Source organism: Anomaloglossus baeobatrachus, chromosome 4, assembly GCF_048569485.1.
Source record: "Anomaloglossus baeobatrachus isolate aAnoBae1 chromosome 4, aAnoBae1.hap1, whole genome shotgun sequence".
Taxonomy (NCBI): Eukaryota; Metazoa; Chordata; class Amphibia; order Anura; family Aromobatidae; genus Anomaloglossus; species Anomaloglossus baeobatrachus.
Genome location: NC_134356.1, coordinates 459,711,030 through 459,833,709, shown reverse-complemented (window position 1 = coordinate 459,833,709; position 122,680 = coordinate 459,711,030). Strand labels below are relative to the sequence as shown.

The 122,680-nt window shown below is 45.5% G+C and overlaps 2 protein-coding genes across 5 annotated transcripts in view; one reads left to right on the top strand and one right to left on the bottom strand.

Moving 5' to 3' along the window:
- Nucleotides 1-1,035: 1,035 nt before the first annotated feature.
- On the bottom strand, nucleotides 1,036-92,912 carry SORD (sorbitol dehydrogenase). Of its 4 annotated transcripts, none has more exons than XM_075342705.1 (11): nucleotides 92,857-92,910; nucleotides 67,984-68,017; nucleotides 66,588-66,802; nucleotides 52,173-52,206; nucleotides 44,991-45,155; nucleotides 33,773-33,932; nucleotides 28,006-28,124; nucleotides 26,207-26,272; nucleotides 23,917-24,092; nucleotides 1,705-1,826; nucleotides 1,036-1,609 (listed from the first exon to the last, which is right to left on the bottom strand). In XM_075342705.1, exons 3-11 carry the CDS (start codon nucleotides 66,660-66,662, stop codon nucleotides 1,444-1,446), a joined length of 1,083 nt encoding a protein of 360 aa, XP_075198820.1. In that variant the 5' UTR covers nucleotides 66,663-66,802; nucleotides 67,984-68,017; nucleotides 92,857-92,910; the 3' UTR covers nucleotides 1,036-1,443. The 4 variants fall into 4 exon arrangements, with proteins under 4 accessions (XP_075198820.1, XP_075198822.1, XP_075198821.1 ...); XM_075342707.1 differs by lacking the exon at nucleotides 92,857-92,910 and adding an exon at nucleotides 75,358-75,416; XM_075342706.1 differs by lacking the exon at nucleotides 67,984-68,017.
- A 26,862-nt stretch (nucleotides 92,913-119,774) lies between these two features.
- The window catches only part of LOC142302532 (olfactory receptor 5B21-like), a 20,481-nt gene continuing 17,575 nt past the window's right edge, over nucleotides 119,775-122,680 (top strand). The window contains 1 exon segment of the mRNA XM_075343626.1: nucleotides 119,775-119,937. Coding sequence (XP_075199741.1) covers nucleotides 119,775-119,937 — 163 coding nt within the window.

Below are 122,680 nucleotides of genomic sequence, written 5' to 3'. Positions count from 1 at the left end.
CATTACCTGGAAATAACACTTTTAGCAAAGGTGACCAGCACATGGATGTTACAATATGTTATTGATATTATCTCGGCGGGAGCTCAAATTCTGGCAACCAAAATGATCAGCTGTTTGCTGTTCCCACAATGGCTGACCATTCTCAGGTAATGAAGCTTCACTTCTATCAAAGTCAGTGGGATCTATGCTACAGTACTTAAGAATGGCTGTTACACAAGAGTAGGTATATACAGTAGCGTACTACTGTCAGGTTCCATACAACGTGTACATCCAGCAAACAAGTGATCTGCCGGGTGTCGAGTCCATACTGATCTGATATTGAGGACTGATCCGGGGAATAGGTGATCATCAGCATCTAAGTATACTAAACAACTTTTTTTTAATAAGTTACTAAAAATTGGACTTTAAAGGCGACCTGTCAAGTCCCTTAACCGGGTGATGTGTGGCCTAGAAACCCCTTCCTACCCATCCCTGTGTTGTAATAGTGTGTACTATGAATGTATAAAAATATGTTTTATTACTTACATGTTCCCTATGTAAATGATCAGAGTCTCTGGTCCCCTAGGCGTCGCATCGCCCTGTGGGCGTTTGCATGGTTTCCGTGGTATCATGCCCCTGTGGGCGTGAAACCATGGATTTACATGAGTGACGTCCCAGTAGCTCCTTGAGATCCCATGCGTGCGCGCTTACTATTCCCGCAGCCTTGTTATCCGGGTGCTTGCTTCTCGGCTTCAGACGCGCTCTGTGCATGACCGGAACCGCAGGAGTCTCTATGAGGTATTGTCAAGAGGAAGATGAGAGACACCAGACCCAACAATGCAGATGAGGTGAAGGCTGCTATCAAAGCCACCTGGGCTTCCATAACACCTCAGCAGTGCCATAGGCTGATCGCCTCCATGCCACGCCGCATTGATGCAGTAATTCATGCAAAAGGAGCCCCGACCAAGTATTGAGAGCATTTACTGTACAGACTTTTCAGTAGGCGCCAATATTTCTGAGTTTAAAATAATTTTTCCAGTGGGTCTTATATAATATTCTAATTTTCTGAGATAACGACTTTTGGGTTTTCATTGGCTGTAAGCCATAATCATCAACATTAACAGATATAAACACTTGGAATACATCACTCCGTTTGTAATGACTCTATATAATATATGACTTTCACTTTTTGTATTGAATTACTGAAATAAATTAACTTTTTGATGATATTCTAATTTATTGAGATGCACTTGTATATTCTTGTTCTGAAATATAAAGTCAAGCACTGGCTTCTTATTTTTCTAATTTGGTAAACCAAAGAAATGTGAACTTTTAGAACCAGAAATGTTTATGTAGAATACATTTATGAATGAAGAGTTTATTGAAGCACATGCAAGGTAAAGTTCATTTTTTTACATTACTAGTGGGGCCCTCTAAATAATATTATAGGCGACACTACTTGTTTTATGGGTTCTGGTCACTCTGGTCACATTTCAACATAACTTTCACTCCTTCTCCTCTCATTGTGGTTTCAAATGCTTCTAGTGCCTTTTCTAAGGGAAAGCGATGTGTAACCAAAGGAGCCACATTCACTCTTTTAGATGCCAGCATTGAAATAGCCATTGGCCATCTGCAAATAAACAAAAACAAACCAGATTGTACATTTCATCAGGATAATTTAGCACAACTTTAGTTTATAATAAATTTTGTAATATTAAAACTTACGTATTGCAGTATCTGAAAATGCCCCTGATATCAACCTCTCGCACAGCAGCATTCACAATGGGCACGTTGACCATTGCTGGACCCAAACCAACAAGTATTAAAGTCCCACCAGATCTTGTTGCCTGTAGATAAGCATACAAAAAAAACGAGAAAGTTAAACCATCACCACAATCACTACTAAAAGGAATAAGGCAGTCAACATTTCCACAATTCAGAGACCGTTGCCAATCTCAGTGGGGTTGTCCAGCATAGACGGAGTCATTCTATGTGACTGCAGGCATCTGAATCATGACAGCGGGTGGTGTGCGGTTGTCAGGAATTCCTGGTATAGCTAGTGAGAGCGCATGGTAATGTGACTTCAAGTATACGATTTGCTTACTTCTGAACACTTTCCAAATAGATGTCCCTGGCTTTTCTCAATACAAGGTAGGCTATGTTCACATGTCCTGTAATCCTCCATTAGAATGGATCCTGCAGAGATCTATTGGCAAAAAGATCTGCAAACAACATATTTTTTTTTGCAACACAAAAGTAAGAACAGAGGGCACTCACCATTTGCTGGCAAAAAACTTGTGTTTATTGATTACATAGAGCAGGCATAAAAAAGGACGGAGGGGAGAGGGACCGGCCACACACGAAGACAGCTGTTTCGCACCGGCAACCGGCGCTTTGACAAGTCCCTTGTCAAAGCGCCGGTTGCCGGTGCGAAACAGCTGTCTCCGAGTGTGGCCGGTACCTCTCCCCTCCGTGCTTTTTTATGCCTACTCCATATAATCAATAAACACAAGTTTTTCTGCCAGCAAACGGTGAGTGCCCTCCGTTTTTACTTTTTTGTTGCACCAATTTTCAGTCCTCCTGTGAGGTTGCACCCCTTATGGCAGTTCCATGCTAGCACACAATCTTTCCCGTCTATCATGACAGGTGATCTCCTGCATTGATTGCTGGCTGGAGGCTGTGCCCGGTTTTCCTTCTTCTTGCACCGACAACTTTTTTCTGTTGTTAAATAACTGATCCATTTTTTTTTTACATGGGAATCTATAGAGAACGGATTGCTATGTAGTTATCCATTTTTTTTTCCATTTGTAATGGATCCACTTTTTCCTTACACGATCCATTAAAAATGGAAGATAAATAACAATCTGTTAACAGATATGTTCTCCATAGACTCTCATGTTAAAAAAATGGATCTGGCAGAAATCACTTTGACAACAAATCTCTGCAGGATCCGTTGTAACGGATGATTACAGGAAATGCGAGCTACACCTAACCTGAGAGAAGCCAGGCACATCTAGTCAACATGTGATCGGAAGTAAGCATAACGTATACTTGTGGTTACATGGCCGCTAGCTCTTATCAGCAATTCAGGTGAATCCTAACAGCACACCACACGCTGTCCAGATTCAAAATTCTGCAGTCCCACAGAATGACTGACAAATTTTATCAGAAGACAGGACAACCGCTTATCGTCTGACACTTTACAAAATTAAAGAAAACCTCTTAGTCAATTCATGTTGCCCAAAGTACAAGAAGCATGGATCACATGAGTCACTATTGAACCCAAAGCTGTTTTAGTCATAAATGCGTTCAAGAAAAAAGTTTAAAAATCCTGCTGGGGAGATCAGTTAGAGATAAGACCAGTCTGGAACCGCTACCGATGGCTTTTCCCACCACTGCTCTGCGGGAGGAGGTGCAGACAGAAGGAGGCAGACAGCCACCGTACAGAGGAGGGGACAGACACAGGAAGCGGTGCAGGGGACACCGACCTCCCGGGAACGTCCGCCTGAACATGCTCGTACAGGACAAAGGCCCCCAGTGAACAGCGCCGTCCGCAGAGACCGGCTGAGAGTAGGGCTGTCATACTGGGAATGCTTGGCTCAGCCTGGGACAATGGATCTGCACAATGCGTAGAGAAGTCTGGAGGAATCGTGCCAGCAGCGATGACAGCTGGGGTGCCAATGGATACATTGCAACTAAGGGGCACTTTGCACACTACGACATCGCAGGTGCGATGTCGGTGGGGTCAAATTGAAAGTGACGCACATCCGGCATCGCAGGCGATATCGTAGTGTGTGAAGCCTTTTTAATACGATTAACGAGCGCAAAATTGTCATAATCGTATCATCGGTGTAGCGTTGGTCATTTCTATAATTTGGAAATGACCGATGTTACGATGTTGTTCCTCATTCCAGCGGCATCACACATCGCTGTGTGTGAAGCCGCAGGAGCGAGGAACATCTCCTACCTGCATCCTGCGGCTCACGCCAGCTATGTGGAAGGAAGGAGGTGGGCGGGATGTTTACGTCCTGCTCATCTCCGCCCCTCCGCTTCTATTAGCCGCCTGTCGTGTGACGTCGCTGTGACGCCGCACGACCCGCCTCCTTAATAAGGAGGCGGGTCGCCGGCTAGAGCGTCGTCGCAGGGCAGGTAAGTGCATGTGAAGCTGGCGTAGCGATAATGTTTGCTACGCCAGCTATCACCATGATATCGCAGCTGCGACGGGGGTGGAGACTATCGCGCTCAGCATCGCAAGCATCAGCTTGCGATGTCTTAGTGTGCAAAGTGCCCCTAAGTCACTGAAATTAGATCACCACCACTGCTCTAGTTGACCGACTGGACTCTACCAATTTAAATATATGCGACCTGTGGAGAAGCCGACCAGTTGTGCCACCAGACTGGTCTTAAAGTCTACACTCCCATGTTTCAGACATACACAGCTACAATCGTAGCTCTGATTCATGCTGCCTGCGGTTTGACCACATAAATTGAGAAACATGTCTGCTTTCATTTTGATGAACTCTCTGGAGTATTTTGTAGTTTATGGTGTAATCTTGTCATTTGAGTGGCTTTATAGAGCATAATGGAGTAGAGTTGAGCGAGTAACTAACTATTCGTACTCGCTATACTCATACCGAGTACTGTCAAATACTCGCGTATTTGTTCCGAATAGCATGTGCAGTGCAAGTCAATGGGTAAAAACTTGCAAAGTAACGAGTAACCTGAATGCCGCACTATTCCTGCTAGTAGCAAACAGTGCAGCATTCGGGTTACTCGTTACTTTGCGAGTTTTTCCCATAGAGTTGCACTGCACATGCTATTCAGAACAAATACGCGAGTATTTGACACTACTCGTTATGAGTATAGCCAGTACGAATAGTTAGTTGCTCGCTGAACTCTATAATGGAGACATCATACTTAAAAAAACAAACAAAAAAAAACAAAACAGCAGTATCATGTAAAAAGAATCCTACATAGTTACATAGTTACTTAAGTTGAAAAAAGACCTGGGTCCATCTAGGTCAACCTTCCTCCACCAGTTCTATATCTTGTCCCTAAGTCATTTATAACCAACAATGTTGTGTGCACTGAGGAAATCATCCAGCAATTTTTTAAAAGCTGTTATAGTATCTGCCATTACTACCTCTTGTGGTAGGGCATTCCACAGTCTGACTGCTCTATCTGTAAAGAACCCTTTCCTATTTAGAGGCCGGAATCACTTTTCTTCCACTCGCAGTGTATGCCCCCTGGTCCTTAGTATTGTCTTTGAAAGGAATCAGTCATGTGCCAGTCCTTTATATTGACCACACATGTATTTATACATATAAATGAGATCTCCTCTGAGACGTCTTTTTTCTAAGCTAAACATATCTTACTTTTTCAACCTCTCATGATTTAGGTGGTGTCACACATAGCGACTACGACAACGACGTCGCTGCTAAGTCACCATTTTCTGTGACGTAGCAGCGACGTCCCGTCGCTGTCGCTGTGTGTGTCATCCAGCAATGACCTGGCCCCTGCTGTGAGGTCGCCGGTCGTTGCTGAATGTCCTGCTTCATTTTTTGGACGTTGCTCTCCCGCTGTGAAGCACACATCGCTGTGTGTGACAGCGAGAGAGCGACGAACTGAAGCGAGCAGGGAGCCGGCGTCTGGCAGCCTGCGGTAAGCTGTAACCACGGTAAACATCGGGTAACCAAGAAGCCCTTTCCAAGGTTACCCGATATTTACCTTGGTTACTAGCGTCCGCCGCTCTCACACTGCCAGTGCCAGCTCCCTGCATACGTAGCTGGAGTACTCATCGGGTAATTAACCCGATGTGTACTCTGGCTAGGAGTGCAGGGAGCCAGCGCTAAGCGGTGTGCTCTCACGCTGCCAGTGCCGCCTCCCTGCTCCCTGCACACGTAGCTGGAGTACATATCGGGTAATTAACCCAATGTGTACTGTGGCTAGGAGTGCAGGGAACAGGGAGCCGGTACTGGCAGCGTGAGAGCAGCGGATGCTAGTAACTAAGGTAAATATCGGGTAACCAAGAGAAGTGCTTTCCTTGGCTACCCGATATTTACCTTAGTTACGCTTCCACGTGTCGCTGCTGGCTGGGGGCTCTTCACTGGTCGCTGGTGAGATCTGCCTGTTTGACAGCTCACCAGTGACCATGTAACGACGCAGCAGCGATTCTGATAGGGTCAGATCGCTGGTCGTGATCGCTGCTGCGTCGCTGTGTGACACCACCTTATGGGAGGCCTTCCATTCCTTGAACTCCTTTAACAAAGAAGTTGTTGATAGTGCCATGTGTGAATGTGCTTACACCAATTTTCTGCCTATTTATCTAGACCACTGCCACAATTGGAGACACTTTTATTCTTGTGCGTAACTTTGCAGTTATTTAGTCAAAGGTGAACTCAGGTTCTATTTGTTTACAGGTTGATGACAGCAGAAAATCCTGATAACTTTAACCACTGCCCATAATGTAAGTATAATGTCTCTCAAGAAACAGATGAGATAACTGAGGGCTGATAAATGAAAATGAATGTGATATGGCCCTATGTATTGAACACATGGGTGGAAAATGGAGTTGATAACTGGACTATCATGCTAATTAGTCTTTTCTCTACTTAGGGGTGCTTCACAAACAGCGAGCTCGCTGCCGAGATCGCTGCTGAGTCACGCTTTTTGTGACGCAGCAGTGACCTCATTAGCGATCTCGCTGTGTGTGACAATGAGCAGCGATCTGGCCCCTGCTGCGAGATCGCTGCTCGTTACACACAGCCCTGGTTCGTTTTCTTCAAAGCCGCTCTCCTGCTGTGACACACAGATCGCTGTGTGTGACAGCAAGAGAGCGACAAATGAAGCGAGCAGGGAGCAGGAGCCGGCGTCTGACAGCTGAGGTAAGCTGTATCCAAGATAAACATCGGGTAACCAAGGTGGTTACCCGATATTTACCTTAGTTACCAGCCTTTGCAGCTCTCACGCTGCCAGTGCCGGCTCCGGCTCTCTGCACATGTAGCTGCTGTACACATCGGGTTAATTAACCCGATGTGTACAGCAGCTAGGAGAGCAAGGAGCCAGCGCTAAGCAGTGTGCGCGGCTCCCTGCTCTCTGCACATGTAGCTGCATTACACATCGGGTTAATTAACCCGATGTGTACTGTAGCTAGGAGAGCAAGGAGCCAGCGCTCAGTGTGCGCGGCTCCCTGCTCCCTGCTCACACTGGTAACTAATGTAAACATCGGGTAACCATACCCGATGTTTACCTTAGTTACCAGTCTCCGCAGCTTCCAGACGGCGGCTCCGTGCAAGCGCAGCGTCGCTTGCACGTCGCTGCTGGCTGGGGGCTGTTCACTGGTCGCTGGTGAGATCTGCCTGTTTGACAGCTCACCAGCGACCATGTAGCGATGCAGCAGCGATCCTGACCAGGTCAGATCGCTGGTCGGATCGCTGCTGCATCGCTAAGTGTGAAGGTACCCTAACAAAGGAGATTTCTAAGTTACAGTTCTATATTTAGTTACATGACAGTGTTTGATTAGTTACTATGTTGTGGGTGTGATGTGAGTGTCCCTGCTGGATTGGGCTACAACACGTGTCTACTGAGGACATTAGGCTGTGCTAAATGAATTTCTGCCAATCCTTCTTTTTACAGCCAAGACTAGCAGGAACCACTGTCTGCATCACTCCCATCCTCACGTAATTAAAGAGGTTGGACACTACTTTAACATTGATGGCCTATCCTTAGGATAACTCATCAATGTCTCATCAGCTAGAGTCCAGCACCCCAATGATCAGCTGCCCTCAGTGCCGACAGGGGCAGCAGGCAATACTCAGTTCCAGAGCTGCCTCAGCTTCTGATACCGGGTACTGCACATTTGTTAATGGGGCAGCTCCGAAACTGAGTATTTCTGGACGCCTGCTGCCGACATCGAGAACAGCTGATCGGCGGGGGTGCTGGACCCTAGCCAATCAGATTTTGATGACTTATCTTAAAGACAGGCCAAAATAAAAAACTTAAAGATGAAAATAACTATTTAAAGAATAATTATTTTATCCATTCTTTGTTTAATAAAATATATAAGGTTTTCAAAACATTCTGCATCAATTACTTACAGATTTTGAGATATCTGCTTGTATTCATTCATTGTGTTTTTCCAGAGGGGAAAACCCTGCCCTAATCATAGAATACATAGAATACATTGTCCTGTGTTTGGCTGAGTGAGTATTTCCTGTCGTATCTTGTACTTTATTTATGAAGGTGGAACCCATAAGTAGAAACTAAAGGTGGTGTCACACACAGCGACGGCGACAACGACGTCACTGCTAAGTCACCATTTTCTGTGACGTAGCAGCGACATCCCGTCGCTGTCGCTGTGTTTGACATCCAGTAACGACCTGGCCCCTGCTGTGAGGTCGCCGGTCGTTGCTGAATGTCCTGCTTCATTTTTTGGACGTTGCTCTCCCGCTGTAAAGCACACATCGCTGTGTGTGACAGCGAGAGAGCGACGAACTGAAGCGAGCAGGGAGAAGGCTTCTGGCAGCCTGCGGTAAGGTGTAACCAAGGCAAACATTGGGTAACCAAGGGAAGTGCTTCGCTGGTTACCCGATATTTACCTTAGTTACTAGCGTCCGCTGCTCTCAGGCTGCCAGTGCCGGCTCCCTGCACGCATAGCCAGAGTACACATCGGGTAAATAAGCAAAGGTTTGCTTATTAACCCGATGTGTACTCTGGCTAGGAGTGCAGGGAGCCAGCGCTAAGCGGTGTGCCTGGGAAACCAAGGTAAATATCAGGTAACCAGCGAAGGGCTTTGCTTGGCTACTTGATATTTACCTTAGTTACCAAGCGCAGCATCGCTTCCACGCTTCACTGCTGGCTGGGGGCTGGTCACTGGTCCCTGGTGAGATCTGCCTGTTTGACAGCTCACCAGTGACCATGTAACGACGCAGCAGCGATCCTGATAAGATCAGGTCATTGTCGTGATCGCTGCTGCGTCGCTACGTGTGACCCCAGCTTTAGGGAAATCAATACTACTGCACCTTTTATTTCACCCGGTAACTTTTCAGTCTACATCAAATGATCTTTTTCTGCAGAAACTGAAATATCCATTTTAAAGCATTTCTTAGCCATGGACTCTTCTACTCAATTCTTGAAGGAGTTGTCCAGCGCACAAAAAATATTGCTAACCCTTTTCAGACTGGGCGTTTTTCTTAGGCCTCCAACACACATCTGTGCCGCCGGTACGTGTTTGGCAGTTTTTTCATGTACCGGCGGCACGGAGACACGTGGACCTATGTTGTCATTATTGTTTGGACACACGTAAGTATTTTGGAATGGAACGCGTGTCCGTTCCGTACTTACGTGCGTCCGTGATTTTCTCACGCTGACATGTCCATGTATTCTCCGGCATCACGGGTGTCACACGGCCCGTACCTGTACCACACGGGTGTAGTGTGGATGCGAGCCTGTGTGACACGCTCCGGAGAACACGTGTCAGTAATTTAAAAATAAAAAAACAAATACTCACCTCCACCAGCCCCACAGATTCTACCGCTGCAACCTGTTAAAGTAGGTGGGCGTGCTGTCACGGACGCTGATCTCCGCCCCTCCGCTCAGCCGGAAGCAGCGTCAGCGGGGAGTGGGCGGGGCTGGAGCCGAAGATCAGGACCCTGGACAGCAGCGCGGACCACATGAGTATGCAAATTACCGGTTCTCCGTGTGCTATCGCAGATAGCACACGGAGAACACACGTGGACCGCACGTACCCGAGACACATACTTACCTCACGCAACACGCAGGGAAAATACGTGTCTCGCGGCATGCGCGTGTTTTAAACGGATGTGTGTTGGTGCGTGTTTTAAACGGATGTGTGTTGGAGGCCTTAATCATTTTTTCATCATCTTCTCTCAAGAGTCATAACTTTGTACCTCTGTTCACACACCTCTATGAGGACTTGTTTATTTTGTAGAATGATTTGTAGTTTTTACTGGTAATTACCATTCAATGAACAAGGAAAAGGGAAAAAAATCCAAGAGCGGTGAAATTATGCAATTTGAGCTTTGCATTTACAACATGAGCATTGAGTGGTAAAAATCACCTGAAACCGTGATTCTGGAGGACAGCACTTTGACAGCAATATCAAACAAAAGTATTTTTTTTTTATTTAAATGGGGGGAAAAATTGACCCCTAAAAAGAACTTGTCAGGTAAAAAAACACTATTAACCTTCAGTCATGCAGCTAATTTGTAAGTTAATGGCATTTTGGACCTCACTGGTGCCGACACTTAGAGCCCCACTGCTGGGAGGAAATTAACTTTATTCCTCTCCGCAGCATTCGGCTTCCAGTCATAGAGGGCGCATTTTCTTTAAGTGTTGCAGTGACCAGAAAAGCAGAATTCTGCAATTACATTCTTATTTTTTTTTTCATTTTGATGTTTCCTGATTGTATTAATGTTGTATGTTGATAGATTAGATTAGGTGTCCCCAATTTTTGGCTCAGGAGACCCAGGAGTGTTGCTGGAGACTGTCTTGCAACTTGATGTATTGTCCCCAGGTCTAGCAAACCAATTATGAAGAGCCTTGCACAGAAATAGATGTGCAATTAGTTGTGGGGAGATGGAAAAACAAATATTGTAAGCTGGAATAGGATAATACTGTTAGTTAGGGCTCGCTAACACAAGCGTATAAATCTCAAGTGCAATCCGATAAAAAAATGGATTGCACTTGGATCAATGTTATTTAATGAGAAAGTGTAGATCTGCGTTTTTTTCCTGAGCTGTAGTCGGCATGAGTAGAAAAACATCACAACATGCTGTGATTTCACTCCAAAATCGGTAGTGTGAGAAAAAATGTGGATGTCAAAATGACCATAACTATTGGATCAGATTTTACAGATGCATTACAGTTCTGTAAGATGGGAAACGATAATGGTGATGTAAAAGATTAATAATAGCAGAGTATAAAAATGGATTCCATAAGTAGAGCACACAAATACAAGTGAGAAAAAATTGTCCCACTTTTCTGGATGAGAATGGGACCGATTTTTTTATACGCTCGTGTGACCCCAGCCTTAAGGCTGCGTCAAATGGTACGATGTATCGTGCGATCGCACCCGCCTCCGTCGTTTGTGCGTCACGGGCAATTAGTTGCCCGTGGCGCACAAAGTCGTTTACCCCCGTCACACGTACTTACCTCCCTCACGACGTCGCTGTTTGCGGCGAACATCCTCTTCCTGAAGGGGGAGGGACATTCGGCGTCACAGCGACGTCACACAGCGGCCGCCCAATAGAAGAGGAGGGGTGGAGATGAGCAGGACGTAACATCCCGCCCACCTCCTTCCTTCCTCATTGCCGGGGTGTCACACGGAGCGATGTGTGCTGCCTCGGGAACGACGAACCACCGGCACACAGAAGGAGAAACGACTTTGAAAATGAACGACGTGTCAACGAGCAATGATAAGGTGAGTATTTTTAATCATTCACAGTCGTTCGGAGGGGTCACACGCGACGACATTTCTAACGATGCCGGATGTGTGTCACAAATTCCGTGACCCCAACGACATATCGTTAGATATATCGTAGCGTGTGACGGGGCCTTTAGAGGGGAGCTTGAAGTTTGATATAAAAGTGTGTCGAGTGTGATTGATACCAGAATACTCAATATTGGATAGCGTGGGAACCCTACAACCTTTACGAGAGGTGAGCACAAGGGAATAGGGAAGGAGAGGGAACTGGATGTGGTTAGAGACCATCTCTCAGAGTTGAATGAGGCTCTCAAGGCAAAAATTGTTGGGGACCACTGGATTGGACTTTTATAGACATGGAGATACCAGATATGTTTATTTTTTATTTCCTTATTTTTAATAAGGGAAAATGTGGGCAATTACAAATTTTAGGTTTTAAAATTATTTTTTCATGTTTTTAAACTTTTTTTTAGTTACTTTTCCCAAGATTTGTTATTCCCTTATGGGAAATTAACCTATGATCATAGCTTCTACCATGTACTGCAACACAGCAGTCAAGATCACAGTCTCTTATAAATGCCATCACCAGGCTTGTCCTCCTAGGAATACCTTCATGGCAGTAACGGGGTCTTCAGCAGACCCCCAACTGTGAAGGATACCCATTGCAATCTAGTAATAGCACCATGCTATGAGTAAGAGCAGTTTCTGTCTGAAACGTGTTGGCCAATGCCATAATGTTTTTTAAAAAATTTGGAAATAATGTTTTTATTATAAGACGACTCAGTTGTCATCGGCATATTGTATACAGAAGCTAGATACCACTCCTACCATGTCTACATATAAGTCCTGCCAGCACTGCAGCAGAGGTTAGAGGGGTAGGAGTCAGCGTCAGTGCTCAGACCACAGGTTGCACACTGCATTAAATTCGTCTACATGGCTGTCATCCCAGAAGGCTTCTTCTAAAAGATGATGCGCAAGAAAGACTGCAAACTATTTGCTGAAGACAAGTAGACTAAGGACATGAATTACTGGAACCATGTTCTGTGGTCTGAAGAGAAAAAAAAATAAACTTATTTGGATCAGATGGTGCAAAGCATGTGTGGTGGCAACCAGGTGGGGAGTACAATGACAAATATGTCTTGCCAACAGTCAAACATGGTGGTGGGAGTGTCATGGTTTGAAGCTACAGTACATGAGTGCTGCCAGTTGTAGGGAGCTACAGTTCATTGAGGGAACTATTAATGTCAACATGTACTGCAACATACTGACACAGAGCATGATCCCCTCCCTTCGGAAACATGATAACGACCCCAAACACACCTCTAAGACAACCACTGCCTTGCTAAAGAAACTGAGGGTAAAGGTGCTGGACTGATCAAGCATGTCTCCAGACCTAAACCCTTTTGAGTATCTGTGGGCTATCTTAAAGTAGAAGGTGGAGTAGCATACAGTCTCTAACATCCATCATCTCCATGATGTTGTCATGAAGTATTGGAAGAGAATTCCAGTGGCTCCTGCAAAGCTCTAGTGAACTTCATGCCCAAGAGAGTTAACGTAGTGCTTGAAAATTATGGTGGCCATGCAAAATATTGACTCGTTGGGCACATTTTGGCCATTTTTACTGAGGGGTGTACTCACTTTTGTTGCCAGTGGTATAGACATTAATGGCTGTGTGTTGAGTTATTTAGATTGCACACCAAATTTACACTTTTATAAAAGCTATACACTGATTTCTTTACATTGTATCAAAGTATCATATCTTCTATGTTGTCCTATGAAGAGTTATAAAAAATCATTTACAAAAATGTGAGGGGTGTATTCCCATTTGTGATATAATATAGCTCTTTCTCCGGCCTTCCTGTCCTCCTCTCAGGTACCATTACATATGAGCAGTCAGAAAAATGAGATGTGATGGCTAGTGGAGATGTAGCTGTAAAGAAAGACCTGTCAATTACTTGGTGATGCGCTGGAAAGTGCTCTTCACCATATATTACCACCGACTTGCCAGAGCGTTTTAGAGAATATGCCTGGCGTCACTGTGCAGCCAGGCTGTGATTCATGCTTGCCATGTCGCCTTACAGGTTTCCTTTAAATCCTTCACGACTTTTGACATAAATGTACGTCAAAAGTCGTGTCCCTGCCTTTGATGCAGGCTCGCACACAGGGCCTTCATTAGTCCCCGCACATGACAGCTGATTTAATCAGCCATTATGAGCCTCTAACAGCCCCGGGTGGAGCAGAAATCAGCCTCCGGCTATTAACCAGTTACCTGCCACTGTCAACTGCTGACATCAGGATTTAACAAGTAATTGCACGGGGGTGCGTTATTTCACCTGCCCATTGGCACACCCATGACGTTATCTCAGGGTGTAGATTGGTTTTAATGATAGCTGGGGGTCAGCTGGTGACCCCTGTGTCTGTCATCATGTGTCTCCTGTAAATGCCGACCCCTGTGCATAGCATAGGTGATAAGAAAATAGCAGCTTTACTTTCTCTAGGTGGACTAGTAAATACAGTAAAAAGTAAAAAAAAAGTTTTTCAAAACATGAAAAGAAAACATTATCACCCCTTTTTGGCTGCATTAAAAATAAAACAATAAAAAAAGGAAAACATACACATATTTGGCATCATTGTGTTCAGAAATGTCCAATCTATCAAAATTAGTGATGAGCGAGCATGCTCAGAATGCTCGTTATTCGTTTGAGTATCACAGTGTTCGGGTACTCGTGTAGCTCGGCTGTGTATCGCCGGTGCTTGGATATTTTGTCCATGAAACAAGGACCACAATGCACAGGCTCGCTTCACTGCATGATGTGTGCAAGCACCTCAGGGAGAGCCAGTCTCAGTCTCTGAATGGCTCTACCAGGGGGATAAAACAACGTCCTCGGATGTAGTGTGACCAAAAAACCCAAAAACCCTGTCCTCCCTTCCGCCCGAAAGGTTCTGTTTGTGGCTGGCCGTATGTGGACGGAGACCCGAACAGGCCAGTCATTGACTTTCCAAAATGCTCATTACTCGCATTGAGCTCGTAAGAGCGTCTGACCAGCTCGAATCGAGGAACGAGCATTCCAGCACTTCAGTGCTCACCAATCATTAATAAAAATATAAATTAAATTAATCTGGACTCAACGGACTTGACATTTTTTTCTATTTTCCAGTACACTGTATGGTAAAATTAATGGAGTCATTCTAAAATACTTATTTTTTATAATTCTTAATATAACTTGACATTAATAAACAAAATGTAAACCATGGAGATACATTGCATATGCATAGAAGAATGCAAACCATATAAGGTAAAACAAGATATACACTAGACTGTCCAAAGTTTTTACACAGCTACGACAGTCTCCAGTTCCCCAGCAGTTGGAAGACGAAACAGCCCAACCGAAGGGGAGAGAGCAAGAAAGAAAAAATGTAGAAAGAAGAGAGATAGCGAGGGAACAAAGAAAGAACGAATAATAGAAAGAGGAGAGGATAAGGGAAAAAAAAGGGGGGTGGTGAGGGGAGGAAGAGAGGTGGGGGCAAGTGTCGTCCCTCCACACACCTTCATCCACAAGGTATCTCTTTCTGTTTATCTCAGTGCCTCCTATTATTCGTCTGTCTGTTGGAAGTCGAGCCAATAGTACCAGGTTGTCCAAAACTTCTCGTAAGTGTCATGGATCAAAGATGTCTAATCCTCCATATGCATAATGTCGTTAATGGTCTCGATCCACAGTGATACGGTGGGATAGGTAACTTTCCTCCAGTTAAGAGGCACACACAAGCGGGCTGCCATAATTAGAAATCACAAGAGCGAACGTTTGTATGCAGAAGCCTACATTTCGCTGTGTTGCAGCAGGTATAATGCCAGCCCCATTTCTCCCGCATACCTCGTTATTTTGCGGATAATCTGACTCACTCCTGTCCAAAAGGGCTGCACAACACACTACACTCCCAAATGATGTGTAGGAAAGTACTCTCTGTCCTGCCTCACCTCCAACACATTGGGTCCACTGAAGGAAACATTGTGTGTAAACAAGAGGGGACTCTTTACCAGCGTGAGAGAAGTTTGTAATTCACCTCCTGTAATCTCGAGCTAAAGGACATCTTATGAGCTAGACAAAATATGTTGGCTCGCTGTTCCAGTGAGAAGGTTACAGCTAAATCTCTTTCCCATTGCAGAACGTAGAGGGGGGAGATGGCTGATCTGGGGGCAAGACCAACAGGGAGTAGGACATTGAGACAGCATGTTGGGTAGGTCCAGATACAATGCAGTTGGATTAAAAAAAAGCCTTATTCATCAAAAACTGCGTCCTAGGTGGAAGTGTGTTCAAGAATTGCTTCAGTTGGGAACTTCTCCAGTTCCCCAGTGGCACCGGATCTGAAGCAGCGATCAGCTCTTTAACACTAGAACTACTGAGGTAGTCATCTTGACTACTTTGCACCATGTATTTCTATATAGGTGTCACGAGTCCAGTAGTTCTAGTGTTAAGGGAGGGCCAGTCCGAGTACCTAATCCAAACCGCTACTCTGTCAAAACTTGCCCTACTCCATGCCCTAAAAATGGGATCCAAAAGAACTGGGACTAAAGCCGGGGTGACTGAAAATCGGTGCAAGATTTGAGAGGGGGGGGGAGTCGCCACCCTGCTTACTTACGAATCCAAGCAAAGTTTTAGTGTGGGCCCAATTGTAGGCTGCGCTTTCAGGGGGATGGGGCAGCAGAGGCAGCCCAGGGGAGGGTGCACAAAAGTCTGAAAAGCTCTGTTCTATCTCAACCCATGCCTTGTTTGTTTCTACACCAGTCAACAATCCGCACCAGGTGGGAAGCCACGTGGGTTTTGTTTGAGATTTGAGAGGCCAATGCCCCTTTCAGCTTTGGGTCTACATAGGACAGCACATTTAATTAACCCTAGCTCACTTGCCGGCCCAGATAAAGGCCATTTGAATTGCATTTATTGTTTTGAAGAAGGCTGAAGGGCCTGTAGCAAATATAATATTCTCAGGAGAATATTCATTTTGAAGATTTGGCACATACCAAACCAGGTAATGTTTTATTTGGACCACCTCTCACAGTCTTCTCTTATAGTTTTAAGAAGTCCCAGAAAATTGTACTGGTATAACATCGGAAGAGATGCAATAATCTTTACTCCTAAATAGCTTAACATTTGTGCTGCCCATTTAAAACTAAAAGCTTCCTTAAGGTGACTCACAAGTGGGGGAGGAAGACCAACATCCAGAGACTCTAATTTGGAAAAATTAATTTTGAAGTTAAAGAGGTGAGAGTAGCTGTGGAATTCCGCCATTAGATTAGGGAGTGAGATTCTAGGGTTGGTGATAAAGAAACGAAGGTCATCCACATAAGCGGCAATTTAGTGTGTGGGGGAGAGAATTTTTATTCCATTAATATTACCATTAGCCTGAACGTGTCTAAGAAAGGGCTCGATGGTTAGTACAAAAATCAGAGGGGAAAGAGTGCAGTCCTGCCTCGTCCCGTTTGATATGCTAAAACAGTTAGATAGGATAACGTTCATCCATACGTGTGAGCAAGTTTGGCTGTATGGATTATGTTTATCACCTCAATGGTGTTGTTCCATGCCTCCCTCCCCATCATAAACCATGCTTGGTCCTGGTGAACAATACCCTGCAATAGAGGCGCCAACCTGGAGGAGAACATTTTGGCAAAAAACCTTAGTATCAACATTCAGAAGGGAGATGGAACGATAGTTGAAACATTGTGCTGGGTTCTTTCCAGGGTTGTGGATCACCAAAACGTGCGCCCGCAGGACATCCATCGGCGGAGGAGTCACGCGAGACATAGCATTAAATGAAGACAACAGGTAAGCAGACAAACGTTCCTGAAATTTTTATAGCATGGCAATCCATCTGGATCCGGCGCCTTCCCTGATTGGGAGGAGGAGATAGCAGAGGCTAACTCTTGTTCCGTTATTGGTGTCTCTAGATTCCCAATCCACATACGGAAGTCAGGCGCGGAGGTGAGGGGGTTTGATCCATCTATATTGTATAATGAGGCATAATAGTTCTGAAATGCCAATGCAATCTCAAAAGGACAAGTGAACTTTTGAGTTCTGTGAGCGAGAGGTAACCTCCGATACATATGTGCTCATTTTATGGGCCCGTAAAGCTTTTGCCAACGATCTGCTGCACTTATTCCCATATTCGTAAAAGTGACGTCTGGCTCTAGCCAGAGTCTCTTTTGCTTTCTGGTTAAAGAGAGCCCTAAGCTCCTCCCTTTTCTTAAGGATTGCATCTCTCAGCTCGATTACTGGTGTTCGCTTGTGTCTAGTTTCCAAATCTCGCAATTGAGATAGTAAGCCCACTATTTCTGATTTCATCTCTCGCTTCAATCTTGCACCATGCTTTATGAGCAAACCCCTGATGACACACTTATGTGCCTTCCACACCACTATTGGCGACGAGTCTGATTGAGTATTTAAGTCAAAGTTCTCAGTTAGGGCCTGTGAGATCTCGTCCTGCGTCACTGTGTCATCTAGCATGGCAGAGTTAAGTTTACATTGCCACTGTCTAGGTAGTGGGGAGGAAAAAAAATGAAGATCGTTACCAGTGCATGGTCAGAAAAAGTAATAGCGTTAATCCCTGCCATCTGTATTTTGTCGAGGTCTGCATGCATAATAAAAAAATAGTCTAACCTTGAGTCAGAGATGGACTGTAGAGTAGAATGAAAATTTTTGTCATTGGGGTGTAGAATACACCAAGTACACAGCAGCTGATATTGTGTAAGACCCTTTTAACTTTACGTAGAGCTGCACTTGACAGGGAGGAATAGCCAAATGAGGTGTGCCTTAAAGGCTTGAGGGCCATGTTCAAGTCTCCCCCCAGCACCAGGGTGCACTCTGAAAATTCGTCCACACGTTACAAGAAATGTGTTAATGCTGAACTATTGCCTGTATTTGGCAGATATAGCAGTGCAAAGGCGTAGGGCTGTGCAGCAACTTGCCCCTTAACTATTAGCATTCGGCCCTGGTCATCAGGACAGAAGTCAGAAAATTCCCAATCTCTCGCAAAATCAAAATACTAATGCCACATGATTTTGTATCTGGTGAGAGGCTATGGTAGGCATGAGGGAAAAATGGGTTAGCTAGTATAAATGGCTTGTTCACACACATGTGAGTCTCCCAAAGGAACGCCACTTGTATGTGACTAATTTTCAAATATTTAAACATGATGGATATCTTAGGCTGTTTCACACATCCGGTTTTTGCTATCAGGCACAATCCGGCAAATACCGGATCAAACGGATCTGGCGCCAGATGCGTTTTTAGCGCTGGATTGTGCCTGATGGTGTTGTGGTTCATCTGGCGTGTGCCGGATCCAGCTAAATTTCCATGTCCGGCTGGCGGAAAGGACACACAAGGGATCATGTTGTGTGACTGGCAAAAAAACGCACCGCGCCAGATCTGGCGCCGTGTTGTAAAATGAAAACCTATGGGTGCCGGATCCGTCGTAATGTGGTAAAAAACGCATTCCACCGACAGATCCGGTTTTCTTAACTGACCATGTTCAGATGTATAAATTCCTTTCTGGTTAGAAAATCTCTCTCTCTCTCCGTTTGTCGGTCTCTCTCTCTCACCCCCTCTCTCATACTCACCGATCACCGGCGCAGCATGGCGCTGCACAGTTGTCACAATCACTGCTTCCCCCACCCACCGGCGCCCATGACTGGTTGCAGTCAGAGCCCCCATGCTGAGTAACAGCTATCTCACTGCAACCAATCACAGCCGCCGGTGGGCGTGCCTATATTGTGCAGTACAATAAATAAATTAAAAAAAAAACGGTATGCGGTCCCCCCCTAACTTTGATACCAGCCAAAGTAAAGCCACACAGCTGAGGGTTGGTATTCTCAGGATGGGGAGCTCCACGTTATGGGGAGCCCCCCAGCCTAAAAATATCAGGCAGCAGCGGCCCGGAATTGCCGCATCCATTAAATGCGACAGTCCCGGGACTCTACCTGGCTCATCCTGAATTGCCCTGGTGCAGTGGCAATCAGGGTAATAAGGAGTTAATGGCAGCCCATAGCTGCCACTAAGTCTTAGCTTAGTGATGGCAGGTGTCTATGAGATACCCCCCATCACTAAACTGTAGTGAAAGTAAATAAACACAAACCGAAAATTCCTTTATTTGAAATAAAAGACAAAAAAAACACCCTCTTTCACCACTTTAGTAATCCCCAAATACCCTTCCAGGTCCGACGTAATCCACATGCGGTCCCACGACGCTTTCAGCTCTGCTACACCGGAAGCTGACAGGAGTGGCAGTAGAACACCGCCGCTCGCTGTGAGCTCCATGGAGCAACTGAAGTGATTCGCGCTGTCACAGGCCAGATCGCTAGGACGAGTATGGGACGATTCACTGCTGATCCAAGAATAAGTAGGATTTAATGTCCGAGAACACTGTCTCTCAGTGTCCATCAGACCCAGAATTAAGACTAGAAGGGAAAATGCTCATGGGTCTAGCTCTTCTTGCGGTAGTGTATTATCATAAGGCAATGAGCAGTCTCCATCCGGGTTACGGCAGGAAGAAGCCAGCTTAATATTTTTCTTGTTTCTCTGCGGGGGTCAGAAGAGGCCCTCAACTGCGAACCAGTCCAGTACCTGAAACGATGGAATGTCTAGAAATGCGAAAAGACCCTCCACATCCCGCTGGGACTTGAGGAAGAATGCCTTGCCATTCCTGCGGACCATGAGGTTGAAAGGGTGGCCCCATCGGTAGGAGGCACCAGCCTCTTTGATTTTGAGTAGTAGAGGGTGTAAATGTAAGATGGTGGTCGAGTTCCTACCCCTAAAGACACCAAATGTGTTCTTAAATATATACATGTGATAAAATATAAAGTGTATAGTGTAAGGTATTGTAATGTATAAGATGTAGCAGAGTAGAGAATGTTACTATGTAGAGGTGTAGCAGTATTGAAGATGTAATGTACAGTATGTGTATTAGTATAAGGTGTAATGTTATATAGTATATAATGTATAATGCATAATAAGGTTTTATTAGTGTTATAGGTATGCAGCTGAAAAGTTAAATCTGTCCGGTGACAGACAGGTGACAGTTGGGATTCTAGGATTAGCCAATAGGGAAAGAGCTACTGCTGAGGGAGAGAAACGTTTGCTGTGGAAACATCAGTTAGGGGCCCAGCCTGTGACAGGAACAGACCTCAAGTCTGAGGAGAAGCAGAGCCGCATGATATGGGTGTCACGAAGAGAGGGAGACCATGACATTGAATAGTGTGACAAAGGAAAAGGGGGAACAACTGAGATTACTGTGACACAGAGTGATCTAGTGGAGCTGGGTCAGCGCACTGACTGAAGGAACAAGTGACAGAGAGAGAGACAAGTCCTGGTGCAAGACAGAGCAGGACAAGGAACAAAGTGAGTGTCTTAAGGGAGTGTCCCTGAGGCGTCTTCAGTAGCATATAGCTTGGTCCAGCCATATTGGCAATACCCGTCTAGGAGGGAGAAGACGTGGGACTGCTTGAGGAGGAGAATGACTTCCAAGGACTGTGATGTAGTACTAGGCTGGGTAGTGAAGGGAAGAAAAAGCCTTATGGAGGTTGGAACGACTAAAATGAATGTGTGCTTAATGATTCTCTGTGATATTGAAATGTGCAAGAAGAATTGTGTCCGCCATCTTATGTACGTTGTTGTTACCAAGTTAACGTTCAGTAAAACAATGTTTTTTATCAACTTGTGGTCTCCCTCAATGAACTGTGTACCATCTGGTCCTGGCCAGCCAAAACCACCGGCAACATGCGGCCTGCCAATGCATATAGCCTCTGGAGTGAAACACCACACACCCAGCCAGGACCTCCATTTTCATGTAGCATGCCGGGGTGCAACAGACTATTTCCTCGCCCACGACTACCACCCTGCGCCACGTTACATAACTGTCTCCGCATATATAGCGTACGGCTTGATACATCGAGCAACAGTCTTATCTCTGCCCCATCAATAGACACTGCTCCATGCGACTATGCCTAACGTAAAATGTCATCTTTATCCATAACATAATGTAGCCTGCATAAGACATCACATGCTGTTGCGGTATCTGAGAAGCCGGACCATGCCACTCTATTAACTCTATCCACAATGTAGGTGAAGTCTGGGGGTTTCTGCGTGATGGTATTGAAAATGGACCTCACAAATTGTAGTAGATCTTCAGCATAGATTTCCTCTGGGATGCCTTTAAGGCAAATATTGTTCCATCTTTCCCTATTCTCCTGATCATCCGCTAGGAGTACCAGACACTGTGTATGAGACTGTGCCATCGATAATTTAGTTTCCAGTGCACCCACTCTGTCTGTAATGACAGACAAAGCCTCTTCATTAGCCAAGGCCATCTCAGCCAGAGAGTCCAAGTCCCCTTTAATAACTGCCAGGGCCCTTTCCTGAGAGGTTTCAAACATTCGGGCCATAGGCCAATCTGTCCAGGTCATTTTTCGATGGCAGAGCCTGAATCAATGCTCTGATCCTCTGTAGCTCTGACAGAAACTCAGGAGGCTGAAGCATTAAAGAAGACTGTGACAGGCCAGGCCAATCCTCATGTAATGTATCAATATGTGGATCTGAGCTGTGAAGGCAGGGATTTGCTGATGCATTAGATGATGATTCTTGTTTCCAGCCCCCACCTGTGTAGCTCCAACGGGGCAAGTGTCATTATCAAATGAGTGGCCCCCTCTGGGTATCTCTGGATGGCATAAGGGCTCACCTTTGAGGGCCTACGTGCCCCGCTTATCCACTCTGTGCTGCGCAGCAGCGCGCGCCTGCTCCTACTCCTGAGACGTCATAGCTGTCGGTCCGTGCTTAGAGGCTCCTGCCTTAGAGAAGAATCGCGCCAGCTCAGATCCACCACTCCATCCGCACGATGCAGCAGCTGGGGTTATGCTCCCTTCTGTCCTCTTCCTCTTGGACATCGTTGCTGCAGTCAGGGACGGCTAAACATGGGAATAATTGCCTGGGTCCACAGAGCTCTGGAAGCCTGCTTCCTTAAACAGCCATTGCTAAGCCATGCCCCCCTAAGTACAACTTGTCACGCAAAAAGCAATTCCTCATATGGCAATATTGATGAAAAAATTAAAAATATATGGCTCTTGGAAGAAGGGGAGGAAAAAATGAAAATGGAAAAATGCCAGGGGGTGAAAGGTTTAAAGAAATTGCATTTGTCACAAATATTTAGTAAAAGGAGTTGTCCACTTTCATTTGCTGTTAGGGGACAGGTTTGTCCTGTTAAGAAAATAAAAAAAAAACATACTTATCCTCTACTGCTCCAGCACTGCTCCGTTCTATGTTGACAAGCTGCATCTTGACATCAGTGCAGAGTTCAGTGATTGGCTGCAGCGCTGTTGACTGACATCAACCATGCAGCAAAACATTATAAAACACCACCGAACTTGACAGTTCCTTCAATTTCTCGATGTGTTAGCCTCTTGTTCGCTAGTTTGTTCTAGACCCATTTGCACCCATCAAAGCCTAGTCTTTAGACTTTCATCTCATCGCTCCAAATCATCCATTTCTAATTTTCTACCTTTCACTTTTCAGACTTTTTTGCAAACTTGAGCTGATGCCTCTCATGACGATTGAAATTGAGGCATCTTCACCTTTCTCGGGCCACCATTCCAGACTTGTGTAACGCGCATCATACAGTGCATGCATGGACGTCTGTGATCTCACTATTACAAAGTATACAAGCCACCTCCACTGCAGTGTTGGTTGTGCCAAAACTGACAGACCTTATGATGAGCTGACTTGTTGACTCCACTTTTGCCTTGAGCTCCACCTCTTGGCTTTTGAATGGATGGACGGACCTCATTTCGTATTTTTTCATCTACCATGGCACTCACATGATACAATTAGGCAATTTTCTTGGAAACTGCAAAACCCTGCATTGTTGTCTATATTATCTTATGCCTCCTCCCCTGGCCAGGAGCTGTGGCATGCACCACCAAGAAACTGTATGGTTGGACAAAGCAAATATAGTGCACAGCAGGGGCACATTTCTAAAATATCAGCAAGGGGGGGAAAATGTAACAAATTCAATTATGGAACTTATTTTTATTTCAATATCTATTGAATAAAATATACTTTGTGGGACAAGCCCTTTAAAAGTAAGCTTTGAACAGTCATATTATTAGTCATAGTCATAGTTATTGCACTGCAAACATGCCACAGGTACAGCACACTCATTGTTTATGGTGCTCAAGATTTCTTTTTATCAGCTGAGAAGCAATCTACACCCAAAATTAAAAAGAAAACGAAAATTGTAATAAAACGTTTTCTCACATGACGCATTGCTGTTTTATACGTTGCCTAGACACGGGTACAAACATGTTTATCGGTTACCATTACACTATTGATACAGAATTCCATTCAGGATGAGATCATATAAAGCAATACATAAAATGGTGTCATCCTTCAGTAATAAGCGAATTCCACACTTAGGGTGGTGATACCTTTTATGTAAATGATCTTGCTCCTACTTACATAGATTCCTGCCTGAATACAAGCTTCAGCTCCAGTGCATTCAATGGTGATCTCGGGCTTGCATCCTAGTAAGTCTTCCACTTTCTGAGCAGTTTGCTGAGGGGTCTCTTTGGCAACTTGCAAAATAAAATCGGCTCCAACTTCTTTGGCTTTTTCTAGTCTTGAGGATGATAAATCTGAAAAAGGATTCCATCGTTATATACATTGGAGAGACTAAACTGTAACCATGTTAGAAGCAAAGTCAAAGCACTATGGACATGCTACGCTAAAAAGAAAGAAAAAACATGAGATGATCAAGACAGGATACACACAATGAACAGGGCTAACTACACTGATTTCTATACGAACCATGGGTTTCCATAAAAGAATTTCTACAACCATTTTTTAAAAAAACAAATAAAAAATGCATGTGTTTTTGGTGTATTTTTTATGCTTTTTTTATCACCAATAAGTGAAAAATGCAAGGAAAAATACAAACTAATTACTGCATTTTTGTGGTCACCAGAAAACTGCAGCCACAAAAAAGCAAGCTGAACAAATCTGAAATCTCATAGACTTTGCTGGGGAAAGAAAAGCATGCAGTTTGTGGTGATTAAAAGGTCCCCCCCAAACAGTAGCAAAAATGCATCAAAAACCGCAGCGTGCGCATGCGGCCTTATAATGTCTGCCATTGCTACTTCTTGTGGTAGGGCATTCCACAGTCTGATTGCTCTAACTGTAAAGAACCCTTTCCTATTTAGTTGCCGGAATCTCTTTTCTTCCACATGTAATGAGTGTCCCCTGTCCTTTGTATTGCCTTTGGAAGGAATAAGTCATGTGCCAGTCCTTTATATTGACCACACACACATGTATTTATACATATAAATGAGATCTCCTCTTAGACGTCTTTTTTCTAAGCTAAACAAGCCCAACTTTTCCAACCTCTCATTATAAGAGAGACCTTCCTTCCATTATAATAATCTCGTTGCCAACATTTGACCTGACTGTAACTTTCCAATATCCTTTTAAAATGTGGAGCCCAAAACTGGATCCCATATTCCAGATGTGGCCTTACAATTGACTTATAGACAGGTAACAATATATTGGAATCACGGGATCTAATCTCTCTTTTTATACACCCTAAAATCTTGTTTGCTTTAGCAACTGCTGCTTGACATTGAGTGCTGCTGCTCAGCTTATTTGTAATGAGAATACCCAAGTCCTTCTCTTGTTCTGTAGTCCTCAGTTTACTTCCATCTAATGTACATGCAGCAATGGGATTACTCCGGCTTAGATGCATTAATTTACATTTATTAATGTTAAACCATGTCTGTCATGTGTTTACAATATTACAGAATGATCTGGATAAGGTGTCTACACAGGTACCGTCAATCTCAGTTTTTATTATCATACATAGTTTTGTGTCATCAGCAAAGACTGAATCTCATCCATTAGGTCAGGGGTCCTCCACCTGTGGTTCGGGAGCCATATGTGGCTTGCAGGCCTATGATGAGTGTCTTGCGACTGTCTGCCAACTTATTACATTAGCACCAGGTCTAGCAAACAGCTATGAAGAGCAGGTCTCCAGATGGTAAATTAGATGAGTAGCCCTGCATAGAAGAACAGGTTTGGATGCCTATATACTGGCCTTGGGGGTTTAGATATACAGTTGAAACCAGTTTACATACACCATCTAAAAAGACTCATATACAGGTTTTTCTCAGTATCTGACATGAAATCAAAATAAATCTTTCCCATTTTAGGTCAATTAGGAACCAAAATTATTTATATTTGAAAATGCTAGGAGAGGGAGAGGGAGAGGGAGAGAGGGAGAGAGAGAGAGAAAGAGAGAGAGAAAGAGAAAGAGAGAGAAAAAGAGAAAGAGAGAAAGAGAAAGAGAGAAAGAGAAAGAGAGAAAGAGAGAAAGAGAGAGAGGGAGAGAGGGAGAGAGGGAGAGAGAAAGAGAAAGAGAAAGAGAGAGAGAAAGAGAGAGAAAAAGAGAAAGAGAGAGAAAGAGAAAGAGAGAGGGAGAGAGAAGAGAGAGAAGAGAGAGAGAGAGAATGTGTTAAGGCATTTTTATTACATTCTACAAACTCAAAAGTTTACATACACTAATAGTCCTATGCCTTTAAACGATTAGGGACAGCCCAAATGATTATGTCATGTCTTTGGAAGCTTCTGATAGGTTTATTATGCTACTTATATATTACTATAAATTTGATACAAAATCGTGACTAGGTACATTAAATACTGTATTATTTTGAAAAATAGCTAAATAAGTAATAATAAAGCAAATATTTAATTTTCTTACCACTTATAATTACTTGTGAAGCTCCCATCATCTTTGCAACAATCAGAGAAACCAGCCCAATTGGACCTATAATGTTAATTTTGAAATAAAAAAAATACATTTTAATAAAATAATTAATCGTATTGAAAATCAATCAAGACATGACCTTAGAGACATTATGAAACACCAGTCTTAATGAATCGAGGCATATTTATGTTCCAGGGTAGTAATGAAGAAACTTTTCAAATACACTTCATTAAAAATCTATGTCTCTCTATAACACTTCTGGAGACCTATGTATCTACATGGCTACAGACTACAAAAAAAACGGTGTAGCCTGATTCTGTAGTCTTCGACCCAGATTTATTCTGATGTTTATGCCAGAAGTCTGCAGTAAAAAAAAACCCCTCAAATGTTGCAAAACTTTTGGGCAGTTCTGCCAAAATAAACAGAGCAGGGGAGGAGCCAGGGCAGGACAGCGAATGCTAAATTCATTAAAAGTGGTGGCATTCTTTAAGCCAAAAATGTTACTCTAGTACCTAACTGGAGTAGCACCAAGTTAATTAAAGGGAATCTGTCAGCAGATTTTTACTACCTCATCTAAGAGCAGCATTATGTAGGCAAAGAGATCCTGAATCTAACGATGTATCCCTTAGGTTACTGGGTGCAGCCGTTCTGACACAAGCCAAGTTTCAGGTTTGAGATTTTGTATGTAGCAGTACTGGGAGAGCTGTTCCCGTCCACACCAGGCTTTTGTTTCATTAACCCCTTATTTACCTATTTAATTTCTTTTACAGAGACAAATCTCTATATACTGTATCTCCACAGTATAATTACCGGATTGTTTTTCCACACTTGGACTTAGCCCTTTCTTTTTCATCTTTATACTAAGTAGCTGGAGGTATGTACTTTTATTTTTTTGGCCATTATAGGATGTAATCCTAACTATTTTTGCGTGCCAGAGCCGGGTTAATTACCCGATGTGTACTCCAGCTATGTATGCAGGGAGCAGGGAGCCGGCACTGGCAGCGTGAGAGCGGCGGACGCTAGTAACTAAGGTACATATCGGGTAACCAAGGAAAGGGCTTCTCAGTTACCCGATGTTTACCATGGTTACAGCTTACCACAGGCTGCCAGACGCCGGCTCCCTGCTCCCTGCTCGCTTCAGTTCGTCGCTGTCACACACAGCGATGTGTGCTTCACAGCAGGAGAGCAACGTCCAAAAAATGAAGCAGGACATTCAGCAATGACCGGCAACCTCACAGCAGGGGTCAGGTCGTTGCTGGATGTCACACACAGCGACAGAGACGGGACGTCGCTGCTACGTCACATAAAATGGTGACTTAGCAGCGACGTCGTTGTCATCGTCGCTATGTGTGACACCACCTTAACATTGCAGGTAAACAAAAGAAGACTTTGAGATAGAGAGGCTGGCTGCAAACTTCATGTTAACTCTTACAGCATTCTGGCTTCAGATTACACAGAAAAAAACGTCCTGACAGAGTCCCTTTAAGTGTCATGCATCTCTTAGGTACGACATCACACAAAACCCCAATTTTTATTGAATCTGAGCCATACTCTCTTCTCCCTTCAATAGTATGCTAAAAAGAAGTAGGGATAGAAGAGGGCCTGAAGGCAGGATCAGACTACTTGTGGAGACTGGACACACATAGGCCTCCCCTGGACCTGTAGATACAAAACAATAAAAATAGAAGAAACTTTCTGCAAAGTTACTTTTGTTCATTTTAGAGATATACAGGAACAAAAAACATGTTTGCAAAAGTGGAAATAGTTAAGATACTAAATACTTTTAGTTGTACCTGAACCACAGATGAACACTTTGCTTCCAAGTGTAACTCCAGCTCGTCTACAGGCATGAATCCCAACAGAAAGAGGTTCTATTAGAGCACCTTCTTCAAATGTTACATTTTCTGGGAGCCTGGAAGAGGCAATGAAAAATAAAAAATACATTGTGGCTATGATTATTCAGAGCGAGTGAGCTAGGGTTGTTATAACTGAACGGAAGTTGGGGTTGTGGCAGTGATTTTAGGATGTCAGATAGGTTGGATGTGTAGAGGTTGGATACGACTTCTTAGAAAGTTGGCCATTGTGGGGCTTCTGTTACTATCAAAAATGGGGGAACAACTGGACACAATTTTAGGGTACAGTCCCTTTGAGTGGTGATGGTAAAACAGAACCGCACAAGGGCAACAAAAGTATATATTTGATATATAGTTTTTTATGAAAATGTGGTAAAACTGTTGTAATAACACATTTATTTGGAATAATTGTGTCGCTCTCTGCTGCACTGTTAACATTCGTGTGAAAATGCCCTTACTACTAGAGAGTATAGACAGAAAAAATGTAGGATTGGAAATTAATATAATCACTGCTGTAACTACCATGGACAGTTCTATGCGTACTACTTGAGAGGAGGAGCTAAAGAGGAGAAGGCCAAGCTTGCACATCTCCAGTTGTAGGGTAAACCTGGCCCTACAATGATTCATTAAGGACGCAACCTTTAAAGCTTGTTGCTATACCTGGCTAACATTCTTTATGTATGCCTTAGAATATGGCCTTAAAAACTGCCTTACAAAACCACATACTGATCCCCAGCACTGGTGAGGTTCCCCAGCAGCAGTACAGAGGAGTGTTGAAAGTTCAGTCAATGAGTATGTCATTTTTAACCCCTTCACGACCGCGGGCAGTAAAATTACGTCCTATTTTAACGTGACTTAACGACCAGGGACGTAATTTTACTGCCTAAACTTCATTTGATTGCCGTGGCCATAGCAACGGCTTTCAAATGATGTCCCCTGCTGTTTCTTACAGCAGGGGACCTTTGCTTGACCCCAGGGGGGGCGGCATCGCCACCCCCTATCGACGATCGATGTGATTGGCTGTTCAAATCTGAACCGCCAACCACATCGATCGCACTAATTTCGGCAAAAATAATGCCCGAATTAGTGCGATCCTGTGAGATCCAGCTATGAGATGCCGCAGCTGCTGCAGCATATCATAGGTGGACCTCAAACATGTCTCCCCCAGCCCCTGCAGCACTGATTGGAGCGATCGTGCAATGACGCGCAATCGCTCCAATCAGTGTGCAGTGGGGCGGTGTGATTTGCCGGTGGCCGCCCTCCCCAGGCCTGTGCTGGCCTGCGAGCCCTCCCCCAACATGTCTGCAGCGTGCAGTGGCTGGTACTTGTGGTACCACGCCACCGCCGCTGCTGCCGCCGCCGCCGCCGCCCTAGCTGTCACCGCTGCTGCACGTGAGTACTGTGCTCACTTTGCAGCCAGCCCGTGCGCGCTCCCGTGGTGCCCCTGCGCGCTCCCGTGGTGCCCCTGCGCGCTGCCATGGTAGCCCCTGCCGTGCCCCCCCCGCGATCTGCTCCCCCCAACCCCCCCCCCCTTCCCCCGACATCCCGATCTGCTCCCCCCGCGATCTGACTGCCTCCCCCATTATCTCTGTTCTGCAGCTCCCTCTCCGGTCTCCCCCTCTGCTCTACCCCCTCCCCCTCTGCTCTCACCCCCCCCTCTGCTCTCACCCCCCCCCTCTCCCCCTCTGCTCTCCCCCGACGTCCTCTTACCTGTCTTCACCGGCCTGATCACATCTGCGTCCATCGCTGGGTCCTTCCTGGGCATTCTGCTGATCTGCCTGCTGCTCCTGTAAAGCTGTCCATCTCTCTGCCATCTATTCCTCTGCAGCTCTTCTGGTCAGTGTTCCTCCTGCTAGTCCTCTGGGTACTGTGAGTATAACTTTTTTTTTTTTTTCCGTATCCCCTGTCCATTTTTACACCTCATCTGTCCGTGCGTCCCGCCAAGCGCTGATCAGGGATGCAGATAACGGATCGGCATCCCTGCTCAATTTTTGGCGTGACTTTTTTTTTTTTTTCCGTATCCCCGACGCTTTTTGTATCGCATCCGTCCGTGCGTCCCGCCAAGCGCTGAACAGGGATGCAGATAACGGATCGGCATCCCTGCTCAATTTTTGGCGTGACTTTTTTTTCCGTATCCCCGACGCTTTTTGTATCGCATCCGTCTGTGCGTCCCGCCAAGCGCTGATCAGGGATGCAGATAACGGATCGGCATCCCTGCTCAATTTTTGGCGTGACTTTTTTTTTTCCGTATCCCCGACGCTTTTTGTATCACATCCATCCGTGCGTCCCGCCAAGCGCTGATCAGGGATGCACATAACGGATCGGCATCCATGGTCAATTTTTGGCGTGACTTTTTTCCATATTTGCGACGCTTTTTGTATCGCATCCGTCCGTGCGTCCCACCAAGCGCTGATCAGGGATGCACATAACGGATCTGCATCCATGGTCAATTTTTGGCGTGACTTTTTTTTTTTTTACGTATCCCCGACGCTTTTTTTTATCGCATCCGACCGTGTGTCCTGCAGCGGCCGATCAGTGCACTGCGTCTGTGCGTTTGAAAAGTCAAATGGCGCTCCTTCTCTTCTGAGCCCCGCCATGCGCTCAAACAATTTATTTCCACCACATATGAGGTATCTGCGTACTCAGGAGAAAATGCACAATACATTTTATGGTGCATTTTTTCCTGATAGCCTTGTGAAAAAAAAAGCTACCTAGTTGAAGCAACCGTTTTGTGGTAAAAAAAATTTTTTTTCTTTTCACGGCTCAACGCTATAAACTTCTGTGAAGCCCCCAGGTGTTCAAAGTGCACATCAAACATCTAGAAAAATTATTTGAGGGCTCTAGTTTCCAAAATGGTGTCACTTGTGGGGGAGCTCCACTGTTTAGGCACCATAGGGGGTCTCCAAACGTGACATGGCGTCCGCTAATGATTCCAACCAATTTTGCTGTCAAATGGCGCTCCTTCTCTTCTGAGCCCCGCCATGCGCCCAAACAATTACTTTCCACCACATATGAGGTATCTGCGTACTCAGGAGAAAATGCACAATACATTTTATGGTGCATTTTTTCCTGATAGCCTTGTGAAAAAAAAAGCTACCTAGTTGAAGCAACCGTTTTGTGGTAAAAAAAAATTTTTTTCTTTTCACGGCTCAACGCTATAAACTTCTGTGAAGCCCCCAAGTGTTCAAAGTGCTCACCAAACATCTAGAAAAATTATTTGAGGGCTCTAGTTTCCAAAATGGGGTGACTTGTGGGGGAGCTCCATTGTTTAGGCACCTCAGGGGGTCTTCATACCCCACATGGCGTCCGCTAATGAGTGCAGCTAATTTTGCATTCAAAAATTCAAATGGCGCTCCTTGCCTTCCGAGCACTGCCGTGTGTCCAAAGATTTGATTTCCACCACATATGAGGTATCTGCGTATTCAGGAGAAAATGCACAATACATTTTATGGTGCATTTTTTCCTGTTACCCTTGTGAAAAAAAAAGCTACCTAGTTGAAGCAACCGTTTTGTTGTAAAAAAAATTTTTTTTCTTTTCACGGCTCAACGCTATAAACTTCTGTGAAGCCCCCAGGTGTTCAAAGTGCTCACCAAACATCTAGAACAATTATTTGAGGGCTCTAGTTTCCAAAATGGGGTCACTTGTGGGGGAGCTCCATTGTTTAGGCACCTCAGGGGGTCTTCAAACCCGACATGGCGTCCGCTAACAGGTGCAGCTAATTTTGCACTCAAAAATTCAAATGGCGCTCCTTGCCTTCCGAGCACTGCTGTGTGTCCAAACATTTGATTTCCACCACATATGAGGTATCTGCGTACTCAGGAGAAAATGCACAATACATTTTATGGTGCATTTTTTCCTGTTACCCTTGTGAAAAAAAAAGCTACCTAGTTGAAGCAACCGTTTTGTGGTAAAAAAAATTTTTTTTCTTTTCACGGCTCAACGCTATAAACTTATGTGAAGCCCCCATGGGTTCAAAGTGCTCACCAAACATCTAGAAAAATTATTTGAGGGCTCTAGTTTCCAAAATGGGGTCACTTGTGGGGGAGCTCCATTGGTTAGGCACCTCAGGGGGTCTTCAAACCCGACATGGCGTCTGCTAATGAGTGCAGCTAATTTTGCGTTCAAAAATTCAAATGGCGCTCCTTCCCTTCCGAGCTCTGCCGTGCGCCCAAACAATTGATTTTTACCACATATGGGGTATCAGCGTACTCAGGAGAACATGCACAATAAATTGTATTGTGTACTTTCTCTTTTCTCCCTTGTAAAAATGAAAATTTTATGGCTAAAGTAACATTTTTGTGTTAAAAAGTAAAATTTTCATTTTTTCCTTCCACATTGCTTTGGTTCCTGTGAAGCACCTAAAGGGTTAATAAACTTATTGGATGTGGTTTTGAGCAGTGTGAGGGGTGCAGTTTTTAGAATGGGGTCACTTTTGGGTATTTTCTGTCACCTAGGCCTCTCAAAGTCACCTCAAATGTAATGTGGTCCCTAAAAAAATTATTTTGTAAATTTTGTTGGAAAAATGAGAATTTGCTGATGACCTTTGACCCCTTCTAACTTCCTAACGGAAAAAAAATTTGTTTCGAAAATTGCGCTGATGTAAAGTACACAAGTGGGAAATGTTATTTAGTAACTATTTTGTGTGACATATCTCACAGATTTATGGGCATAAATTTTCAAAGTTTGAAAATTGCGAAATTTTCAAAATTTTCGCCAAATTTCCTAAATTTTCACAAATAAACGCAAAAAATATCGGCCTAAATTTACCACTGACATGAAGCACAATATGTCACGAAAAAACAATCTCAGAATCGCCAGGATCCGTTGAAACGTTCCAGAGTTATAACCTGTCAAAGTGACACTGGTCAGAATTGCAAAAAATGGCCCGGTCATTAGGGTGTTTTAGTGGCCGGGGGTGAAGGGGTTAAAGCACATTAGAGCCCATTGTTAAAGAAGCACTGCCATCAAAGTTGTTATCCTCTAATATATTGCAATCATCATATTATATATCACTGTGTACTTGCAATTGCTCATTTTGCTTTTCTACCCAGTTAATTCTTCTCTTTTCCATTAGGTCTATGACTTCATGTGATTTGAAACAGACTAGCTGAATCCTTCTAAGCTCTATGTAGAAACAGGAAGTCTCTTTTCCTTGCATGAGTCATGAGACATCACTACAAAAGGCCCTGTCAGGAAGGAGCAGCTGGTCAAAATGAGCAATTGTAAGTACACAGTGCTATATAATATGACGGTTGCAATAGATTAAAGGATAACAATTCTGATGGAAGTGCTTTAAATTAAAAAACTGTGGACAACCCTTTTAAAGTATGGTTTTACATATTTGCCTTTTTATTGCTCAATATTACAGAGCCCAGTCGTTCTGTAGCATATTGTAAAGTCTGGCTACACAGCAGTTTAGTTTTTGGTGTATTCGTAGAGGTTTTTGGGATCAGTGACTTTTTTATATACCGTAAATGCCTTCTGTTTGATATTTTTTGCCATAAACGTTTCTATGAATTTTAATAAAAAAGCAAGCTAAAATGGCAGTTCAAAATCAAAGCACTTGAAATACAAGTAAACCATGCCATTAAAAAAACAACACATTTTTCACAATCCTTTTTTAAAAAAAAAAACACAAAAAAAATCAGATGATTGCTGATGACCTAAAAAGAAATATAACATTTCCCAAATAGATAGCGTTCTTACTTATAGCAGAAGCTGGCATTGTGCGTATAGTATCTGCATAAGTTCCCATCATCGGGTGGTGTAGCGCAGAAAAAAATGGTGGGAGACAGGTTATAGCGCCCATTTTTGCAGAACTCATCATTTTCTCTTGGAACACCTGGTTCAATAGCCACTCGGTCACCTGCAATGTCCACACATGTAAAATCTTTAGCACATCTAGTGTAGATAATCACAATGAAATTAAAATCACAGAATTCAATGTTACCTTAAGAACAGATTTTGACTAACATAAACAGCATTTTTCCCACTAAATACAGTCATGGTCGAAAGTGTTGGCACCCTTGAAATTGTTCCAAAAAATTAAGTATTTCTCCCAGAAAATTATGGCAATTACACATTTTGTATTTATTTCCTTTGTGTGTATTGGTACAACACAAAAAGCATCGAAAAAAAGGCAAATTGCACATCATTTCACACAAAACCTGAAAAATAGGCTGGACAAAATTTTTGGCATCTTTCCAAAATTGTGGGTAAACAGCTTTGTTTGAAGAATGTGATGCTCATTCAAACTCACCGGTGGCAAGTAACAGGTGTGGGCAATATGAAAATGACACCTGAAATCAGATAAAAAGAGAAGAACATGTCTGATAGACTATATGTATACAGAGTTCTCCTTTCTCAATGAGCTTCAATAGAAAATTAGGAATTATAGCCAATATATAACAAGTGTATCTTTATAGAACACAATTAACAATATTAAAAAAAAATATAAAAATGGAACATGTCGAAAAATGCAACACCACACAGGAAACTCTCATACACAGATGAATATATTCAGGCTTTCCAGCACATGTTGGCAGAAAAGATTGGTTCTAATTCATATAACTGTAATTATACAGTGGATAAAATCCTACAAGGGCCAGAGAAAAGATGCAAACAGGAAGAAGTTAAAGAAAAAAGTTGTTTTGCAAGAACAAATAAAATAAATTTCACAAGATAATAATAATCTGATGAAAAGTGCATTAGTGCAGAAAAAAGTTTACTCATTTCAAAATGTAAATTTTCTAAGAAGGGCAAATATCCGCTTACAGCTACCAGCTTAATGCTATTGGAGATTAATGCTTAGCAGGAAGGAGAACAAAAAAGGGAAAAAATGTTAAGAAATGCAAATTAATATGCAGGTGCTAAAGTGCAATGTGCTACCATCCGTAGGTTCTAAATAGAAAGCAAGGCATAAATGAAGCCAATGATAACAATGAAGAAGCTGTATAACCTGTGTGGCAACTAAAAGAAGCACCCCTGATGCACATTGGATGGTACCACAGTTTGCTTTCGCACCTGCATATTCATTTACATTTCTCAACATTCTTTCATTTTTTTGTGCTCCTTCCAGCAGAGAAAAATTGCGCTGCAGGGATATCTAGATGGTGAATAAGCAGCCTCAATCAAGTTACAAAGAAATTCAAGCTATCCTGCAGGCTCAGGGTGCAGCAGTGTTAGCGGAAACTATCCTTTGAAATTTGAATGCAATGAAATGCAATGGCAAGAGACCCAGGAGGACCCCACTGCTGACATACAGACATCAAAAAGCTAGACTGCAGACTGCCAAAATGTATGTCAGTAAGCCAAAATCCTACTAGGAAAGCATCCTGTGGACAGAGGAGACCAATGTAGAGCCTTTTGGAAAAGCACATTATTCATCTGTTTATCGAAAACGGAATGAGGTCTACGAAAAAAAGAACACAGTACCTACAGTCAAATATGATGGAGGATGAAAGATGTTTTGGGGTTGTTTTGCTGCCTCTGGCACTGGGTGTCTTGACTGCGTGCAAAACATCATGAAATCTGAAGATTAGCAAAGCAATTTGGGTCAAAATGTAGTGCCCAGTGTCTGAAAGCTGGGTTTGGTTTATGTCCTAGGTCATGGGTCTTCCAGCAATGACCACAGACATACTTCAATAATCATCAAGAAATGGATGGAAACAAAGTGCTGGAGAGTTCTGAAGTGGCCAGCAGTGAGTCAGCATCTAAATCCCATTGAACACCTGTGAAAAGATCTTAAAGCTGCTGTTGGGAGAAGGCGCCTTCAAATATGAGAGACCTGGAGCAGTTTACAAAAGAAGAGTGGTCCAAAATTGTGGAAAGGTGTAAGAAGCTCATTGATGATTATAAGAAGGATTGATTGCAGATATTTATTACAAAGGGGTGCAATGAAAGATTAAACAAAAGGTTCCAACAATTTTGTCTGGCCCATTATAGGGTTTTGTGTGAAATTATATCCAATTTACCTTTAATTCTCTGGGGGGGTTGTGTTGTTCTAATATACACAAATTAAATAATCATGTGAATAACAAAATATGTGTAATTGCAATAATTTTCTGGGAGAAATACTTCATTTTCTGGAACAATTTCAAGGGTGCCAACACTTTCAGCCATAACTGTATGGGTTAAAGAGGTAAATCAAGATCTCAGTGTTGCGCTCTTATACCATGCTGTAATAAATTGTATTATTTCCTGGGAAAGCTAGTGACACTGCAGGTACAGCTCTTATAGGACCTGTCACCCAGCTTTCAGAAAATCCTGATTTTGGCAAATAGGGTAATACAACTCCTGATACCATGTCACAAAATAACTAAGCAGAATTTTTGATTTAACAGTCTGGGAATTTGGGAGCTATGTATTTTAGGCACAAACTTATAATACATGAAATCTTTGGCCAAAAATAATGTTCTCCACTGACGCTCGGAGAAAAGAAGTTTGCAACGGATGCCATGGTTGTCTCCGTCTATGCCAGGATATTAGGGGTGTAAGGGGTGCAGCTTCATAAAGGACACTTTCCAGATTATTATTATGTTAAAACTGATTGGGACGTGAGGGAAAAGAGATTGGGCCCAAGGATGAAATTGTTGTAAGTCGCTGGGTATGTATGTCATGTAAGTTTCTGTATGTTAGCTAAGTGGGAGTTTCCCGAGTGGGGAGCCAGTTATGACAGGGAAGGAAAGAAGGCTGTGATCAGAAAAAGGGAAAGGGGTGTTAGTACCATCAAGCAATGAGCAGAGCCTGGAGAAGATCAGGTCCAGTGTATTCCGACTTCGTGCATAGAAGAGTTAGTAAGCTGTAAAAGGCCAAGAGAAGACAATAAGGACAGAAGATGAGTGGTAGATGGTGAGAGCGGATCATCAATGGGAATGTTTTAGTGCTCCGAGATGAGAGTGGGAATGTCACAGGATAGAAAGTATCCCCAAATTCAAAAAAGAATCATAGTTGAACTTGAGTTAAGCCTGCTTCACACCTTACAATTAAGCATACGATATCGTATGCGATGTGACACGCCCCCATCGTATGAGCGGCACGTTCAATTTAATTGCCGTCACACGTACTTACCTACCATACGACCTCGATGTGGGTGGTGAACATCCACTTCCTGGAGTGGGAGGGACGTTCGGCGTCACAGCGACGTCACACGGCAGCCGGCCAATAAAAGCGGAGGGGTGGAGATGAGCGGGACGTAAACATCCCGCCAACCTCCTTCCTTCCGCATAGCCGGCGAGAGCCGCAGGACGCAGGTAAGCTGCAGTTCATCGTACCCGGTGTGTCACACACTGCGATGTGTGCTGCCTTGGGAACATTGAACAACCCGACGTTGAATTTTTAGGTTTTGAACGACGTGTATGCGATCAATGTTTATTCGATCAATCGCAATCGCACGTAGGTTTCACACACTACAATATCACGAACGATGCCGGATGTGCGTCACTTACGACGTGACCCCGCCGACATATCGTTAGATATATTGTAGCGTGTAAAGCCCACTTAACAATGACTGCTCCTAGCAAAAGAGCTGTCCCAATGACTGATATGACTTAACCCTAAGGTATTAACTGCATGCACATAAGCATAGAAACTCTTTTATTAAGATAAATACATGGATTTTTTTTTTATAAACATGCAAGTGATGCACATTGGATCATGTAAAACAGATAGGGTACAGTTTAATATATATATATATATATATAGATATATATATATAAAAAAAAATGACATGACAGGTTCCCTGCATGATATGCAATTTCATATACAGTAATTACACTATTTTTTACATCAAAACATTAAAGGTAAGGTGTCGCGTTTTTTATTTTTGTATTAAAAATAGTGACTATGAAATCAAGTATTTTTAATACAAAATGAAAATCGCAGTTTATTTAGTTTTTATTTAATTCTAATTTTACTGGAGGAACTGGGGGCTGCCATGGATTTGCTGTGTGTGTAACAACAGTTACTCACCTCCTTTATGGCAGCCCCTGTGCGTAGAGAACAGTGGTCGTGATCTGACCTCATCAGTAACGTTACAGTGGGCGTCTGCTGTGACCTGGATGCGCCCCCTGGGCTGTCCAGATCACAGCAGAGGGAGGAGATCAGCGCCATCATTGTGGAGCTCACAGCGTATGCTGTTTGCTCCACTATACCCCTGTCAACCGCCGGGATGTGTGAGTACGGGCCGCCTCCCCTCCCCCCATTGCTGTCTCCGATGAGGACACCCCTTTCTCCGCTCTACCCAGCCCCGCTCTGCCTCCGCTACTGCTACCGCCGCCCCTCCCCTGCTGTTACCATTTCTGATGACACCCCCTTTCTCCGCTCTCCCCAGCCCCCGCTACTGCTGCCGTCCCTCCCCCCGCCGTTACCGTCTCTAATGACACCCCCTGCCTCCGCTCTACCCAGCCCCCGCTCTGCCCGCCTCCGCTGCTGTGTGTGTGTGTGTGTGTCTGCTGAGTTGTGTATCTAATCCTCTCCTGTGTGATACTGTATGCTGAGCTGTGTATCTAATCCTGTCCTGTGTGATACTGTTTGCTGAGCCGTGTATCTAATTCTCTCCTGTGTGATACTGTCTGCTGAGCTGTGTATCTAATCCTATCCTGTGTGATACTGCCTGCTGAGCTGTGTATCTAATCCTCTCCTGTGTGATACTGTCTGCTGAGCCGTGTAGCCAATCCTCTCCTGTGTGATACTGTCTGCTGAGCCGTGTATCTAATCCTATCCTGTGTGATACTGTCTACTGAGCCGTGTATCTAATCCTAGCCTGTGTGGTACTGTCTGCTGAGCTGTGTATCTAATCCTGTGCTGTGTGATACTGGCTGCTGAGCCGTGTATCTAATCCTATCCTGTGTGATACTGTCTGCTGAGCCGTGTATCTAATCCTATCCTGTGTGATACTGTCTGCTGAGCCGTGTATCTAATCCTATCCTGTGTGATACTGTCTGCAGGGCTGTGTATCTAATCCTCCTGTGTGATACTGTCTGCTGAGCCCGTGTATCTAATCCTATCCTGTGTGATACTCCTGCTGTCCTTGGTGACACTTTAGACATTTCTGGTCACCAACAAAATGGCTCTGCACTGTGCCCCTACATGTCATTCTCTCTTATCTGTTGTAAACACTCAGATTAGGAGGGGGGAGGCGTGCCATCACACACAGGAGAAAAGACTCAGCCCACTTTACTGCAGCTGTAATCCAGGCTTTTTCTACAGTGGGATTTCTGTAGGATTTCAGTAGCTGCTCCCCCTAGTGTTTAACAGTGGAAAATATCAAACTTTTTAATTTTTTTTATATTGTGCTCAATTAAAAACAAATAATATTTAAACAAAACATTAAAACATTATTACTTTACATTTTTTCAGTTATTGAATTTTTTTCTGACGATACCTTCCCTTAAGGCTATGTGCGCACGTTGCGTTCTTTGCAGTGCAGAAAAGAACGAACCCTCTGGCATGCATTTTGCATGCGTTTTGGATGCATTTTTGTCAGTGCGTTCCCCCGGCAATTCAGCTCTGCTACATGCCGGCTGACAGCACACACAGACAGAGTCACGCGATGAGAATGAACTCGGGTGAACTTCGTCCGACTTCATTGTCATACCGCGGCTCTGTCTGTGTGTGGCGTCCTGATTAGCGGTCACCCATGAAGGACTCACCGGTGACCGCTAATCCCCTGAGTGACTGAAGTGATCAGCTGTGGCGTCACTCAGGTTACCCGCACACATCCCGACATTACCACCTACATCCACGCACACATCCCGACATTACCGCTTACATCACCTCACACATCCCCGCACACATCCCGACATTACCACCTATATCCCCGCATACATCCCGAGATTACCACCTACATCCCCGCACACATCCCAACATTACCGCCCACATCACCGCACACACACCGACATTACCACCTACATCACCGCACACATCCCGACATTTCCGCCTACATCACCGCACACATCCCGACATTACTGCCTACATCACCACACACATCCCGACATTACCGCCTACATCCCCACACACATCCCGATATTACCACCTACATCACCGCACACATCCCGACATTACCACTTACATCACCGCATACATCCCGACATTACCACTTACATCATCACCGCACACATCCCGACATTACCGCACATATCCCGACACTACAGCCTACATCACCGCACACATCCCGACATTGCCACCTACATCACTGCACACATCCCGACATTACTGCCTACATCACCGCACACATCCCGACACTACCGCCTACATCACCGCACACATCCTGACATTACCACCTACATCACCGCACACATCCCAGCATTACCGCCTACATCACCGCACACATTCCGACACTACAGCCCTCATCATCCCCGCACACACCCCGACACTACAGCCCTCATCATCACCGCACACATCCCGACACTACAGCCCTCATCATCACCGCACACATCCCGACACTACAGCCCCCATCATCCCCGCACACATACCGACACTACAGCCCTCATCATTCCCGCACACATCCCGACACTACAGCCCTCATCATCACTGCACACATAATGGCACTACAGCACCCATCATCCCCGCACACGCAGGCACTACCGCACCCATCATCACTGCACACACACACCGGCATTACCTCACGGACGTCCCCGCTGACAACGCGATTCACTTCAGTTGCTGCGTGGAGCTCACAGGAGCGGCGGTGTTCTATGCCGCTCCTGTCAGCTTCATGTAGCAGAGCTGGATGCGTCGCGGGACTTCTGTGGATTACGCCGGACCTGGAGGGGTATTTGGGGATTTTAAAAAAGTGGTGAAAGAGGGTGGGTTTTTTTGTCTTTTATTCCAAATAAAGGATTTTTTCGGGTGTGTGTGTTTATTTACTTTCACTTACAGGTTAATCATGGAATGTGTCTCATAGACGCCTGCCATGCATCTAAAGGATGCGGCAATTCCGGGCGGCTGCTGGCTGATATTGTTAGGCTGGGTGGCTCCCCATAACGTGGAGCTCCCCATCCTGAGAATACCAGCCTTCAGCTGTGTGGCTTTACCCTGGCTGGTATCAAAATTGGGGGGACCGCACGTGGTTTTTTTAAAATTATTTATTTATTTTACTGCATGATATAGACCCGCCCACCGGGGGCTGTGATTGGTTGTAGTGAGACAGCTGTCACTCAGCGTGGGGGAGTGTCTGACTGCAACCAATCATAGGCGCCGGTGGGCGGGTAAAGCAGGGAATACCAGATTGAATAATGAGCGGCCAGCATTTTCAAAAGAGAAGCCGCCAGAGCAGTGTGACAGCCATTCAGCGCCGCGACAGTGATCGGGGATCGGGGAGTATGAGAGAGGGGGAGACACTGACCGACAGACAGAGAGAGGGACAGACAGAGAGAGAGACCGACCGACAGAGAGAGACAGACAGAGCGACCAACTGACAGAGAAAGAGAACGAACGACCGACAGACAGAGGGAGATTCACCGCCATCCACAGACAGAGATTGACCGACATTGAAGACCTGCATTTTGCTTGTCAAAAAAGCATGCAGAACGCAACAAAAATGCAGGTCAAGTGCATTTTGGTTGTGTTTTGACCCACATCATTGATTTCAGTGGGTGGAGAACGCAGCTACAACGCACAAAAGAAGTGACATGCTGCTTTTTTTTCCACAACAATTTTGTACATCCAAAACACTGCGTTTACAAACGCAGCGTGTGCATTGATTTTTCTGCTTTCTCATAGTCTTTGCTGGGGAAGCTGAACGCATGCAATTTGGCACTGAAAACGCTGCAGTTCAAAACACAGCGTTTCCCCGGAAAAAAACGCAACGTGCGCACATAGCCTTAAGCAGGGCCTTATATATTCTCTTATGTTTTCTTTGGTCAGAATATCCTCTGCAGTTTTTATGTAAGGCAATTTTTTGTGATAGTTTGAACTAAAGGTTCCATTGCAGATAGCACTTTATACAAAGCACAGACTATTCCCCCAGTTAATAGGGATATAACCATAGTAACATACATTAATTTTTTATTCAGTGGTTGTAACAGTCATGAATGTAGTGGAGTGTTATACACAGATTTGGCTTCCAGAGAGCGCAGTTAGAAGAAACAGGAGAAGGGAAGCATTGACTATTAATGAAGTTAGCAAAGTTACTGAGTACAGCAGAGAAGGTATATTCAGATTGTCTCTTCAGGGAGGAAGGAGATGAACTCTAGTGCCACCTATTGGAAGTAGCAATCCTAAAAGTCAAAAGTGACTCTCCAACGAACCTTGTCATATGTGCAAAGAATGAGATCTGATCTGGCTTATGAGAAGCTATAGTGGGTTCTAAGGGCAAAATTTTTATTATTGCTGAGACTGACAAACCAATCTGGCTGCCAGTGAGGAGTCTTATAGCTGCAATGCTCCTCTGGGAAATATGCAAATTGTCTCTTCAGGGAGGAAGGAGACAAACACTAGTGCCATTTATTGGAAGTAGCAATCCTAAAAGTCAAAAGTGGCTCTTTAACTAGCCTTTTCATATGACAGGATTTATGCCTGATCAGAACCTCAATTTGCAGACACGGTGTTTCAGGGTGATTCCCTCTCGTCAGTTCAAAGTATGAGATCTGATCTGGCTGTATGAGAAGCTATAGTGGGGTCTAAGTTGAAAACTTTTCTCTTTGCGGAGACTGACAAACCAACAAGCTGCCAGTGATAAGTCTTATAGCTGCAATGCTCCTCTGGGAAATATTCAAATTGTCTCTTCAGGGAGGAAGGAAATGAACTCTAGTGCCACCTATTGGAAGTAGCAATCCCAAAAGTCAAAATATTTCCCAGAGGAGAATTGCAGCTATAAGGCTGTGTGCGCACGTTGCCGAATTTCATGCATTTACGCTGCGTATTTCACCGCAGCGTAAATGCATGCGACCTGCGTCCCCTGCACAATCTATGAAGATTGTGCATAAGCCATGTACATGTTGCGTTTGAGAGTGTAGCGATTTGGATGCCAAAATTTTGTTCCAAATTGCTGCGTTCTAAAAAGCAACATGTCACGTCTTTCATGCGCTTTGGATGCAGCTTCTGCTCTGTCTATGGGAGAGGCAGCATCCCGAGCACATGAAATCGGCTTTTTTTCTGCAGAAACACTGCATCCATTACGCAGTGTTTCTGCAGCGATTTGAAGCGCACATGTGCTGTCAAATCCCTGCAGAAATTTCTGCAGGGACACGACGCAACGTGTGCACATAGCCTAAAACTCCTCACTGGCAGCCAGGGTTTTTTTTTGTCAGTCTCCGCAAGAAGAGAAGTTTTCCACTCAAAGAAGGAATTAAATTTACTAGTACAAGGAAAGCCTGGGTTTGGGGAAATGTCTCCTGTGTCTAGGAGAAGAAAAATAAAGATACTGTAGTAAGTTAGAAACTTTGCAATGAATCAATACCATTGCTAACCCACACAAGGGAAATATTTCCTCCTGGGCTATTTCCCTATGTATAATTAAGACTATGTGAACATCTCTACACCAGGAAGTATTCCAGAAGTACATGCTGAGCAAGTAGCAAAGGAATGCCCACTTAACATATTTCTAGGGAGTGCACGCTGTCATCTGCTAGATGTGCACTGCCGAATGTTACACATAGGAATTCCAAGTTGTGATGGTATGCAGGAAACTTTTACTAATAAATCAATGCAATAAATGTCTTGTAAAGTGCATTACGTACATTAAGAATAATGATGACACCAGCGAGTACAGTTCAAAAGGATAAGGCACTTCTACCGAATTTCTAGTTACCAGGGTGCTCAGGTTGGTTTCCAGACCATATACAGTAGTAATTTATACAAGGCACTCCTGAATTCAGTAAAATATGATGATTTTTTATTATTTCATACTCAGTATTGTCAAGTCAGATGTTGCGGCCCAAACATGGCCTTCATCAGTAACTGAAATAGATTAACAAAATATCCAAAATTACATCAAAAGAATAAAAAAAATTATAAAAATAAAATAGGAACATCAAGTACAGTAGATTTATACAAAACAGATTAAACATCTGTGTTAATAGTACCAGATGATATAGATAGAATAGACCAATACAATGAATGATATATCATAAGTGATTACAGTGCTGTATAGCAAAATGCTGGATCCCAAAGGAAGACCAGAGGGGTGTAGAGAGAAGTAAAAACTAGGAAAATCGTGAAAAATAACCATGAAAAATTACTGTGAAAACTAATGTGAAAAATACTTGAATAATAGTGATGATAAGTGAGGTAATAGAATGGGACAAAAAGAAAGTGCCTGTCTTACCTAGCACCTGAGATGAATAGAGATAGATTTTGTTTCACTCTTTTCATTGGCAGTATTTGGAATGCTAAAATGAATGTGAGAAAATGTCAGGTATTGAGCTTCTTTACATGAAAGGAATGGAGAGAGCACAGACCCCCCAGCTGACCTAGCAGATATGTGACTGGGATCTGCAGCCTGTTATTTCTGCCATGGGCAGTTGTAGTAATGCTAAATAAAGGAAGGCAATATAACATTAGGTAGCTTCCCAAGACTAGAGACAACAATCTACAAGCTTACCTAGTAAGAGAATTTCTGTGGTTTGCAGCCTGTCATTAGCAGTATCCAATGCTGTGTGGAGGGATTGACTATAGGAAACTGTCAGGCTTAAACGCTGTCATGATCCAATCATCTGGTTCTATTAACACAGATGTTTAATCTGTTTTGTATAAATCTACTGTACTTGATGTTCCTATTTTATTTTTATAATTTTTTTATTCTTTTGATGTAATTTTGTATATTTTGTTAATCTATGTCAGTTACTGATGAAGGCCATGTTTGGGCCGCAACGTCTGACTTGACTATACTGAGTATGAAATAATAAAAAAATCATCATATTTTACTGAATTCAGGAGTGCCTAGTATATATTACGACACCAGCGAGTAGTCATTGCTGTGTACCTGGTTTAAGTTGGGTCACTGAGGCTCCCACTTTTACCACTGTCCCTGAGGCTTCATGTCCAAGGACCATAGGTTTCTTCACTATAAAATCACCAATCCGACCATGTTGCCAGTAATGGACATCTGATCCACATATTCCAACTGAATGCATCCGCAGCAAGACCTCTACAAATAAATGGAATTAAAAATTATTTTCATTGGAATGTATCATCAGAAAATGACCTATTTTCTAAGGTTTGTGTTTTAAGTATATTTATATATATATAAAAAAAAACATTTTTGTAAATGTTTTTTTTCATTCCTGTTGCTTGCAGTTTTCCACATTAGCCTCTGGTGCATTTTTTTAGACAAACATGTCCCACCTAGAGGTGAGCATACCCGAAGTGCAGACCAAACACAGATTACCAAAAATCAGAGTTCGGATGCTTTTTGTATTCTTGCGCGCACAACGCAGTGCTTAGGTACACTTGGTGCGAACCACTTGCAGTGTTTGAATAGCTCGCACTAAAGGGGGTAACAACAGCATGATCAGATGTAGTGTGTACGAGAAAAAAAAAAAAACTCCACCCCTGGAAGTGATCTGTTTATGGCTGGCTGCAATAAATTTCACAGTTCCCCCTGCTCTTCCTGCCCTCACAATAATTGTGTTCATACTCATTACATGCTTTAGTATAAAATATAGAGTCTATTTCTGCTAATGTACCTGTGAATTTCCTGAAAGAACAGAACTTGAACTCTAGTGTCATCTATTGGAAGTAGCAATCCTAAAAGTCAATATCGACTCTTTAATAAGTCTTGCCATAAGGGATTGGTTCCACTGGCATATAGCTTCCAATGGGAGATAATTGGAAGTAATATGATAATGACCCTCTGCTGCGAGTGTGAGCTGATGGTCATGTGACCCTCTTGCGATCAGATCACAGCTGAGGGGGAGCACTTTCTCCCTCTCCTCCGCTGCCTGTCTCTGCATACATCACACTGCACTCGGATGACATGCGAGTGCAGTGCGATGTTTCACACACACCCATAGACTTGTATAGGTGCGTGTGAGCCGAGACTCGCTATCAAACACAGCATGCTGCGATTCTTTTCTCATGCCGATATGGCAGCAGAAATCATTCGCAGATGAACACTGCTCCATAGTTTTGCACTAGAGTGAGAGCAATCCGATGTTTTATCGGATTGTACTCGGCTATGTTAATTGCAAGTGGAACCGAGGCCTTAGGGCGGCTTTGCACGTTGCGACATCACAAGCCGATGCTGCGATGTCGCACGCGATAGTCCCCGCCCCGTCGCAGGTACGATATCGTGTGATAGCTGGCGTAGCGAACATTATCGATACGCCAGCTTCATATGCACTCACCTGCCCTGCGACCGTCGCTCTGGCCGGCGACCCGCCTCCTTCCTAAGGGGGCGGGTCATGCAGCGTCATAGCGACGTCACACAGCAGGCAGCCAATAGCAGTGGAGGGACGGAGATGAGCAGGATGTAAACATCCCGCCCACCTCCTTCCTTCCGCATATCCTACGGAAGCCGCGGTGACTCCGGTAGGAGATGTTCCTCGCTCATGCGACGTCACACACAGCGATGTATGCTGCCGCAGGAGCGAGGAACAACATCGGACCGTCGCGTCAGCGTGATTATGGATTACGCCGACACTGCACCAATGATACGATTACGACGATTTTGCTCTCGTTAATCGTATCATCTAGGCTTTACACACTACGATGTTGCATGCGATGCCGGATGTGCGTCACTTTCAATTTGACCCCACCGACATCGCACCTGCGATGTCGTAGTGTGCAAAGCCCGAATTAGACTTAGGAGATATAAGCCAAACCAGAATCTCAATTTGCAGGCACCATGTTTCGGGGTATTGCCCCTCATCAGTGCATCATATAACATCTGATTTGGCTAGGTGAGAGGATAAAACTGGGGTCCAACGGGTAAAGTTTTTCCTTGTGGTGAGTGACATGCCAGTACGAGAGACTTAAACACCTTGCATGCTCCTCTGGGAAATTTAATATGCAAATTAATTTCCAGAGGAGCATGCAAGGTGTTTAAACCTCCTCATACTGGCATGCCAGACTTGTCATGTCCCTCTCCATAAAGGAGAAACCATACCCCTTAGATCCCTGAAAAAAAAGCAATAAAAAACCAACAACAGATAATAAATGTAGAGCAGCCCAGTAGCCAGAGTAAAGCTGGTGTCACACACAGCGACAACGACAACGACGTCGCTGCTACGTCACCATTTTCTGTGACGTTGCAGCGACGTCCCGTCGCTGTCGCTGTATGTGACATCCAGCAACGACCTGGCCCCTGCTGTGAGGTCGCCGGTCGTTGCTGAATGTCCAGCTTCATTTTTTGGTCGTCACTCTCCCGCTGTGACACACACATCGCTGTGTGTGACAGCGAGAGAGCGACGAAATGAAGCGATCAGGAGCCGGCACTGGCAGCTGCGGTAAGCTGTAACCAGCGTAAACATCGGGTAACCAAGGGAAGACCTTTCCCTGGTTACCCGATGTTTACGCTGGTTACCAGCCTCCGCCGCCCTTGCTGCCAGTGCCGGCTCCTGCACTGTGACATGTGGCTGCAGTATGCATCGGGTAATTAACCCGATGTATACTGTAGCAAGGAGAGCAAGGAGCCAGCGCTAAGCAGTGCGCGTGGCTCCCTGCTCTCTGAACTGTGACATGTAGCTGCAGCACACATCGGGTTAATTAACCCGATGTGTGCTGCAGGAGAGCAAGGAGCCAGCGCTAAGCGCGGCTCCCTGCTCTCTGAACATGTAGCACAGCGACCTTATGATCGCTGCTTCTGCTGTGTTTGACAGCTAAGCAGCGATCATAACAGCGACTTACAAGGTCGCTGTTACGTCACCGAAAATGGTGACGTAACAGCGACGTCGTTGTCGCTGTCGTTTAGTGTGAACCCAGCTTAAGAATTGCAGATTTGTAATTTTAATTTTTAATACAAATTGTTTCACGGGGAGAAAACATTGGCAAAGATTTTTTTTAATCCATTTAACATAAAACCCTGATTTAAAAAATACATCATTTTCTAATGACACATTTCCTTTAGTAAGAACAGTAGAAAGCCGCTGCCAGAAACCTTTGTAAGCAGTTTACCTGTTGTGGAGACAGAAGAGTTAGACATAATTTAATATGCCCGATCATTTTATTGGCGGTAACTTAGCCAAATTCCCCCTAATTCCTGATTCACATCTCCTAGAAAGGACGTCAGTTGATGCAGAAGACGTCAATGAAAAGTGGGAAAAGAGGGGTGGCCACTAAAGAGTGAATGCATAAAAAATAGGGTTGGGCTACAATCATTTTTTTTTTTTTTCTACATTTCTGAAAAAAAAATATATATATTTGACGATTTTTCAATATATTCATATTAAAAGTAATGAATGGCTATATGCTGTATAAGGTCAGGAACATATTTACTCAATGTTCCTCCAAAAAACCTCAGGAAAATTCAACACCAGGATGCATCTCCAGATACTGCCAGCATCAAAATTTTCAATAGCTTTTTCCTGGAAATGAAGGGCGCCATCCTCTAACTGGTCTTTATTTATGGATCAAGGATATGAAATATCTAACAGGTCTAATCCACAATGGCAGGGATAAATTTAATAAAGGCCACTTTACACACAGTGATAAATCTGCGGCAGATCTGTGGTTACAGTGAAATTGTGGACAATCAGTGCCAGGTTTGTGGCTGTGTACAAATGGAACAATATGTCCATGATTTCACTGCAACCACAGATCTGCCAAAGATTTATCTCTGTGTGTGATGGGGCCTTAAGACCTGATATACCTCGGTTTCCGTCTATTCAGAATTTGACTCCCGATTAGTTACAATGCGCCTAGGATGAAGGCTAGAGTTCACCAGGCTTCATTGTGAATGATCCGGGAGGAATAATGTTTAGGCTAATTTCACACATCAGTTTTTGGCATCAGGCACAATCCGGCGTGTGCCTGATGCAACGGATCCGGTGCAGAATATGCAAAAACTGATGTGCCTGATCCTTTTTTTTGACGGTTCCAATATACCTGATCCGTCAAAAAACGGATTCGGCGCATCCATTTTTGCATCCTTTTCGTCTGTTTTTTTTGCTGGATCCGTTTTTTTCAATACATTGGAGCATGCTCAGTTTACCAAAACGGATCCGGCGGCCGCATCCGTTTTTTACCGCATTACGCCGGATCCGGCGTCCATAGGCTTTCACTGTAAAACACGCCGTATCGCGCCGGATGTGGTTTTTTTGCCGGACAAAAAAACGTTACAAGATGCGTTCCCTCTGGCCGCTTTAGGCAATTATGACGGATCCGGCAAAAGCAGGATGCAACACAAGGCCATCAGGCACAATCCGGCGGTAATACAAATCAATGGAGATAAAACGGATCCGGCGCTGGATCCGTTTTACCCGTTTTTTTCCGGATTGTGCCTGATGGAAAAAAACTGATGTGTGAAATTAGCCTTAGTAATTGGGGACAGCACAGGCTGCGGAGTGTGGAGTATGTCAGTCACACCAAGGGGCGCATAATTAGAGACTGTGAAGCCGAAGGGTTCTATTAAGATGCCCTAGAACGTTCTATTAAACGGATGACTAATTAGTGATCATTCACATCTCTGAGTGACTGCAATGACACTCATTTTTGAGCAGATGTGAATACCCGTATGCTATATCAAAGATATGATGTTATTGCTGGATTACGGCTTGAAATCATTATGGGGGCAGTTTGGGAGAACAAATAGACTCCCTGTAATGATTCAGTAAAATACACTGTAATACCAAAATAAGATCATATTATCAGGGATGCTTGGATTATCATGGGGCTGTTTGACCTTATTTCCCTGGTACATTGTTTGTGCTTTGTTCTTACGTTGTGATTATATTTATAACCTATTCCTGCAATGTCATCAATATCAGACTGATGGAGTTAGCACCCACTAACCCAACATATCATCTGTAATTAGCTCCGGGGTCTGTTGTTGGGAAACGGTGAATGGAGCCAAAGAGCACAGTTCTGTCCAATGAGTAGCAGGTATGTCAGATCAGCTGATATTCAATCCTATTCATATAAGAACTGATTGGCATTATCCTGGGTGTTAATCCCCCACAGATCTGGTATTAATTATTGATTTTAAGGATAACCTTTAAGCAAAATGCATGTCCAGGCAACTTAAAGGGCTTGTTCCCCTTCAATAAATAACTGTTTTCATCCGCAGGGTGCTATAAAGACACAAACCATGCTGTGCTCATTGTCCATAGCTCTGCCAGTGATGGTCCGCTGATGCTCCCAGTGTCTGTTATCGGCCACAGTGCTGATGTCACATCGACAGTGTGTTCGCCAAATAGTGAGCACAGCGCGTCTGCCTGTGGAGTCGGATCACCCCCCTCAGAGCCTGTAGACATGACGTCAGCATCACAACCAATGCATGACACCATGAGCGGCAGTGGAAACTCACTAGTTGACCCTGGAAAAGTGTATATGACACACCCCAGGGCCTTGGGGTACTTGGTCACGGGCCTTGAATCACGGGGACGTTTCACGGGTGGCCGGAGCACGGTTCCGTGACCCTGGGGGTCGCTTAAAAAAGGGTGAAAAATAAAAAGGAAAATTAAAATAAATAAAATGTTTTTCGTGACGCCACTTGCGGTATGCGGCTATGTGGGGAAAGCCGCCGCTGCAAAGTCTCTCACTGCTGGGGCTGGTGGTATTGAGCAGCTTGGATGTTATGGCCCTCCGCAAGTAGAGCTAAGCCCCATAGGAGAATGATGGTGGTTGCAGTATGGTGAAAGTTAGTGATGCAGAGGTGTAGGAAAAATTCAGACAACACAGGGGCTGCGGTTTAACTTGTTCTTTACTCACTGGTTTTGAGTAGCTGCAACCCAGCTGGTGCTGGTCTCTACCAATTTGGGACTCAGGTTATCTGGTATTCCTTTGATCCCAGTGCCGATGTGGTGACCTGGTGAGCTTTACTTCCATGCACCCGTCAGCAATTAATGGGTCCCCGTGGCCTGAAGCGTTTTGGGGTCCCCTCCTGTTGTCTCAGACCTGGCCCGTATGGCAGGCAGCTTGAACCTCTCTTGGGTCGGACCTCTGTTTCAGTTCCCAGGTTTCTTCTTTGCTGCTGTGCCCTGGACACTAATGTTGGTGAGGAACCTCGATTATTCCCTCACTGGGCAGATTTATCAGGTGAGCTTGAAACGTCTTCCTGAACTAGGGCTCTGTACCCCGCCGGTGCTCGGTCCCGTGAGTACTCACACCGTACTCTCCCGGGCAACCCTACTCCTTTAGCCCAATAAGTCACTTTACACTCTTTGTGTGAACGTCAACTTCTGACTGACTTCAGACTGACCAGCCACTGTCTGTCTGTCAAGATGTCTGTCTCCTGTCAACTGTACTGACTAGACCCTCCTCCTCCCAAGTTTCTGACTAGCGGATTGGATAAGTCCCGACCAATAGGTAGCCATCCATCAGATCCATCTCTAGCCTGTTACCTAGTCTGGGAAAAAGGGCATGAATGTGTGTGTTTGAATGGTATTTACCGGCACTGGTCTTCCAGGAATCCCGGGGTTAGTACCACATCTGTTACTGGATGCAATACCCTGTGGCACCTGATGCCTCAGGGGCACCACATATACAGTGCAGTTTATTTCTTTATAATAAACTGCAGCCGGGAACATTAATTTATTCAAAGGGAACAATGCTTTTAAATGTCAAATTCCCTGCATACCCCTGATGCCACATCTTCCTTCTGTTTCTTGACAGCAATAAAAATGCAGATGGGCATAATGCCATACGAGTTACATGCTAGTAACGTTTATGTCACAATGGGGAAACTATACCTTTAAAGAGTTTTCCCTCCATTGGAAAAACATGGATACTTTCTATCAGGAACTCGATACACCTGACCATGGACTGTGTCTGGTATTAAAACTCAACTTCATTAAAATAAATGGAGCTGAGCTGGAATACCACACACAGGCCACGTCAGGGGTGGCTCCGTTTCTGAGAGAAGGCAGCTATGTTTTTCTGATTCTGAAGAATCCCTTTAGTGGTTCATCAATCACTCGGTTATTAAGATATATGGGCATCCACTATTCAGAAAAATATACAAATTATCTTCCACAGTACTAGTAATTTGATAGGAATAGACACTCACCATTTGGGCCTGGTTCAGGAACTGCACGATTTTCCTAGTATCGAAAAGTTATAAAAAAAAAAAAAAAATGAAAACAATTTAGGAATTATAAAGTTTATATTACTATATTGTTACAGGCAAAGGGTGAAGGACTGTTGAAAATTGTCCACAATGCTGGAAGTGCAATGTATACTCACCCAGTAACTCATCTACTCCGTCCATACATACACCTGGTGGACCTGACAGTCTTTGCTAGCTTTTACTACAACCAATCATTGGTGACATTGATATGTTGATTGTGCTACCATCACAAACGACAGTAATTGTCAGCAGTGATCACGTAACAGTAGTATGAAGGTCATCACTGCAAGACAGTTGCTAAAGAATGTAAAAAGCCACCTGAATAGTATTTCAGTAGCAGTGGGGGGTAGGAGTATAATTACTTTGTTACTTTGAGGCTATGTGCGCACGTTGCGTTTTTTCCCGTGTTAACGCTGCATTTTGAATGCTTTCCCTTCACTATATAGTAGGTGCAGCTGTAATCACTCTCCAGCGCAGTGATTGACAGCCTGCTCTGCAGCATGTGTGCAGAATGTGTGTACACACAGCAGGCTGTCCATCACTGTGGAGAGGAGCGATTACAGTGCACTCCCTGTGTAATGAGAGGTGACTTTAACCACTCCCGTGCACCGCCCCAATGACTGGGAGTGACAGCAGGTAGAGTTTGACTTCATTTGTTCCCTGCTACAATAACACTGCAAAACACAGATAAAAAACTATTCACCTGCAGATTAACACCATACGCCCAATTCATCAAAACTTTCAAGCCAGAATTACAGCGTTAAAGCTTTGAAAAGTCACAAATTTTAGGCGCATCTTGGAGTTGTGGCTAAATTTGGCGACCTTTGGCGTTTGCACTCAAAATGGGGGGAGCTGAGGTGGGAGAAGGGAAGAATGGCACAGCTTGTTTAATTAATGATGAGCTGTGGCATTCCCTATGCCAGAAATCTCACTCCAGTACCAGACTGCAGTGCGATTTCTATCATATCACCCACTCACCACTCATCAGATGGTCCAGATTCATAAAGTAGCCTGCACCTCTTGATTAAGGAGGAGCGTCTGACACTAGAACACCCCTTCATCAACAGTGTGAGCAATACCGGTCTTGATGAGTCCGGACCTATGTCTGCAGGTAAATGGCTTTTCTGGAGGCGACAGATTCCCTATAAACTACAATATCCATTCATACTCAGCTGGCATAAGCTGCCCGACAGGTTTTTATCTTACAAATTGTGGCAAATTCTGTATGCAGTAAGGCTGCTTTCACACTACGTTTATTTAACATGTGTCCTGAACGTTTTTTTAAAGCAAAAACGGATCCAGTGCAAATGCGTTTTCATTTCAATGTATTTGCAATGGACTCGCGTCAACATGCATTCACCTGCGTTTGCGTGCGTTATAGTGAGGATCCAGCGACTTGCAGTTTTTTTACTTTTTTCAAAAATGCTACTTGTGGCGTTTTTGAGCTGCGTCCAAATACTGCAAATTTCTGGATACTGACTATACTGCACGCAAACGTATGTGAACGTTGGCATGCTGATAGACAGGATCCTGCTTGCTCTACTGAGCATGCCCAGAAACCAACCTGGTGTGATCAGTCTCTCTCTCCACCTCCCTCTCTACCTCGTCTGAGAGCTCCGGAGGCTCGTAGCCAAGGTAAACATCGGGTAACTTGCTTGGATACCCGATGTTTACCTTAGTTACGTGTGCAGGAAGCCCGGCTCCTAGCAGCTGCAGACGCTCGTAATAACCAAGGTAAATATCGGGTATCCAAGCAAGTTACCCGATGTTTACCTTGGTTACGAGCCTCCGCAGCTGTCAGATGCCGGCTCCCAGTCTCACATTCAGTTCCCCTCACTCCCGATCACATGACTCCAATGCCCGCCCATAAACTTCAAGTGACAGGATCCTGAAAAATAGCACATGCGTTTGCATGCGTTTTTCTCTACAAAAACAGGATCCGCTTTTGCAGCAAAAAAACGTTCATGACGCATGCTAAAAAAACGTAGTGTGAAAGCAGCTTAAGTTGCATTAGGATTTTTGACAAATCAAGGCATTCCCATGAACTGGATACAAACTACAAGTGTCAGATTTATACATGTCATATATGCTCTACCCATATTTAACATAAAAATATATAATGAAACAAACTACCTGTATGCCAAAAAACAGATCAGACTTTTCGGCTCTCTGTTACCTTGTAGGGAATACGTGACTCAAAAGGTACATATTTCTATGCAAGAAAAGAAAATGCACCCAAAATTATATTGACTAAAACTCTTTTTAAAATTTCCTATCAGAGTTAACATTTGACCAAAGTCAATTATTACAAAGGAAAGTAAATAATCTGTGATTGACTACTAATATATAACCTGTATGGAGAGAGAGCTAAGAGATGACAAAAACTGGGCCCCAGACATCCCCTGTTACGTGCAAATGTTTTAGACACTGTCTCAGCATCACCAATATCATTTTACATTCAAACTTGTTCAATATGAATCCTTTTATTAAAACCTTAAAAGCAATGATTACCGATAAATCTCCTCACACATGGCCATACAACATACACACGTGGTCAAAATTGTTGGTCCCCCTCGTTTAATGAAAGAAAAACCCACAATGGTCACAGAAATAACTTGAATCTGACAAAAGTAATGATAAATTTAAAAAAAACTACGAAAATGAACAAATGAAAGTCAGACATTGCTTTTCTGCTTCCACAAAGTTTTTAAAAAATAAATCATGACATAGGCCTGGACAGAAATGATGGTCTCTTAACTTAATATTTTGTTGCACAACCTTTGGAGGCAATCGCTGCAATCAAACGATTACTGTAACTGTCAATGAGACTTCTGCTCCTCTCGACAGGTAATTTGGCCCATTCCTCAAGACCTCAAGCAAACTGCTCAAGTTGTCTCATGTTTGAAGGTTGCCTTTTCTAGACAACATGTTTCAGCTCGTTCCAAAGATGCTCAAGAGAATTTAGGTCAGAGCTCAAAGAAGGTCACTTACAATAGTTCAATGTTTTCATCTTAGCCATTCTTGGGTGTTTTTAGCTGTGTGTTTTGGGTCATTATTCCGTTGCAAGACCCATGACCTTGCTTGTTAAGCGAAATTCTCGTTAACTGGGTTACTTGTTAAGCGAGGTTCCACTGTATTTGCACCAAAATAATGAGAGTATAGAAAATCACTCCTAGGGAGGGAGAGGGCTGTGACCTGGAGTAAATGTGCGTAAAATATGGCAACTTTTTTAAAAGTCGTAATTGATGAATTAGGCAAAAACAAATGTAAAAGCAAAAGCCCCATCCACAGGCGAACATAAAAAGATCAATGCTAGGCTTTAAAAAAGGTGCAATTTAAAAAAAGAATTGGGCATTAATAAAAAACAGCCTAAGCAAAATAAAAAAGAGGCGCATGATCTTATAAAGACTCAGATTTTGTTCAAAGACTGTTGCATCTTTTTCCTGTTTTTGGAAATGTTGGAGGAAAAGGAGTTGTCCACTACTTGGACAATACCTACTAATTTCCCTTGTTCACCCTGTAGATATAAATAAGCCTCTACTCACCTCCGGTGCCAGGTGGTTCCAGTCTTGTCTGAAGCCGAGATCCCAAGGCCTACGTGACATTGTTGTGACTCGCAGGCCCACGACTAATCAGCGCTGGCTTTATTCTCCCCACCTTTGGACGTTTGAGCACGAAGTCAGTGCGGCACTTACATCCTGCTGAAATGTAAAAAGGCGTAAAGAAAGAGGCTGGAGCTGATTGGATGCGGGAACTGCCAATGTCACGTGGGCTCCGGTACCACGGTTTCAGACATCGCTAGAACCACTTCGGCACCGGAAGGGAGTATAGGTTAATATATTTTTATGAGGGCGACCAAGGGAAATAAGTAGGGTTTGTTCAAGTAGTGGACATCCCCTTTAAATCCAATTATTTATGCTCAGCAGCTTAGCTTGTGTAGATGACACGAGCTGTGGAGCTCACCATGGACTTGATAACTACAATCAACAAAGACCAGGGCAGTGGGGGAGAGGCGGCACTGGAGGGTAAGTAAAACTACCACAGCCTATAGCCTATAGTTTTCTGAAATGGAACAACCTCTTAAAATTGGCCAAGCATCCATTAGCAACAGTGGTGTGGTTTCTGAAACTAAAAAAAGGTCTTCAAGTACTTAGGGTATATATCCACAGGACACAGTTTTGCAGCAGACAATTACACAATAGAGAATCCACAGCAGTAAAGAAAGCTGCAAATTTCATCGAGGAAATGCTGTGTTTATTTGTCACATTTCACATTCCACGCAAATGGTGAAATCAGCGGCAAAAAGTGAAGCGTCAACGAATTCACATCAGCAGTGCCGATCAGTTTATGCTGCTGACTTTCCTCGCAGCTTGTGATTTGGACATCCACAATGCTGCTACTGTCATACACAACAGAACTTTTAGTCTGGTAAATACAATGCTCAGAGAAAGAAAAAAATGCAATACAGAAAAAGGTGCACACCACAGATACAAGAAAATACATTGTATAAAACACCATATAACCACGATTAAAAACAATTAAACCACGAAAACCTCGTAAATCACTATACAAAAATGATAAGCAACAATGATATATGTTTAAGATCCCTCTAGCTTGAAAATATCTACATCTATAACATACCAATATAATTGTAAAGGCACTAAAGGGTCTTTAAGTAAAATAGATAATAATGGTTAAATCCAAAACCATATGATATTATATTCCACAGTATGCTGATAGAAAGTCAATACATCTGCAAATGTAGTAAGTACTCAAATAATAAGAAAATAATTTCAACAGCACGGCTCAAGAATGTAGATATAAACATGCGGTATATAAAGAGCACCAGAAAAGTCAGAAATCTGCTAAACCAGTCAGCAAGTATATATGCATACAATTGTGTAAAAGAATGCATAAAAGATAGCGCAAATAAAAACTGGTATCCAAATCACATATAAAATAATCAATAGAATACATATATTACAAGAGTCATGACTCTAAGGCGGGCTTTGCACGTTGCGACATCGCGAAGCCGATGCTGCGATGTCGCACGCGATAGTCCCCGCCCCCGTCGCAGGTACGATATCGTGTGATAGCTGGCATAGCGAAAACTATCAGCTTCACTAGCACTCACCTGCCCTGCAACCGTCGCTCTGGCCGGCGACCCGCCTCCTTCCTAAGTGGGCGGGTCGTGCGGAGTCATAGCGACGTCACACGGCAGGCGGCCAATAGCGGCGGAGGGGCAGAGATGAGCAGGATGTAAACATCCCGCCCACCTCCGTCCTTCCGCATAGCCGCCGGCGGCAGGTAAGGAGATGTTCCTCGCTCCTGCGGCTTCACACACAGCGATGTGTGCTGCCGCAGGAACGAGGAACAACATCGTACCTGTCGCGGCACCGGCATTATGGAAATGTCGGTGAATGCAACGATGACACGATAATGACGTTTTTGCGCTCGTTAATCGTATCATCTAGCATTTACACAGTACGATGTCGAAAGTGACGCCGGATGTGCGTCACTTTCGATTTGACCCCACCGACATCGCATGTGCGATGTCTCAATGTGCAAAGCCGCCCTAAGAAGGGATCAATGGGTGAACCCCAATGCGTTTCGCTGCAAAACAGAGCAGCTTCCTCAGGGGAGAAGTATGGTATGCATTGGTAAATACAATGCGTACACACCCCATGGAAACATGCCCTTAAAGGGATTGTCTACTACTTTTGTACTGAAGACCTAGCCTCCGGACAGGAGACCATCCCCACCGATCATCTGTTACCACCTCTGGTGGTGGCCAAGCGTGAGCAGTGTATAGAGCAGAACAGCACAGCTCTATACATTATCTGACCCTGTCACAGTGTGCAAAACTGTACTGTTCCAATTCATACACTGTTTACATCCAGTTGCCAATGGAAGTGATAATATAATAGCTGATCAGTGGAAGTGCAGTGCATCTGATTGCCACCTTTTTTGAGAATAGGTCATCAATATAAAATGAGGTGGACAATCCGTCTAATGAGCCCTCCTTGATGAGACTTGAGTGTTTGTGTTCCAGCCTTAAATACATGTATGGCTTCAAATCTTTTTGCCTGTACAACAGCCATCATTTGCTACATGTTTTGCTCTCACTTGCGACTAAAAAAGGGGAGTGCAATCCAATAAAAAAAAAAATCAGACTGAACTCGCAGTAATGTTATTCAATGAGGCAGTGTCCATCTGCAATTTTTTACTCAACTGTAATCAAGCTGAGGAAGAAAAATTGCAACATATCAGACAAGACTCACCAATGCAAGTCTAAGGGATACTTTGCACGCTGCGACATCGCAAGCCGATGCTGTGATGTCGAGCGCGATAGTCCCCGCCCCCGTCGCAGCAGCGATATCTTGTGATTGCTGGCGTAGCGAACATTATCGCTGCGCCAGCTTCACATGCACTCACCTGACCTGCGACGTCGCTCTGGCCGGCGATCCGCCTCCTTCCTAAGGGGGCGGGTCGTGCGGCGTCACAGCGACGTCACACGGCAGGCGGCCAATAGCAGCGGAGGGGCGGAGATGAGCAGGATGTAAACATCCCGCCCACCTCTATCCTTCCGCATTGCAGCCGGGACGCAGGTAAGAAATGTTCCTCGCTCCTGCGGCTTCACACACAGCGATGTGTGCTGCCGCAGGAACAAGGAACTACATCGTACCTGTCGCTGCACCGGCATTATGGAAATGTCGGACCCTACATCGATGATACGATTACGACGCTTTTGCGCTCGTTAATCGTATCAAAAAGGATTTGCACACTACGATATCGACTGCGACGCCGGATGTGCGTCACTTTCGATTTGACCCCACCGACATCGCACCTACGATGTTGTAGTGTGCAAAGTACCCCTAAGGATACAAGAGAAAAAAAAAAATCGGACGGCACATGAACAGTGTGTGTGCAGTGCAATTTTTTTCTTGCACCCATAGACTTACATTGGCGAGTTTCCTGCCATAAACACATAAGTTACCAGCCAGAACTCTCTTGGCAACCAATGAAAAAAAAAAAAATATATATACACACACACACACACACACACACACACACACACATCTAGATAAAGATAGACAGATAGAAATCCTGCAGCTATAATTTTACGACCCCCCTACATATTATAAACGTTCGTCCCTTTAGTGCCTTTCATATGTCACTAAAGAATGTTGGTGAGCCTGGTTGGACCTTCATGGGTTTTTTTGTTTTTTTTTTATAAATTGGTGAACCAGGGAAAGTATTGGGCAGTTTGTTTCAAAAATAAAAAATACTTGTGTATGTCTTTTATTCTTTATTACATGTGGTTAGTAAGAGGGGTGTCTGATAGACACCTTTCAATTACTAACCCCTGGGCTTGATGCCAGCTGACATTATACAGCTGACATCAACCACAAAAACCATTACCCGGAATACCACCGCACCAGGGCAGGGCATCGGGAAGAGCCAGGCACAGCGCCAGAATTGGCTCACCTAATGTGATGTGCCACTTCTGGGATCAGCTGCGGGCTGCTATTTTTAGGCTGGGAAGGGCCAAATAACCAAGGACCGTAAATTTGAACAAAAGAGAAAAAGAAATGTGCAAAAAGTGGGATCACCAGGTATATAAATATAAAAAAAAAATTATTATTATTAATCAAGAAACATACACATATTAAAATCAATTAAAAAAGCAAAAGCTTACAGTAAACAACACATGAATGTCAATGTTGTATGACATCAAACCTCACACCCTCTACAAGCCAAACCCCCATTACAGCAAAATGCAATGATATAAACAGGTGTCGATAAGCAGAATAACCAATATAACATAAGGTAAGATGGAAGAAATGGACTAAGCCTGAGAAAACAGGTATAAAACCTGAAAAAAGAGAATTTTGTTTACTTACCGTAAATTCTTTTTCTTGTAGTTCCGACATGGGAGACCCAAACCATGGGGTGTATAGCTAGCGCCTCCGGAGGACACACAAAGTACTACACTCAAACGTGTAGCTCCTCCCTCCGGGCTATATACACTCCCTGGATGACAATCTATCCAGTTCAGTGCAAAAGCTGAAGGAGGACATCCACCCATAAGTAGAGATAGAGTAAAACTCGGCAAAACCAGAACTCTGTCTACTAACAACAGCCGGTGAAACACACGGAACAAAAAACTGCCAACAGGCAACAGGGAGGGTGCTGGGTCTCCCATGTCGGAACTACAAGAAAAAGAATTTACGGTAAGTAAACAAAATTCTCTTTTTCTTTATCGTTCCTTCCATGGGAGACCCAAACCATGGGACGTTCCAAAGCAGTCCATGGGTGGGAAATAAACCAAACTGAGAAGTAGGCAAAACCTAACTTCACAAATGGGCGACAGCCGCCTGAAGGATGCGTCTGCCCAAGCTCGCATCTGCCGAAGCATGAGCATGCACTTGGTAGTGCTTCGAAAAAGTGTGCAGACTGGACCAAGTGGCAGCCTGACACACCTGCTGAGCCGTAGCCTGGTGTCTGAAAGCCCAGGAGGCACCGACAGCTCTGGTCGAGTGCGCCTTAATCCCCGGCGGGGGAGGCATTTGAGAACACTGGTAGGCATCGGCGATAGCCGACCTAACCCAACGAGCTAGGGTCGGTTTAGAAGCAGAGAGACCCTTGCACTGACCCGTGGTTAGCACAAAAAGTGAGGTGCACCGCCGAAAAACGGCGGTGCGTGACACATAGATTCGGAGCGCCCTCACCAAATCCAAGGTGTGCAACGCCTTCTCAAAGCGATGCACAGGGGCCGGACAAAGAGAGGGCAATGAAATGTCCTGGTTAAGGTGGAAGGAAGACACCACCTTAGGGAGAAAGTCCGGAGTCGGACGAAGAACCACCTTGTCTTGGTGAAACACCAAAAAGGGGGATTCCAAAGAAAGCGCAGCCAAATCAGAAACTCTCCTGAGAGAAGTTATGGCTACTAGAAAGACAACTTTCTGTGAAAGTCTAGACAAAGGAACCTCCCTGAGAGGCTCAAAAGGGGGTTTCTGTAAGGCCGTGAGGACCAGATTAATGTCCCAGGGATCCAAGGGCCGCCGGTAAGGAGGGATGATGTGAGATGCGCCCTGCATGAAGGTGCGCACCTGAGCCAGTCGGGCGATACGCCGCTGGAACAATACCGACAAAGCCGACACCTGTCCCTTGAGGGAATTGAGGGACAGACCTAACTGTAGACCTGACTGTAGAAAAGACAGGATGGTCGGCAAGGAGAACGGCCAAGGAGCATGGCCGGAAGAGCGACACCAGGACAGGAAAATTCTCCAAGTCCTGTGGTAAATCTTGGCCGAGGAAGACTTCCGAGCCTGAGTCATGGTGGAGATGACCTCAGAGGGAATGCCTGAAGCCGTCAGGATCCAGGACTCAAGAGCCACGCCGTCAATCTGAGAGCCGCAGAATTCTGGCGGAAGAACGGACCTTGAGAGAGAAGGTCTGGGCGGTCCGGGAGATGCCACGGCACCTCTACGGACAGGCGGAGCAGGTCTGGGTACCAAGCTCGCCTGGGCCAGTCCGGAGCAATGAGTATGACTCGACGGCCCTCCGTTCCGATCTTGCGCAGAACCCTGGGCAAGAGCGCTAGAGGGGGAAACACATAGGCCAGACGGAACTGAGACCAATCTTGAACCAGTGCGTCTGCTGCGAAGGCTTGAGGATCGTGGGAGCGAGCCACGTAAACCGGAACCTTGTTGTTGTGCCGGGATGCCATTAGATCCACTTCCGGAGTGCCCTACTTGCGGCAGATCGATCTGAACACTGACGGATGCAGGGCCCACTCGCCGCCGTCCACGGTTTGACGGCTAAGATAATCGGCCTCCCAGTTTTCCACGCCTGGGATGTGGACTGCAGATATGGTGGACTTGAAGTCCTCCGTCCACTGGAGGATTCGTTGAACCTCCAACATCGCCAGACGGCTGTGAGTCCCGCCCTGGTGATTGATGTAGGCAACCGCTGTTGCATTGTCCGACTGAACCCGAATGTGCTTGCCCGCCAACAGGTGGTGAAAGTCTAGGAGAGCTAGAAACACAGCTCTGATCTCCAGCACATTGATCGGGAGGGCTGATTCGGACGGAGTCCAAGTGCCCTGTGCTCGGTGATGGAGAAATACCGCTCCCCAACCGGAGAGGCTGGCATCCGTGGTGAGTATCACCCAGGACGGAGTCAGGAAGGAGCGTCCCTGTGACAGGGAGAGGGGCTGAAGCCACCACTGAAGGGAGTTCCTGGCCTGTGATGACAGAGCCACCAGCCTGTCCAAGGAAGAGATCCGCTTGTCCCAACAGCGGAGAATGTCCAGCTGCAAGGGACGCAGATGGAACTGGGCAAAGGGAACCGCTTCCATTGATGCCACCATCTGACCCAGCACCTGCATGAGGTGTCTGATGGAATGACGGCGGTGCCTCAGCAGAGAGCGCACCGCCAGACGAAGGGACTGCTGTTTGACTAAGGGCAACTTGACAAGTGCCGGCAGAGTCTCGAATTGCATCCCTAGGTACATAAGTACCTGGGTCGGGGTCAGAGTGGACTTGTGCAGGTTGACAAGCCACCCGAACTGAACTAGCGTGGCGACAGTGAGAGAGACACTCCGCTGGCAGTCTACACTGGATGAGGCCTTGACTAGAAGGTCGTCCAGGTAAGGAATCACTGCCAATCCCTGGAGGTGCAGGACCGCAACCACTGCTGCCATGACCTTGGTGAACACTCGAGGGGCCGTGGCTAAGCCAAAGGGAAGAGCCACGAACTGGAAATGTTCCTCTCCGATTGCAAAGTGTAGCCAACGCTGGTGTGAGACCGCCATAGGCACATGCAGATAGGCATCTCTGATGTCGATGGATGCCAGAAAATCTCCTTGGGTCATTGAGGCAATGACCGATCTCAGAGATTCCATGCGAAAGTGCCGCACCTGAACATGCTTGTTGAGAAGCTTGAGATCCAGGATGGGCCGGGAGGAACCGTCCTTCTTGGGGACTAGAAAGAGGTTTGAGTAGAAACCGCTGAACCGTTCCCGGGCGGGAACCGGAACAATTACCCCGTTGGCCTGCAGGGATGCCACGGCCTGAGAGAAGGCGGCGGCCTTGGAGCAAGGGGGTGTGGACAGAAAAAATCTGTTTGGCGGGCTGGAAGAAAATTCTATCCTGTAGCCGTGGGAGATAATATCCCGCACCCACTGATCGGTGACGTGTTGGAACCACACGTCTCCAAAGTGGGAGAGCCTGCCACCGACCAAGGACGTTGCTGGCGCAGCCAGATAGTCAAGAGGAGGCTGCCTTAGTGGCAGCGGCTCCTCCGGTCTTTTGAGGACGCGGCTTTGCGCGCCAGTTCGATTTACGATCCTTGGCTGCGGTAGTGGACGCGGTCGAGGGCTTCGAGGATGACCAGTTAGAGGAACGAAAGGAACGAAACCTCGATTGGATCCTGCCCTGGACAGGTTTCCTGGCCTTAGTTTGAGGCAAGGAAGTACTCTTCCCGCCAGTAGCCTCCTTGATTATGTCATCCAGCTGTTCCCCAAACAGCCGGGACCCAGCAAAAGGGAGACTCGCAAGGTACTTTTTTGAGGAAGCGTCTGCTTTCCACTCTCGAAGCCACAAGATCCTGCGGATCGCGAGGGAGTTAGCGGAGGCCACCGCCGTGCGGTGAGAAGCCTCCAGGATGGCAGACATGGCGTAGGATGCAAAAGCCGAAGCTTGAGAAGTTAAGGTCTCCAGCTCAGGCATAGAGTCCCTGGTGAGGGAATGCATCTCCTCCAGAGAGGCAGAGACTGCCTTGAGAGCCCACACTGCCGCAAAAGACGGGGAGAACGAGGCTCCAGCCGCCTCATATACAGACTTGGCCAAAAGGTCAACCTGGCGGTCAGTGGGATCCTTAAGAGAAGTGCCATCAGCCACAGCCACGACTGTGCGGGCTGAGATTCTGGACACCGGAGGGTCTACCTTTGGGGACTGAGCCCATTCCTTAACCACCTCTGGTGGAAAAGGAAAACGGTCATCTGAACTACGCTTCGGAAAACGTTTGTCAGGACAGGCCCTGGGTTTGGTAACAGTGGCCTGAAAGCTGGAGTGGTTAAAAAACATACTTTTAGCTTTCTTAGGTGAGGTAAACTGGTGTATCTCTACCAGAGAGGCTTGTTCCTCAGACTCTGGTGGGTTGAGGTTCAGTACGGAGTTAATGGACGCAATCAAGTCACTAACATCCGCATCACCCTCAGACAAGTCAATGGGGTACATAGAGGTAGCGTCTGAGCCCACAGTAAACGAGTCCTCCTCGCCCTGCACCTCGGCACGTGAATCAGAGCCGTGGGAAGAGGAAGGAGAAGGGTCCCTGCGTCTCCGTTTAGGGGGACGGGGTCCTGGGACATGCTCTGGGAGCTCTGCAGAGCTAGGAGCAGCCGAAGCACCCTGAGAAGGGGGCTGATGCATGGACAGCAGTGTCCGGGACAGCTTCCCCATGGAGTCGGCAAAAGACTTGGAAATAGCTTGCGAAAAGGATGCTACCCAAGCCGGGGGTTCAGCCACCGGGGCCAAAGCAGCCGGAGGGACCCCTGCGGAGGCTCCAGGCTGAGACACAACCATGTTAGCACAGGCATCACAATGTGGGTATGTGCTTGGCTCTGGCAGAATGAGCTTACAAGCAGTGCATATAGCGTACATGTTTGCAGCCTTGCTCCTAGTGACAGACATGCTGCTGAGGTGGAGGCTCTGCAGCCAGAATACACTCCTGTAGAATGCCTGAGAGTGTAATAAAAGTCCACAACCAGAGGTTGTGGCTTACCAGCCCGTGCTCTCTGTGTGCCCTCCGGATTCCACCGCTCCCCTGTGAAGCGTTAGCCTTCCTGATAGTATGCAGCTGCAGCATCCAGCGCCCTCCAGCGCAAGAACGCTGAGAAAATGGCGCTGGGAGAAAGAGGGGGGGGCGTGTATAAGCCCAAGAGCGGGAAAAACGGAGGGCAGAGAGATACAGGACGATATACAGGGGAGGGAACATCTCCCCAGAGAGGAGTGCCCTCCCCTCTGCTGGTCGGGCGGTGGGCGGCGCTGTATGCAAAACATGCAGAGAAGCCAAAACCGAAACTAGGCCCAAACAGAAGCCGGGGCCTAGATTTAACAATGCGGCCGACGAGCAGGCACCTTCGGCGCGGTTCTCAGGGGAAATCCCCAGAATCGGCCGGAATTTACAGTAACGCTAAAACACATACTGTCCCCCTAATAAAAGTACTATACTTAGCTTTGAGACGCAGGGCCATGTCCCTGGAGAGGGGGGTAAATGCTCCTTCCAGCAGGGACCAGACAGGGCTGCGGATGGAGACCGGTCTTCTGCAAGCAGAGAGGACCGTGGAGGCTCCCACTTCAACCCAGAGCCTCTTAGAGGATGTGAAGGAGCGCGGCATGTGAAGGCTTCAGCCTTATAAAGTCAACCTTAACAGCACCGCCGACAGAGTGGGGTGTGAAGGGACATGCCGGGAGTCCAGACTGGACCCGCTTTTCTTCCAAATCTTTAAAATAAAATAAAAAAAATATCAGAGAATGCAAGTGTGTGTATCCTCCTGAAACACAAAGCATTGAACTGGATAGATTGTCATCCAGGGAGTGTATATAGCCCGGAGGGAGGAGCTACACGTTTGAGTGTAGTACTTTGTGTGTCCTCCGGAGGCGCTAGCTATACACCCCATGGTTTGGGTCTCCCATGGAAGGAACGATAAAGAAAGGGCAAATGTAAAGCCTAAATGAGCATGGACACTGCACAAATAAGGGCTTAGTCACAAGATCACTAAACCCTGTGGGCAGACGAATGATACCTGCAGATGGACACACACCGGGCAAAGCAGAAAATGGGGGAAATAACCAAGGACCTTCTCAGGTTGATAAAAACCAAGACCTGTCTGCTTTAGCTGGGCTGAAAATCAAAAATAGGGGGGACACTACACCGTTTTTTATAATTATTTATTACGCTAAACCAGGCTAAACACCCTTTAGTGCCACATAAAAGGCACTAAAGAGTGCAAATGTATAATTTGTAGGTGAGTTGTGACATTATATAGCACAAGGATATCTATCTCGCATGTCATACACAATAACATACCCATAACACTCGTCCCATTTTTTGGGATGAGTATTGGAGGAATTGTTTACATACTAGTGGAAGAGAGGCCGTAGTCTCACTGCAGTGTAAAGTCCTTTATGGCAGAAAAGTGACAAAATGAACATTATATTTCCTATAATATTGTAGTAATGTATGCAAATACTGAACATAGAGATAAATCCCAGAGTTACATGAATATGACAGAAATGTAAATAAAACCTGAGTTCTGTACAGAGATTACGGAGGCAGTTAACTTACCAAACGAAGATCTCCAACGCCATGGACCACAACAGACAGATTCTCTACAGTCTGGCTCTGCTTTGCAGCTGCCATAGTGCTCTCCCGCCCGTCTCCCAGAAAATGTGTCCTTGCTTTATCAGCAGCTCCTGTTTTAGCTCCACATCAAACAGTCGGTTAAAGTTTGATCTGAACCTTCTGTTTGTCAGATTTAGTTTTGGCTTTTGACCTTGGTTCTACAAGAGAGGAATGTAACTTTCTGCTTAGTATTCGAAAATTATCACCTATAACAGCTTTGTATTAATATTTGTAGAGAATTCACTATCTCTGCCAGAACGCCAGTAAACATTAAAAGTAAAATTGCGGCAACACCATAGTACTTCAAGTAGGAAGTCCAATTAGATAACGTGCCTTTCAAAATCTTCAAAGAATAAAGCCACCAATATAAGGCTGTAATTTTAGATGGTTTGCTCGAATGCTATCAGTTTATGTCTGATACTGTAACACAATGCAACGTAGTTTATTATTGTATTTATTAGTGTGAGGCGATACATTTTACTTAGACCTAATAGAACAAAGCCAGTCTTGTAAGGAATATGGCAGGAAACATTATGCTGTTTTTAATTAACTTTTATGACCCAAATCCTGAAGTGGATCCAGCAGAACAGAAAAGAGTAAGAAATGTTCCCATGGGGCTGATTTCCAGTTCAAGTTCACCAATCAGAAATTGCCTGTATTTTACAGTAACAGTGACGTGTCAGATTTAATAAAAAACATTTCATGTGGAAAGTAAACAGTGGAAATGAAGAGCAGCAGAAATTGACTGGTTACTATATTCTGCAGATGTTAATGAAGGATATAGAATGGAAAAGGTAAAAGGTGAAGAATAACGTTTCCAATAATACGTGCGGTAATTATGGCTGTCAATTTTGCTGCAGCATTTTGACTGTGAGGGGTCCATACGTCCCAACTTGTGAAGAACAGAAAGAGGGACAAAGTAAGCGGCGCGCCATGTCAAATTTTGACCACATCCCTAACCACATCCATTTGGCAGTGAGGGATGTTCAGCGGATGTCCAGGACTGTTCATTCACTCATAGTTGTATCAACCATAACTTTCTCATATATGTGTCACTATATAACATGTTGCTTCTTTTGTGTCTATAAGGCCGTGTTCACGAACATAGACTAAATGTCCAAGCAAAATGGATGTGACCAAGCCTCTATAGGCTTCTTTTTGGAGCTTGAAAAAAATTCAAGCGAAAAAAAAAAGTGAAGTTACATTTTTATTCAAAATTTGATTCAAAGCTTTTCTGTAATATTAAAATGCATTAATATCCCACATTCACATGTACTACAAATATGTATAAAATGTTGGGGAAAACACATAAAAAACACAGCAAACACACAATAATTACCGTAGATTGTTATTGCGTTGCGTGGTGTGGACACCTGCAGAAAAAAACGCAGCATTTACGCTACGTGTGAACACAGCTTCAGTGATACATTTTTATTACATTTTTAAATGGGTTTTAATAGAGAAAAATAATCAACTGTGCCAATTATTCAGCCATTTGCCGATCTCCATAAATAATCTGATCGCTTTGTTGTTCGGGCTGTTACAATTACAAGGACACCAAATATGTCCATATTATTTGCCGATTTATGATATTTATTACTTTGTTAAAAAAGCACAATAAAAATAACATTACTCTATTTTTTCATTATTATTTTTAGCAATTTTATTAGAAGAAAAAAAATCTCTTTTCCTCTCCCTGTAGAATAAAGGACACAGAAATGCTGATCTGTACAGGGGATCTCTATGTCAGTGTAATTTGCTGTGTAACAGGCTGCATTGCAGGTTCATCTGCATAAAATCTTCTCTCTCTGACATCATCAAAGCTTGTGGCTCAACAGCTAGGCCTCCCCAAATATGTTTAAAGGTTGCTGGTTTGATTCCAAGTGGATGGTGAAAAAATAAAATTATATTTTCCTATTTTTTTTCTCATTTCGTTATAGTAGTTTTCTAGGAACAAAAGAATCTGATTCTTCTTTCACCTACATAGAGATGGAGCATATAGCTTATCTACGGTATCTCTCTGTAGCTGAATAATCTGCTTCTGGCTTCTCTGCCTGCAATACAGGTCAAGATTACAAAATCTTCCTATGCCTCTCAATACAGGCAGTGGCTTAGTGGTAGAGTTGATGCCTATGGCCAAAGAGCTCATCACAAGCCCATGAATTCTAGCCATGTTCTGGGAAACCAGAGCAGATGACAATTTCATTTATTCACTGGGAGGAGGAGGTGGGACAGGAGAAGTGAGCAGCGGGAAAGTCCTTATGAATTTAGGATGATTGGGAGGTATGGAGTGGTCTGCAGAGGAAACGCCCTATAAGAACAAACCCTAAAGCCACGTGCACACGCTGAGTATTCGGTGAGTTTTTTCCCCTTAGCATTTGTAGCCAAAACCAGGAGTGGGTGATAAACACAGAAGTGGTGACGTGTTTCTATTATACTTTTCCTCTGATTGTTCCACTCCTGGTTTTGGCTACAAATAGTGAGGTAAAAATTCACTAAACATGTAACATGTGCACGTTCCTCAAGTCTTCCACTTGTTTCCATCCCCCACTGAACTCGCAGCTAGCAGGAGGGCGTCATCTGAGGTATCTCCTAGGCGGCATTTTGAAGTGAATTTCGGTCATTCAGTAGGCTGGTTTGTTGACTCAGAAAAGGTGTAAATCACCGTCTGCCTAAATTAATTTGCACTCATGTCTTTCAGGCACAAGTAAAATTAAAGCCCTGACCGTTGGCACTTCCTGGTCAAACAAGTTAAGGATTGCTACATCTGTATTTATGTTAAAAGCATTAACTATAAAAATAATTACTGTACATGCCAAATCCTAACATCATGAAATATTCTCACTGCCAGGATTTGATTCTGTTTCCCATTTCTAGGAGTCATGATGTGACGTCTCATATGCACTATTCATACTTATGGTCACACACCAACTAGCTTCTCTTCCTGATTCTCTCAATGAAGCAGAGGCAATAGTTTGTCAATGACAAGAGAATTAGGAAGAGCAGCTAGTCTGCATGTGACTAAGTATGCAAATTGCATGAGTGGTCACATGACGACTACACAAACTGCTCAACTGACATTTTGCCCTAGGTGTAGTAAAACGTATATTTGCATCTGTCTGTGGTTTTCTGTTATTCATAGACTGATGTTAAAAATTTGCAAATTGATTAACCCCTTCATGACTGAAGGCATGCATGTGTGTCAGTATAGCATTGGCTTTAGCTTATGTAGGAAAATCCAGGTGATTGGTTTGCTTTAACCTCTTCAGCCCCCAGGCACTTTCCATTTTTGTGTTTTTGTTTTTTGCTCCCCTTCTTCCGAGAGCCGTAACTTTTTTATTTTTCCATCAATCTTGCCATATGAGGGCTTGTTTTTTGCAGGACAAGTTGTACTTTTAAATTAAACCATAAGTTTTACCATATAGTGTACTGGAAAAAAGCAAAAAAATTCCAAGTGTGGAAAAACTGCAAAAAAAGTGTGATGGCACAATAGTTTTTGGGATGTTTTATTCACCGTGTTCACTATATGGTAAAACTGATGTGTGGGTATGATGCCTGAGGTTGGTGCGAGTTTGTAGACACCAAACATGTATAGGTTTACTTGTATCTAAGGGGTTAAGAAAATTCACAAGCTTGTCCAATAAAAGTGGCGTACAATTTGCGCTATTTTCCGAAACCCGTAGCGTTCTAATGTTTTGGGATGTATTACTCAGTAACAGCTTATTTTTTGCGTCTCGAGCTGACGTTTCTAATGGTACCATTTTTGCGCAGATGCTTCGTTTTGATCGCCTGTTATTGCATTTTGCATAAAACTTAAGGCGACCAAAAAACGTAATTTTGGCGTTTGGAATTTTTTTGCCACTACGCTGCTTACCAATCAGATTAATTGATTTTATATTTTGATAGATAGGGCATTTCTGAACGCGGCGATACCAAATATGTGTATATTTATTTTTTTTTTTAACCCTTTAATTTTCAATGGGGGGAAAGGGGGGTGATTTGAACTTTCAGGGTTTTTTTTTACTCTTTTTTTATTTTACTAGTCCCCCTAGGGGGCTATAGCGATCAGCAATCCAATCACTCTGCACTATCTGCTGATCACAGCTATACAGCTATAAACAGCAGATACGGTCACTTTCTGCTTCACTTGCCTCCGGGTCGAGTGAAAATGAAAGTGACTCTTCATAGCTGCAGGCGTCATCACATGACCCTGTGGTACCTTGGCAACCACCAAAAGTCACGTGATCACTCACGTGACTTCCGGTGGGGGCGGCGGTAAGTGAAAATCATGACTGCTTCGTATATACATCTCGCTGCCATACTTTGGCAGCGAGATGTAAGGGGTTAATGTTACGGGTGGAATGCAATTCCACTAGTAACATGCAGGCACACATGTCAGCTGTTGAAAACAGCTGATATGTGCGCGGATCGCCGCATCCTGCCCGCGGCAGGGGCGGGGCTTATTGTCACATGCTCCATGACGGATATATCCGTCAAAGGTCGTGAAGGGGTTAACATGCGATGACAGAAAGCACATCACTGATCCCGCCCATCAGCGCCCCGTCATGTCATCGTAGGGCTCCAATGGGTTGTCATGAAAGCTGGGAGTTAACTAATGATCCCTGTGGTTATCACCACAATCCTCCTGTGAACACCAGCTGCGAACCAGCATTCATAGATCATCATGATTTTTGCTATACACAGCAGTCCTGATGCACTGCTCTCTATAGTAGAAAAACAATCAGATGATCACAGCTTCAAGTCACCTAAGGGGACTACTAACCCCTTCCCGAAATGAGACCAGACTGCAGCTGGTAGCTTTACCTTGACTGGTAATCCAAAACACAGGTCAACCCAAACTAGTGCATTACATTAATTATATATTTAAAATGAAATAAATAATTTAAAAAACAAAACAAATTTTAAAAAAAACAACAAAAAAATAACTTAGTGTCCCCCCCCATATTGGATCACCAGCCAATGTAAAGAGGACAGCTAGGATCTGGTATTCTCGGGCTGGGGAGGCCCATGGTTACTGGGCCCTCCTCAGCCTAAAAATAGCAGGCCACAGCCGACCCAGAATTTGCATATCCATTAGATGCACCAATCCTGGCCCTTTGCCACGGCTCATCTCACTGTCCTGGTGCGGTGGCAAACAGGACAATATATGGGGTTGATGGCAGCATTGAATTGCCAGCTGGCATCAAGCTCTGGTATTAGTAATGGGTTGGCTTCTAGCAGACACCCTGATTACTAATCAATCCAGTAGTTGAAAAAAGAAAACTAAATTTTATTTGGACAAACATCCCCCGACTACAGCCCTTATTCACATATTTATTATTTATTTTTTTTTTTTTTCAATGTCCGATGAAATCCATAGTGAGGTCTCACGTCGTTCTCCAAAAGCAAACCTGAAAGACATAAAAAAGAGAAAATTAGTAAAAAAAAAAAAAGAAAAAAGAAAGACAAGAGACACCCTCATTTACAAATTTATTTCCCTGGCAAATCCCTAATCCAGTGCTGACATAATCCAACAAGGGGCTCTCATGATGATCGTGTGACACCCCAGGGCTGTGGGGTACTTGGTCCCGGGTTTGTGGTGCGCAGTGGGGTCAGTCGTGGTCGTGGCCCGGTACCGTGGCCCTTGGAGTGCCGTACCCACCGGAAAGAAAGGTGGTTTTGATAAAACATAAAATTAAAGCGGAAAAATAAAATACTAAAAGAGTTTCCGACTACGCCACTTGCGGTGTGTAGTCAGGTTATAGGGGCCGCCGCTGCAGGTTTCTGCTGGGGCTGATGGACTGGTGCAGCCTGGATGTTTGGAGCCCTCCGCAAGCAGGCCTTGACCCCAGCAATGGATGATTGGGGTAGTAGTGGGGAACAGTCTGTGTGAGTGCACGCTGTCAAGGAAACAGTCCACACCAGTATTGCAGTTTTAACTTGCCTTGTTTACTTTGGTACTTGAACCACAGGTGATGGTCGGTTCCAGGTGTACCCGCTCCCCTTATTCTCCGTGCCAGCTGGACCTGGATTGGCTGTCCTCCATGCACACTTGTTGTGGTTGGACTTCTGTGGCCTGGAGCTATTTGGGAGTCCCTTCTCTCCAGTCTTGGCCCTAATGCAGGCAGCCTGGACTATTTAAGGGGTTCAGTCCCCGGTCCCCTTTTTGCTGCTTGTGCTTCAGGCTTTTTAGGTTGGCGATTGACCCTGGAGATCTTCTCGCCTGGCAGAGTTAACAGCTGACCATAAAGTGTCTCACTGTCCTAGGGTCTTCTCCTTGCCTCGTGCTGAATCCTGTGAGCCTTAGTTCCAGACTTCTGCAGGCGTCCCGCAGTCCCTGGAGTCTGATGCTTCTAAAGGTAACCCACGCTGTCTGGAGTCCTGGTTCCGTACTCCACAGTCCCTCACTCCTTTTACAGCTCTCCATTGGTTCTTCAGGTCTGTTCCTGTACTTCACTCTTTTTACTCCTTCACTCTCCTCTCACTTCTTCCCTAGGCTGCCCCCTTTGCTTCCTCACTACAAACTCCTCACTATTTACTGCCAGCTTCCCAAGTGACCACTCGCCCCTCCCCTTTGCTGGGTCTCTCCCTACAGGCTGGGTGGCTACCATTCGGTCAGTGACCTCCTCTTTTACCTGTTACTAAGCAGTCTCCCAGTTTGGTGTTGAGGTTGTGTATGTGGCCTGAAGGTGCTGGTGTACTTGCTGGCACGGGTATTCCGGGGTTTGGGTTTCCACTGGTTACATGTGTGGCACCTGGTACCGCAGGGGTGCTACAATCCCGTACTCACTGTTCCAGTCAATGAAGAACAAAATGTTCACATTGTTGTGAGAAGCACTGCAGTGAACTGAGATGACCTCATGAGGTCACCCCAAGTCATAGCACTGGGTCAGACAGCACTGTGTGAGCGGCCGCGTGCGTGACGAGTGGTGACATCATGAGGAGGTCAACTCCATTGATTGCCCACGGCAATGAACTCAGCAGAACTCAGGACATTACCGCTCGTCACTGAGTTCAATGCTCACAGCCGTTCTCAAACCAAATATTGCAAGAGCCCATGGTTGTGGTCCACTAATGGATCCGCTATTTTACATTCTTCGTATCTGTTACAAACAGATCATTACAGGACATGTGAACAAAGCCTCAAACCGAATGGCTTAATGTTGAATTTAAGGTCTCATTTATACTTTAGCCTTTTGAACAATACATTCCGGTAGTTTTTAATGTACATGCTTTTATTGATTTTATGAATGGGATATTTGGAAATGTTTCTAAATATTTATTTTTATTTCTTCACAGATGACTTCTTTTCATGTGGTTGTTGAGAAAGAGACAACAACATCAGAAACAGAAAGCGACATCAAAAATGTCTTTAAGAGAATTTTTGAGCAAAAAACTTTTTTTGAGTAAAAACTTTTTAAGTATTCAAATGTTATCTCTTCTGACCTTGATAGGCATATAATTTTCTTTTGGTAATGAACTTTCCTTTTGAAATTCGGGGGATATGACCAATAGTTCCATAGTTCCATAGTTACTTAGGTTGCAAAAAGACCTAGGTCCATCTAGTTCAACCTTCCTCCACCAGTTCTACATTTGATCACTAAGTCATTTATAACCAACAATGTCGTGGGTACTGAGGAAATCATCCAGTCCTTTTTTAAAAGCTGTTATAGTATCTGCCATTACTACCTCTTGTGGTAGGGCATTCCACAGTCTGACTGCTGTAACTGTAAAGAAACCTTTCCTATTTAGCTGCCGGAATCGCTTTTCTTCCACTCACAGTGTATGCCCCCTGGTCCTTAGTATTGTATTTTGAAGAAATAAGTCATGTGCCAGTCCTTTATATTGACCACACATGTATTTATACAAATAAATGAGATCTCCTCTGAGACGTCTTTTTTCTAAGCTAAACATATCTAACTTTTTCAACCTGTCATCATATGGTAGGCCTTCCATTCCTTGTAGTAGTCTAGTTAGCCGCCTTTGAACTGACTCTAACTTCTGAATGTCCTTCTCCTGTTCTGTAGTCCTGAGTTTACTTCCATTTAATGTGTACGCAGTTATAGGATTACTCCGTCCTAGGTGCATTACATTACATTTATCAACATTAAATCTCATTTGCAAGTATCTGTCCATTCTGACATCTTATCCAGATCTTTTTGTAATATTGTACTATCAAGGTCAGTTTTTAATATCCTACATAGTTTGGTGTCATCAGCAAATACTGACACTTTACTATCAATCCCATCCACAAGGTCATTAATAAAGAAATTAAAAAGAATCGGTCCTAGCACAGATCCCTGTGGCATCCTACTGCTGACTATAGCCCATTTTGAGAATGTACCATTTATGACTACACTTGGTTTCCTATCTGTTAGCCAATTCCTTATCCAGTTGCATATAGTTTCCCCTAGTCCTTGCTTCTGAAGCTTTAGTATAAGGCTATTATGTGGTACAGTATCAAATGCCTTTGCAAAATCCAAATAAATCACATCAGCTGCATTACCAATATCCAGGTTTGCACTTACCTCCTCATAGAACCCCTGGTTGGTTAGACATGACTTATCTTTCATGAATCCATGCTGTTTGTCAGTTATTATATTATTTTCTGCAATATATTTTTGCATGTCATCCCTTAAAATGACCTCAAAAACTTTTCATACTACTGATGTCAGGATTACTGGACAGTAGTTGCCTGGATCTACCCTCTTACCTTTCTTAAATAACGGTACCACATCAGCAATCCTCCAATCCTGAGGCACCAACCCGGTTACAAGCGAGTCTAAAAAGATGAGATACAGCGGTCTGTTGATTACGGAGCTCAATTCCCTCAAATATTCGTGGATGAATGCCATCTGGCCCTGGGGATTTGTCAATGTTGTATTTACTCAGATGTAGTTAACACTTCTTCTTGTGTTAAATTAATTCAATCGGGTGGTGAACTTTGATTTTTCTCTTGTTGAATGATCCCTGGAACAGTCTGCTCCTTGGTGAACACTGATGAGAAGTGCCTATTTAATATCTCAGTCTTTTGTTTGTCCCCTATAACTAACTTATTATATTTTAAGGGGCCAATACTATCCTTTATTTTCCTTTTTGCATTAATGTATTTATAAAAGATTTTGGAATTTATTTTAATGTCCTTGGCGATTTTTGTTTCAGTAGCTAATTTTGCTTGCTTGATTTCCTTTTTACATTTCCTATTGATATCTTTATACTTCTGAAATGCTATTTCTGTATTCTCAGCCTTTAAGATTTTAAACGCCCTTTGTTTTTGTTTTATTATACTTTGTACAGTCTTATTTGTCCATAGTGGTTTCTTTTTATTCCTGGACATTTTATTACCAGAGGGTATAAGTTTTTTACAGGACTCTAGTAGTATATCCTTAAACTTACCTCATTTATGTTTGGTATCCCCAGTTACAATGACTTTGTCCCAATCTACACATTTAAGCTCTTCCCTTAATTTGTTGAAATCAGCTTTCCTAAAATTCCAGGTTTTAGCATTTCCTCTTTTAAATGTTCTATTGAATATTACATTAAAGCTTACCATATTATCGTTAGTGCCCAAGTGCTCCCGGACCTGTAGATCTGAAATTGTATCCAGTCTATTTGACAGGACCAGATCTAGCAAATTATCTCCCCTTGTCGGTTCATCTACCATCTGAGAGGAAATTGTCTTGAATAGTTGATAAGAACTTACAGCTTTTAGCACAAACAGAAGATTCTATGTCCCACTGAATGTCTGGATAGTTGAAATCCCCCTTAATAAGAACCCGATTATTATTATTAGCTGCCTTTTCAATTTGTTGCAGCATTTCACCCTCTACCTGTTCAAGTATGTTAGGAGGCTTATAGCAAACTCCAATTAGCATTTTTCCATTATTCCCCTCCCCATGTACATTTACCCATACTGACTCTACATTGTTGCAGTTCCCCCTAATGTCATCATTCAACAGAGGTTTTAGGTTAGATTTGATAAATATACACACCCCACCACCTTTTTTGTCTTTCCTGTCCTTCCTAAATGTAGTATAACCCTGTATGTTTGTCACCCAGTCATGGCTTTCATCTAGCCAGGTTTCCGTAATGCCCACCACATCATAATCCATGGTTGACATGAGTCTCCAATTCATTCATTTTGTTTGCAAGACTTCTTGCATTTGCCAGTAGACATTTAATACTATTAACGCAGTTATTACTCCTAGCCTCCCTACATTCCTTGCATGTCCCAGCCCCCCTAATCCTTCATTGACCCCTACCATCTCACTGTCTTTATCTGCTCTATCGCCTTATTTGCTCCACTACCCTCCCTCCCCCATCCGTCTGATCATTTTCTCCTCCAGCACAGCGGCACCCTCCCCATTTAAAAGTAGGCCGTCCCTACCGTAGAGCCTGTAGCCGACTGAGAAGTCGGCCCAGTTCTCCATGAACCCGAACCCCTTCTTCCTGCACCAATTTTTAAGCCACATACTTATCTCCCTACGCTCCCACTGTCTTTCTAGTGATGCTCGTGGGAACGGTAGTATTTCTGAAAACACCACCTTGGAGGTCCTGGACTTCAGCTTCTCTCCTAGTTCCCTGTAATCATTTTTAAGGACCTTCCACCTGCCTCTAACTTTGTCATTAGTACCAATGTGCACCATGACTGCTGAGTTTTCCTCAGCCCCACCCAGCAATCTGTCTATCTGATCCGCAATATTCCGAACCCAAGCACCCGGCAGACAACACACTGTTCGGCATTCACGGTTTCGGCGACAGATGAACCTGTCTGTCCGCCTAATTATAGAGTCCCCTACCACCAACATCTGTCTGGGCTTTACTGCACTCCTATTTCCCTCCTTCCTACAGCAGTCGTTTTCCTGGTTGCTAGGAGCAACGTCCTGCTGACCCTAGTCCTGGCCCTTCATTCCTAATATCAGGCATATTTACTAGGTTGTGCCAGGTCAGGGCTAGGCTCCCTGACACTTTTCCCCCTAACTCTTCTTCTAACTGTTACCCAGCTACCTAACTCTGGGTCCTGATCTTCACCACCTCCACCCTCCTCCATATCATTGGCCCCAGCCAGAGAAAGCTCAGTGAGCTCTAAACTCCTCTCCAGGTTTGCAATGCCCCTGAGTGTTGCAAGCTGCATATTTAGATCAGTTACCTGGGCTTCCAAATATGCAACATGCTTGCATTGAGTGCAACATATTCACCCTCGAATGGCTGCTCAAAGCATGCATACATCTGACAAGTTACACACCTGGTAGCATTGTCCATGGCACCTATTAAATGGGGATAAACAGTAAAGTAGAAAAACAAAGAAAAAGAAAACAATGGGAAACGTATAAGGATAAATTCAAACTATGTTCTTGTGTCAAACTATGAGATTGTGTTTAAACTATGCACTTATCTGCAATCCCCGCACTTTGCTGCAGAACCTCGCTTGTTTTGGCTGGTTTATATAGTTCCACAAGAACTACCAGAAGCTCTGAGAAGCTTCTACAAAACAGGTGTGGCTAATACTACTAATTAAATCCCAAGACAAACTTTTTTTTTTTGCTTTTTCACAGTATCACAGACAAACAGACACACAATTCCCTAATGAATAATGGTTTTTTTTTCCTATAACCGTTAAATACCATGAAAAGCTATGGTTTGAATAAGTGCTGACATAAGATTGCGTATTTTCTACCCATAGTGATGGATCCCAGACGCACCTAGCATAAGTTAAATCTATATGATCCCATGGTATGGCTCGATAATGGATATATTATATAGTGTATAAGGTCTGCTTTCTCCCGTTATAGTGTTCTATTCTTTGAAAGGGGCTGGCACCATGTAAAATGACATATGAAAATCACCTTAATCAGATGGTGCTTATACTTCCTCAATATATAGTCTGGTGACATATTCCCTGGGAGCGCCTGGTTATAAGCAGTAAACTCCTCTACCAAGATGGTGCCCATGAGCTTCAGTTCTGTAATACGCATGAACGGACATAATATGCTTCCTCACAGTCAGAAATTCACTAACCACGTGTAGACGCTGCCATGAGAAGGGAATATAGTAGGATGCCGCAATCGGCGTGTCAGATATAATACTCTTTGATTACCTTTATATACTTTAAGTGGGTCGTCCCTTGATATTATAACTTACACATGTGATCAATTATGTTTATTTATGGCCCATAGCACTTTTCATTTACCTTATGTATACATTTCATACTTATGAAATATTTATGCTGCACTTGCTAAACTGTATGTATTTCAATTAAATGATTAATGGAATTATGATGATGTAATTGATTTGCATAACTATATAAACCTTGTAACAAACTTGTTTACTTGAAGAAGTTTCAGCTGAACCGAAACAATGCCACTGGGCTATTAAAATCCACACTTTTTTGCAAATTTTTTGTGCTGCCTCTGTTTCTTTGCTCTGGAATAGATAGCGGATGCCATGTCACGTTTGCAGAGCCCCCGATGTGCCTAAACAGTGGAAACCCCCTCCAAGTGACTCCATTTTTGAAACTAGATCCCTTAAAGAACTTATGCTCAAGTGTGTTGAAGACCTTAAACCCCCCCCCCCCCCCCCGGTGCACCACAGAATTTTAGAACAGTGGGCAGTAAAAATTAAAAAAAAAAAATACCATAAGGCTGTGTTCGTACGTACATGCTGAAATGTCTGCAGCGGTTTGACAGCACATGTGCGCTTAAAATCGCTGCAGAAACACTGCATAATGGATGCAGTGTTTCAGCAGAATAAATGCCGAATTCATGCACTTGGGATGCTGCCTCTCCCATAGACAGAGTGGGAGCTGCATCCAAAGCGCACAAATTAATTGACATGCTGATTTTTTGAACGCACGGATTTGGGTCAAAATTTTGGCATCAAAATCGCTGCGTTCAAAAAAGCATCATGTGCACGGATTATGCACAATCTTCATAGATTGTGCTGGGGACGCAGGACGCATGCATTTACCCTGCAGTGCAATGTGCAGCGTAAATGCATGCAATTACGCATCCATGTGCACATGTCCTAAAAATGTTGGTTTATCCCTAGTTTCTCCTGAGTATACCTCATATCTGGAGGAAAACTACTGTTTGGGGGCATAGTTGGGCTCGGAAGGTGCGGCATTTGAATATGGGAAAGTCACTTTAGCTGGGATACTTTGCAGACCCTATTTTACATTGGAAGAGCCTCTGACATGCCAAAACAGCAGAAACCCGCCACAAGTGACACAATTTTAAAAACTGCACTCTCAATGAACTCTTCTAGTGATCCAGTGAGCATATTGACACTACAGGTGTGTTACAAAATGTTATACGATTGGGTGGTAAACAAAAAATAATTACATTTTTACCACTGAAATGTCGTTTTAACCCCAGATTTCAAATTTTCACAATGGGAATAGCTAAAAAAAAAAAGTCTCATCATTTATTACACAATTTCTCCTGAACAGGGCAACACCCCACATGTGACTGTAACTGTACAGTACTATTTGGCTGCACCACAGGGTTCGGGAGGGAAGGAGCACCATTTGACTTTTGGAGCACAGATTATTGTAGAATAGTAAGCGGACTTTACAGAGCCCCTAAGTGCCAAAACAGCAGAAACCTCCTCAATGATCAGTTTTGGAAATTACATCTCTCTGGGAATTTCTCTATGGGTTTAGTGATTATTTTGTCTCTGGAAAACACCCATGAAGTCAAATGCAGTGAATCCAGAGATCATCGATTCTGTGCACAACCTCATACTGGAGAATCGACAAATTTCAGCTAAAGCAATAGCAGACATCATGGGGATTTCCTGTGAACGTGTTTGTGTCATTATCCATGAACATTTGGACATGAGGAAGCTATCTGCAAAGTGGGTCCCCAAATGTTTGACAACAGATCAGAGAAGCATGCGAGTGAAAACTTCTCGGTCCATTTGTCAGCGTTTCCGGACTGATAAGAACTTCCTGGATCAACTGATCACTATGGGTGAGAACTGGATTGATTTGTATGATCCTGAAAACAAGGAGCAATCAAAAAGTGCAGGCACAGTGGTTCTACTCATCCAAAGAATCAGGGTGCAAAAATCAGCCACTAAGGTGATAATGTCTGTGTTCTGGGATAAGGAGGGTGTGCTACTAGTGGACTACCTTTAACAGGGTTCCACTATCAGTGCAAGATATTACACTGAACTTTTGGACCAATTGAAGGCAATTCTGAAGGCCAAAAGGCACGGCAAGCTGTCCAAAGGAATCTTGTTCCTGCAAGACAACACCTCTGCTCACACTGCACAAGCGACCACGGCAAAACTGGCAGAGCTGGACTTCTAGCTGGTTGACCACCCACCTTATTCACCAGATCTAGTTCCCTCTGACTATCATCTGGTTCCAAACCTGAAGAAACACCTCAAGGGTACCAAATTCCACACCATTTCTGATGCCATGGCTGCTACGGATGCCTGGTTTGAGGCACAACCGAAATCCTTCTTTTTGCTAGGCTTACAGAACGTGGAATACCGATGTAAGAAGTGTGCTAACATCAGTGAATAGTAGAGATGAGCGATGTTCGAGGTTCGCCAATTTCATGTTCGAGTGATTTTGGGGGTGCTCGAGATCGAACCCGAACGCAAGCTTTTTGCTAAAAGCTCGACAGCTCGAGTTACGTTCGAGAACGGTTCGATCAGCAAAAAGCCTAGCTAGTTACTAGCTGGCTTTTCACTGTAATAGTGTGAGTCACTCTGCGATTCACACTATTATAAAATTTCAGCGCATAGTGTGCGGGGGCGGCACGTTTAGATCAGTACTGCTGGAATAATGGCGATCGCCATTTATTTTTTTTTTCCCTAAGCGCGCATGCAGTGGGGCGGGCCAGCATGTCAGCCAATCACAGACACACACACAGCTAAGTGGTCTTTTTTGCCAGACAAGCAAAAGCATTATAAATACGGCCATTTTCCCTCATGACACCATTATCTGCTTTCTGCGTGTAGGTGACAGTCACCGCTCACGCAGCTCCTGTTGCCGCTCCGGCTGTGTACGCTACACACACAGCGCTCTACAGATTAGGGACAGAAGTTTATTTCAGCCCTTTTCAGGGCTGATTTCCTCGGGCTCAGAGCCATAGGTGACAGGCAGGTCCGTGAAAACGCTGTATACAGCTTCAGATAACAGCGTCTGTGTACCTAAGCTCAGGGAATTCCTTGCTGCATTTCACCATTAGGAGAGATAGAAAGTGAGGCTTCCTTTCCTGTCCACTGACCCAGAGAACCCGGCCACTGTACCCACCTGCCCACTTTTGACACGCTATTTTTATAGCAAACAGTGCTGAAACTTAGTGGCATCCACAAATGTCTGCTATGCTAATTTTGTGTCACACTAGTGCCAAGCAAGTCCCAGCAGCTCTGCATTCTACCCTCATGCACATTTTGCTACGCTATTTTTATTGCAAACAGTGCTGAAAATTAGTGGCATCCACAAAGTGTCTCCTATACTAATTTTGTGTCCCACTTGTGCCAAGCAAGTTCCAGCACCTCTGCATTCTACCCTCATGCACAATTTGATACGCTATTCTTATAGCAAACAGTGCTGAAAATTAGTGGCATTCAAAAAGTGGCTGCTATACTCCATTGTTGTCCCACTGGTGCCAAGCAATTTCCAGCACCTCTGCATTCAACCCTCATGCACATTTTGATACGCTATTCTTATAGCAAACAGTGCTGAAAAATAGTGGCATCCACAAAGTGTCTGCTATACTGATTTTGTGTCCCACTGGTGCCAAACAAGTCCCAGCACCTCTGCATTCAACCCTCTTGTACATTTTGATACGCTATTCTTATAGCAAACAGTGCTGAAAAATAGTGGCATCCACAAAGTGTCTGCTATACTAATTTTGTGTCCCACTGGTGCCAAACAAGTCCCAGCACCTCTGCATTCAACCCTCATGCACATTTTGCTACGCTATTCTTATAGCAAACAGTGCTGAACATAAGTGGCATCCAAAAAGTGTCTGCTATACTAATTTTGTGTCCCACTGGTGCCAAGCAAGTCCCAGCACCTCTGCATTCAACCCTCATGCACATTTTGATACGCTATTCTTATAGCAAACAGTGCTGCCAGTTTTAGGGCCATAGTTGCATTGTCAGGGATATTCAGTGTTGGTTCTTGAGCTGTCAATAAAGCTAGACCACCTCTGCAATCTACACCACCTCTCAATTTTTGCTACCACATTTTAAGTGGCTAATCTTGTTGCTCATAAAATGAGTGGCAAACGGACAGATGCTGGTGAAAAGGGGAACAGGCGTGTTGGAAAAGGAAAAAAAGTTTGTGTCCGTGGGGAAGGTGGCAAAGCTACATTAACATCTGCTGCAGGTAAGCCATCTTCCAGCAAAAGTAAGATGTAAAGTAAGAAAGTAAGACTTTCCGTGGACAATCCGATGTGCTCCCTTTTTTACGGACCCGAACAACTGTAAGAAAGGTAGATGATGCACAAAAAAAGAACATGCTTGAATGGATCTTAATTGCTCCAACAAGTGCCCTCTCTTCCACCTCAACTACCACATAAAAAAAAAAAACAGTCCTCTGTTGTCATCCCAATCACACTTGCTTTCTCTCAGCTCTCAAGTCTCCACCCGCCCTGCACAGTATGGTGTACCAAAGATAGCCGAGTCTGCAGAGCTGTTCAGTCACATTATAGCCTGCGAATCAGAGGTCTGCTCCCAAGCTACAGTGAGTACAGACCAGGAAATGGTCTGCAGTGATGCCTAGAAGCTTTGTGACTCAGATTCAGGCCGTGATGACCAAGTTTATGAGCATAATGTAGACCCTCATTCCCAAACTGTAACATCTGTTGGTGGAGACAATGAGGGACATACTGATGACGATGAGACGCAAATACCAGATTTGGATGACAACTAAATATTCGGTCAGGGCAGGAAGAGGCTAGGTCTGAGGGCGAGGAGAGAGGAAACACAATGCTTGATGATGAAGTTCTAGATTACACTTACTGTCAACCCACTGTCAGGCACTTGAGGTCAACAGAGGCGGTGGAGGAGGATGCAACTGACGACAAAGTTACCTTGCGCCTTCCTGGACAGAGTCGGAGTACTGGTAGCACATCTACAACTGCATCCTCAGCCACCACTGTGCCTCTGAGCACAAGTCGGGGTGGCTCTGCAGGTCGCATGTCCTCTAAGCCTTGCCTAGCCTGGTCCTTTTTTGACCTTGCAAAGGATCTCCCAAATCATGTGATCTGTAAAATTTGTCGGGAATCTATAAGTAGAGGCAAAAAGCTCACCAGTTTGACAACTTCTTCCATGAAACGTCACATGAATACCAAGCATAATTCTCAGTGGGAAGCTCACTATGCTGCAATGCGGCCTAGCATAGCGGGTCAACCACCGCCTGCCCCTTCCAGTGCATCCGAGTCATCTTCTATGACTGTGGGGACAGCTGTCACACCTGGTTCTCCAAGCACACCTTCCACCACTGTAACCGCAACAGGCAGTTTGCTTGGTAGGTCGTCAGTTGGTTTGGAAGGGGAAACAAGTGCGGGTGTACAGCTCTCTCAGACATCGATAGCACCAACGTTGGATGAAGGCAACATCATGTCTACGCCTGCACTTTCCTCACAAACCTGCATTTTTCCAGGGACACCCTACTCACCACCGTCTACACACAGCAGCCAGATCTCTGTCCCTCAGATGTGGACAAATAAAAGGCCATTTCTTCCGACCCATGACAAAGCTAAGAGGTTGACTTTATCCCTCTGTAAGCTCTTGGCTACCGAAATGCTGCCTTTTTGCCTGGTGGACACACAGGATTTTCAAGACCTTATGTCCGTCGCTGTGCCCCAGTACCAGATGCCCAGTCGCCACTACTTCTCTAAGAAAGGTGTGCCTGCGCTACACCAGCATGTCGCACACAACCTCACCGCTTCCTTGAGAAACTCTGTGTGTGAACGGGTGCATTTCACCACCGATACTTGGACAAGTAAGCATGGACAGGGGCGTTACATGTCGCTGACTGGGCACAGGGTAACTATGGTGATAGATGGATTAGGGTCTGCTGAACAAGTCTTGCCATCCCCACGACTTGTGCGTCAATCCTCTGTATGTATAAGTTCCTCCAACGCTTCTGCCTCCTCAACCTCGTCTGGGTCCTCGACCTCCGCCCCAAGGCTGCCTGGTCAGGCCACCAGCGTTGTAACTGCACAAACGGAATCACGCACACCTCCTTACTATGCTGGCAGCAGAGCACAATGGCATCAGGCGGTCTTTAGCTTGAAATGTCTTGGAAATAAGAGTCACACAGCGGCTGAGTTGTTGGCAGCTCTGCTGTCATAAATGGTTGTCTCCACTCAACCTGCAGCCAGGTAAGGCCGTGTGCAACAATGCTGCAAACCTGGGTGCGGCCCTTCGCCTGGGCAAGGTGACACACGTGCCTTGTATGGCTCACGTGTTGAACCTTGATGTCCAGCAATTTTTAACACACTATCCCGGCCTAGATGGCCTTCAGCACAGGGCACGAAAACTGTCGCTCACTTCCACTATTCAACCGCAGCAGCTGAGCGACTTGCATCGCTCCAGACGTTTTTTGGCCTGCCGGTTCATCGCCTGAAATGCGATGTGCCGACACACTGGAATTCGACTCTCCACATGTTACAGCGACTGTGGCAGCACCGCCGAGCACTGGTGCAATACGTCAAGACGTATAGCCTGGGCCAACGAGATGCAGAGATGGGGCAGATCACCCTGATGGAGTGGTCTCAGATCAAGGACCTATGCACCCTTCTGCACAGTTTCGACATGGCGACGAATATGTTTAGCACTGACAATGCCATTATCAGCATGACAATTCCAGTCATTTTCATGCTGGAGCACATGCTATACACTATTCGGAGTCAGGGGGTGGTTCAACAGGAAGGGGAGGAAGTACATGAGGATTCATATGCGCAAGGGATAACAACTTCACCGAGGTCCAGACGTTCATCATCACCAAGGCGGCAGGCATGGGATGATGGGGGAGAGTGATTAAAAAGGGCGCATGGTAGCAGGCAAAATGTTGAGGAGGGTGCAGGAGAACATGAAGAAATGGAGGACGAACTGTCCATGGACATGGAAGACTCAGCGGATGAGGGAGACCTTGGTCACATTTCAGTTGAAAGAGGTTGGGGGGAGATGTCAGAGGAAGAAAGAACGGTTAGCACCTCTATGCCACAAACACAGCAAGGACTTGGTCCGCATGGATGCGCAAGACACATGAGCGCCTTCTTGCTGCACTACCTACAACATGACCATCGTATTGTCAAAATTAGAAGTGATGATGACTACTGGGTTGCCACACTATTAGATCCCCAGTACAAGTCCAAATTTTGTGAAATAATTCCAGCCATAGAAAGGGACGCACGTATGCAGGAGTATCAGCAGAAGCTGTTACTCGATCTTAGCTTGGCTTTTCCACCAAACACCAGTGGTGCACGGAGTGAATTTCCCAGTTGTAACTTGACAAACATGGGACGGTCTCGTCATTAACAGTCTAACCGTACCAGCAGCACCATATCTGTTGCCGGTAACAGCAATTTTATTGAATCGTTTCATAATTTTTTTAGACCATCCTTTGCAAGGCCACAGGGACAACAAGTCTGACACATAGTCAACGGCTGGAGAGGATGATACAGGAGTATCTCCAAATGAACATCGATGCCATGACTTTGCAAATGGAGCCTTGCTCATTTTGGGCTTCAAATCTTGAAACATGGCCTGAGCTCGCCACTTACGCCTTGGAGATCTTGTCGTGTCCAGCTGCCAGCGTTGTCTCTGAACGTGTCTTCAGTGCTGCTGGGTGTGTGCTGACAGATAAGCGCACACGTCTGTCCAGTGACAATGTGGACAGACTAACGTTCATTAAGTTGAACAAGTCATGGACAGCAAGGACTTTACTACCCCTGTGTCATCCTGGGGAGAATAAAAGCTTGTGGATTTGGAATGTGCTTGATGCAAATGTACCGTACCTGTCAAGTTTACAACTGGGGCACAAGTGTTGCCACTGAAGGGGTGTCTGTGTGGCTCAATTTTTGGACAAAAAAGGAGACTCTGCTTGGAGTCCCCCTGCTGTGTTTTTAAAAACGAGCCAAGATGAACAAGTCATGGTTCAGCAAGGACTTTGCTACCTACCCCGGTGTCATCCTGGGGACAGTTAACGCTGGCGTCTTTTTGAATGTGCTTGTTGCAAATCAACACATCCAGCTTGCAACTGGGGCACAAGTGATGCCACTGAAGGGGTGTCTGGGTGGCCCAATTTTTGGAAAAAAGGGAGACTCTGCTTGTAGTAACCCTTGCTGTGTTTTTAAAAATGATCCAAGATGAAAAAGCCATGGTTCAGCAAGGACTTTGCTACCTATCCTGGTGTCATCCTGGGGACAGTTAAGGCTGGCATATTTTTGAATGGGTTTGATGCAAATCAACACATCCAGTTTGCAACTGGGGCACAAGTGATGCCACTAAGGCCTGAAACACACATCCGTGAAACACGTGCGTGTTTGGTCCGTTTCCGTGTATACTGGAGACACGGCCAAACGTGCACCAATGTTACTATATCTCTGCGGTTACAATTGCGTTTTTGGTTATGTCCGTGAGTCCGTCTCCGTGATGCGTTTTTTGGTCCGTGTCTCACGCCAGCATGTCCGTTTTCTGCACGCAACACGCAGCACGGACCCAATGAAAGTCAATGGGTCTGGGCGCACGTCCGAATTACACGGACGCATCTCTGTCTGCTCCCTGTACGTTTTGTGCTTTTTTCATGTGATGTCGGTCTTTTTTCTTTTTCTGTTTCGTTCTCTCCCTCAGTCCGTCGGTCGGTCTCTATGTCTGTCGGTCGGTCTCTCTGTCTTATCTGTCCCTCTAGCTGTCTGTCGGTCAGTCCCCCCCCCCCCTCTCTCATACTTACCGTTCCCCGATCTCCGGTGCGGCGCTGCACGGCTGTTATAAAAACTCCGGCGGCTTTTACTATTTTGAAAAAGCCGGCCGCCCATTAATCAATCTCGTATTCCCTGCTTTACCCGCCCACCGGCGCCTGTGATTGGTTGCAGTCACACACGCCCACCATGCTGAGTGACAGCTGTCTAACTGTACCCAATCACCACAAACAAATTCCCTCATTACCAATTTATTTACCCCGACAAAGCCCTCCATGTCCGGCGTAATCCACGGACCTCCAGCGTCGCTTCTAGCTCTGCTGCATGGAGGTGACAGGAGCAGCAGAAGACACCGCCGCTCCGGTCACCTCCACGCAGCTAATGAGATGAGTAGCGCGATCAGCTGCTGTCAGTCAGGTAACTCGCGGCCACCGCTGGAGCTCCCCATCCTGAGAATACCAGCCTTCAGCCGTATGGCTTTATCTGGCTGGTATTAAAATGGGGGGGACCGCGCGTCGGTTTTTTTAATTATTTATTTATTTATTTCACTGCACAGTATAGACACGCCCACCGGCTGCTGTGATTGGGTACAGTTAGATAGCTGTCACTCAGCGTGGTGGGCGTGTGTGACTGCAACCAATCACAGGCGCCGGTGGGCGGGTAAAGCAGGGAATACGAGATTGATTAATGGGCGGCCGGCTTTTTCAAAATAGTAAAAGCCGCAGGAGCAGTGTGAACGCCGTGCAGCGCCGGTGATCGGGGATCGGTGGGTATGAGGGGGGGGACACTTCAGTCACTCGGGGGATTAGCGGTCACCGGTGAATCCTTCACAGGTGACCGCTAATCAGTACACGGCACAAAGACAGAGCCGCGGCATGACTATGAAGTCGGGTAAAGTTCACCCGAGTTCATTCTCATCCCGCTACTCTGTCTTCCGACATGTAGTAACGACATTTTGCATCACACACGTACATTTCACACGGACAACGCATACACATGTCAGTTATTTCACTCACGCACACACGGACATTCCACACGCACATACGGCTAGCATACGGGATACACACGCAGGCCACACATACCATAAAAACGGACCTAAAAAACGGAAAACGGACCCGAAAAACGGCCCGTTTTACACGGACGTGGTTTTCACGGATGTGTGGCGGAGCCCTAAAGTGGTGTGTGTGGCCCAATTTTTGGAAAAAAGGGAGACTCTGCTTGGAGTCTCCTTGCTGTGTTTTACATGATTTTAGAAGGGCATGCCATGCCTATATCTGTGTCTTCTCCTCTTTTTGCTCGATCAGCTGTTTAGTTTTCGCATGGGTATTTGTCGTTGTAACTTTCCCATGTGTTTGTGTTTCGTCTTTGGAGTTGTTTGTCACCTTTTAGACACCTTTGAGGGTGTTTTCCAGGTGTTTTTAGAGGTTTGCGATTGCCTCCCATTGTTTTCAATGGGGTTCGAGAGGTTCGTCGAACAGGGAACCGTTCGACGAACTGAACCGAACTCGAACTCTAGGGGGGTGGCTCATCTCTAGTGAAGAGTATGTGGAATAAATGTAAAGTTACATCATCCTATCTTGTTTCTTTCTGGGTAAAGCTAAAGACTTATCAGCAGCCCCTTGTATATGTTAAATTCGAGAAGTGTCTCTGAACGGACTTCCCTCCCTTCCTGGGCTACATAATCTCTAACAAGTCACTATATAGAAAAATTGATGCCTCCCCATATTACCAATATATAGCAACTGATACCGTATATTGCCTTGAAAGCCACGACCATGGACTGAACAATGCAAGATCAAGCGAATCCAATGAAAAAATCATCATACTTTATTATTACATGTCATAATAAAACTCCATTATGGCGGATATACACTTCAGACGTGTTTCTGGCACTATGCACCCTGATCACTGAAAGGGTGCACAGGGCCAGAAAGCATCTGAATTGTATATATCCGGTATCGTGGACTTTTATTATGGCATGTACTTATAAAGTATGAAGATTTTATTATTGGATTCGCCTGATCTTCTTGCATAATCTCTCACACCGGCCTCAAGATGGACTCAGAGAAGGCTCTGGCACCACAAACCACAAGACTGCAGTTGTGACTCGCAAAGTCACAGTTTTTACTGTGTGAAACTGAGGTCATTTTTTTTTTATTTCTTCTCAATGCAAATCCATGGGAATTCAAAGATCTGTAACCGGGTCCTGTGTCCCATGGACTTATATTGAGAAAAGTGACTTCCAGGACATACAGTAATCCGGTGGCTTACAAAAGCGGTTATGTGGTACCGGAGTGGGGCTGTAATCATATAAAGACCTCCACCGGTGAGCATGAAACTACATTCAATACACCCACATGTGGGATCACTAATAAAGTGATTGGGAAAAAGAAGTCTGGAGTTAAGGCAGCTTTAGGCCTCCAACACACATCCGTTAAAAACACGCACGTGCCGCGAGACACGTATTTTCCCTGCGTGTTGCAAGTACATGTCTCGGATATGTGCGGTCCATGTGTGTTCTCCGTGTGCTATCCGCGATAGCACACGGAGAACCGGTAATTTGCATACTCACGTGGTCCGCGCTGCTGTCCAGGGTTCTGATATTCGGCTCCAGCCCCGCCCACTCCCCGCTGACGCTGCTTCTGGCCGAGCGGAGGGGCGGAGATCAGCGCCCGTGACATTATGCCCACCTCCTTTACACGCTCATAACGAGCGGTGGCCGGCAGGAACATTTTGCAGCGGAAGAATCTGCGGGGCTGGTGGAGGTGAGTATTTGTTTTTTTTATTTTTAAATTAATGACACGTGTTCTCCGGCACATGTCTCACGAAACCGCATCCACACTACATCCGTGTGGTACGGGTGCGGGCTGTGTGACACCCGTGCTGCCGGAGAATACGTGGACATGTCAGTGTGACGCCCTTGACTAGCCAGGTAGTCACAAACATAACATCACACACACCCCCTCCCCTGGATAGTCAACATCAGTCAAACAAAATCCTTGTTGCCTCCTCCAGGGTCTGATGTCCACACCAGGTGGGGCAGAGCCAGGTGGTTGGCCCCACCCACCGAGGAGTTCACAGGCCTAGAGGCGGGAAAAGTAACAGATTCGAGTTGGAGTTGAAAGTGACAGAACAGAAACTGTTGGTGTCTCGGTAGGTGCCCAGGCACTGTCAGCAAGATCGGCAGACAGTGGTGCAAGTCAGCGGAACCGTAGGACCGGGGAGGGGCGGTGGCCGGCACCGAACCGGGGAGCAGATCTGTACCAAGCTCAAATCAGGGCCATCAGACCCCAACCAGGCTAGGAGCCGCCGACAACGGTCAAATCGGAGAGTGACCGGAACCCCAGGGGTTCCCTAACACCCAAGACCCGACAGGCAACCGTCCACACAGTGAGGATAAAAAGCCACCGCCACAGGCTAGAGATCCAAGGCCCAGCACCTGCGGGCAAAAGGGGCTCCTTCGGTACATACACGCCGGGGAGCGGACTACCGTTGGGAAACCATCGGAGTCAACACATTCTACAAAGGTGCAGGGAAAGACAGCCACCATCAACCTGTCCGGGGAGAGCAAAGACACTGCAGCCGGCTGCGGCACCCGTCCATACAGCCATTTGGTTTACCAGAGACTCTGTGAATCTGAGCCTGAGTGAGTACAACAGTGCCATCTGGCACCGCGCCGCGCTGCCTCCGCAACCCTGCACCCCAGCTACCCTGCCTCCCCGTACCACCACCGGGCCCCGGGATCACCAACCCCTACCCACAGAGGGGGAACCAACATCCTAGCTGCTCCCTGCCATCGCTCCCGGGATCCCCGTCACCAGCAGTGGTGGTGCCCATTATCACCACGACCCGTGGGTGGCGTCACAAACTATCTCCCCAAACAAACCACCCCCTTTTCACTCGTGGGCGAGGAGCGCTGCTCGAGTCCCCGGGTCCGGCCCACCGCTCGAGCCACCAAGCAGCAGCAGCCCCGGACCTGAGCGTAGCGAGCGCGGTCCCTCCGCCCGCAACATCAGCGTGAGAAAATCACGGACGCACGTAAGTACGGAACAGACACACGTTCTGTTCCAAAATACTTACGTGTGTACAAACAATAATGATATCATAGGTCTACGTGTCTCCGTGCCGCCGGTACGTGAAAAAACTGCCAAACACGTACTGGCGGCACGGATGTGTGTCTTAAGCCTTACACGGTACGATTTATCGTGCGTTCGCATGTGCGATCGCACCCGCTCCATTCGTTTGTGCGTTACGGGCAATTTGATGCCCGTGTCGCACAAAGTCAGTAACCCCCCGTCACACGTACTTACCTCCCAGACGACCTCGCTGTGGGCGGCGAACATCCTCTTCCTGAAGGGGGAGGGACGTTCGACGTCACACAGTGGCCGGCAAATAGAAGCGGAGGGGCGGAGATGAGCGGGACATAACATCCCGCCCACCTCCTTCCTTCCGCATCGCCGGCGGGACGCAGGTAAGCTGTGTTCATCGTTCCCGGGGTATCACACGGAGCGATGTGTGCTGCCACGGGAACGATGAACAATCGGCGAGCAGAAGGACGATCGATTTTTTGAAAATGAGCGACGTGTCAACGAGCAACGATATGGTGAGTATTTTTGCTTGGTCACAGTCGCTCGTGGCTGTCACACGCTACGATATGTCAAACGATGCCGGATGTGCGTCACTAACGACGTGACCCCGACGACATATCGTTAATATATCGTAGCGTGTAACGGGCCCTTTACCTAGTACTGAAGCAACATAGTGAGGCGTAAAAAACCCAGTACAATCTACAATCACCCCTACGCCAGTCTTCTGACACTTTATGGTTTATATTATATTTATACTATAATTTGGATTTTTTTTTGCTCTTTATGGCGCTCACAGCACCTATCTAAATAAGTGCACAGAGCTTAGCAAGTTTAGGATTATTTATACCAGGAATTGGGGTAATCGTCCTCTGCCCTAAAGCTGCCAAGCAGCGTCTGTGCCTGGAGAGTTGACTCCTAGGGTGACCACTTTTAGAAACCATTGTTATCTTTGTGGTTCTCCAGCCAAACTACAGCTTGCAGTCTGTGACTGTCAGGGCATGCTGGGAGTTGTAGTTCTGCGACAGCTGGTGACCCCCTACTGTAAACAGTGATGCTAGATTTTACTGAGGAGCCCAATACAGACTGATTATCTTATATGAGAGCATTATATGTAACAACTTTAGAAGATAAAGTCTGTATATAGTGCAGCCTCCTTATACACAGAGCCACATGTCTATACACAACACTGAGCAGCTGCAGTCCCAGTACAGTACAACACAGCCCAGTACACACCTCATGTGTCAGCCAGCTCCCTCACTTCCTTCTACCATTCTCTGCCTTCTACCCACACTCCTTTTTTTTTCTTTTTTTTTTCTTCAATGAACTTTACTCAGCAGCTTTGTCAGTGCAGTTACGTCTCCATTGTGTGCACATTACAGGTCATGCCTCAGACATGAGGAAATCTGGCTGTAAACTGTGACTGGAAGAGGCGACAATAAATATGGAAATGTCTTCCTATGTCTGTGACTGTGGAGGGCAGAGCTGCACATGCCACGTCACACATAGTTTGTTTCTGTAAAGGAGAATTCTAAAATTTAAGTTATCCCCTATTAACCCTTAACTGTGAGGTGGGATTTTTGTCACGCAACTGGTGATGTGGGGCTTCCTATTTTTACAGAGAATGCAAAGATCACATTTGTTTTAATCGTTTTATTATTGGCGATTGATTACACATGAGTAGAACAAATTTTTGACACCCACAAGTATCGGAAAATGTAATACATTGATGATTCATACCAGCATGTTCCAATGAATGCCAGCAGAACAAACTTTCCCTGGGGTGTTGCAAACCCCACCTCATCAGTTGAGGGTTAATGGTGTGGGGTATAGCATGGTGTAACTTCCCAGTCACTGGGGGTCCGACTACTGGTACATAGGGCAGAGGTGTATCTAGGCTTTCCAGCACCCGGGGCAAGAATTCAGTTTGGCGCCCCCCCCCCCAAGCAATGTGGGTGGTGGCCATGTGACCGGTCACTCATATATGATTTGCATACACACTCATGTGGTATCGAGCTTCTCTTAATTCTCTCAATGTTCAATGAGAAACGTATGAAGAAAAGCTAATTGTCACATGCAAGTATGAAAATCACTTATGAGTGGAGTGGCCATGTGGTGACAAGCGAGCAGAGCTGAATTGTGACAGTGGGTATATTACACGCTGTTAGAACTGAGGATACTACACTACTTAATTTTGTAATTAAAGGGATTGTCCAGATTAGAGATGAAAGTCTGCAGTGAATCTATTCGTGACTTCAGGCTTTTGAATTCTGCTCTGGTGCCAGTGACGAGAGTGGACGATCATGGGAGCACAAGTATGAAATGTGTATTCTTCTGGCCACATTCTGGTTTGATGTGTCCAGCCTCAGTCAATTCATTTTCATTGAGCATGTCTGTTCAGCACGTGACCACATCTATGTAAATCGCATACTTGCAGCTTCGTAAGCTCCCACTGTCACTGCCGGCATCAGAGAATCCTGACAGCGGGCAGTGTGCGCACTATGAGAATTCAGAAGTCTGCAGTCACATAGTGACACACAGAGTGACTGCAGGCTCATCACAAACTTGGACAACCCCTTTAATGCTCCTAACAACATAAATATAAACATAGTAACCCTTAACTTGTCAGACGGCACAAGACTTTAATAAAGAGATTGTCCACTACTTTTAACACTGAAGGCCTTTCCTTAGGATAGATCCCCAATGTCTGATTGATCGGGATCCGGCACCTGGCACCCCCGCCAATCGCCTGTTCTAGGTGCCGTGCCGGTGGTGGCAGGTGGCTGGAAGTGCTCAGTTCTGGATCTGCTCCGTCTTCAGATAGTGGCAGCAGGTTCCTATTAAAATCAATGAGGTGGACGGGCAGTACCCGGCCGCGGACACCATCAGAGGACGGAGCAGATCCAGAAATAAGCATTTCCGCCACCTGCATCCAGAACAGCTGATCAGTGGGGGTCCCATTGCGCTCACATCAGAAGCAATGCGAAAGTGGGACCCAGGCCTAATGATGGGACATAGTATCACAAATAAACATTTACATTCAGGTACCATATAGATGATGTCTCTGAGTCGTTTCTTTCTATTTACCTTGTCCTGACGCCATGAGGACTTTTCACATTCACATCTCATCTCTGCAGATTTCCATCTTCTCCGGTCTTCTGCAGCACATCCCATCACGATGCCCCTAAAATAGCAGAATAATTATAATACTTCTATTTAATACATATTATAATTCATACATCCCCCCGCATCCTCCCTCTCCCCATACATCCCCCCGCATCCTCCCTCTCCCCATACATCCCCCCGCATCTTCCCTCTCCCCATACATCACCACGTATCTTCCCTCTCCCCATACATCCCCCCCGCATCTTCCCTCTCCCCATACATCCCCCCGCATCTTCCCTCTCCCCATATATCACCACGCATCTTCCCTCTCCCCATACATCCCCCCCCCCCCCGCATCTTTCCTCTCCCCATACATCCCCCCGCATCTTCCCTCTCCCCATACATCACCCCTCCTCTTCCCTCTCCCCATACATAATCCCTCATCATTTCTCTCCCCATACATAATCCTTCATCATTTCCTTGCTTCTCATATTGTATCCTTAAATCCATCCCTCCACTATCCATACTGCACACAAACTGAGCCTTAACTTAAATCCATCTCCCCATTTTGTGTCCACTCCACACCCATCACTCTAATCTTCCCCCCTTCCCCTAATTACACTAAATCTTCAGCTCCACTGGAGCACTTTGAACCAATGCCACGCCTTTGCAGGGCCGCCGTGTGACGTCAGCAGCCTGACCAGCTGACCGGATCACGCTGCTCACGTGTCCTGACATGGAAGTGTCGGCGGCACGGCACTTGCATAACAATGCATCACAGGCAGCCGCCGCACTGCAGCAGGGTGAGAAACAACTAGCTTCCGGTCCCGGGAGGCGGCATATGCTACCGCCGGGAGAAACCTCGGACCGCCGCCCGCATCAGTTAGTCTGACTGCGCCCCCCTGACACTTGCGCCCAGGGCAGATGCCCCGCAAGCCCCCCCTAGTTACGCCCCTGAATAGGGTGATGCTGAGACCCTGGGCTGAGGAGCCATGTGTGAATGTGGACATGGGTTGGAGAGCGATGCTGTTGGGAGCTGGGGGTCCCAGCAGTGATTGGGAAATTATCCCCCATCTTATGAATAGCTGATAAGTTTCAAACTTGAGAACCCCCTTTGACCCCTTCACCATCCGGCGATTTTTCACTTTTCGTTTTTTCCTCCCCTTTTTGCCAAGAGCCATCACTACTTTATTTTTCCATCAATATAGCCATATGAGGGCTTGTTGTTACAGCACCAGTTATACTTTTGAACGACACCATTCATTCTGCCCCATATTGTACTGGAAAATGGGGAAAAAATTACAAGTGTGGTGAAATTACAAAAAAGTGCAATTGTACAATACAGGAGGAAGGGGGGGGGGTTTGTTTACCGTGTTCATTATTTGGTAAAACTGACCTGGTAATATGATTCCCCAGCTCGGCACGAGTTCACAGACACCAAACATGTATAGTTTTACTTTTATCTAAGTGGTGAAAAGAATTTCAGACATTTGTTAAAAAAATAATAGCGCTTTTGTCACCATTTTCCTAGACCCGTAGTGTTCTCATTTTTTGGGATCTGGGGCTCAGTGATGGCTTATTTTTTGCGTCTTGAGCTGGAGTTTTTAATTATACCAGCTTTCGGTAGATGAGATGTTTTAATCGCTTGTTATTGCATTTTAATACAATATTGCGGAGAACAAAAAAAACCCGTAATTCTGGCGTTTTGTTTTTTTTCTCACTATGGTCTTTACTGATCAGATTAATTGAATTTTTCTGTTTTGATGGTTTGGGCATTTTTGAACGCAGCAAACAATATATGTATTTTTTTTATTATTATTGCTTTATTTGGAATGGGGCAAAAGAGGGGTGATTTGCACTTTTAGTTTTTTTTTTATTTTTTCATATTTTTAAAAACTTTTTTACATTTTTTTTTTATTGATATTACTACCGTAATCCTCTTGGGGAACTTTATGACTGCAATGTCTGCTAGTTTCTGCTAATCAGAGCGGTGCGGTGAGACTAGAATAAGCTTCTATAGTGAGAGGATAGGGTAAGCTTTCTGATAGGTTAGATAGGGAAGGCTAGGTAGTGCTCGTAGGCCCTTGTAGCAGCTGGGGCAGACGAAGGCTCACGGAGAGTGGAAAAACGGCAATTGGGAGATCGGTTTCTGAGAGAGAGGACAGACATGCAGCTGCGGCAGGGATAATAAGGATATACATGAGGGTTTCCTGGCCTAGGACGAAAGATTTGACTGCTGTAGCGTTCAGTGAGTGCAGCAGTCTAGTAGGAAGTGAAGGATTGCCCTGAAGTGTAAAATACCATGTAAATACCTGTTAACAAGTTGATGCCAAGTAAAGAAGTGATGTTATATACTACAATGGAATGTCACCTGATTTGTATGTGACAACTCGCAACCCTAATTTATGTATAGTGCCAGGGTGTGCTACTGAGGACTACACCCAGCAATGACTACCGCGCCCTCAGGCACCCCCTTGCATTTTGGTATAGTTGGCAGGACCGACCTCAGCATGGTGAAACCAGTTCAGAGGCAGGGATGATCCATAAAAACTAGAAGAAAGAAGGCTAATGTGATAGCAGAAATCTGTACTAAGTTAAAAATGGCAGGCTGTTGCGCAGTGTGCAAGAAAAAAAACAGAAGATTGTGTGGGACATGGGAAATGGTCAGTGTCGAGGGAAAGATGGATGGTGCAAAATGCAGGGATATTCTTGAGCAAAACCTGTTTCAGTCTGTCAGTTATTTGAGACTGGGATGGAGGTTCAGCTTCCAACAAAACAATGACCTAAAGCATACTGCTAAAGCAAAACTCGAATGGCTTAAGGGGAAACGTGTAAATGTATTGGAGTGGCCTAGTCAATGCACAGACCTTAATCCAATTGAGAATATGTGGTCCGACTTGAGGATTGGTGTTCACCAGAGAAAACCATCTAACTTGAAGGACGGAACAGTTATCCCTTAAGAAATGGGCAACAATCCCAGAGGAAAAATGTGGAAAGCTCATAAGAAGATTCTACAAAGTACTGTGTTATGTACACTGAAGTTTTCTGTCATTTTGACCTATTTGTTGTTTGCTTCCCAAAAAAATTAAAACCAAATGTTCACAGTTGTTGGCATGTTCTTTACAAAACTGAGGCAAACCCTCAAAAAAAAGGGAAATTCCAGGTTGTGAGGTAGCAAATCCCAAAAAATGCCAAGAGGGTGAATAATTTTGAAAGGGACTGTATACACATAACTACGGTAATTCAAACAAGTATTTAGGAGCACATACATACAGATGAAACATGTATACATGGCGCACATACATGTATACATCTAGCAGATACATACATGTATATGTGTCGCCCAGGGAATGGGGTGCTCGGTCCCAGGCAGTGTATAGCTAGGTAATGTCACTTTGGTGGCCGTTGCCCGGTCCTGTGCCCTGGGTGCTTTTTTAATGGGGAGTATTTACAGGGGAGATTAAAGTCATTTGTGTGATGCCACCTGTGAGTTGCGGTTAAGATGGTGACACCGCCGCTGCTGAGTTCTTTATCTCTAGGGCTGGTGGTAATGGCAGCTGTGGTGGTAGGCCCTCCGCAGGTAGGGCTGAGCCCGGGGAGATGTATGATGGAGTAATAAGAGAGGCCCCACCGTGGGTTGTAATTAACAGTCTACTCACTCTTGACCCTTGGACGGCTGGTTCAGGTCCCTGTAGTTCCAGTGCCACTTGATGACTCGGTTGCTCTATCCCCGGCACCTTCAGTGTAGTTGGGCCCCCGTAGCGTGGAGCAGTTTGAGGCCTAACTGTCCCTTCTTATGGTGGTCTCCTTGTCCGTATGGCGGGCAGTGTGGACCCTGTAGGGCTAGTCTGTGCCCCGAACCCTTATCCTTGCTTTACTGCTGGTGCCCCCGAATCTGTGGGTCAGTGAGGTCCGTGCAGGTCCCCTCACTGTGCAGGTATTTGCGTTACCATATGAAACTGACGTCTGACCTAGGGCCCTATGCCCCATCGGTGCTCTGGTCCCAGCAGTACTTGGGTGTACCTGCCCTGGCGACCACTCTCCTGTGCCCCCACGTCACCATTACAAGACCCAGCTCTCAGGCACGTCTTTACACTTCCCTCTCCACTATTTCACTGCACTGACTACCTGCTGTCCCCTCCCACCAGGCTGTCTAGTCCCCTGGCCTGGCTCCGCCCTCTAGGTGGCCATCCCCTTGTGTCCGACTAGCCAATTACCCCTGATGTGGAGTGGAAACTGGGATTTTGGTGTGTGTGGGTGTTCCTGGCACTGGTGTTCCAGGTCCCTGGGGGTAGGCCCTGAATCCTGATGAGGATGCGGTACCTAGTAGTGCCCTGAGTAGCTCAGGGGCGCTACATATAATCATCAGTGAAACAAAGAATTGAACCTACACTACCAGGGTTTAACTTTCATAGTTGGGTGGCCAGAGAAAAACTGCTCCAGAATCTGAAAATCAAACATGCACTTGTTTCTTCTTTTCTGGATCATACGTGTGTATATACACATATATAGTTGAAACCAAAAGTTTACATACACTATTGTAAAAGACACATCTGCATGTTTTTCTCACTATCTGACATGAGATCAGAATAAATCTTTCCTGTTTAAGGTCACCAAAATTATTTATGTTTGCCAAATGCCAGAATAATGATAGAGGTAATTTTTAAGGCATTTTTATTACTTTCTGCTAAGTCAGAGGTTTACATACACTAAGAATACTGTGCCTTTAACAATATGGGACAGTCAATATGATGATGTCATGTCTTTAAAAGATTCTGACAGGTTTATTGGCAACATCTGAGTTAATTACAGACACACCTGTGGATGTATTTTAATGCATACCCGAAACACACTGCTTCTTTGTGTAGCATTATGGGAAAGTCAAAAGAAATCAGCCAAGATCTCAGGAAGAGAATTGTGGACTTGCACAAGACTGCTTCATCCTTGGGTGCAATTTCAAGATACCTGAAGATGCCTCATTCATCTGTACAAACAATTATACGTCAGGACAAACAAGATGGGAATGTCCAGCCATCATACCGTTCAGGAAGGAGACAGATTCTGTGTACCAAAGATGAATGTGCTTTGCTCAGACATGTGCATATCAACTCAAGAACAGAAGCAAAAGACCTTGTGAAGATGCTTGCAGAGGTTGGTAAGGGTGTGTCATTATCAACACTGAAACGAGTACTGTATCAACATGAGCTGCAAGGCCACTCTGCCATGAAGAAGCCATTACTCCAAAAGAAACATAAAAAAGCCAGATTAATGTTTACAAATGCACATAGGAACAAAGACCTTAATTTTTGGAAACATGTCCTGTGGTCTGATGAAACTAAAATTGAACTGTTTGGCCATAATGACCATCATTACGTTTGGAGGAAAAAGGGAGAAGCTTTGAAGTCTAAGAACACCATCCCAACAGTGAAACACAGGGGAGGCAGCATCATGTTGGGGGGTTGTTTTGCTGCAAGAAGGAACTGGTGCACTTAAAAAAAATAGATGGCATCATGAGGAAAGAAGATTATGTGGCAATACTGAAGCAACATCTCAAGACATCAGCCATAACTTAAAGCTTGGGCAGAACTGGGTCTTCCAAATGGACAATGTGCCAATGCATACTGCCAAACTAGTTACAAAGTGGCTTAAGGATAACAAAGTCAATGTTTTGGAGTGGTCAACACAAATCCTATTGAATATTTATGGGAAAAGCTGAAAAGGCAGCAAGGCGACCTACAAACATGTCTCAGTTACATCAGGTCTGTCAGGAGGAATGGGCCCAAATTCCTACCAACTATTGTGAGAAGCTTGTAGAAGGATGTCCAAAACGTTTGACTCAAGTCATACAGTTTAAGGGCAATGGTGTCAAATACTAATGAAATGTATGTAAACATTTGACTTTGCAGAAAGTAATAAAAATACCTTAAAACATTCTCTCTCATTTTTCTGGCATTTGGAAATATAAATAATTTTGGTTCCTGATTGACCTTATATGGGAAAGGTTTATTCTGATTTCATGTCAGATAGTGAGAAAAATACGCATATGTGTCTTTTTTGATAGTGCATGTAAACTCCTGGTTTCAACTGTGTATGTATGTACCAAGCTAACAGACACACATATGTGTGCACAGAGCACATGCACACAAATAGTGCTGCTCACCATTGGCAGATTTCAGCTTACCCCAAAGATTTTTAATGGCTTTGAGGTTAGGACTCATTGCTGGCCATTTTAGAACAGTCCATTTTTTTCTTTTTTCAACCATTCATGTGTACTTTTGGATGTGTGCTTTGGGTCATTGTCTTGCTGAAAGACCCGTGATCTTAGGGGTGCTTCACACACAGCGAGCTCACTGCCGAGATTGCTGCTGAGTCACGCTTTTTGTGACGCAGCAGTGACCTCATTAGCGATCTTGCTGTGTGTGACACTGAGCAGCGATCTGGCCCCTGCTGCGAGATCGCTGCTCGTTACACACAGCCCTGGTTCGTTTTCTTCAAAGGCGCTCTCCCGCTGTGACACACAGATCGCTGTGTGTGACAGCGAGAGAGCGACAAATGAAGCGAGCAGGGAGCAGGAGCCGGCGTCTGACAGCTGAGGTAAGCTTGTAACCAAGATAAACATCGGGTAACCAAGGTGGTTACCCGATATTTACCTTAGTTACCAGCCTCTGCAGCTCTCACGCTGCCTGTGCTGCCGGCTCCGGCTCTCTGCACATGTAGCTGCTGTACACATCGGGTTAATTAACCCGATGTGTACAGCAGCTAGGAGAGCAAGGAGCCAGCGCTAAGCAGTGTGCGCGGCTCCCTGCTCTCTGCACATGTAGCTGCATTACACATCGGGTTAATTAACCCGATGTGTACTGTAGCTAGGAGAGCAAGGAGCCAGTGCTCAGTGTGCGCGGCTCCCTGCTCCCTGCACACACAGCTAAGCGGTGTGCGCTGGTAACTAATGTAAACATCGGGTAACCATACCCGATGTTTACCTTAGTTACCAGTCTCCGCAGCTTCCAGACGGCGGCTCCGTGCAAGCGCAGCGTCGCTTGCACGTCGCTGCTGGCTGGGGGCTGTTCACTGGTCGCTGGTGAGATCTGCCTGTTTGACAGCTCACCAGCGACCATGTAGCGATGCAGCAGCGATCCTGACCAGGTCAGATCGCTGGTCGGATCGCTGCTGCATCGCTAAGTGTGAAGGTACCCTTAACCCCAAAGCAAGCTTTCTTAATCTGGGTAAGACATTTTGCACTAAAATATCTTGATAATTGTCTGACTTCATGATTCCTGTGATATGGTCAAGGCCTCCAGTACCAGACACAGCAAAGCAACCCTACAGCATTATGAATCCTCCTCCATGCTTAACTGTTGGTAGGGTGTTTTTTTTCCTTATAAGCTTCATTGCACCGTCTTAGCAATAAACTGTTGCTTTGCAAAAGGTGTATTTCTGTTTCATCTGTTCACAGAACATTTTGCCAGAAGGATTGTGGTTTGTCAAGATACACTTTGGCAAAGATCAGTCCTTCCTTTTGATATCTTTTCTTCAGCAGTGGTTTCTTTCTTGGCCTTCGCCCATAAAGCTTTGCTTGGTTTAATGGTTCTTGTTGAAATCATGACCCCATACTGTTCCAGGTTGGCCTTCAAGTCTTTGGTTTGACGTAGTGCTTTTTCTACCATTTTCACCAACCTTCAGACATCTCTTGTCAATCTTCCTTAGTTTTTCCCTCCCATTGTTTTTTTGTTTTGAATTGATGTTTATCTTTTGCTTTTTTTTATTTAACATGAGTGCTCTATACAAAAAGCTGTTTCACTTGATTCATTTTTTTCAGGAGATATTCTGCATTATGTACTTAACCTTAATGGGTGCCAGTAAAGATGAGAAGGACTGTATATCTATACACCAAGCACACACACATATGTATGCACCAAGCACACACACACACACACACACACATATATATGTATGCAGCGCACATACACACATACAGTATATCTATACACCAAAAACACACAGAGACATGCATGCACAGAGCCCATACACACACACATATGCATGCACAGAGCCCATACACACACATATGCATGCACAGAGCCCATACACACAAATAGTTAGAAAACATACATAGACACTGGAGATAACTCTACTTATCTCGCTACTCCCCGACCTCTCCTCTCTGCCAATCCCTTCACTGACTTCCCATTGCCCAACGCCTCCAGTTCAAAACCCTAACCATAACCTACAATGCCATCCACAACCTGTCTCCTCCCTACATCTCTGACCTTGTCTCCCGGTACTTACCTGCACGTAACCTTCGATCCTCACAAGATCTCCTTCTCTACTCCCCTCTCATCTCCTCTCCCCACCATCACATCCGAGATTTCTCCCGTGCCTCCCCCATACTCTGGAATGCTCTGCCACAACACATCAGACTCTCGCCTACCTTGACAAGCTTCAAAAGGAACCTTCAGACCCACCTCTTCCGACAAGCCTACAACCTGCCGTAACCCTCAGTCTGATACAGCGCCGCACAATCAGCTCTACCCTAACCTACTGTATCTTCACCTATCCCTTGTAGACTGTGAGCCCTTGTGGGCAGGGACCTCTATCCTCCTGTACCTGTTTGTGTCTTGTATTGTTTATGATTATTGTACTTGTCCCTATTATGTATACCCCTTTCACATGTAAAGCGCCATGGAATTGATGGCGTTATAATAAGAAATATTAATAATAATAATAATAAGTGAATTAATTCAAGTTGTTTTGAACTGTACTTGAATTTTACAAAATCTGTATTTGAAAAAAATTAAGATTTTTTTATAATTCGCTTTCATGTGAATTCAACAAAATGCAAAAACCGTATTCAGCAAAAGCTCTAAACTGAACTGTAAAAGGTCATTAAGGTGTGAAAAAAAATCCTAATACTCACTTTACCTGCCACTTCTCCGACCCCTACGCTCCTCACGTCACCTGTCCAGTTCTCGCCGTATCTTCAAATTGTCACCACTCAAGGACAGCCCTGGGCCTCCTCCGCTTGGCCCAGACTTCTGGGTTTGACTAGACCAATGAGGGTTCTGGGCATGCTCTTGCAAAAGTTACAATGCCTTGATGCAAAGGTCACTGCATCGTCACATCAGCCTGTGGCGTTTGCAGGCTCTTGTGCAGAATCCCCACACTCGGTCTAGGCAAACATGGAAGTCCTGGCCTAATGCAAGTGGCAACGATCTGAAAAAATGATGAAGACCAGACAAGTGAAGGTGAGAAGCAGAGAGGCCATAGACGTAAGAGGTTAGTTTAATAATTTTGTTTGTAGTCTACATAACATGCATCCCACGCAGGCCCCCCTCCTTCACAGGCCCCCCTCCTACACAGGCCCCCCTCCTACACAGGCCCCCCTCCCACACAGGCCCCCCTCCCACACAGGCCCCCCTCCTACACAGGCCCCCCTCCCACGCAGGCCCCCCTCCCACACAGGCCCCCCTCCTACACAGGCCCGGCCTCGGCTGCACCTCTGATTTCCACTAACTGTTTTTTCCATACAGGATAAACTAATGAAAGGCTGATCATGAAGACTGACACACTGAGCAAAAACTGATGAAAATCTGCTACTTTTTAACAAGGTCCCCACTTCATGTGTGGGATGCCCACAGAAAATAATTACTATTCCTTCCTAGTAATCAAGTGAACCTATTGCCGAGTCAGCTTAAAACTTGCTATATAGGTTTGTACTGTGGAAATTACACATCCCAGTATGGTAGTAATGGTAAAGAAATGTCGGGAGGTTTCATTTCACAAGCTAAAATGGTTCCATCCATCATTCGGCTGCAAACTTTACAACTGAATACAATACTGATGTGATGCAATCACAGGCAAAATAAACATTTACGGTACTTTCTGTGACTCATAAGTGAGGTCTTCACTGATTTCTGTCATTCTACTTCCTTCATTTTCCCAGTTGGCCCATACAGGCACGATGATAGCTTCTTCCTGCTATGTCTCAAAATAGCTGACGACAACACTACCACATTTATGTACCTTACTCACTTATATAGTGCAATTAATTCCACAACGCTTTACAGTAGACGTGATCCTCAATGTCCCCATTGGGGGGTCACAATCTAAATTCCCTTTCTGTATGTCTTTGGAGTGTGGGAGGAAACTGAAGGAAACCCATGGAAATAAGGGGAGAAAATACAAACTCCTTGCAGATGTTGTCCTTGGTCGCATTTGTACCCAGGACCCCAGCTCTGCTAGACTGCAGTGCTAACCACTGAGCCACCGTGCTGCTGTGAAGACAATATTCCCACATGAAGACAATACACCCACACACTGTATCCTTGAAAAACACCCTTCAAATTGCATTGTAATCTGCCTCTAGCTGCTCCCTCTGCCTCTAGCTCCTCCCTCTGTCTCTAGCTCCTCCCTCTTCTATTACATACAATCTCATCAGCACCAACTGTCATCTATCTCGGTAATGAGAAAGTGTTCACTGAATACAGATTTTATCTCAGAATTGAGAATTTTGATAATGACTGATCAATTCTGGAAGAGAAAGAAGCAAATTTGTCTGATAAGATATACTGCTCAAAAAAAGGTAACACTAAAATACCAATTTGTTGTTTATATATTACATAGTTGCTTATTTTATTGTGTACTATTGATTTATGAAATAAAAATAAAAAAATGCCGGTTACGCTTTAAGCTTCACTGTAGCAGCTGCATAGAGCAATCTTTGGCCACATGACCTATGTTGCAGTCACATTCTGTTTTCACCCCCAATCTAAAGAAAAGAATGATCAAAACTAGTGTCAAGGAAGAGTAAAGTAGTTACCTTTAGCCATCCATTGATCTAGTTAAATGTCACTTTTTATTCTATATTAATGGCTTATCACCTCGCAATCAAGGCTATCACAATCACCTTGGCTAGCAAGGCACTAGGCAGGTTACTTCCACTGACTTTATCATAGGGAATCACCTTTATTTGCCTTGGCAATTTTTTTGGCAAGCACTATGACCTTGTCTGCCACTTGTGATTATTATCAATATATTTATGCTTAGCATTGAATATTTAAAAAGGCTTACATAAATAATTCATGGAGGCACATTCCCATATACCTCAGTGTTCTGAAGCCAAATGCTTATAAATAGTGATCGTAAAAAATATGCAAATTAGGCTGGAGTCACACTTGCGATTAACTCGCACGAGTGCAATGTGATAAAATCTCGCATTGCACTTGGACCAATGTTAATCAATGAGGCAGCTCAGATCTACTATTTTTTTCTCAGTCCAAATGGGACTGAGAAAAAAAATCGCAGCATGCTGCGTTTTGGTGAGTTTCTCGCGCGTATCTCTCCAATTAAACTATATGGGTGCGTGATAAAAAACGGATGTCACACGGACAGCACACACACCATCCTAGTGACATGCGTTTTTCTAAATACATTTATAGCATGTTGGAGAAAACACTGGAAATGAGTGAGGTCTTTCAATGTCGGTCTCTCTCTCTCTGTCAGTCTCTCTGTCTCTCTCGGTCGGTCTCTCTCTCTGTCTCCCTGTCGTCGGTCTTTCTCGCTCTGTTGGTCTATCCCTTCCCCCCTCCCCCTCTTTCATACTCACCGATCCATGATCACCGTCGCGGCACTGCACGGCTGTCACAAAGCTTCGGCGGCTTTTCCTCTTTTGAAAAAGCCGACCGCTCATTATTCCATCTAGTATTCATTGCTTTCCCCGCCCACCGGCGCCTATCATTGGTTGCAGTCTGATACGCCCCCACGTTGAGTGACAACTGCCTCACTGCAACCAATCACAGCTGCCGGTGGGCGGGTCTATATCATGCAGGAAATTAAATAAATAATTAATAAACGGCGTGCGGTCCCCCCCAATTTTCATACCAGCCAGGGTAAAGCCATATGGCTGGAGGCTGGTATTGTCAGGATGGGTAGCGCCACGTTATTGGGAGCCCCCCCACCTTAAAAATATCAGCCAGCAGCCGGCTGGAATTGCTGCATCCATTAGATGCGACAGTCCCGGGACTGTACCCGGCTCATCCCAAATTGCCCTGGTGCGATGGCAATTGAGGTAATAAGGCGTTAATGGCAGCAGTCCATAGCTACCATTAAGTCCTAGGTTAATCATGGCAGGCGTCTCCCCGAGATACCTTCCATGATTAACCTGTAAGTTAAAGAAAATAAAGACGTACACCCAAAAATCCTTTATTTGAAATAAATTACAAAACAAAAACCACCCTCTTTCACCACTTTATTAAAGTCCCCAAATACCCCTCCAGGTCCGACGTAATCCACAGAGGTCCAACGACGCTTTCAGCTCTGCTACATCAGAAGCTGACAGAGAGCGGCTCTCTGTGAGGTCCCCGCAGTAACTGAAGTGAGTCGCGCTATCAGCGATGACGTCACTCAGGTTACCCGCGGCCACAGATCTCAGCTAGAGGACTTCAGCTGTGGCCGCGGGTAACCTCAGTGACGGCACCGATGATAGCGCCGATCACTTAAGTCACTCAGGGGATTTGCGGTCACCGGTGAGACCTTCACCGGTGACCAAAAATCAGGCCCCGACACACAGACAGAACTGGGGGATGACAATGAAGTCGGGTGAAGTTCATCCGACTTCATTCTGATCCCGCGGCTCTGTCTGTGGCTGCTGTCAGCGGCCATGTAGCAGAGCTGAATGGCAGATGACATAGCTGCTGAGAAAAAAACGGATCACATACTACAATCATGAGAAAAATCACAGAATCGCATTGCAGTTGCATTGCACACTGATCAACACTCGGACAGAGCTCATGCTACTTTTTAGCATGAGACTCGGTCCGATTTTTCATACTCGCAAGTGTGACTCCAGCCTTACACATAGAAGGAAATAGAAAATAAAGACGAACGTTATCATGTGAACTTTGTAACTTACTTCAATACAGAAAATCATTGAGTTTTAAATGATATTTTAAATAGTAACTCCGATAAGCAGGTATGTCTGAGAAATCAGCAGAACTGTGAATCCCAGCTTTGGGTAGAACTGTGAATCCCAGCTTTGGGTAGAACTGTGAATCCCAGCTTTGGGTAGAACTGTGAATGCAGCTCTGGGCAGAACTGTGAATGCAGCTCTGGGCAGAACTGTGAATCCCAGCTCTGGGCAGAACTCGGAATGCAGCTCTGGGCAGAAATGTGAGTGCAGCTCTGGGCAGAACTGTGAATGCAGCTCTGGGCAGAACTGTGAATGCAGCTCTGGGCAGAACTGTGAATGCAGCTCTGGGCAGAACTGTGAATGCAGCTCTGGGCAGAACTGTGAATGCAGCTCTGGGCAGAACTGTGAATGCAGCTCTGGGCAGAAATGTGAATGCAGCTCCGAGCTACAGGTTGTAGCTTAGTATAAATAATGGTTGTAGTAATGCATTTATAATTTGTAAATAGCCTTGGTTAAATATACCTACCATTTTGAGTCTATATCTATTAGGCAGAGCTTTGTGTCTCCATGGGTGTAAAGAGACCACACCAGCTAACCTTGTCCACATGACTTTTAAATCAGCTAATACCATAGATTGCTCTCTGGTGGGTGCAAGCATCATAGGAAAAATATAATTGATCACAAGGCTTTAAACTCTTAGCTTTAGATCCATCTTCAAGGAAAATGTTTCTCTCCTGTCCCTGCTCCCTTGCCATATACTGTACAGCTTCCTTCCCTTATGGTCAGCTCCCTCCGCACTAATCTGTATTGGGTCACTATGGTAACCTGGCAGGCACTTCTGATGTCATCATACAAGGCCTTTTAAGGCTATGTGTGTGGCGCCCTGGACAAGCCAGGACGTCACAAGCACTACACCAACACACCCTACACCCCGGTCAGGCACACCAAAGCCAAAACACAAAATCCTTGTTGCCTTCCTCCAGGGGCTGATGTTCACACCAGGGGGTGGGCCAGGCGGTTGGTCCCGCCCACCGAGGAGTACACAGTCCTGGAGGCGGGAAAAGGAAGGAGTGGAGTTTTAGAGTTTGAAGTGGAAGGAGTGAAGTGGTAAAGGAGCAGACAGAAAGTGGTCCGGGTGTGTGGCCCGGACGGTACAGCAAGGTTGGCAGACGGTGGTGACCGTCTGCAGGAGAGGCCTATTGGAGCTAGCCGTAAGGACTGTGGACGGGCGGTGGCCCGGCGGTACCGGACCGGTACGCAAAGAGAAGCCAGCACCATCCGGCAGGGGCTTACGGACCCCGACAAGGCTAGGAGTCGCCGTGCACTTTGTCAAATCCATTAGCGAAAGGAACCTCCTGGGTTTCCCAGCAGCCAAGTCCCGACAGAAGGCAACAGTCCAACCGTTAGAGGGAAACACAGTCACCGCCAAGGCTAAAGTTCCCAGGGCCAGAGCCTGCGGGCAAAAGGGGCTCCTTCAGCAACCTTCAAGCTGGGGAGCGGGTTACCGGTGGGAACCCATTGGAACCGTTTACATTACACAGATGCACGGAAAGGCAGTCACCATCAACCTGCCGGGAGGAGAAACACCGCAGCCGTCTGTGGGACCTGTCCATCCAGCCGTTTGTTTTACCGGAGACTTTGTGTACATCATTGGCTGAGTGAGTACCACCGTGCCGTGCGGCACAGCGCTGCCCCCGCGACCCTGCACCTCGCCAGGCCCCGTAACCCGCCTGCCATCCATCCCTACCCCATCACGAGCCCCGGGACAACCAACCCCCTACCGACGGAGGGGAGAACCAACATCCAAGCTGCTCCCTGTCACCGCTCCCGGGATCCCCGTCCAGAGCAGCGGTGGTGTCACCAACCTCACCACAACCGTGCGTGGCGTCACGGACAATAAATCCCCAAAACCAAACCCCTTTTCACTCACGGGCGAGGAGCGCCTCTCAAGTCACCTGGATCCGGCCCACCGCTCGAGCCACCACCGAGCAGCAGCAGCCGGACCCGAGCAGTGGGAGAGCGCAGCGTCCCCTCCTCCGCCTGCAACGTCACAAGCACTACACCAACACACCCTACACCCCGGTCAGGCACACCAAACCAAAACACAAAATCCTTGTTGCCTTCCTCCAGGTGCTGATGTTCACACCAGGGGGTGGGCCAGGCAGTTGGTCCCGCCCACCAAGGAGTACACAGTCCTGGAGGCGGGAAAAGGAAGGAGTGGAGTTTTAGAGTTTGAAGTGGAAGGAGTGAAGTGGTAAAGGAGCAGACAGAAAGTGGTCCGGGTGTGTGGCCGAGTGAGTACCACCGTGCCGTGCGGCACAGCGCTGCCCCCCGCGACCCTGCACCTTGCCAGGCCCCATAACCCGCCTGCCATCCATCCCTACCCCATCACCGGGCCCCGGGACAACCAACCCCCTACCCACGGAGGGGAGAACCAACATCCAAGCTGCTCCCTGTCACCGCTCCCGGGATCCCCGTCCAGAACAGCGGTGGTGTCACCAACCTCACCACAACCGTGGGTGGCGTCACGGACAATAAATCCCCAAAACCAAACCCCTTTTCACTCACGGGCGAGGAGCGCCGCTCGAGTCCCCGGGATCCGGCCCACCGTTCGAGCCACCACCGAGCAGCAGCAGCAGCAGCCGGACCCGAGCAGTGGGAGAGCGCAGCGTCCCCTCCTCCACCCGCAACATGTGCACAAAAACGCACCCGCGGCAAAAAACGCATGCGATTTTACCGCGATTTGGTGTGTTTTTGGCTGCGTTTTGCTGCGTTTTTGATCTCTGCATTTTTCTGCGTTTTTCCAATGCATTACATGGGGGGAAAACGCAGAAAAACGCAGGAAAGAATTGACATGTCCATTTTTTTTTTAAGCTCAAAAACGCAGCTTAAAAAAAAAGTTGTGTGCGGATAGCAAAAATGAAAACTCATAGACTTTGCTGGGGAAGCAAAGTCATGCAGTTTTGAGGCCAAAAACGCACCCAAAAACCGCGCAAAAACGCCGCGAAAAACGCACTGTGTTCACATAGCCTAAGGCAGGCTTTGCACACTACGACATCGCAGGTGCGATGTCGGTGGAGTCAAAACGAAAGTGCCGCATATCCGGCGTCGCAGTTGATATCGTAGTGTGCAAATCCTTTTTGATTCGATTAACGAGCGCAAAATCATCGTTATCGTATCATCGGTGTAGGGTCCGACATTTCCATAATGCCGGTGCAGCGACAGGTACGATGTTGTTCCTCGTTCCTGCGGCAGCACACATCGCTGTGTGTGAAGCCGCGGGAGCGAGGAACATCTCCTACCTGTGTCCCGGCTGCAATGCGGAAGGACGGAAGTGGGTGGGATGTTTACATCCTGCTCATCTCCGCCCCTCCGCTTCTATTGGGCGCCTGCCGTGTGACGTCGCTGTGACGCCTCACGACCCGCCCCCTTAGGAAGGAGGTGGATCGCCGGCCAGAGCGACGTCGCAGGACAGGTGAGTGCATGTGAAGCTGCCGTAGCAATAATGTTCGCTACGGTCGCAGCTGCGACGGGGGCGGGGACTATCGCACTCGACATCGCAGCATCAGCTTGCGATGTCGCAGCGTGCAAAGTACCCCTAAGAATGGATCAGGCAACACTCCCTGAGTATTCAGATAGTAGTGCACTCTGCTACCACATGTTTTCAGGAAATCAACAAACACATTTCTCTTGACTCTGCTCCATCCAGAGATGTCTGATAATTATCTTCCCCACTGTTCCTGCCTTCGATCCAGCAACTACTTTCTACTATTAAGCTCATTTAATTTTTTCCTCGTGTTGGCTTCACCTTCACCTGTTCTATCAGGTTCCCTGATAACTATTCTCTGCTATCCACATTGCCTTCTCTGCTTCCAGTCTACCAATGTACCAGATAGTCAACATGTCTCCGCTCTTCCTGGTTCTGTCCACACCCTCAAACTCTGTTACGAAATTATTGGATAACCCACTCTTCTCAATTTTACAGGGTCCTGTCCATACCCTCAACTTTGCTCAATCAACATGCCTTATTACTGGCTCATCTCAGCTAATCCTGGTGAAGTCTGCACTCACAACTGTGCTGGTCCTGTGTATTACCGGTTACCGCACTTGTGCAACAAGGTACCAGATTGTCAACAGTGCTCTGCTGTTTCTGTGCTTTCTGCATATTTGGCTATGGCTTTACTGCATCCATTGTATCCAGTTCTGCTGATCCACCTACCGTTCTACATTCCTCCTCTACTAGTCCTTACTGTCCCACGTCTAATTCACTAAGTCCAACTCTGCTGCATCAATGCTTCTGATCACTCAGATCTACAGTTTAGTAGATCTTCCTGACAAAGTAAGCCCATAACAAAAAAATGCCATGGGAGAAAAAGATGTGCAGCACACTCCTAACATAATGTTACCATAAAATATTAGATATCCTAATTGGCAAATTTTCACAACATAAAATCCCAGTGAAAGGTTCAAACACGAAGTGCACAGAACCTATATAGAATTCTGTGAGTTTTATTGCTGTAGCGCCGCTGCATTTCAATATCCACAGGATCAGAATGGTTTTCAATAACATTATATTAGGGTGTTGCCCACTAAACATTTCCTCTTCTTCAAATGAGAAGTTCACGTTAAATCTTTTAAGCGGAATATGGATGCTAATGAAAAGGAGTTGTGCATAAGTAAAAAGCAGGTAGGACATGACCTAAGGCTCAGGAGAACAAGTGATGCTCCAATTCCACATGCAGATTACAGTGCACCAGTAATTTGGGGTCAATGTATTCAGATGGCTCACTATGTACAATACAGCATAAAGATCATTGTGTGCTGTAGCCCTGATAATCCCGGCTTTGGGCCAGATCATGATGGGGTAAATGTGTGTTAAGTTTTATGAATTGTGGTGGCTATCTTTTACATTAGTAAAGTGGTGTGTATGTGACGTACCCACAAGGTCTTGGGGGTTACTCGTCACTGGGCCGGTGTAGAGGTTTGGGACGTCACAGTGACCAACCCCGATTCCGTGACCTCGACAGTGTCAATAAAGATGGGGAAAGGGTGTATTTACAGGGGAGACAGTTTGTATTTGTGATGCCACCTGCATACCTCCCAACTTTTGAAGAAAGGAAAGAGGGACAAAGTAAGCGTCGCGCAAAGCGCGCCGCGGCAAAATTTGACCACGCCCCTAGCCACACCCATTCGTCAGTAAGGGTCATTCAGCAGATGCCCCAGATTTTTCGTTAATAGTTCTAGCAGCCAGAATGTTCTTATATTTCTATGTGTCACTATATGACATGTTGCTTATTTGTGCCTGTAAGGCCGTGTTCACATGTTGTATAAATTCTGATTCTTTTTGTTTCTGCCGCTGTCTGCACCAAACTACACAATAACAATCTTCTCTGGTTGTTCCATATTCTGCCTTTTCTCCATTATTTAATGTGTTTTTGGTTCAGATGTGAATCTGCGTTTTTAAGTCTTTTTATTGTACAGAGAAGCTTTTTCCTGCATTTTTTTTAAGCTACACATAGAAACCTCCAGAGAAAAAAAAAAACAAAACCGCAGAATTCAGCGGCATCTTTTCATGGAATCACATCCACTTTACTTGGACAATTAAACACAGCAGAATAAATGTGCAATAAAACAGCAGAAAAAAATGCAGCATTTACACTTCATGGGAATATGGACTAATTGTCCAAGCAAAGTGGATGAGACGTCCTGAAATCTCCGCCCCGGAGCGTGGAAAGACGCCGCTGAACTGTGCGGCTTTGGTGGATTTTTTTCTTTATAAGCTTCAGGATTCACATCAGCAACAAACATGTATCAAATAAGGCGACAATGCATAAAAAATACCGCAAACACGCAATAATCAGAGGAGATTGTTATTGCGCTCGTGGCGCGGACACCTGCAGAAAAAATGCAGCATTTCTGATACGTATGAACATGGCCTCAGTGATACATTTTTATTACATTTTTTATGGGTTTTAATAAAGAAAAATAATAAATAGCGCCATTTTTTCCCGCCATTTACCGATCCCCATAAATAATCTGATCGCTGCGTTGTTTCGGACCGTTACGATTACAGGGACACCAAATATGTCCATGTTATTTGCTGATTTGTGATGTTTATTATTTTAGAAAAAAGTGTAATAAAATTACATTATTCTATTTTTTTTGTTATTTTTAGTAATTTTATTTATCCCTCCAGAATACAGAACATAGAGACACTGCTGTGTACAATGTAGCTGTGTCCTGTGTAATCTGCTGTGTAAAGCTGGTGTCACACTAAACGACAGCGACAACGACGTCGCTGTTACGTCACCATTTTCGGTGACGTAACAGCGACCTTGTAAGTCGCTGTTATGATCGCTGCTTAGCTGTCAAACACAGCAGAAGCAGCGATCATAAGGTCGCTGTGCTACATGTTCAGAGAGCAGGGAGCCGCGCTTAGCGCTGGCTCCTTGCTCTCCTTGCAGCACACATCGGGTTAATTAACCCAATGTGTGCTGCAGCTACATGTCACAGTTCAGAGAGCAGGGAGCCGTGCTTAGCGCTGGCTCCTTGCTCTCCTGCAGCACACATCGGGTTAATTAACCCGATGTGTGCTGCAGCTACATGTCACAGTGCAGAGAGCAGGGAGCCGCGCGCACTGCTTAGCGCTGGCTCCTTGCTCTCCTTGCTACAGTATACATCGGGTTAATTACCCGATGCATACTGCAGCCACATGTCACAGTGCAGGAGCCGGCACTGGCAGCAAGAGCGGAGGCTGGTAACCAGCGTAAACATCGGGTAACCAGGGAAAGGTCTTCCCTTGGTTACCCGATGTTTACGCTGGTTACAGCTTACCGCAGCTGCCAGTGCCGGCTCCTGATCGCTTCATTTCGTCGCTCTCTCGCTGTCACACACAGCGATGTGTGTGTCACAGCGGGAGAGTGACGACCAAAAAATGAAGCTGGACATTCAGCAACGACCGGCGACCTCACAGCAGGGGCCAGGTCGTTGCTGGATGTCACACACAGCGACAGCGACGGGACGTCGCTGCAACGTCACAGAAAATGGTGACGTAGCAGCGACGTCGTTGTCGTCGTCGTTATGTGTGACACCAGCTTAAGAGCCTGCATTGTAGGTTTATTCAAATAAAATCCTCTGTCTGATGTTATCAATTCCTAGTGGCTCAACAGCTGCAGCAGCTAGGAAAGCCGTGAGGTTGCTGGACACATGTTTGAAAGATGCTGGTTTGAATCCAAGTTGGTGAAAATAAAAAAAAAAAATATTTTATTTTGTATTTTTTCCACATTTCTTTATAGTAGTTTTATGGGTACAAATGAATCTCTTTCCTTCACCTACAAAGATATGCAGTATTTATCTATCTATCCATGTATCTATCCATCTATCTATCCATGTATCTATCCATCCATGCATCTATCTAACTATTATATATCTATCTATCTATTATATATCTATCATGTATCTATCCATATGTCTATCTATTTATCTATCATGTATGTATCTATTATCTGTCATGTGTGTATATGTATGTATATATATATATATATATATATATATATATATATATATATATATATATATATATATATATATATATATATATATATATATATATATATATATATATATATATATCCCTCTATCATCCATCCATCCATCTTTGCAGCTAAATAATCTGCTTCTGCTTTGTCTACTGCACTATATGGGCAGTGGCTCAGTGGTAGAGCTGCTGCCTATGGAACAATGAGCTTCACAGTTTCACGGTTCGAGTCTCGGCCAGAGCCGATGATGATAATAATTTAATTTATTCACTGCACTGAGGGGAGGAGCCGGGACATCAGCTGTGAGCCGCGGGAGTGGGGGACAGACCTGAAAAATCGTGGCAGTCCCGCAGAATCCGGGACGGTTGGGAGTAGTGATGGGAAATCTAGTTCATTTTGGTGATTAGTTCACCATGAACTAGTTCACTGAAAAGATTAGTTCAAAAGATTAGCTTATTTAGTTCAGTATTTCTCTCCACCCTGTCCTATGAGCTGATAGGAAATGCATCATGTGACCTGTGAACTAAATGAACTATATGAGCTGCTGAACTAAATGTTCTACTGAGAATGAATCAGGACAGTCTAGTTCAGTCTGATGCATCTCACTGAGCCCAGCAGCGCCCCCTGTGTAGAGTGTAGAGTACTGACCCATAATGAATGTGTATGAGGGAGTTGAGAAGCAGTTCAGCAGCCACCATTTTGAGAACAGAACATGAGCCAGTGGTAAAGTTTTTAGCAAGACTGATCTTCTAGACTACAGGAGGCTGATCCTATCACACAGACAGGTGAGGGGCATGAACCACACACAGAAAAACTCTCTCTCATACACACATATGAGCTGTGTCTGTCTACTGTGCAATTTCAGTTTTTATTAATATTATTATTACTATTATATTTGTATTTGATGTGTGCTAGTGTTTTACTACCTTCAAGTGTGAGAGCAGGGAGCCTCCTGGAGCTGTAGAGGATCACTCTCTGTCTCCTCACACTCGCTGTTTAGTTCATAATGAACTAATCTCTGTCAGGATGGTGAACTAGATGAACTAGTTCACTCTGAAGATTAGTTCATTTTGAACTACTCACTCACGAACTACCCATCACTAGTTGGGAGGTATGCAGGTATGTGGTGTGCGGCCAGTTATCAGCCGCCGCTGCGGGATGCTTCTCTTTTCTGGGGCAGATGGTGACACAGCTCGGGTGTTGCAGGTCTCAGGTAGAGGTAGGCCCCAGAGAGTATGTTGGGCGTAGTAGTCGCCTATGGCGCAGGGGCGCAATGTTGATAGTGCCGGCAATGAAGGGACAACACAGAGGGTGCAGTTCAAGCTTTTTTTCTCACTGAAGTCACCGCCTTTGGACTGCCAAAACTCCTTCTGTGTTTCCTTTCCAATGGTCTTCACTCCACCCCAGCTCCTGGGCTGTGGAACGGCTCACGGGTCCCTTCAGCACTCCCCATTAACCCTGGGATTCCCCTTCTTCCTAAGAACCCGGGTCTTGCCTCCAGCTCCGGACCATGGGCCCCTTTCTGTACTTGCCACTCCTCACTGACGTCTGCTCCGGAGTCCCACCTGACGTGGACCGCTGCCTGGTGCTAACTGAATTGTGTGTGAGATGGCTCCTAACTTCCCCTGCAGGTGCCCTGCCCCCCACGGGTTGCTGAACTAGTGAGAAATAGGTCCCATACCTCATGATGGCTATCCCCAGCACCCACCCTAGCACAGGTCCCAGCGACAGAGCTCCCATGTTTATGTGTTGGATGTGTTATGGTGGTTTACCGGTGATGACCTCCTCTGTATCCGAGATGAATACTGCATCTCGGGTGACGTGCAGTACCTTGTGGTGCCTGAAGACGCAGGGGTGTCGCACATGTATAGGAGCAGGGTCAAAATGCAGCACATAGAGAAGGAGGAAGCAGTGATAACTCTATTAACTGTATAAATATACTGACTGGGATAGGGAAACAGAAGGCAAGGGAAGGTTATCACAAGGGAAAAGTAGTTCAATTTCTGGTTACACTAAACCAGGGGTCGGGAACCTATGGCTCGCAAGCCAAATATGGCTCTTTTGATGGGCGCATCAAACAAATCTTTAATAAAAAAAATACTGTATTTTCCGGTTTGTAAAACGCACTTTTTTCCCCCAAAACTTGGGAAAAATGGGGGTGCGCCTTACAAACCGCATATGGCTTACCAGGGCGGCAGTGGTGGCACAAGGTTGACGATATTGCGGGCTCATGGAGTGTTGCGAAGGCGAGCGCCATTGATCCGTGGGCTGCTTTGAATCTCCCACAGTTGACAAGATCAACTTCAAGAAAAAGGCCGCGGAGGCAGCGAGTGCGCAGATAGGACTCCGTGGCCATTTTCTTGAAGTCAATCTCATCAACTATGGGAGATTCAAGGCAGCATGCCAGCAGATCAATGGCACGCACCACCGTGACACCCCACGAGCCCGCAGCAGTATCGCCGACCCTCTGCACACTGACCCTCTTAAGCTGCGACACCCCCTCCTTCGTGCCCGCAGCATCATCTACTCTGCCTCCTGTGACCTTTTGAGCCGCTCCACCACCGCTGCTTCCCCCTAGTGAGTATGGCTATCATGGAATTACATTTTAAAATATGTGGTGTTCATGGCTCTCTCAGCCAAACGGTTCCCGACCCCTACACTAGAAAGTAACAACACAATAGGTCACGAAAACACAGCCTAACAAGAGCAAGAGATAAACACAGTGGGAAACAGTGTAGATATGTCAGGGGCTCCGTCTGTAATCCCCAGACCCTACCCAGACCCTACCCTAGTCCCTGTGGGTTACGGTCACTGAACTGCACAGTACGCTAAGCTCAACCACTATCAATACAGTCCCCCACATCAAGTATTGTGCGACCAGGCAGGAGGCAACAGCCCATTGGAGTCGGTCACCCACGGGGTGGCTGTCTTGACTGGCAATGTCTGCGGCTTGACCATGTAGTCTGCTTTGGGTTTCTTGGGGTCTTGACAGGTGGTTGGGTCCAGTATTGTTTAATTACAGATACCTTTTTATTTAGGCCTGGATTAGTTGCCCAATGTTTGTGTGGCGCTCTGGACTAACTAGGTCGTCACAGGTACTACAACATACACCCCCACCCTGAGACAGGCACATCAACCAGACACAAAATCCTTGTTGCCTCCATCCAGGGGCTGATGTCCACACCAGGTGGGGTGGAGCCAGGTGGTTGGCCCCACCCACCGAGGAGTTCACAGTCCTGGAGGCGGGAGAAGGAAGTCAGTCAGTGCAGAGAACAGTTAGGGAAGTGGTAGGAGAGGAGCAAACTGACCGTGCACGGGTGTGTGGCCCGGGCACCAAGAGCAAGGTTGACAGACGGTGGTGGCCGTCTGCAGGAGAGGCGGATCAACGCGGAACCGTAGGGCCGGGGACGGGCGGTGGCCCGCCGGTACCGAACCGGGGAGCGAAGTGAAGCCAGCACACACAGGCAGGGCCTACAGACCCCGACCAGGCTTGGAGTCACCATTAGAGGTCAAATCCGTCAGTGACCGGAACCCCAGGGGTTTCCTAACAGCCAAGACCCGATTGAAGGCAACCGTTCAACCAACAGAAGGAAAAATACAGCTACCGCCACAGCTAGAGTTCCAAGGGCCAGAGCCTGCGGGCAAAAGGGCTCCTCCGGCACATATATACGCTGGGGAGCGGGTTACCAGTGGGAATCCATCGGGACCGAACATACACAAAGGTGCAGGAAAAGGCAGCCACCACTAACCGTCCAGGAGAAGCCACAGCAGCCGGCTGCGGGACCCGTCCATCTAGCCGTTTGGTTTACCAGAGACTTTGCGTACCTTTGTGGCTGAGTGAGTACTACCGTGCCGTCTGGCACCGCGCTGCGCAGTCCAAGCGACCCTGCACCCATCCAACCCTGCCTCCCTGTCATCTCACCGGGCCCCGGGACCACCAACCCCTACCCACGGGGGGGGGAAACAACATCCCAGCTGCTCCCTGACATCGCTCCCGGGATCCCCGTCACCAGCAGCGGTGGTGCCCAACCTCACCACAACCCGTGAGTGGCGTCACGGACCAAATCCCCAAACCAAACTACCCCCTTTCACTCACGGGTGAGGAGCGCTGCTCAAGTCCCCGGATCCGGCCCACCGCTCGAGCCACCAAGCAGCCTTCGCAGCAGCGCCGGACCCGAGCGTTAGTGAGCGCAGCGCAGCTGCGTCCTTTCCCGCCCGCGACATTTGTACATGTGAAAAACCGCTTGTGTGAACTAGCCAAAATTATTTACATTGCCACTCTTGTTTTTCACAGGGACAGCATATGGGCCAAAATAAAATGTCAGTCTGAACTCAGCTGAGAGTTTCTCAAAACTAAATGCTGTTTGCTCTCCCAATGATATGGTGGGAACAGAAGCATCATGTGACCGACTGTTCTGTCTAATCAATGTCTCTGGTTTGTCTGCTAAGAAACCCATTGAACATTCCAATCTGCCTTCAGCTGTGACTCATGGCTATAACCTATGAGATGAGTGCTACATGATGACACTCTTCTAGTACCAAAGCCACCAGAGACATGGAGCCTAGGGGAAGTAATCGATTAAGATGTTACAGTCTATGGGTCAGGAATGGGGAACAACTCTGATTTAGACTTTGAGCCATGTGTCTCTGGTGAGCCTTTTCTTATAACACAACCAGAAGTAAATGACTCGGAGCAGGACTTAGGTTTCTCAAAAGCAAATGCAGAGTTTCTGGCTTCAAGACTTCAAGGATGGCATTTGCTGATACCTGGTACAAACGTTTCTGTCTTTCAAAGCCGCCAAGATTATTTAACATGTTTTATTTTAACAGTAGTGACAGTGCTGCTTGGATTGCAGCTTGGATATACCAAGTACTGCTGTTTCATTTGCGAATGAGACAACCATGCTAAGCAGTCACATTACAGTGGAAGGAAGTGGCCAATCCATAACCAGTTGACCCCTGAAAAATATTGCACATAAAGCACTTGTGGACCCTGCAATTATATTTTTGCCTCCATTTCACACAAAATTCAGGCTGGTGAAAAATTTAGTAAAAGCAATGAACAAGGAAACAGAATGTTTTTATTATTTGAGACAAATGTTCCCAAGAAAAACCAGTGCCAATATTAAGGAAGGCATTTTTTTGCTGGTCCACAAATATGACACATCAAGAATGACAAGTACTTCGAAGAGCTGCTGGTAGGGCCTAAGAAAATAGCTTGGAAATCATTTAAGGTTGTTTCCGAGAATTTCCTTGCCAACTATCCAGCACCAACTACATTGAATTGGATGACAACCTTCTTGAAGCTTACAAAGCGATGAAGTGCAACATGTCATTGACAATTGATTTTCTGCATTCACATTTGGAATTTTTCCTGAAAATCTCGGTGCAGTCAGTGACAAACATAGCAAATGGTTTCACAAGAATATTACCACAATGGAAAAGCATTATCAAGGCTACTGGAATGCATCAATGCTAGCTGACTATTGCTGGACACTAATATCGGATACACCTAACGTTGAATACAAACAAAAATCAGCAGCAAAACACTTTCTGGTTAAGTAGAACTAATGTTATGGGTAATATTAAAATGCTTCATAATCAGTAAAACTTTATCCAATGTTTCTCAAAATTTCTCTGTGATACAGACTATCAAAACTTCTATTTCTGTTTAGCTCAAATGTGTTTATGGTATATCTCGGTTTTGACCCAGCACTCTTCTGTGCTGTGGTCTGTTTACCTCTCCACTGAGCCACAGTCAGGTTCAGTTGCTCTCTTGGTTCTGAACACTTTGTTTGTGTTCATTGCCTTTCTGCCAACAGGTGTTCCCATGCTGTAATTCATTCTGCCCTATCAGCTGATGGGTAGAACTATTTAAAGCTTCCCTGGGCTTGCATTTCCTGCTGGTGATATTTCTGAAGTGGATGTTGCTTGGAATTACAGCCTTTCTGACAAGTGTTTTTATCTGGCAGATTGTTACTTTTGGTTTTCATTATTTTTATTCTACGCCTTTGTGGCGCCCTGGACTAGCCAGGTCGTCACAGGTAACATACATACACCCCCACCCCCATTAGACAGTAACATTAGCCAAACACAAAACCCTTGTTGCCTCCCTCCAGGGTCTGATGTCCACACCAGGTGGGACGGAGCCAAGCGGTTGGCCCCACCCACCGAGGAGTTCACAGGCCTGTAGGTGGGAAAAGTGAGAGTGAAGTTAAGGAGGTTGAAGTGAGAGGAGTCAAGTGGAGAGTGTCTGAGTTTGTGGCCCAGGCACTGACAACAAGGTTGGCAGACGGTGGTGGCCGTCTGCAGGAGTGGTGAATCAACGCGGAACCGTAAGACCGAGGACAGACGGTAGCCCGCCGGTACCGACCGGGGAGCGACGTGAAGCCAGCACAAACAGGCAGGGCCATCGGACCCTGACTAGGCTTGGACTCACCGTCAACAGTCAAATCCGAGTGTGACAGGAACCCCAGGGGTTTCCTAAGAACCAAAGACCCGTTAGAGGGCAACCGTCCGCACCGTGAGGTTATTCAGCTACCGCCTAAGGCTAGAGACCCAAGGGACAGCGCCTGCGGGCAAACGGGCTCCTCCGGCATCCATACACCGGGGAGTGGACTACCGTTTGGGACCCATCGTAGTCAAACAGTACACAAAGGTGCAGGGAAAGACAGCCGCCATCACCTGTCCGGGGAGAGACACTGCAGCCGGCTGCGGGACCCGTCCATCCAGCCGTTTGGTTTACCGAGGACTTTGTGCATCTCTTACTGAGTGAGTACACCCGTGCCATCCGGCACCGCGCCGCGCTGTCCCTGCAACCCTACACCTCACCAACCCTACCTCCCCGTCACACCATCGGGTCCCGGGACCACCAACCCCTACCCACAAAGGGGGAAAACAACATCCCAGCTGCTCCCTACCATCGCTCCCGGTATCCCCGTCACCAGCAGCGGTGGTGCCCATCTTCACCGCAACCCGTGGGTGGCGTCACGGACTAAATCCCCCAAAACAACCACCCTTTTCACTCACGGGCGAGGAGCACCGCTCGAGTCCCCGGATCCGGCCCACCGCTCGAGCCACCGAGCAGCAGCCGCAGCAGTGCCAGACCCGAGTGTTAGCGAGCGCAGCAGCGGCGTCCTCCCCGCCCGCAACAACTTTCCCCAGATTCTGTAGGAGGTACGTGCTATCCTCGGTGGCCACTTACGGAGCAAGGACCGAGTGGTCATCTTTGCTTTCGAGTTAGGGTTTTTTCAGTCTGTGCAGGAGCCTTTAGAAACTGTGCAGCTGGCATATCTAGTCTGTATCAAAACTGGGTGAGTCAGATGCAGCAATATTGATTTAGGCGGGCTTTGAACGTTGCAACATCGCAAGCCGATGCTGCGATGTCGCACGCGATAGTCCCCGCCCCCGTCGCAGGTACGATATCGTGTGATAGCTGGCGTAGCGAAAATTATCGCTACTCCAGCTTCACATGCACTCACCTGCCCTGCGACCGTCGCTCTGGCCGGCGACC

Bases quoted from the DNA above. Each gene is read 5' to 3' on its own strand.
- SORD (XM_075342705.1), bottom strand. From the start codon at position 66,662: ATGGCAGCTGCAAAGCAGAGCCAGACTGTAGAGAATCTGTCTGTTGTG. The intron at 45,156-52,172 runs GTGAGTGTCTAT...ATTTATTTGTAG, and splicing joins TCCTGAACCAGGCCCAAATG to AGGTCTTGCTGCGGATGCAT. The intron at 24,093-26,206 runs GTAAGAAAATTA...ATCCTTTTTCAG, and splicing joins TTCACAAGTAATTATAAGTG to ATTTATCATCCTCAAGACTA.